Source organism: Sebastes fasciatus, chromosome 1, assembly GCF_043250625.1.
Source record: "Sebastes fasciatus isolate fSebFas1 chromosome 1, fSebFas1.pri, whole genome shotgun sequence".
Classification (NCBI taxonomy): Eukaryota; Metazoa; Chordata; class Actinopteri; order Perciformes; family Sebastidae; genus Sebastes; species Sebastes fasciatus.
Genome location: NC_133795.1, coordinates 1,223,719 through 1,363,421, shown reverse-complemented (window position 1 = coordinate 1,363,421; position 139,703 = coordinate 1,223,719). Strand labels below are relative to the sequence as shown.

Below are 139,703 nucleotides of genomic sequence, written 5' to 3'. Positions count from 1 at the left end.
GGGGGCAGAAGGCAGATATGCCAGTGCATCCCATTAAAGCCCAGGACAGTGTGCATTAAGGAGCTGGCTCTCTTAAACATACCGATCAAAATATTAATGGTACGCTGTAAACACCGTGCCTTTATCTGACAGTGATTTACTTTACAAAGACTTTAATCCGAGAGCGCGGCGCAGCGCGGCGCAGCTCCGCTCATTAGCGGTGGCCTTTAACTCACACTCCGGGGTGACACACACAGGTGGACGCGCCGAGCCCCCGGACTCACCGGTGTGTTTATGTTCACTTTTCATAAGCTCTGTTTGAAATTTGTCAAACTGCATCACTGTTTAAATATGTGCCAGTCAGAAGTCACGCTGCCAGATGCCGGGTGCCTTTCTGCTCACCTCGCCCAAGGCCCGAGTTCTCTCTCCGTCGGTACCTCGCTAAGCCGACTACCATGACTCTAATTTTCCTTCTTAAATGAAAAGCGCGTGCTGGCTTTGAATAAAAGTTCACGTCGCTCATGATAACTGCAGACGAGCGACAGCATAACACCGTAAAAGTTCTGCGGTTACGAGCAGCAGGATTGTGGAGCACAGACGTCCTATTATGAACCGAGCTATGGAGGTGTTAATGTTTATGGAAACAGCGAGGCGGGGGGGGGGGACCGTGACAGAAAACAACCCAGTAATTAACTGCAATTTAAATTTAGAAGACCCACCACACACGCACACACACACACACACACACACACACGCACACACGCACACACACACACATAGCAGCTCAACCTCTGGATGAGCTCCTCACCTCGCCTGAATGGAGGAACTTTACTCAAACGTCTCAAAGGTTTCACAGGAAATCAAAAGATTTTATCCGTCACGAAAAATAAGAATAAAAAGTCATAATTAGCCCTTTACTTACTACTTTACTTCAGGCAAAAACTGACACTTTTAATGCACTGGTCAATTTTGAGATTGACCAGAAACATCCAAAATACACATTCAGGTGTTTATTTTACTACTTTGTCTATTTGTGTCTGTAGATTTCTCCTAAATTCACCAAAAGTTAGCATCAGATAATACCTCATTTGCATATTTAAACATTACATTTCAGAAAAATTGTAATTAAGGTTGACGATCAATAAAAATATTTAATCGCGATTAATTGCATGATTGTCCACAGATGTACATAGACATCTTTTATCTGTTCAAAATGAACCTTAAAGGGAGATTAGTCAAGTATTTAATCCTCTTATCAACATGGGAGTGAGCAAATATGCTGCTTTATGTAAATGTATGTATATATTTATTATTGTAAATCAATTAACAACACTGATCAATGACAGATATTGATCCAGAAACCCTCACAGGTACTGCATTTAGCATAAAACAATATGCTCAGATCATAACATGGCAAACTGCAGCCCAACAGGCAACAACAGCTGTCAGTGTGTCAGTGTGCTGACTTGACTATGACTTGCCCCAAACTGCATGTGATTATTACCCATAGAACCCATTCACTGATCTGGAGGTCAGAGGTCAAGGGACCCCTTTGAAGATGGACATGACAGTTTTTCCTCGCCAACATTTAGTGTAAGTTTGGAGCGTTAGTTAGCTAGTATGACTGGTTGGTACCGATGGATTCTTTCTAGTTTCATATGATACCAGTATCTTCACTCTAGCTTTAAAACTGAGCCGCTACAACCTGAAAATCAAAAGTTGCATTAATGCGTTAAAGAAATTAGTGGCGTTAAAACGAATTTGCGTAAACACGTTATCGTGTTAACTTTGACAGCCCTAATAAATGCTGATTGGGGAAGTTGGAAGAGTTACTAACTCTCCTCCTGCTGATTTCAACACAGGTTTGTTGTTTATCAGGAGAAACAGGTTGCGTCCCCTCAGGTTTAGTAGCACCACGCTGTTAAGTGCTTTTTTTCCTGCCGCGTCTCCGGTCAAACAAACTGAAACATGATCCAGCGTGCGTATGCGTCATTGCGTAACTGTCGGAGAGCATCAATAAGAGGAATCGATAGTCACGGAGGTATGAGATGCCAAGAAAGCGGTCAACTATGGTTCTCTATTCCATCACTAGTGTTTTCCCTGCCTGCCAAGGAGGCGGATGTCCTGATGATTTCACCCGCCACTGCCAACAATGTGTTTGGTTTGTCCATTCTGGGCTACTGTAGAAGCATGGAGGACTCTGTGGAGAGGACCCGTTCCTATAGGTAGATATAAACGGCTCATTCTAAGCTAACGAAAACACAACGAGTGTGTTCCAATCCATGTACTTCCAGAAGTACACATCAGTGTAGTGCACTGTGTGCACTCTGTACTCACTTGAGTAGTGCGTAAATTTCAGCGGGGTAGGGTCGTCTCAAATCGAATTATCTGCGGCGCACTGACCGGAAATGACGATCGCAACATTTGACCGCGGCTCGCTACCCGCCAAAATATCTTCTGTAAAAAAATGAAAGCAGAGTGGAAATTACGTTTCCAACGTCGTCGCCTACGATGTGTCCTCCTGTTGGCTGAAAATGCACCGGTATGTTTACGTATTGTTTTATTCTGTTATCTGCGTATGTTTGAATAGTGGTCGTGGCTCCGCCCCTTCCGCTACGTAGCCAAGATGGCGACAGTTGAGTGTGGAAAGTGTCCAGCGTTCCACACTCAACCATCTGACCGTTCTGAGTACAACATCCGGGTACTTTGAGTGCACTGCATTTTGCCGTACTTCCCAGTGTGAACGCACTTATGCACTCAAAGTAGTAAGTGTAAGTACAGAAGTACGCGGATTGGAACACACTCAGCGATTCTTAATATCAGGGGATTAAACACTAAAGGAAACATACTAATTAATATTATATTCCATCCCCCTGAATGTTACACACTGCTTCTTTAATAAACTGAAACATGAATATAGACCTCTATGATTAGGATCACTCATCAGACTATTTTTGAGGCTGCAGAAATGAATGTATTATGGGGTCAAAAGCAAGAAGGAAAAATTTTCCTGTCACTTTTTACGAATAATGCAAAGCTGCATTATTGAAAAAAGTTTATTCATACGACTTTCATAAAAAAAAAAATTAATATATACATGTATGGGTAATCCACTAACTGTGTAGAACATGTCAGTTATTTCTATTAAAGCACACCATAAAGTGAGCCGGGGAGAGCTGAACCCTTACAGCCGTAGAGTTGTTAAGAGACTGTGAAGGGAGCTGTTTGAACAGATGCGAGGCGGAGTGAGTCAAGAATCTGTTGTGAACAATCATCCAAAGATTAAGGACGTTAAAAGCCATCGCGGGGCTTTGTTTTGACAAGCTAAAAATGTTCCTCAAGCCTAATATTTACAGCAGACAAGCATCTTCGCACTAGACACTAGAGACCGCTGGATGAGCTCCGTAAGTGCTTTGCATCAATTTAGCCAGCTAATGTCCAAGTTGGATTGTGAGCCGCTCTCTTGTCATCGAATGCCATAAATAAGGCGGATTGTAATGTGTTTCTGTGTTGCCTTCCTCTCTGTTATTGTAAGCGTTGTTGGATCTAATGATAGAGAGAGAGGCCCAGCTGGCCCTATCAGCCGAGGCTCCCAATCTAAACACAATGACATAGTGCAGGTGTCCGCCGCCCCCCCGCCAACCGCCCGGCACCTCGGTGGAAAACATTAGATGGGAGCAGAGCTTCCTTTATAGCTTTTAAATGGAGGCGCGGGGTCAAGGGCTCCCATCCAAGGCCCCCCCGATCGATACCCTGACCCCCCCCGCTCCGGCCCGGAACAGAGAGAGAGAGGTGTAAACCAGACGCTGACCGATGACCCTCCTGCCAAACTACCTGCACCTACAAAGGAAGCCTCTGATGGATGGCGGTCGCAGATTGCTCCGGTCGCATGTTTGTATATAACAAGTTCCCCCCAGCTGCTTCTCGCCTTCTTAGTACACAGTAACCTCCCTCTGAGGGGCTTTCTGGTTCCAACAAGTTCAAACCTACACGGGATTCGTTTGAATTAATGCAAATGCAACTCACATAGCCTTATCCCAAACTATGAACCAAGAGAAATTCAAACCGTGTTGTCCATTCAGCGGGCCTCTGCAGCCTCCTTCTGAAGCTACGTTCACACTACCAGCCACAAAAGCAACAGAACGTCCGGCGTGGCTCGGCTACGTTGTCACAGAGTCGCCGTTGAAGAGTTGCTCAAGCTCTCGTTGACGTAGTAAGCACAATGCTTACTACCATTTGCAGTCTTAGATTTCATTGGAACAACAACAAATCTGTGTTGAAATCAGCAGTATGAGAGCTAGTTAGCGTTATAGTTAGCTCTGTGCAGGACTGTGCTGCTTACAGCCTGCTAACAGCTAACGTTAACCAGCTCTCCTCCTGCCCATTTCAACACGGGAGGTTCCATTGACTTACATTATGATGCGTTCAGGCTCTTTTCAATTAAAGTGAATACTGGGCAAAGGTAAATTCTAACGTTAACATGTGTTCAGATGTAATCTTGTAAACGTCAGAGCTCTTAAAGCAGACGCCTCCTCCCGTCGTACTGGAATTAATAAGCGCTGATTTATATAAAATGCTCGGTTGCTTCTCAGTTACTGCAGACGGAGGCGGAGAGAGCTTCAGGTCGGCCTTCATGAGTAACGGCCTGCTGATACTGGAGAAACTCACAGTTTTGCCAAATGGCACAGCAAAGTGTGACAGATTGCATCTTATTAAGGGAACTCGCTGAAAGGTTGTGGAAAGGAAAATATGGAGACATAAGTGAGAAAATGATTTTGTTTCATTAAAACATTTTTCATTAACCCTCGAATGTTTCCACCACAGAGACGAGGCCGTCGCTGCTCCGACATTGAAAGTTGTTAATGTTCATTCAAGATGGCCGAGCGGCATTTCCATATAATAAATCCAGTCGGGTTTGGCTCTGCCTCATCAGGTTTCACCGAACGCATCGTGGCGTAATTCATCAGAAATTCATACCTTTCAATAAGACATTTGTCACCATCTGTCAAAGTCATAAAGCTGAGACGTTTTCCACGTCTTCAGCTCCAACACCAGAAAGATCACAACTCAATGAAGGAGGGTAGTCAACTAAATGTAAAAAGACTGTAACTAAGTACATTTACTTAAAGGGACTGTTTGTAACTTCTTCCACGTATAAATCATTGCTGGTCGGTGTCTCATGGTCTCTCGTGTGTCTCATGGTCTCCCGTGTGTCTTCGCTGTTCAGACTCAGACTCCAACACAAACTCCAGTGAAGCACCAAAACCTCTTGGTTGTATCTAGTGAAGCTGTTAAACAGTGTTGGCCGCGGTCGGAGGACGCGGGGGAGACCGTAGCTTTGGTCTCCAGGACTGGAGTCTCTGCTCCTCTGCTCCTCTGCCTGCCTTCACTCACACACCGCGCTCCTTCTCTCTCTCTCTCTCCACCTCTCACGTGCATGCTGCTCACTCCACACTGCAGAAGAGTTAGTTTAGCTCTGAGAATATCTAGTGAATGTTCAGTGGACGTTTGTGCAGAAATAACTGCTGCAGCTCCTCCAGACCAACAGAGGTTTCCCGTGTCTTGTGAAGTGACGGGGCTCCGCAGAGAGAAACGTTATCGTCTCCCCCGTTCCCTCCGGCCGCGGTCGGGAGGCCGAGGCGGGAAAAGCCAACACTAGGATCAGCATTGATTCATGGAGAGACCTTGGTCTGGTCAGCTAACATTACTGCCAAGCAGCTGAAATATAGAGTGATATGGTGCTTTTAGCTGACGTGTGTCTCCTCACTGTGTTGAGTGATGCTCCTTCATGTCTATGTAGAGCGAGCACAAGCGCCAGCAACAGGACGCTGACTTTAGTTGACTTAACGGCTACAGGTGAAGCTGTTAACAAGACATTTATGATTCTTACATAGAGTCCCTTTAAGAACTGAACTTCAGTTCAATTTTGAAGTACTTGTAGAGTACAGTTAAAATCAGCTCCTCCTTGACTAGCTGCAACATTAAATTGCTGCTTTACACGGTTAATTGTAATAATACATTACCATAATATATACATAAAGCACTCTGAAAGGGACCGATCCGATGCATAATGAGTCCTTTTAATACTTTAAGTGCATTTTGCCAATACACCTCTGCACTTTTACATAAAGCTACTACCACAGACTGGTATTTGGTCGTTGCCATGTTGGTCTTTTGCAACCAGCAGTGACACGAGAAGGTGGAGCTAAGTACAACCTAACGCTGAATAAATGAAATTTGAGGCGACCAAAAAGCTTCTAATTAACTTTGATGAAGTGAAAACACGCTGTGAAAGGGTTAAAGTAGTAAGACGAAAACACGGACAACTGCCAGACCGGACAACGCCGTGGTAGCGACCTGTCAATCACCAGGTAGCCCCGCCCTAAAGCATCCCCTGCTTTATGGTCTATCTGACTCTAAATGGGACCATCATTTACTAAATGAACATCATGCTGTATTGAAGAAGACTTGAAACATAAACTCATGTTTACAATGTTTACTGAGGTCATAAATCAAGAGAGAAGTAGACTCATGTTCTCAGAGACTTCTATAGAACCAGAGGAATCGCCCCCTGCTGGCTGGTAGACAGGATGAAGGTTTAAGACTCTTCAGCGTTGGCTTCACTCTTCAGACTTTGGAGGTTGCCGCCTGGTTACTACGAGGAACTTTAATCTTGTGTTGATTTTGGCGGTCCTTGTGGACAAAAGTCCTTTTAGAAAACCTCTCATTTTACTGCAGCAGGATCTGACAGTCTGCCCCGCACAGTCCTGGTTCTGGTTCTCCCGTGCCTCCCTTCCCTCCAGCGGGACCAGCAATACGGCCTGGACCGAGCTCCAACTGCAGGCTGAAGGCGGCGGCGAAGCCAGATCTGGGTCTGTCCGCGATGGGCTGATCGCTGCTAGAGGCCCTGCTGCAGGCCCCGCTGGAGGCACCCCCGCTGGAGTTTCTGATGAACAAGCATGATTTCGTCTGATTTGGTCAGAGTCCGACCCGGTGGCACCGATCACAAGCATTAAGAATAACTGTATAGAAACAGCCAATCCTCTCTCTGATGGTGTCGTTTACTGATGTAGGTCCTATAGAGACATCAGTGTTAAACTGAGACTGTTTCATAACCAGTTAAAAGTTAATACTTGCTCCACCACTGATTAATATATACAGAAATTATCAATAATTATTGTGACACTGCATTTTTAAACTGAAAATAACTGCACTGTGAAAGTAAAGTATATGGTGATGTGTGTTCAGAGTCTCAGTTTAGTGTTTTAGTGTTTAGTGTAATCCCGTCACTGTTCATGCTTCAGTATTTTCTGCAGAATGCCACTTTGTTAATCACAATAATGGAACAAATATCAGGCTCCAGTCTGTAAAACAAAAGGCCACACACAGATCTGAGGCATACTTTGTGTGTGAAACAATATGTTTTGTCTTCCGCTCTAATCACCACTGTGATCTCTTTGTAATTGTAATTCTGAGCTTCGCAGTCATCGGGAACCAAATGTAATATTTCACAGAGATGTTATGATAGCCTAATTCCTCTAGTCCGCCCTCGGCCTGTGAAACGCAGCATAAACTGACACGCTGGTGAACAAACAGCGGAGAAAACGGCAGGTGTTAAAACAGTCCGATGAGCGCGGGGTAACTCTGACATGTTTTTGTTTCATTAACGCTGAATTAATCCATCTGAGCGTCCAGTACACCTGCGCTGTGAACACGGACACGTTCCTCTCTACTGCAGCATTCCTCAGTGACAGCTCGGCTCGTCACGCCTCTCCTTCTCCACCTCCCCACCTGTGGTAGTCACAACAACCCCCCCCACGCCTCTCCATCCATACACCCACCGCCGCCTGACTCAACCGTGTTGTTTTGACAGACAGGGGTGGAAAAAACAGCTGCTGGAAGTGTACGGCGAAGCTTCAACCGGCCCACGTAGAAAGGTCGCCGGAGTGTTGGCTGACACAATCAAAATGCAATCCATTAAGAGCTCTGGATGATGGCAGCGGCAGCCTGTAACTCAGCAGCTCTGTTAATGGCCCGTCTTAATGTTCACTGTTAGCTGATGTCATGGCACGCCGGTTGAGCCTGAATACATAAGTAGGAATGTGTTTCTGTCGTGACACGCAGCCATTACAGAGAACGGGATCGTCGTTTCATTATCACGTCTCAATGACTCACTTGAATGAGCCTCATAAGGTTTGAAGTGAGAAGTGACAGCCGGGATGAATAGACTGGCACCTCTAAGTGTTTCTACATCAGTCTGGAGCTTAAACTCAGCTCTACTCACAGACTGAACAAGAAGAATGGAATTATTGGTGTGTAGTTATAAAAGTATAAAGAGCTGTGAAAGTAAAAAGACTTACGTACTCAAAAATATATATAATGATGCTGTTCAAGAAATTGAATGTCATGAAATATAATATATTCATTATTCAGTCTTCAATGCTTACAAATCTTAAAGGCACAAAAATATTATTAGAAAATCACAGGTTATTATTCGATTATTATTTGAACAACATGTAGCATCGGCACATTTTCCCATCTAACGCCGTGGATAAGAGTTTTTTTCAACCATGTTGTTGGAACAGAGGAAGAGGCCGGTGGAAAGACAAACCAAGACGGTTCTGGTGAGTTTTATTTAGCTTCTGTCGGGTTTGAATGACAAAATGCTTCGCTGCTGAACAGTCGATCTACCTGCTGAAACTACGACGGGCTCGGCGCCGCTTGCACGTGAACACAACGTTGGGTGCGCCTCGCCCCGGCCGCACTCATGGTTTAAGGTTGGAGGGAACACGGGGGTTTGAGCGGCACACACACACCCCTGCACTGACCGAATAGAGGCGAACTGAATGTGCCACACACGTTTTACCGGTAGTAACGTTACTACCAGGCAGCGCCTGCAACGGTTAATAGAAGGGAAATATACACTCACCGGCCACTTTATTAGGCACACCTGTTCAATTGCTTGTTAACACAAATAGCTAATCAGCCAATCACATGGCAGCAGCTCAATGCATTACGTCATCTAGACATGGTGAAGACGACTTGCTGAAGTTCAAACCGAGCATCAGAATGGGGAAGAAAGGGGATTTAAGTGACTTTGAACGTGGCATGGTTGTTGGTGCCAGACGGGCTGGTCTGAGTATTAAACTGCTGATCTACTGGGATTTTCACGCACAACCATCTCTAGGGTTTACAGAGAATGGTCCCAACAAGAGAACATATCCAGTGAGCGGGGGTTGTGTGGACAGAAATGCCTTGTTGATGTCAGAGGTCAGAGGAGAATGGGCAGAGTGGTTGGAGATGATAGAAAGGCAACAGGAACTCACATAACCACTCGTTACAACCAAGGTATGCAGAATACCATCTCTGAACGCACAACACGTCCAACCTTGAAGCAGATGAAGACCACCCGGTACTAGCAAAGTGTACCTAATAAAGTGGCTAGTGAGTGTATATGTTTTAAGATGGGATGAATAGTCGCATAAACTATTAGATTTTTTATAATTAACGACTATTTGAAAAATCTATAATCGTGACCAATCCCTATTGTTAACATGCACTAAAAAGGCATGCCTGGCCGGCCCGGCTATGTCAACAAAGCACTTTTACTTAAAGCGTCAGTAGTCAGTATATATTTGGCATCATTGGGCAACAATCCCATAATAACCTTTCAGCATATTGTAATTCAAGTGTTCTGAGAGAGAACTAGACTCCTGCTCCTCCTCATGGCTCTGTTTACAGACTTTAGAACATCTAGCCCGTGACGGGAGACTTTGACCAATCACAGGTCATTTCAGAGAGAGAGAGCGTTCCTATTGGCTGTGCTCCGGTCATGTGACCAGAACTTGGCATTCCTCCACCAGATTTCACAATGGCAGCGGCGTCACAAACTTTCTCATTTCACAGCTAAACCGTGCACTACAAGATGATTCTGAGAACATGTGAGGAGAGAAATAGACATTAACGTAACAGAATATTGATTCATATTTGATCAGCGCTGCCTAGTTTCACCGTTTGGTGGGAGTTCAGAGTGATTGACAGCCGGCTCTCATAGACGGCAGCTGGATAGCAGACCTCAGATCAGCTGACTGCTTGTTCTCCTCCGGTCTGTGAAATCTTTCAGATGCCGTTAGGAGCATCAGAGGACACCGGAGGACACAGAGGAACCTTTTTCATGTACTACTGTCACGATTTTGCAACCGTTTTATAAAAATAACTTTTTTTTAAATCATATTTGCTCCGATCTCACCTACTTCAGCTTTAAATATGTTTATGAGGCATTATCTAAAAGTAACTTTTGGTGAATTTAGGAGAAAATCTACAGACGCAAAGAGACAAGTTAGTAAAATAAAAACCTAAATGTGTATTTTAGATGTTTTTTTTCCACTAGTCTGAAAGACATGTTATGGAAGCTAAATAGCCATAAATCGCAAAACTGATCAGTGCATGAAAGATAATGTTTTTGCCTGTAGTGTCTCACTCAGTCCTTCCAATTATATCTATGCTCTAAGGAAATGAGAAAACAACTGCATCATTATATTGTTACAATAGGTTAATGTGAAAATAAGAGGTTAAATTAGAGAATCTGTTGCACAGAAAGCTTCTCAGCCTCGATACGGAGAGTGAACGCAGCCTAACGTGTTGCTTCCAAAGAAAGATGCACATTAGTTGGAAGTAAGCGCTCCCTGTGTGTGTGTCATGTGTTATTGAGTCAGTATCGTAGCAATGAGGCCGTATTTGGCTTTGGGAGGTTGAGTCGTGGCGGCTGAGTGACGTGAACCCTCGTTGGCCTCTCTCAGAGAGGACATGCTGATTAGGTAATCACCTGTGTACACAAAGCCGGAGCGCTCCTCTCCCTCCAGATCCTCTCTGACAGACGTGAGCAGACGACACGGTTCTGCTTTCACACCCCTTTTCATCACACGCTGGATAATAACTTCGCTGCAGCCGGCGAGATGCTAAAACATATTTACTGTTTCAACAGAGAGTCACCAGGTGAGGTCTGGTCTGCTCTGTTGTACAATCAGAGAGAGAAAAGGAAATGATGAAAAGTTAATCTTTTAATGCAACTCAGGTAGAGAGGCTTATTACCGGCTCAGCTCGGGATCCTCAACCTGAATGAGCTCTTACTCTGCACCGACACGACAGGATTATTATAAATATATTATCTATACTTTATAAAAAGTTACATTTTCTTTAATTCATTATTATTCACTTGGTTCAGTTATTTGAGGGCAGGTCCATTATTTTAGTTTTTCCTCATGTAATCAAATCCAAACATTAAAATGTTGGTTGAAGTACGTATGTTTGAGCATCAAAATGCTTTTTTCCCATCAAGCCCTTCTAAAAGGTTTTTCCCCACATGGTGACCTGACGTAGGTTTCTACATGATGACGCTGCTACATGTACAGTATATATGCATCCTTATAGTCGGTGTATTAATACAGTATCTTAGATGGCGGTCGGCGTGCTCCCAGTCAGGAGAAGCAGACAGGAGTACCGGCAGGAAGCTCAGCAAAGTGCTGCTGTGGACCCCACGTTAGTTCAGATCAGAAAGTCACACAATAACACGAACAGACTAACTGGGTGATGCAGCGGTAGACCAGCAACTCTCATGTTCTGAGAGGTTAAATGACTGTTTTTGTGAATGGAGTCTGGTGGCTTTGAAGAGAGCGATATAACGGCTTCAGTTCCCCGTCAGAAAGGGCTGTCTGATGGCGAGGTAAAACGGTGGAAATATTCTAAATATAGCGTACACTTAAAGGTGCAGTGTGTAGGATCTGGTGGTATCTAGTGGTGAGGTGAGGAGATTACAACCAACTGAAGCATCTCCCGTGTGCAAAGCGTGTTGGAGAGCTACGGTGGCCAATGCAAAAACGCGAATGTCCCTCTCTAGAGTCATCTGGAGCAGAGCCAGTTCATAGAGTGTGTATGTACGTGGGAAGTGAGTGGTGAAGCATGAGAGAGAGAGCGGCGGCGACGGGAGCAAGTAGCGGGAGTGAGTAACGTTATTGACTCCGGCCCAAGCAGGAAAAGTTAACAGAGTTTGGTTTGTCCATTCTGGGCCACTGTAGGAACATGGCGGTGCAACATGGCAGACTTCGTGGAGAGTAGGGATACACCGATACCGATACCGGATCGGATATCAGCCCGATACTGACTCAAATAGCTGGATCGGATATCGGTGACAATGGGGCCGCTCAGCTCTGAGGTTATATACCATACACATTATAGATTTGAATTGTAATTCCTATTCATTTTCAAGATTTTTGTGCCAACAAACAGTGTGTGTGTTTGTGCTACGTTAGCAGCTCTAGCGTTGCCGGAGGCTTCGTGCTCGCCGCCGCCGCCACACGTGGTCTGCGTAACTTTAGCGAGTGTCCAACAGACTGTGTGTGTGTGTAGGCGGTGAGTGTGAGGTTGTTGGTGGCGTTCTAGCTGTGATCGTAGGTGTAGCAGTGTGTGGACAGTTTATTTGTCGGTGAATAAATGCTACTAAACTACAACTCCTCCGCTCCGCTCAAGCGAGCCAGAGAGACCGGAGCCGACTTCCTGTATCCTGCAACTCCGGCTCCGCCTCTTAAGGTGGGCTGTTAAGGTGGACCAGCTTTTCTCCTTAAAGAGACGAGCCGCTCCTCTGAGCCGCTCAGCTTTTGAATTAATTATTAACATTTCTTTTAACCACTTTAACCGATAGCGTTAATCGGTTAAAACGGTTAATGTGGGTTAACGGTTAAACGGTTAATTACGGACATCCCCAGTAACCTACATCACGGCTGTTTGCTAACGGCTGAGTGGACGTTTCCATCTGAGAAACACGCTCAACAGCTTCTTTGTCACCGTTGCAACAAACTGCTGTACACAAATGTTATCTCAGGGCAGACGCTGCCTGCGTCGCCGATTCATGAAAACTCTGTCCTAATTAGCTAAGCGGCGCTAACAGATGAGCTGGTCCGGTAAGGGGAGAAGGGCCCGGGTGGACCGGCTGGCCTCGGCGGAGGCCTGATGTGGCTCAGACCTGTCAGTGCTCAGCAAATTGATTCAGTGGCACGCTCCGCGCTGAATACAAGAGCAGTGGGTGGGGGGGCAGCGAGAGACTAGCGGTCCATTCATTAATCACTGAGGTAAACAGGCCATCCAGTGACACCTGGTCGGGTTAATGCCCGGGACCCCGGAGTAATTACCAACCCCCCCCCTCCCCGGCCCCGGCCAGCCACTCACATGAAAGCTTGTGATTATAAAGGAAATGGGAATTAGCAGAAACATTTCAGAAAGGCGGTCTTCACTTCAGTGCAGGAGAAGAGGGAGGAGGAGAAAGAGAAGTTGGTGGAGATGTGGGCTGATTGGACTTTTCCCCACGGGGCATTGGGGGGGTTGGTGGGGGGGGGCAGAGGTCAGGCCCACACCAAATTAGTAGTGTCTGTTATTTGAAACCAAAATAAAGCAGGAGCAGCAGTAAATGATTTCCCCCCCCAATGCCGGAGAGCCTTTCTGGGCTCTCTGTTGAAATTACCGAGAGGCCACGTCGCAATTAGTGGTTTGTTTCTTTTAGACTGAAATATGGCCATAATTCATAGCTTTCAACCCGCTCCATCGGGAAGATGTATTGGCTGGCCAAACTGAGGAGGTAATTGTAACACATGATATGGCAATTTGTTACCCAAGCAGCAAGTACACAAGGTATTTGCTATGGACATGTAGAGCTATATAATACTGCGTCGGTATTCTGAGGGAATAAAAGCCATTTGTTTTCCAATAGGATGTAATTGAAAACTGCCTGCTGGAGTTGTTAAACATCTATTCATTAGAGAGGTACGAGGCCGAACACGCCGGTGTGTTGCTCAGCTTGTAATGCTTCCAGTTAGTGTCTTTAACGTCAGAACGAGCTTGGACGGATCATAGCTTACATTTCCTCTTTAAGTGAATGTTCTCCAGAGCTCTGGCGAAGGCCTTCGTCCTCGCCAACGCTGTGTTTTCTGTTGGTTTCAGTTACTCCGTGTTTACAATAGCAAGCATGAAACATTATTTGATAATTGTGGATGTTTTGCTGCACGCTCGGCGTCCTCCATCCACGTCCTTTTGTTTCCTGGAGATTAGCGAGCTAATCTTCTCGCAATGACTCATTACGCTCTGTATGTAATAATTACTGTGTGAAGTAATGATCTGAAATACAAAGTGTTTCCACTCATAATGACTCTTTCATTTTCCAGAATGTTGACCTGGCTCGGCTCGGCAGCGCTCGAGTCTTTTGCCAAAGTGGATGCAGAACATTAAACCCCTTTTTCCTCCTTTTTTTATTTCTCTCTCCCCCCCCCCCTCGCCCGTCACAACATTTACAGTAAGACTTCATACTTCCCCAGTGATTGTACAGAGTTCAGAGTTTCACTGCGTTTCTGGGCAGAGACCACAATGGAAGTGAGTGTGTGGCTTTAACGCAGCTTCATATCGAGATATGATGTTGTAATAACCTGCAGATTAACGAGTAAAGTATAGTGTCGGCGTAGCGGCCGGCGCTGTAGCTGGATCTCTCTGCAGTCCTCCACCAGCACCAGAGGGGCTATTACACAAGTCCCTTAATGACACTTAATGATTTAATTGTGCAGAAATCATGGAAACAAAGTGATACACGGCTTACTCATGTTGACATTTAGCAGACCCAAATCCATGTGTTCTCTCTCGCTGAAGGAAGGGAGGTACTCCCCCCCGCTCCGTCGCTCCCTCTCACCTATCTGCTGACATTTCCACACACGTTTAAAATCAAACCTGTTTCTTTCATGACGGTTCGTATGAACCATTACAAAAAGTTAGTCCTCATTTCTCCTGCGAATGTCCAGCAACACGTGTCCATTTTCGTCTTCACAGGAAACTACTAGATTTAGGCAACAAAACTCCTTGGTTAGGTTTAGGAAAAGATCGTAGTTTGGGGTTAAAATAACTACAGAAGTGGCGCTTCTTAAAACCCCCCACCCCCCCAGACAGTTTTACTTCCTGTTTTTTGGTTAACGTTCTTTCTCAAGATTCAAGAGTTTTATTTGCCATTTGCACCAACAGTACAGTACATTGGAATTCTGAGCAGTTTACACTGTGATGCCTTTATTTCTCTAACGGGACTTTTCTCTGGTTTTCCTTCTGGCTGAAAGTTGTGCACTTCCTGTCGTTCGGACCTGTTAGAGGCCCACAAACCTCCGGTATCGGCTGCTTTCCGTTGATTTATCTCCAATAGGAGGAGACGGTAAAGAAGAGAGCGAGTGAGAGAGACAGTCAGTGTGTTGTGTTCATTCTGTCGGTGGGATTTTGTGTAATTCACCGCGTTGATTTTACCCGTTCACCGCAAACACAATCACCATTATGAAAATAAACACACTAGAGGAAGGTGGAGGAAACTAAACAATAAAATGAAACCCTCAGTTAGCTGATGCAACAAGCTGGTCTGCTAACTACATCGAGCTAACTAGAAAGACAAACTAACAGATAAACAGATTTATCGGTTTGCTGCTCAAACGAGCATGAGTGTACCTGCAGCCTGGAGGATGACCTTTGACCTGCAGCTTCAACTATAGTCATACGTCATATTCTCATTTTAGCATCAACCTTCTTTTTTTAACTTTGAGCACAAAATGAAGTTATTTGTCAACAAAAAAAAACAACTCAACAACTTTGTCAGGAAATGACTAAAAATAAATATGAAATATCATAGAAAAGCCAAAATACACTGGAGGGCTTTAAGTATGGAAGTCACGTGACAAATAAGTCAACGTCTGGGTTAAAATAACTACGGAAGTGGCGTTACTTAAGTACGGAAGTTGACTAAATAAATCAACCTTGACTTGTGGTTTCACACAGACAGCGGTCTCCTGGGACACAGACAGCGGGACACAGACAGCGGTCTCCTGGGACACAGACAGCGGGACACAGACAGCGGTCTCCTGGGACACAGACAGCGGGACACAGACAGCGGGACACAAACGGCGGTCTCCTGGGACACAGACAGCGGGACACAGACAGCGGGACACAGACAGCGGTCTCCTGGGACACAGACAGCGGGACACAGACAGCGGGACACAAACGGCGGTCTCCTGGGACAAAGTCCGGTGTTTTCCCGACCTCCTCCCTACGCAGCGTTTGTCGTTCTTTATACTTCCATTTTGATTACGTGGTTTAAATACCCATTAATTTTGTGGGATATATACAAGGTACAGCGCATTACTGTTTGTAGGTAAAGCTACGGACGGTGTACGAGAACATCCTGCTTGGGTAGTATATGTTTCTAGAATGAAGAATAGGTGTCCCTGGCCTTCCACACACTGGAAACCTTTCAGTAATAACTCCTCAAAGTGAAAGCCAAAGCTGTCTAATTAGAAGATTTTAACCATAATGTGATATTTAGAACATTATTATGTTGTCACTGAGCTTAGCCTCTTCCTGCACGCTCCACTTGCCTCTGCTGGTCGACGTAAGATGTTCAAGAACTCCGGATTTGTCAGACGAATCGTCCCAAAGCAGAACTGGTTGAAATGGTGAGCAGATTAGCAATTAATCGCATCATTGAAATTCTTAAGGATGAGAGTGCTCTCTCACTGTGGCACGCTAATGTCTTCAGAGAAACATCTGCCTGGCTGCCGCCCAGCCATTGATAAATGGAAAACTACACTTAACATCCTCAATCCACGCACACTTCTTTTTTTTCTTCTTCTTCTGGAAATGGGAAAGTTTACAAGTGCTGCGCAATAAATGAGGCCTCAAGTGCACTTAAAGTGACAGCAAGTGTGGATTTAAATGTCTGTGCTACTCTGAGCTGCTGAAGATCTACACACAGCGACTGTAGCTGGAGCTCAGACCGAGGCCTTAATGGGGGAGCTAAATCCTCGATCTGGACCAGTATCAACAGCCCAGTATCAACAAATGGCTTTTTAAATTCAGACCCTGCTGAGAAGCTGCTGTGGTAAATACGTTGTCAGGGTAAAGCTGAAAAGGACAGGTGATTGAGTAGAACAGCATTACTGACCGGCAGGTTACAGTGATGTTATTACTGTTTTCAGTGAAGGCGGCAAATGATGCTCATTAAAACCTCAGCAGCCGTCATCTGCCCACACACTAGTGGGACCACTTCAAGATGGTGAGTGTCAGAATGTTCCATACCAGCAAACGTGACGTCAGGAAGACGTTTAGATCATGTCTGTATTACGTCCGTCAGTCCAGACACACTTTTGTACGTCTGCAGACGTGCAAAATGGGTTCAATATCTAGACGTGTGACTAGGATCCTTTCTGGACGTCTGTGGACGTGCGACTCAGGTTGACATCAATAGTTGAACGTCAAAAAAACGTTTAAAATAGACGTCGCAAAAACTGTCATTCTCGCACCTCAGTAGACGTCTTCGGACGTCGACAGAGATGTTAAATTGTTGTCTTTCGGACGTATCTTTTGCTCAGTGGGATACTTCCAAGTGTCATTTTGCTCACTACCAATCCAGGTAGGTGAACCAAGAAGTATAAAGAGCAACGATGTTGTGTAGGGAGAGGGAGGCGGAGGAGGTCGGGGTGAGTGGGTGGGTCCAAAAACACCAGACTTTCACCCAGGAGACCGGTGTTTGTGTCCCGTGTGAAAACAGAAGTCAACGTTGTTGTATTTGTCATGTAACTTCCATAAGTAACACCACTGTAGTTATTTTAACTAGGGCTGCATAATTCATTGAAATTTTACTGAAATCACAAAATGGCCTTCTGCAAATTTTCAAATCGTAGTATTTGTTAAAATCGCATGTGTGTGTCAAAATATCATTTTAAATTAAATATTGTGGTGCTGCAGGGACATGGACAGAGAACGGGAAGTGGTGGTCCGAGCTCAGCGGCCATGAGAAGCTCTCTGTGTGTCTGCTGAACAGACGGGAGGTCTGGTGGAGCTTTGACGGCCTCTAGAAGCACATTTCTGTCCCTTTGAGAGAGCCGCTGTGTGGGTACCTGTGTTGGACTTAGTTGAAAGCCCGGTGCAACGCATGCAGTCGCTAAATGGCGACTCCATGCATCCGAGGGGGCACTTACCAAACGGCGGTATTTGACGAGTTGGGAGTGAGAACAGGTTGTATTTTCAGCCCGAAGCTAACATGCTAACAGGTCTTGTACTTGTTTTGAACAAAACAAATCAGAGAAGAACAAAAGTCTTTTCAAATGGAGCTTATTTTTGCTTTTGCAACCCACAGAATCAGAATATAACTCCCTGAAAAAAACTCACCATAGAGCTTGCAACACTTTGCGCTTTAAGTGTTTTAACATGCAAAATCACTTTAGCATCAGGAAGAAGTTTTTTCTGTTCGACTACGCAGCAAAAACAGGTAGCTTTACTCCCCCGCCCCGCTGACGCCACGCTCCTCTGTGCCTCATCTCAGTTGACGACAATCATTCATAGTTCAATTGAAGGCGTTTCATCGTGCGATTTCCTTCGCTGCATGACGACGAAAATGAGATTAAAAGGGCAACAATTTTCACTTTAAAAAGTTAAGCACAAAAGCACGGCGTGGTTGCGGTTAAAATGTTTTGAAATCATCGCACTCGGCTCCTTCCAGCTCCATTTGAAGATGGATGAAATGGCTTTTAAAGAGTCGGAGTGAAGAAGTGCAGATACCTTGATGAAATATGTCTTGTATACAAAAGAGGTTTTATTACTCCATCGTTCAGACAAAGCCATCAGCGCTGTGCACTTTTCCACTGGGTGCCTAATGTAAATTCCTGCTCCGTGTTTATAATTTCCACAGCAGGTGATTCACTCAATCAAAGAGGGAGCTCCAGTTTCCACCGACCCCGGACTAAATGTGGAATTACATGCAGCATCAGAAAGACACAAGCTCAACACTGGTATACTGGAGCATAAAAAAAAAATCGTACCTCCCAACCATCATCATTATTCATCTTTATCCCAAAATAAACCTGATTTCATCAGAATGAGTTTAAAACAGTTATCCAGCTGCAGAGAGCACAACCCGCCTACGCTGAATTAACAAAGGTTTCTGCATCGATAATCGTCAATCCTCCATGTCAGGAGAGGGCCGTCGGTGCAGGTCAGAGGCTGCCACATGTAATCAGGGAAGATCAGAACGTCTCCAGGGGAACTGGAGGGATGCTGACCAATCCCAGATGGGATCCATACTCGCCCTCGCTGTGGCACGTGGACGTCAGGCATTACCTCAGCCGCACGCAAAGGACAGCAGAGTTAACAAACATACTGCAGCGCTCTGCACGGCCTTCAACAGCAAACTGGAGGATGTAATGATCCACATTAGACAGCCGTGATGCACAAAACCAACCGGGAAGGTGTATAAAAACCACGACATTACACGGACATTCTGCGTGTCATGACTACGCATTTTAGCGTTTTTGTGTGTCATTTATACGCCAGGCAAAAATCTGCAGCTAGGTTTAGGCAAGAAAACCACTTAGTTAAGGTAAGAGAAAACATCATGGTTGGGCTTAAAATAAGTATTAAACTAGGGATGCACAGATACCAGTATCGGATATCCGGTCCGATACTGTGCTCATGTACTCGCAGAAAGGCTCCGATACAACGGAACCGATACCACTTTACGGCAGCATGACGTTAACCTCTCGTCAGCATCTTTCTTCCCCGGCGGGGAGAGAGAGCGCAGCGAGCACTTTGTCCACGGCCCCGGGAAGCACCTCCGCCCCGAGCCTTTCCAAGCCGACCTAGAGCCGGTGGCGGCGCACCGCCTCGTATGCGGGACTCCCCAGCCTGCCGTGCGTCGCTCACACCCTCCAGCTGGCTGTTAACGAGGCTCTTTAGGCTCAGAGAGGTACTCGTATCGGTACTTGATATCGGAGAGTACCCAAATGTAAGTACTTGTACTCGGTCTGAAAAAAAGTGGCATCGGTGCATCCTAATGTGAACTAAGTAAAAACGTACGTAAAACACGTCACAAACATCAATAAAATATGACTATAGTAACGTCACTAACGTAACTTACAAAACTTTGTCCTATTTTTATATTTCCTTCTATTTTAAATTGTTCATATTTTGTTTCACTTTTGTTTTTGTTTATTTTTACTGTGTCGTATCTTGCTTTTTGTTTTTACTGCTGCTTCTTGTTTCTGCATTATCCCCTCTGCTGCTGTACCTTGCAAGTGTCCCCGCTGTGGGACTAATAAAAGGAATATCTTATCATAAAAACACGTCTCGAACAGCGGCCTCCTGGTTATAAGTCCAGTGTTTGTTGAACTCATCCACCTCCCCGCCCGCTAACCATCAGTGGTCTTTCTCGCATTTTATTCTACGTCAATAACTTTTACCGTAGCGTTTATACGAGGATGCGTTTACACTGCAGTCAGTAGAGGACACATGGCGTACACAAGACGAGCGGAAATCAAGAAAGGCGTACTTATTGCATCCTAAACGACTTGTGCATTATCATGGCATTTAAACACCCTTTGGTGCGAACAGGCTGATAAAACATTCAGGCTTTCCCTGCCTGATCTCAGAGTTTTGGCGCTAAAATAGCTTGTTGTGACATTTTGCCATGAGAGAGCATCATGTGTCTCTAAAATGAAAATCTAATGATAACTTTACATTTGAATGTATTAGTAAAGTTAGTGGTTTGTATTTTATTTGTAGTTTTAAGATTTTTTTTACACGTCTTTATATCAAATATATTCCCATGGCATATTAAAAAAGAATTACGGAGCCTGGGGAAGGAGGTAATATCCAAAGAAAAAAAAGTCTAAAGTGGTAAATTTACGAGAAAAAAAATGAGATTAAAGTGTTAAATTAGGGACCGTGTATTGGCAAGACATTTTCTTACAGACATTTTTTATATTTTTTTTGTCATTTTATAAACTAACTTTTAATTATTTAATTAATTATTTATAACAGGTTACACGATGATGAAAATACTCTTTAGTTGCAGCATCTCTTTGTGAATTTGTTCTTTATTGTAAAACACATCTTGCACCAGAGTTCATGTAGCAGATTAGAAGATTAGTGCAGAAGACGTCTGTTCGTCAGCTGATGTTTTAACACAGCGTGGACGTGGTTTGTGAGTTTACATCCACATCACGAGGACCCTGAACCCTCGTATTTCAGAGTGGAGCTGGCAGGAGGACATTTGTTTTCATTTCTGATGGCGAGTGGAGGAGAATGAATGGCTGCTCAGTGATAAGTAACTGTTGTAAGTAAATGCTCAGTAATTCACATGCACTGAAACAATTTGAGACACAGACATGTAATAAAACTGTATGCCATGCAGGCTGGAAACTACACTATATTTATTTAGATCTAATGTATTTCTAGATAACAGCCAGGGAGCCACGGAGGAATGAGTCACTAAGAACATGTTTGTACTTTACTATTTATTTTCATGGAGTCCAAAATTAGGCATAAAATGACAGCAAGGGGCAAATACTTCTCACTCCACTACATTAGTTTGACAGCTACATCTTTCCAGGTACATTGCAGATTAAGAAGAATTTATATTATTGAGGCTGCATCTTCACTTCGACCTCTACTGGCCGTAGTAATTATGACGGGAGTAAAGGAGGAAGTCAGGTGATGTTGTATAAAGACCGACAAAGAGGCCGCTGTTCGTGTGTCGTGTGAAACCAAAAGTCAACGTTGACTCGTTTTACCTTCGTTTCGTTACGTAACTTACGTACTTAACCAACGCCACCTACCTTAAGTTATATACAGGGTCTGAAATTAGCACCCGCTAAATGCGGGTAAATTATTGGCAGTGGCGGGTGAAATCATCAGGACATCCGCTACTTTGGCAGGCTATCGATTCCACATCGACGCATACGCACGCTGTATCATGTTTCAGTTTGTTTTGGACCGGAGACACGGAGGAGAGGGGGGGAAAAGCGCTCAACAGCATGGCGCTACTAAACCTGAGGGGATGCATCCTATTGTTCCTGATAAAGCGACACTGGACAACAAATCTGTGTTGAAATCAGCAGGAGGAGAGTTAGTAACGTTAGCTGTTAGCAGCCGTTAGCAGCACAGTCCTGACTGGTTAAATAACGGAGCTACTAACGTTAACGGAGGTGCCATTGAGTTATTATTATGAGGCGTTCAAAGTCTGCTCAGGAAAATTGACTATCGGGTGAAGGTAAATTACAACGTTATCATGATGTGTTCAAATGTAATCTCGTAATATGAAGTTTTTGGTGAAAAACTTGTTTGAAAAAGATGTTTTCACATCAATATAAAATAGATATTAGAGAGAGAATTATGACCGGTTTAACTTCATAACATACCAAGATTTTTTTTTAATCAAAGCAAATATTTAAATAATCATAATTATTTGAATTGTGTGTTTTTATGCAAATAACCACTACAGATGACAATAACAAAGTACAGTACTGTACTGTGTACACTACCCTCCCTCCACGGTGTAATCAAACACTGTAATTTACCGTGTATACAATGTTTATCATGTAAAGTATATGGAACATTGAATGACATCAGATCTAAAATGTTATTCCTTCATTTAGCGCAGAGATCTGGCAGAAGTGGCAGACATAAAAAAATGCTTGCCTGCCACAGTGGCAGGAAGTGAAGAAAGTTAATTTCAGACCCTGGTTATGTAACAAACAGATATTTCACATAACAAACATAGGCCTACTTATTTTAACCCAAACCATGATCTTCTCCTAAATCTAACCAAGAAGTTTTGTTGCCTAAACCTAAAGATGTTTTTTGTTTCCCTTTCACAACGTTCTGATAACGCCCATTCAATCAGCTGACAACATTGAAAACGGGTGTCTCAATGCAGGCTGGAAATCCGGACGTGGCTACACATGAGAGGTAAAGAACGGAGATTTACACATCAATGTATGAACTTTAATGAATGAACATTTATGAATATTTCTGTCCATCAGCTGAGGAAACATCCAGTTGTAGTTTTTGGGTTTCTTTCTTATGATCATAATGTAATAAACATGAGAGAAGTTAAATTTGATTTTGCTTTATAACATCCAAATCCAAATAAATCAACTTTCTGTCTATTCTTTAAGATACAACGGAGTAAGTTTGAACATATCAGCAGTGAGCCGGGAGGTTTTTGGCGGTGCAGTTTGAGTGCTGAACTAAATTTGGGAATTCACCTTCATGATCCAGCTGACCTACTTGAAAAGCACGTTGGAGGTTCATTTTTTAGTCGGCACATTGTGCTCGCATGACTTAATGCTGTCATCTCACGATCACAAATTAATTATCATGATGTGAAAATGTGTTTTTGTCCGTTTGAAAGACAAGCGTAAAACAAGCCTGATAACGGAGCCGGAGGCTGAAGTCACTCAGGTGGAACTGACAGTAGAAGAGGAGATAATGAGCGATCAACATCTGAAGGTCCGACGCGGGCAAAGAGGTGTAAATAATGAACGGTTTGATCTCTTTTCATGTCTCAATAACAGTGTAATAAAAACCAAATGAAGCGGAACGTCTGTAAGATGATGCTGATTATTAACATGCTGCAAACACTTGAACCATGCAGATGATGAAAGTGCTCATCAGCTCTTCTTCAGTGTGCAATAAACAAAAACATAAATCAGTAGTTAATCTTGAAAGTCGTGAATTAGTTCTTGTAAAATAAATAAAGGGTTAGTTTACCCAAATTACCCAAAATTATGATATGCGTCTCAATTGGGGTTTTTACAGCAATTTACAACACGCGGCCTCTCGCCTGTTTACAGTCAGCTCTTGTACACAAACCAACTAGCCGACAGTCTGCAGAGATGCATGCCCAAAAGAAAAGAAGGAGAAACACGCCTACTGTTAAACACCATGAAAGACTCGGATATCAACAGGTTTTTGGGTATGTTCAAATATCACACGGTTCAACAAGTCTACCATCGGTTATGTGATGTTAGAGTATGAACGGCTGCATGTAAACTGGAATATCAGTGGAATATTCTTTTAATTAGCCACGTAAACATCTTATGGTACGTGTCCACAGCCTCCGTGCTTTCCACGCCCCCCGTTCATTGTCTATGTAAGCAGCCGCGCAAATGCATTCTGGTAGCGTGGCCTGGCGACGCCCGCTCCTCATTTGCATAAAGTTGAGGGCTCGTCTACTTTATGTAAATCACGAGCGTCCGACGCGACTCGCCGCCTCTCGAAACTCCCGAAGATCTTTTAAAATAAACGTTGTTGATCTAAATTAAAGACAGATTCATCAACATGGATTATTTCTCTCCTCACATGTTTTCAGAAACACATTTCAGTGAACTATTTTCGTGAAATAAGAGAAGAAAGTTTCCAAACGAGCCTCCATACTGGTTCCGGTTTGAAAGCTGGGAGCAGCAGCCAACGGCGGGAAAGCGTTCGTCCAATCAGGAGCCGAGTGCCTTGTTTCTAGGGACAGCCCACCAAGCGTCCAATGTTGGGAAGCGTCGCGTCCCCTCGCGATAAAAAAACGCCCCTGTGGACACGTACCGTTAGGAATGTTGTCTTTTTCGGGAATAAGGGCAAAAAAAATAATATTTTGTGAATGTAAATGTGTATTAGTTTTGTATGAAGTGCACTTCTTGGATGTGTATTGGCTTATTGGGTATGAAACCTACACATGTATATACAGATTTTGAATGAAAACTCTGTGAGCATGTTAAGTGCTAAGCAGATCATCTTCGTAACGATGAAGAGGATGTTCCTACAGGAACAAGCCGAAGAACCCACAGAGGCTCTAAAGTGCACCTCTTGAATCAGAGTGTGAAGAGCAAACACTACCAAAGGCTGCAGAAACTCCAGTCACGCTGAATGAAGTAGCCTGACAATCACTCGGCTTCTCGTCTGGCTCAAAGCATCCAGATGATTCTCTAGCTGACTTTGGGTCATACATTTAAAAAGGCAGAAAGATTGATATTGATAAGCCAGCACATGTCAGATGGGCAGCAGCTTGTCTCCGACTGTTCGTCCAACAGCTGAAATCATTGTATGTGAGTGTTTGCTGAGTGGAGCTGGGTGGAGTCGGAGCCAAGGCCTGATGAGACATTCGCTAGACTCCACATATTTTCTAAGTGATATCATTCTTCCAGTTTTATATTGATGCTCAGTTTGAGTCCCAATTGTGAAAAAGATTTGCCCCTTCAACCCAGGTTAAATAGTGATGTCAGTTTATGGACGCTCTCTGTGATTAAATCATCACAGACGGCTGGGTTGACAGAAATCAGCACGCTGTGTGCAGCTTACAGGATTTTAGGATAAAGGAGTTCAGTAAACTTCTTGCCATTTTTGGAGACACAGTAGTGCAGCGTTTATGTATTTTGCTAATGTCATTTACAGCTCATGTATCGCACTATTTCCCTTCATTCAAGGCGAGACACTGGCAGTGTTTCCATTCAGGTATTTCTATGTGCATTTAGGATTATCACATTAGAAAAGCTGTATGGAAACGACCACATCTAATAAGACTTCCTCCAGTTGTTACACTCGCTTCAGGTGTTTTTTCCTTTTGTTGAAAAAGAGTTGATGCATTAAAGGGACTGTTTGTAACTTTTTAAGCGTATAAATGTACCGGTCGGGACCCACGCGCGCTCGCATATGCGCACTCGCGTGTGGCCGCCGTCCACACCTAGTAACGGAGCTGCATGGCTCCACGGTGTTAAAGGGACTCTATGTTATTATATATTTAATGTTTATTATATGTTTAAAGGGACTGTTTGTAAGAATCCTAAATGTCTTGTTAACAGCTTCACCTGTGTCCGTTAAGTCAACTAAAGTCAGCGTCCTGTTGCTGGTGCTTGTGCTCGCTCTACATAGACATGAAGGAGCATCGCTCAAAACAGTGAGGAGACACACGTCAGCTAAAAGCACAATATCACTCTATATTTCAGCTGCTTGGCAGTAATGTTAGCTGACCAGACCAAGGTCTCTCCATGAATCAATGCTGATCCTAGTGTTGGCTTTTCCCGCCTCGGCCTCCCGACCGCGGCCGGAGGGAACGGGGGAGACGCCGGAGTTTTGGTCGGAGACGATAACGTTTCTCTCTGCGGAGCCCCGTCACTTCACAAGACACGGGAAACCTCTGTTGGTCTGGAGGAGCTGCAGCAGTTATTTCTGCACAAACGTCCACTGAACATTCACTAGATATTCTCAGAGCTAAACTAACTCTTCTGCAGTGTGGAGTGAGCGTGCGTTCACGTCTAGAGGTGGAGCGAGACAGCGAGAACGCACGCGCTGTGTGAGTGAAGGCAAGCAGGCAGAGGAGCAGTGACTCCGGCCACACGCGACCACGCATGGGATCCCGACCCGGTACATTAATACGCTTAAAAAGTTACAAACAGTCCCTTTAAGGTTGTATTGGTGATCATGGTGGAGGTTGTTTTTATAATCTTTTTATACGTATACAGTATTTAGCAAGAGAGAGCAGAAGGATTATCGCAGTTGTGTTTAAAACTAGTCACAAAACATCATACCCACAAACACCACATGTATTTGTGTATCAAGAGTAGAAGAGGACTCTCACACCTTCTGAGGCTTAATAGTAGAATACTAGAGGCTGTACGTTGTATTACCTAATGACTGTGTGTAACATCAACGGCAGTTCAATGATTCTTTTTTACCTGCTGACCTCAACGACAAACACAATAAAGCGTTTTAGCAACAGATCTGTGATTGAAATGTGATTATATCCCCATTCATCACTGATGTGAAAGGTTTATCTAAGGGGAGGACACGTCCCATTCACTGGACGTGATTCATACAGACGGACAATACGCAGTCAGCTGAAGAATGATGGTGCTTGTGTGAAGCCAATGGCCCGTGCAGGCCAAGTTCAGACACGGACGCTGGAATTAAACTAGTTTGTAGATGTGTCATAAATCTCGGAGACACCGTATGTGGTGACACTCTATCCACATTTCACACTTAGGACTTCGCCGCCACCGCCAAATAGCTGGTTATCATTCACCCCGTAAAGCAATTAACTCGTTATTGGCCGTGTTTACAGAAGCTCTGGTGTGAAGGAACTCCCCTGGAAATGGTGATTAACGGCCCGATCTGGAGATCACTCGAGGAGGAACCAACACTTCAGTTAAAGTTGTCTTACGGTGTGATTTTTCTTGCCCGAGTGGCCTAGTTGTGATTTTAGCAGCCCTCCAGATACGCTAAACATTTCATATGTGGCTTCAGCCTGCATGGCGTCCCACAGGGAGAGCAGTACAAACACAGCAATTACCAGTTAACAGAGCGTAGTCCCCACCATGTGAGCGGTGCCAGAGGTTATTGTGTTCCCAGGCTTCAGTTCCCAAACCGCGGCTAAACTGAGCTGTAAAACATTTTGTCACTAAGATTTTAACTTGAAAAGAAGCTCTGATGTGAAACGGTGAAATATACCTCTCTGTGTGCTCTGTTTTATTACAACGACGGCTGCAGAGCCGAGTGGTGTGCTGTGAAAACGATTCCCTGAAGGTGCTCTACGGTTACAAACAGGCCTTCTTTTGTAATTTCCTTAAATCATCAAATCGTATAAGCACAGCTGATTTGTTTAATCTAATCATGCATCGCTTAAACGAGCCTTAAACACACAGTATGTACTCTGTATGTATCCTGTGTGGGCGGATTAACGTGGCGGCCGGACCACAGGGATTTATTTCATTCATTCATTCATTTATATTTATTTATTATTATTATTATTATCATTATTATTATTATTTATTGATATTCTTTATTAACAATTATGATTTATAAGTTATTGTTATTTTGTTTTTAATTTTATTTTTAATTTATATGTATTCATTTTTCTATTCTATTATTATTATTATTATTAATAATAATAATTCATATTTTTTATTAATATTTTTAATGTATTATTGGTTTTATTTTATTTATAAATTATATTAATTTATTAATCTATTTTTCTGTATTTTATTATTATTATTTCTTCATATTTTTGATTAAATTTTATTTTTAATATATTATATTTTATTTATAATTTATATTTATTTCTATTCTTATTATCAATTCATATTTTTACTAACCTTTTTTATTTTTTATTTATTATATTTATTTTTTCTATTTTATTATTATTATTATTATTATTACTATTCTCCTCCCTTGTTTTTGAGAACTTTATTTTTCATTTTACAGTTACTATTTGTTATTTAATGTACATATTATTTTATTTGTTATGGTTTAGTTTTTTGTAGTCATTTTTCTTAAGGAAAAAGAAAAAGAAATATTTTTTTTAAATAATAATTGGTGGCGTTCTGGAAACACTGACAGATCCAAGAACTTTTAGTGTGTGAGAGGAGACGAGGTTACAGTCAGGTTTATGAATCGAGTCCGTCAAACATAAAGCTGAGTGAAGCTGTCATTGCAGGCCAATTATTAGCATCCAGCGAGCATCTAGCTGCATGTTATTCTCCATGTGGGTGGTCCTCGCTCCGCTGGATGTGGAAACTGAATTAGCGCCCGGCCAATTTCGCCTGCGATCTGGAAACATTCTTTACCTTCCAGAAATGAGCCCAATATAGCGCTGTAATAAAACACCTCCAGCCTCTGGCGTGTTGTTTTACCAAATAACATCTAACTGGCCATTACTCCCCATTAAGGCTAATGGTCACACTAATTAGGATAATTCCATAAAAGGCTCTGTGTTTAGACCAAACTGTGGACGAGCATTAACTTAATGACGGGACTGACCACTCTAAAACGCTGCCAGGGTGCCGGCTATTAGTCTGCAGCCTTTGGGATATTGCAGTGTTGAGAAGTGCTCTCTCAGCGGCATCGCCGGCAGTTTAGCTGCTCATGAGGTCACGTTACGCTTCATTTCTCCTCATAATGTAACGGTCAATTAAACCGGTTTCAAGCGATAATGATGTTAGGGTAAACAGGGAATATTTAATGTCAGGGTCCGACTGGAGTGAAGAGACGTTACTCCTCTTTAAAGCTGCACTAATCAATATTTTCTAATTAATATGTGTGATGTGAAAGAGGTCACTAGTAGAGATGAACCCACAGAGAGAACATTCATGCAGTTTCCCCTCAGCTCTACGGAGCGTTTTAGACTCTTTCAGCTTGTTTTTGTTTTACGACATGCAACTTTATTGTTTTGGCCACACTTAAAGTTTAAACTTTATTACATTCATAAAGGTACATACATGTTACATGACCTCTGTATTTAACCCATCCTGAGCATTTTAGGAGCAGTGAGCTGCTGTGAAGCGCCCGGGAAGCAACTTGGGGTTCAGTGTCTCGCTCAAGGACACTTTGACGTGCAGACAGTAGGAGCCGGGGATCGAACCGCCAACCTTGTGGTTAAAGGACGATCGGTTCCACCCGCTAAGCTACAGTCGCCTGCTCACCCCTAACTCGTCGAATACCGCCAGGTGGTCAGTGGCCATTCGCTTCAAACTACGACGCTCTAGGTACCCCTCTAGCGTCGGTTTTGGACGTCTCAGCGGCGGCATGTCAGTTTCCGCTCGTTTTGTGCATATCGTCTTTTTTCAAAATTGACTTCCAACTAGGGATCTTAATAATTAACCGTTTAACCGTTAACCAACATTAAGCATTTTAACCGGTTAAACGGTTAAAAGAAATATTAGTAATTAATTAAACAGAGGAGCGGCTCGTCACTTTAAGGAGAAAAGTCGGTCCACCTTAACAGCCCACCTTAAGAGGCGGAGCCGGTTGCAGCGCGGAGCGGAGGAGTTGTAGCATTTATTCACCGACAAATAAACTGTACACACACTGCTACGCTCACAACTAGAACGCCACCAACAACCTCACACTCACCGCCAACACACACACACGGTCTGTCGTACACTCATTAAAGTTACGGCGTGCCGACAGACTGTGTGTTGCAGCGAGCACGAAGCCTCCGGCAATGCTAGAGCTGCTAACGTAGCACAAATACACACACTGTTTGTTGGACACTCGCTAAAGTTACGCCGGGCAGACACACAGCTGACAACCTGCTAAACTAAACTATCCCGATAGCTCAGTTGGTAGAGCGGGCGCCGATATAACATATAACCGCGGTGCCACAGGTTCAAATCTGACCTGCGGCCATTTCCGCATCTCGCCCCCTCTGTCTCTCTCTCTCTCTCTCCCTTTCTGGACTATCTGCTGTCCGCTGTCCTAGAAATAAAGGCTTGAAAATGCCAAAAAAATCATCTTTAAAAAAACTAAACTAAATGTGCGGTGGAGACTTTTACTGTGAAAGTGGCTGCATGTCCGCGACACTACACGCAGCATCGTAGCTGCTAAGTTAACGCTCCCGGACGGTGAACTGGAGACTCCGTTGTCTGTTGTGCTCCTGCAGCTGGCGCACCGCTGCATGCGAGACACACATCTTGTCGGTTAACGTTTAATAATCGGTTAACGAGGGTCGGTTATCGGTTAAGGAAATGTTTCAAAAGTAGAATCAATGTATTACTCCTATAAATCTTGACAAAGGCAGCGCACACCAGATCCGCGCCTTCCGTTCTTACCTTTCACAATAAAAGCCCTAGACATATACATTGTGTAAATTTACTCTGAACATTTTGCTAAAAGTAAACTAAAACAGCTTCCAGTAGTTTAAGCTGTACAACAATTTAGCTCAGACAGACTGCCAGACGCTGCTCTGGGTCAACAGGATCCCGTTAGTTGATCCTCTGCAACCCGATCTCTCTGGAGTCGTACAAGATGCAACAATGCACATGTCATAAGCAAAGTAACAAAAATGGTAACAGCCGCAGTTAGATTTAGGAAAAACGTCATCGTAGGGGTTAAAATAAGTATGTAAACTAAGTAAAATATGTATGAAAACAACGTAAGTACGGAGAGTAAGTGCAGAAAACACATCACAAACGTCACTAATGCAACTTACAAAACAAAACAGCGGCCTCCTGGTTGAAAGCCCTGTGTTTGTTGGACCCATCCCTCTGCCTGCACAAATCTATTCAAACCTTTTATTTAGTAAGTGCTATAACTGTCGCAAGTATCCCAGTATTTCACATTTTTAAACGTTTCTTTTTTTGTCTTTTATAGTTTTGTACGTTGCCAGGCTACTTTCAAGTCATTTGATATCGACCAAAATCAAATTAACCGTAGCGATGTCGGTGTTTTCCCAGATCTCAGCAGTTAGTATGTTAACGTGATTGACAGAAATGATCCAAAAGTATGAAAATAAGTCACAAGTTAATAAATGATTTATGATAAATTATCCTGTAACTTGCTGCCAACATCTTCATTGGCAGCTAAAAGTGAAATGTGTCGGGGAAACCTTCGCCTGAAATCCTCTCCAGCAACGTCGAGTGACACTGAACAAATTCCAGAGGACATGTTTTGTCTGACTGAAACACAAGAAAATAATTGACTGCAGCGGAGCAAAGAATGCTTTTAAAGCTGCTTGTGTTTTTTCCTTTCTTCCCCTCTTTCATCCAGTTCCCATGCAAAGTCTTTGAAATCCTTTTAGCAATCAAGACGATTTTCTCTGGATGTACCACACAGCTTCTCCCAAATGTTTAGAGCAGTTTAACGCTGTAATTTTTTGTTTTCATAAGTGAGGCGGCACGGCTGCATGGAGAGCCAGCATACCGTATTAATTGTATTCTTGTGGGTACCGCTGATTGCCAGTCGGCATTGCCGCTGATTAACACCGGCTCTGGAACGGCCGCTGTTGTCCCAGGTGCTCTGTGTTTGGAGAGAGAAAGCTTCCAACATTAAATACTTCACAGAGGAAGTCTCTCCCAGGGCCAAGGCTACGCAGCCAGACCACATTGAAACACTTTCTGTGTGCCTTTTTACTTCCTCCGCTTTGTGTTGTTAAATGTTAGGATTTATGTAACGGTGATCACAGCGAGCAGCGAGCGGGGCCGAAGTCACAAAATGAATTTGCAGGCTTTACTCAAGAGCTGAAATCACCAGGCAAGTCGGAACAATTAGCATTGTTTTCTTTACCGGAGCATCCCAGAGGTAGGCGAGGCACAGCCGGCTCCAGACGTTTGTTTGGACCGCTGCTGCGTTAGCTTTCAACAGCACAGATTAACCTGAAATTGTTGTCATCCGAGTGAATGGAAATTGGCGGATTAGTGCCATGTTGTTTGGACTGGAATTGTCATGTACAATAGACACAACAGCTGCTGCAGAGTAACAGATCCAGCAGGATAATGTGGCGTTTCCTTCTCCGGTTGCATTTTATTTTATGCTCCACTCGCACCAGAAATGAGCGGACGATTTGTACGAACGTTTAACAGTCCTCCAGCTCGCCACTTCCACGCCTGCGTTCTCTTCAACACGTGTTCCCACCACGGTTATTATAGGAAACTAAAACTGGAATGAAAAATACTGTTAGTGAACTGAAACTAAATAAAAAGGTTATCCTTTAAAAGGTCCGGTGTGTAACATGACAGGGATCTATGAGCAGAAATGGAATATAATATTCATAACTATGTTTTCATTAGTGTATAATCACCTGAAACTAAGAATCGTTGTGTTTTCGTTAGCTTAGAATGAGCTTCCATATCTACATAGGTCCTCTTCACAGAGTCCTCCATGTTTCTACAGTAGCCCAGAACAGACAAACCGACCTCTGGCTCTAGAGAGGGACTTTCACGTTTTTACCTGAAGGCCACCGTAGTTCTCCGACACGCTTGTGAAACGGCGGTAACGTGAGCTGCAGAGTGCTAAACTGTGGTACCGCCAGCCGCCGTCTGACTCCCGTAGCTCCTGAAGTAGAGTTATTATGGTAAAGGATGAGCGAGGATCTGAGCGAGGTGGACGGCGTTGCCACGGTTTTGGACTCGGCGGAGTGAGCGGAGGGGTACTCACTTGGTTGTAATCTGAAAACACACCACTAGATGCCCCCAAATCCTACACACTGTCCCTTTAAGAAAAACTAAAAGTAAACTGAAACGACACTGCCAGGCTCCGATACATCAATCCCAAAACAAGGAGACATTTTCGGTCAACTCTCGTAACATTGAACCACAGACACAAAACAGACTTGACCTTCCAGCAGACGGCGCTATGCGGCAATTGCTTCACGTCGGACACTAAAGTAGCGTGAAGATTTAACAATAAGCATTATGACCATTCCTACACAGTTCTCCGATCATTGTGTAGGTTGTTTAGGTGTTTTCTAGGACTGTCAAAGTTTACGCATTAACGCAACTTGCGATGGTACCGACCATGTCATACTAGCTTGTCGTGAAAAAATAAATAAATAACACTCCAAAGTTACGCAAATTTTTGGCAAAGGAAAAATGGCATGGCATGGTTGGTAATTGATTTCCAATAATAAATATATACATACATTTGCATAAAGCAGCATATCTGTCCACTCCCATGTTGATAAGAGGATTAAATACTTGACAAATCTCCCTTTAAGGTTCATTTAGAACTCGATTTATCGTGATTAACTATTTGAATCCATCGACATTCATTCATTCATTCATTCATTCACTACAGACTATCACAAGGCTGACACATAGAGACAGACAACCATTCACACCTACGGGACATTTAGAGTCAACAGTTAACCTGCATGTGTTTGGACTGTGAGAGGAAACCCACGCTAACACGGGGAGAACATGCTAACGCCACACAGAAAGACCCCGAGCCGGGTTTGAACCTGCGACCCTCGAGCTGTACTACAGCACTACTTAATATATATAAAAACTAAACCTTTTTTAAAACTGAAACTGAACTAAAACTATCAAACACACTCTGAAAACTAACTAAAACTAAAGTCAGAACTATTAGAACACGTGGTTCCAACAGGCCTCGTAATAAAATAAGTGTTATTATTTCTGACTGAACTTTTGAATGGAGGCCTGTGTGTGTGTGTGTGTGTGTGTGTGTGTGTGTGTGTGCGTGCGTGCGTGCGTGCGTGCGTGCGTGCGTGCGTGCGTGCGTGCGTGCGTGCGTGCGTGCGTGCGTGCGTGCGTGCGTGTGTGTGTTCGGTGGTGCTAAACGGAGTTGATTAGAGCAATTGGGAGTATCTGAGAACAGAGCAGCTGCTTTGATTCTGCCTGATTGCTGTTTGAAGGAAATGGCCGAGAGAGGCACTGTTCTGTCAGGAGCTGTTTGCCAGACTCCAGATACCCCTCCCCTACTCACGCACACATGCACGCACACACACACACACATGCATGCACACACACACACACGCACACACACAAACACTCACATGCACGCACGCACACACACACACACACTACTCCCAGACCTCCCACTCGCATATTTTCCCTTCATATTCCTCGTCCTGCTCACTTCAGCTGCTGCCATCTGAATATTAGCCGTGTGTCAAACTAACCATGAAATAATGAGAGCGTTGCTCCCGACGTTAGCGACGTGACGCACGCCGGCTCCAAAATGGCACCCAGAAAACTTGAGGCTGTTTTTTGGAGGCGAGCTGTTTGCCGCTGCACTGTTAGGACGAAAACCAAATAGTTTCCGTTTCAGATGGGGAAAGGGGATACAAACATTTGGACGGCTTGGCTCGCGGCGTCTGGCAGTTTGACCGCTCGCTTCTCAGCCGCGTTAATGACAGGCTTTGTGTTCGAGAGAGAGATGAGGCGTCCGGCGCTGAGCTGCTGCAGCAACGACCAGCTGCCTGCAGCCAGAGCAGCTGGAACGAATACGGCGGCGGCGGCGTTGGCGGCCCTCTCTCTCTCTCTCTCTCTGTGTGTGTGTGCCAGCGAGGTTGAGTGATATCAGTCAGGGACTCGGGGTAATGATAATGATCTCCATCCAGGTCTGCGGGGGCTCTGCTCACTGGAAGGCTCGTTTTTCCGCTTTCTTGCCGGTGCTAATTCTGAGGTGATGAACGCTATGTCCCCGATAAGCCTTTTCAAGAGAAACGATCCGGGGAGAAAACGCACAGACGGTGAAATGAATCTGAATTCAGGTGTGGCTGCTTCATTTTCCCACTTAATGTTTTCTTAATCTTTGAAAAAGCGAAGCCATCAAAGACACATGAATTCATATCCTGTGATGGTTTTGTCACACTAAACTCCCGCTTGGATGTTTTGTGGCGGCGTGGAGCTCCGGTACTGTATGTACTTTGTTCTGGCAGTCACTCACCGAGCTCAAGCACATTATTACTGCCAAGTCCGCAGTAATGAATGTACATACATGCTGCCGATTCCTCCGCCTCCCCCGCTGCTGCTGAAACATGAATGACTCAAAAGCAGTTCAGGACATATTTCACAAAACCTGTCTTCTCCCCTCAGAACCACTCCGTCAAATACGCAGCAGGGTAACATATGGCGGGCGGGGGGGGGGGAACGCCGTGTTATTATTGTGTAATTTCACTCACTTTTATTTGGAAATTACCTCCCCGCCCCGTCGGCACAGAGAACGTCAGGGGAGGAAACAGACTTTATGCTACAGAACTGACACTAATTTGCACCTAATAACAAAATATCCATTATTTCTTTTTTCAGTTTTTTAGAGGGTCATGTTAAGAAAAGCCTTCTTGTTCATATTAATTCAGTGTGAGAGGAAAAATACACACGGAGAAGTTTAAAGGGAGATGAATTCTTAATAGGTCTCTCTACTTATTCACTTCTGCCACGACTCCTCTAAATACCAGGCCATTTGCAGCCCATTGCCAGCGACAGGAGGTATTGTTAGGTTAAATATGTCTTCCTCTCTGCTCTCGTACGTTCACGTCAAGAGCACAGGACCAATTTACATCATTAGGCCTGGAATTATTGCTTCCTTCAGTCATGGTGGGAACACGATCCAGCAGCAGAAATGCAATTATCATGCCCAGAATCACTGCTAGTGGAGAGAGAGGACGTCGGGCGTGGAGAAAGCTTTTAATCGGTGGCTGACAGGATCTTTTTTTAATGATGAAAATCAAGTTTTTAACATTAACACGTCCATGTGGTCGTTTCTTTGTATCGTCGCTGTCAGGCGGAAACGCCCTGCATCTATAATTTGTCTTTGTCTGTGTTTTGTCATGAATCAATGCTGCCTGTGGCTTTTACAAATATTTAACAAATGAAAAGTATAAAAGTGACTCCCCCCCCCGCCTCCTTCTTAATATAAAGTGCCGCACACGGCAGAGCTGCAGGTAAACAGTAGCCGTGTTTTCATTCACATATTTTATGCACATTTTGAAGTTGCTTTAGAAAAGCTGAATGGAAACGGCAAAATTCATTCAAACTTCCTCGATAGCAAAAAAACATTTTGACGATCACTTGAGGTGTTTTTTGTGGTAAAGAGAGTTGATTCACTAAATGAATTATGGAATAAATTCTAATGTAAACATTTAAGTCACATGACTGATCAGCTGTTTCGGCTGTCGGCGTCTTCTCGGATATACATATTTATATTGTTAAACTAATGTATAAACTAATTCCTGAAGACCTCTCTCCATTTTTCTCTCGTAGATGAGTAGCGAGTCACATTTTGTAACGACGCAGACGGTCGGCGAAAATGGAGAACTTTGAGCTTTGAGAATATCGGCTCATGTCCGTGCGACCGTTCTTCCGACCGTCCTTACACAAAGTATAATGGAGGCTGTAGATGGCCAAGCCGAGTTCCCAACCTCTACTTCTTCTTCTACTCTGTTTACTGGCGGATTACAGCCATGCGTCGCTTCAGCGCCAACTTCTGGCCAAACTACGCTGCAGCTGAGTTTATTCGCTCCAAAGTTGATGGCAACGTTCCTATTCGTATTTCTTTTTTGCAACATTTCAAAAGTTTGCTTAAAATTCGCTTGACAATTGAAGTGAAACACGACGACTAGTGACGAGGCGGTTTGGTCTGACTTCATCTAAGGCCGTGTTTCCCACAGTTTCACAATCAACCGAAAACATTTGTACACTTCTCAACAGCCGTCTGTTTGCAGCAGTCGTCGCCCAGAGACCTGAAACGTATAGCCCAACGCTGTTCCATCCATTTATTCTGGGACACAGCGAGTACGAGCCAACATGCTGGTCAACCCGTGAGTTTCAGATTCAGTTAGACTCATTTGCATATTCATTGATATGCGTATACTAAATGAGGCAACGGCGTAGAGTTACATCTCAGACATTTTTAAAGGTTGTTTTTTTAGTAACTTCTGTACATTTCTTTTTTATTATTTGTGATTACTTTCTCTCTTTTTTCTGTTTATCTTTTTTGTCTTATGAAAACTCTATGCCAAATCACATGAGCGTAAGCTTTAACTTAGTTCTGACAGTGAATTATGAATGAGTCTTCTTGATATTTGCATAACCGATGGGCGTTTATGGGATACATTGCTAAACTATGTGTGTGTTTTTTACTATGTTCTACTATTTAATATGCTGCCTGGAGAACGCCACTTTTCATGCTCCTGGAGGCTTTTTAGGCAATTATCCTTCGACAAATTATATAACGTATCTTTGAAATTTTTTCTATGCGTAAATAAAGAAATAAACAAACAATATATATAATTTTGGTTTAATCAATGCCAGGAGACGAACTTTGATATTTTTGATAATATTTTTTATACTTACATGGCCAGGTAAAAATATAAAATTCAGATTTAAAATGTGTGTTTAAAGACGGATCAATAAGTGAGTCAACGGGAGTGCAGGGCTCAGCAGGGCCACACCATCGGGGGCGGACCGGAGGTAATGGGGGCAGGACTGAATAAGAGCAGGGTGGCGGGGGGAGGTTGGGGGTGGTTGGTTGTGGAGGGTTTGGGGGGGTTCACACATCTGAGAGCAATCGTGCCGTGTGACAAAATGCAGACATAACAGTCTCCCCCGACACTTGTTACCAGCACATAAACACTTGCCTCAGTGAGATAGCGGCAGAGAGAGAGAGAGAGAGAGAGAGAGAGAGAGAGAGGACTACAGCGGCGGAGAGCTGGTGTCGATCTGTCATTTATCAACCGCTAATTAACTGTTAATTTGCCAACCTTTGGGTTCAAGCATGAAGCCAATTCATCACGGCGCTGCAGAGGGGTGGTCCGTCTGACGGCGGGGGGGCCGAGCATGAATCATCTGCTGCCTTTTGTTCGGCTGCGCCGCGATCTCTCCAAAGATGGAGGTGACCTCTGGAACAGGAAGTTGTAAAGAGCGATATTCTCCTGTTTGTTGATGATTGCTACTCAACACATTTAGGGGACGGACATTTTTCTTCAAAGCACAGATCATAACATGGAGTTAGACTGATGCATCGCTGTGCTGACGTACCGGGGAGCGTAAAGCTTATACAATTTATGCAGAGCAGATTATTCATGTCATTTTGCATTTTGTGTTTTAATCCCACAAAAATGTGGGCTGTATGCCACTTAATATAAAATCGAAATAAACTATGAGATGTCTTATAGTTTTATATTTTATACATATTTCCCCAGAATTCAGCCTTCAGACATATTTCAGATTTTAAACTCTTAAGTAAAATATAATTATGTGGGTTCAAAGATGTTATATCCATATAAATATGGAGTTACTTTTGTGTCTTTATTATCCAATCAAACAGTAAAGGGTTGAGAGCAAAACTAACAACACTGCAATCAAAAAATGTTTCTTGTAAGTAAAATCAAATTGTGAACAGATTTAGTTTGCTGCTGAGCTGAATCTCGCGGACGGGACCTTCGCTGAGAGATGTAAGACACGTCTCTATTGGACTGACAACTTGGCAACATCTACTGTTGTAAAAGTACAACAGATCACATCACATAAACTAACATTAGATCATGGACCACAAATAGTCCTGTTAAAAGTAGCCATGCAGGCTAATAGGCATATTATACAAAAGCAATCTACATGCACCAGTTCAAAGTTCACATTCTTGCCGTTACTAAGACAGAAAGTATGTGTAATTAATTTTCTGTCTTCTCTGTTCGAGATGTCATGAGAACCGATATTTCGCCACCAAGTCGATGCCAAACTTCTGAAAACGTAATATTTTTCTACAGTACCGCGGGTCCCGTCAGGGCTCAAGAGTAACGGCGTCCCTTCGTCCCGCGGACGATAGGACGTGTTTGGGACGCAGTAAACTCACTATCGACTCACCCTGTTTGTTCCCATATAATGCTTCATTGTGAACCACAGATCTGTGTTGAAATGTGCAGGACGGGAGCTAGTTAACGTTAGCCGTTAGCAGCCGCTAATTATGACCATTGAGCTACATTATGGTGCTTTCAGGCTCTAGTCAGTAGTATTGGACGAAGGTAAATTCAAATGTAATCTTGTAAAAATGTAGTTTGTGGCGAGAAAGTTGAATAAATCCAGTTTGAAGGAGATGTTTTCATTCACAGCAATATGAAATAGATAATAGAGAGAGAATTATGACCTGTTTAACTTCCTAACTAAAACTAATATGCAGACCAATAATAATATATATAATAATAAAGGAGTGGATGTTGAAGTACACGTGTTTTTCACCGTGGTGTTGAATTGGTATCGACTACTACATGAAACCAGCACAAGCTATCAGCAACTGGCAGCTTCAGTCTAATAACATCCACATTGGCCTTCAAATAACTACCCGTATCAGTGAAAGCCAAATGCACGGTGAACGGCGGCAAAGACAACACCCGCTTACCACTTAGAAGTGATACGTGATGAAAAATGTGTCCGACTTCGGAGCCAAGTCGTTAAGTTATTCCGGTGGAAAGCTGTCAACGACTGAAATATTTCTAATCCCGTATATCCTGATCGTTTTCTTGGCAGACAACAGAGGTGTGTGTGTGTCGGGGATATCTGATAGTGGGTGTTCTCCTCAGTGTGTGTGTGTGTGTGTGTGTGTACTGACAGCAGTGGCTGTTAGCGGGCAGATGGAAGTGTCTACCACGCCGAGGTGACAGCACATGTCAGAGCGGCGGAGGAAATGCCCCCATAAAGCATCACTGTTGACAGCTACGGCTCGGTCTGCCTGACACCCAACATGAAGCTCTGAGCCTGGCCGGGTCACGTCTGCTAACACACACACACACACACACACACACACACACACACACACCTCACAGATCAAACCACTCCGCTCACATGAGAAACACTCTTCAAAGCTCAACACAAAAAGCTGCGTCGGCCTCCACGGCGAGGAGCTGCAGCTCGTACATCATCCCCGACAGCAGGCCAACGGTAACGTCCTCATCCTCTCCGTGAAGAGGGAGATTACACTCGTCGTTGCTTGTTGTGCAAAAATGGCAAATAATTCCAATAATGAAACCCAATTTTCCCCCAACCAATCTGTTGCCGTGCACGCTCCACTTGAGCACAATTATACTGTGAAACAGAATGCGTGGGGCTAATCCGTTTAAAATGAATCACAAATTCGATGATAAATCTGGAGCTAACGTAAACAGAGCAGCCCAATTAGGTCCATTTGAAATCCTAACTTCCTCCCGGCTAATCACCTCTCGGAGCAAAACACAGAGCGGGTTTCATTTCAGTCGCAGTCGTTATTAAGGGAAGGAATGCCCAGAGATAGCAAACCTAAAGCTGGACCCCCACCACCACCTCCACCCCTCCAGCAATTACGCTCAGTGAAGCATACGAGCTGAAGCCTGGTGCCAAATGAGGTCGTTTTGCAGCAATTTCACTTCCTTGAGCAAATCTCGGAGGTCCTTCTGAGAAAGGACAGACTGTTTACTAACAGGCTCTGATTGCATGTGTTAGTCTACGAGGAGACGCGCAGCACACCTGTCACACTGCTCACACACTGCTCACACACTCTCACACACACACACACACTGCTCACACACACACGCGCGCACACACACTCACACACACACTGAAACTGACCTGGAAGGATGCCGACGTTAATACATTATCTTTATAGTGTGAATGATGATGTTGTCGGGCTGCACGGTTATGGCCAAATGATAATCATAATTATTTTATTACGGATGCACCGATACCACTTTATTTTAGACCGAGTACAAGTACTCACATTTGGGTACTCATAGATACCGAGTACCAATACGAGTACTTCTCTGTGTCTAAAGAGCCTCGTTAACAGCCAGCTGGAGGGTGTGAGCGACACACAGCAGGCTGGGGAGTCCCGCATACGAGGCGGTGCGCCGCCACCGGCTTTAGGTCGGCTGGGAAAGGCTCGGGGGGGAAGGTGCTTCCCGGGGCCGTGGACAAAGTGTCACCGGGGTGGACTGTCCTCAGTGTCCTCAGTCAGGGGGTGCAAGCAAAACCCTGTGGTGCAATGAAAGTGAGGGCCGGCCCGTGCCGGCTGAGGTGGGATCCCGGCCCTGCGGGGTCGGGCGCACCACCGGCCCGTCTCGTTGCCAGCGTGAGCGCATGCGATAGGAACTGAAAGATGCTGACGAGAGGTTAACGTCACGATGATGGAAAGTGGTATTGTTGCCGTTTTGCGAGTACATGAGCACAGTATGGGACCCGATACCTGGACGCTGGTATCGGTATCGGTGCATCCCTAATTTTGATCAATATTGAGATCAGGATTATTCATTGATTTTAAGGGGACAAAATATTTGTATTGCACTTTAACATTTAAATCAACAGATCTCTGTTCTCACCTCCATGTTGTGATACATTTCTGCTAATGTACAAATCTTTGCATCAAAATAAGACTAGTTCTTATTCACCGTGCATCTCCTAGAGGCAAAATATGATTGTACCAAAACGTATTACTAGAGCTGTCAATCAATTAAAATAGTTAATTGTAAATTAATCACACAACCTTAAAGGGAGATCAGTCCAGTATTTAATCCTCTTATCAACATGGGAGTGGACAAATCTGCTGCTTTATGTAAATGTATGTATATATTTATTATTGTAAATCAATCAACAACACAAATCAATGACAGATATTGATCCAGAAACCCTCACAGGTACTGCATTTAGCATAAAACAATATGCTCCAATCATAACATGTCAAACTGCAGCCCAACAGGCAACAACAGCTGTCAGTGTGTCAGTGTGCTGACTTGACTATGACTTGCCCCAAACTGCATGTGATTATCATAAAGTGGGCATGTCTGTAAAGGGGAGACTCGTGGGTACCCATAGAACCCATTTACATTCACACATCTGGAGGTCAGAGGTCAAGGGACCCCTTTGAAAATGGACATGCCAATTTGTCCTCGCCGAAATTTAGCGTAACTTTGGAGCGTTATTTAACCTCCTTCGCAATAAATATTACACAAGTAGTACAAGTACTATGACATGGTTGGTACCGATGGATTCATCAGGTTTTCTAGTTTCATATGATACCAGGATCTTCACTCTAGCTTTAAAACTGAGCCGCTACAACCTACAAAAGATCAAGTTGCGTTAATGCGTTAAAGAAATTAGTGGCGTTAAAACAAATTAGCGTTAACGCGTTATTATCACGTGATCTTTGACAGCCCTACTTTTATTTTCTTTTATTGTGCAGTACCATGAGCAGAACTAATACAAATGAAATGACTAGGAAGTGAGTGTAGCAGTGTGACAGTGAATGAAAAGCAGCTTTATCCGCTCCGTCTGTCAGCTCCTCGCTGAAGGCTCCTTATTTGCTTCTGCCTCTCTTTGCTATTTGATGATTAACGTCTGCATAAGTAATTAATCCCCGTTACATAGAATATTTGTGAAATAGGTAAATGAAGCCTCTTTTTCTCCCCCAATTTGGCTAACATATTTATATTAGGATTAAAGCGGCGGCGTTTAGCGGCGGCTGAAATACTGCCCCAGTGTGCTCCGGCTGCAGCTGCGTGCTCCAGAGCCGAGGCCTGCTCAGTCTAATGTGCTCCGATAGTCCCACCAGAGGATTTCCTTACACCAACTCCCCGCCGCCGCTCGCTTGATCAGGCCCAGGCCTCAGTGCGCTCATTCATCCCGCCGCCCCCCCACCCCCACCCCAGCATGTGTGTGTGTGGGTCGGCGTGTGAGAGCTCACCTCGGCGGTAATGACAGCCCACTGAAAGGGGACCTGTGGTGAGCCCGAGCCGGCCAGATCTTTTCAAGATGCCTGCAATCAGGCGCTCAGGACCGTGTCATTGCTCTGCCCTTCGCGCTCGGCACACACGCCGGTTCGAAGCCCGCTGATGAGCGAGGGTTTGTGCCGCGGTGAAAAACGCATGCGAGTGTGTGGCCTCGCTGACGGGGATTCAAAGTGAACATGTCCTTATTCTACTCCTGGATGCTTTCTGGCCTCTCTGCAGAACTCCCACTTTGCTGTTCAGCTTAATCATAACGGAGAGCGTTCAAAAGCTTCAGATACTAACCGTTGTAAACATCAAAACCATTAAATGTGCAACGGTGAGGCATATCTCTCTGAAGTTTATTTCCTGTAACACATCATTTAAGGCCAAGTGCTCCCAACAGGTCATTAAAATCTCTATAAAAGGACAAAACTTGCAAATGTTTGTGCCACAAGCTGGAAAAACAGTGTTCAATCAAAGCACTTTAATTTTAATCGTTCGTGTTTCCTTTGCAGTTTGGTGCCCACGCTTTGAAACCCAAGAAACACAAAATAAACACGCCGCTCCTGGTAAAGAAAACACGGACGGATTTACTCCGCTTTGTCTTTCTGTCTTTCTGTCTGGGTTTGTCCCACGTCCTCTCCTGCACAAACACACATACAAATAGTATTTACATTTGTTAAAGAAGATTTACGTTGTGTGAAAAAGGTTACATGAAATACAAATATGTGTATAAAAACCTTAATTTACATTTGTGTATGTTGTAAAACACATGTTAATAATATATGCACTCTTTAGCCTCCGTAGTCAGGTCTGCCATGTGAGGTGTTGCTGCCGGCCATGTGTGGACACTGAGCAGGCCCGGCCGCTCTGTGGCCCGGCCGCTCTGCAGCCCGCTCTCTATTATTACAGCTGTAAGTGTGCCAGCCGGGGGAAATTTGTCTGCAATTCACCTGAATTAGAAGCGCTAACCCGGCTCTCCCGCGGCACGGCGTAATGGTTTGTTTATTTTTGAGGTTTTGCTTTTAGCAAATCATTCCTTATCTGTCATTTGCTTATTGTCCCGTTGAGTAGCTCCGAGAAGGAGGTCGCCGCCGCCGCCACCGCCACCGCCACATGGCCCCGGAAAGTCCCACCTTTACACTCTTTAGTTAAACCAACCCAAGTCGCCAAGAAAATAGTGTTGGCATTGTACGTTTCTGCAAACCACGGGATACGCTTGCAAAAACGCACAATGCCACGAGGTTAACGTTGTGAAACAACTGGGCAACAAACTACTCAGTAAAGGTCAGAAAAAAGATCACGGTTTGTGTTAAAATAATAACGTAACTAGTAGGGATGTCACAATACCAGAGATTTAGTAGTCGATACCAACACCAGTGAAATGCCACGATTATACCACAATAAAAAACAATAAACACTCTGAGCTGGTGTTGGGAAGTTAAACAGGTCACCTCTCTAATATCTAGTTTATATTGTTGAGAAAACATCCTCAAACAACTGGATTGATTCAGGTTTCTCGCCAGAAACTACAAGATTACATTTGAATAGATCCTGATAACATGATCCAATACTCATTTTTACTAAATATAGCTTGAATGCATCATAATGAAATCAGTCTCCACCAACGTTAGGACTGTGAACGTTAACTAGCTCTCGTCCTGCAGATTTCAACACAGATTTGTTGTAATGAAGTATTATCAGGGGAAAGTAGGCTGTGTTCCCTGGACAAGTCGATAGTGAGTTTACTGTGTCCTTTTAGATTTTGGACACCGTTAGTGTGAAGTATTGGTTCTTGTGACATCCCTAGTAACTACCGTAAATAAACAACAACCGCCCTTAGCGACTTTCTTACGTAACAAATGCGTAACAAGCGTACAGTCAACGTTTACTTTTGGTTTGACACGGGACACGAACAGCGGTCTCCTGAGTGAAAGTCCTGAGTTTGTTTGACTTTCTCGCTCTTTATACTCGTTGTCCAACCCGATCTCACAGGAACTACAAGGACATTCTTCGTGTCATGAGGACACATTTCAGGCTTCCACGTATCATTTGTACGCCACGCAACAAAAATACGGTAACGGCAACAATACCACTTAGTTAGATTTAGGAAAAAACATCATGGTTGGGCTTAAAAAAAAGTACGGAAGCTAAATAAAATATGTGCGGAAACAACGTAATAGTACAAAAAACACGTCACAAACGTCACTAAAAAACAAAAGACCGGTGTCCTGGTTGAAAGATCTGTGTTTGTTGGACCCATCCGCCTCCCGGCCCGCCCGCTATGAGCAGTCTTTATCACTTTTTATTCTACGTCACTAGCTCTGAGCGTAGCATATTTACGCTGATACGTTTACATTGTACTCAGGACAGACTACAAGGCGTACAAATGACACGGCAAAAGCAAGAACGGCGCTCTTATTGCACGCTTTTGCCTTGTGCATTATAGTTTCATTCATATGCCTTTTATATACTACGTCACTTTCTCTACGCGATGCAAAAACGTCCACATTCAACGTATCGGTGGTTTGCAGAAACGTACAATACCAACATGTTTTCCTGGCGACTGGGCTGGTTAAACAGTCCAACTTGGTGCCGGTAACACATCCATCCACGATGTGTTCTCTGCTCCACCATCTCCGGCCTTTTGTGTATTTAACTCGTTTAAGATTTCCAACAAAGAGAGACTTTGAACAAACGCCACAGTTATTCTAAATGAAAGATTGAAAAAGCCTAAAAATAGCCGTTGATTATAAAGCGTTTCTCTGTGCTCGCGCTGACTGCAGCACACATTGTTTTAGCAGCACAACTCGCTCTGTAATCAGCGAGGCGGGCTCTGCAAATCCTCCTCAGTAAGCCACATGAATGAGGTCCAACAACAAGATGTAAATTATCACATGATTGTCTATAAATCATGTCATATGGTGCACAAATATGGTGAACGTGGGGAACATCTCGAGTCACCCAAATGTTCTTCAGACGTCTCCAATGAGCATGGGATAATGTTATGCTTGTCAATTTTCCATTACGCATTTTATTTTTTTGCGCGTCAGTCAGAATTTGCTTGTTTCCGTAAACAACTTTAAAGTGGTGACGAGGGCGAAGAAAAACAAAGATGTCTAAAACTCGCCCAAAGGGGGAAAAGATCATTAACAGACAAACAAATAGCCATTTGGAGGGAAGTTTAGCGGGAGTGGCACGGCGGCCAAGTGTTCCTTGATGTGCGGCTAAGTGAGTGTAATGGCCCTGCAGATGTCTTTAGCGTTCCTCCCCATTGAGATGTGGTCGGTGTGGGATGTGGAGTGGGCTCTCTTTTTGTTGCTGGGGTTGAGGGTTTACACAGAGCGTCCTAAATCAGCCCGTCACACACCACTGCCCTCTGTGTCAGAGGCCTATCTGCTACCACTTACTCAGAAATGCAACAAATTTACTTATAATTACTTAAAATGTTGTCGTGCTTGTGAATACTCGCGCTCTGACAGTTCATTTATTTTGTTTGATTGCTGCCGACTATTTATAGTGGAGGGCCGCCTCCGTGTGTCCTCTAGATCCTGCAGGAAGACAAAAGTGGCCGTGATGATTATCCACTAGTTTCAGGGTGTTTATTTACTCACTGAGGTCGAGGAGAATGCGGCTGTAATTGACGTGCATTCAAGCTTAGTATGGCGATCCTCGGGCTTCGTATGGGAGCGGCTGACAGCAGCTCATTATCTTACAAACCGGTGTTTCTCTGCACAATCATTTGCTTCCCATCGTTTTCCTGCTGAATGTGAGCAGGTTTCTGGGAGCCGGTGCAAGAACCCAAACCAGTGGAACATTTCAGAACCAGAGGAGGTGTTAACCGCTCGGCAGCGTCAAGATTTAGCTTCATGGAAAGACTCTAATAACACTTATTGTTGTCCACAATGTAGAAATATCTCAGTCTTAACAGCTCGTTGAGTCCATCTGTTTCCATCATTCCTTCTTCTAGTGAGCCCCTAAAATAAAGAGTGCATGTGACCAGCTGTCACTAGTTGCATTAAAGCTGCACTAAGCAATATGTTTATATTAATAATGGATCTAATGATACTGAGTGATGAACCCACAGAGAATTATCACCAGACTTTCTCACCTTTAGGGAGCATTTTAGTGTCTAATGGTGGTTAATTGTTAGTTAAAAGGAAAGAACATCTTCTCTCTTTGTCTGCTCGACACTTCTCATCAGTGATAACACGCAGCCTCGTCCTTCACAGCTCCTCCAGCTCACGGACAATTAAGCACAAAAGGGTGACAATGTGGCTGCTGTCCATCTCCTGAGAGCCTCCAGCGGCCGCCACGCTCCATTTCAGCTCCACAAACACACGGCGGCGTTCTGCTGATTAAAGGGCCTGATAGCGTGGATGAACGGCGGCTGCTCAGCAGTCAAACGGGGTCACGGATCCTGTGGGAGTCGTGAAGGAAAGTTTGTTTTAACTAGATAACTTCCAATTTAAACTGCCACAATCAAAATATTAAAAGACGCTTCACTGATTGCATTTTATTTCAAAGCCGCAATTTTCTTTTTTTAAAAGGCGGGCGTGTCGACACCAGCTAGCTGTAATTTGTCATGAGTGATTCTGGCGTGCACTCCGGCTTGATAAAAGTACACAAACTCACAGATTTCTCTCACCACAATCTAATCATTTCCAGTTTCACAGTCAGCAGGTTCAAACTTTCTCAAAAAAATCATTTGAATATCTTCTGGCTGATGATTTGGAATGGTGCAGAGGTTGCACGCTAAATGCCTCCGTTAAACTGCACTCTTGTCTCGTATTAAAGTCTGCAAGATAACTGCACAACATTCATCTTCATAATAGAGCCTGGCTGGATTTGTCCCCCCGTAAGGAGCCCAACTTAGCCTGGTTAAAGGAAAGCATTACAGCCAGCAGGCATGTGACCGCATAATTTCAGCCAGAGAGGCCTACGCTTCCTCTGTTTGCTGTCATTATGCCCTCAGTAAGCCACATAAAGGCCCAGCCATCCTGTGCAGATCACTGCACTCCTCGCCGCTCCGCCTGATTGGCTATTATCTAAATGAACCAATGTTCTATATCAGGGCTTTTGACTACATAACTACCCTGTTAATATTCAGAGGAAGTGCTGGAGGTCAGGGAGCTCTCAGCCGCTTGACCTCGGGGTCGCAGGAACCCGAGCCGCGGAGTGGCACATGGCAATGAATGAGCCCTAATGATTTAGATGGTATCTGTTACACAGCCCGGAGAAAGCCAATCTCTCCGGGCAATCTGGCCGCGGAGAAAAGGCAGAGGCTTGAAAATAAACCCCACTTGTTTCAGAGAGGGGTAACGCTGCCTCGCCAGCGCAGCACGTCATTGGAATTCCCATGTAAGGATGATGAATAATTACACACAGATGACCACACGGCAGCTCTGGACGCACCGCCGCTACGTGCACCGTGCGTGCAGTTGTTTAGGGAACTGAGTCCAGGAAATGCAGCGAATGATTTGGGACTGTTTGTTTGTTTACTCGGTGCTTAAGTGACTTCAGCACCTTGTTAAAAAGAGGAGGCCTCACGCGGCGCTTGGCGGCGGGGCCCGCCACAGGAGCCTCTCCAGAGGATTAGGTGAGCATTTGCCTCAAAACGGGCCCTTTGTGCAGCCGTTTAAGACACTTGTTGATGCGTGGCGCGGCTTTGAGTTTCCTTAAAATACTCTGGTAAACATTGAGCTTATGCACAGCAACAAAAGCATGACCTTAAAGAGCGCTTTCAAAAGCAATTTCCCTCCCCTCCTACTGCATGTAAACAGAGTAATTGTACTTGGGAGACTCCCAGTGCCAGCTGACTGCAATTTATTTCCACGTCATCTGCAATGAAATCAGAGTCGCTATGATAACTGTTATGACAGCAATGCAAGGAACCTTTCTCACAATATAATACTCTTTAATACCACTAATGCTATCATTATTATTATTACTATTGCAGCCCGGCTGATACTGGAGTTTTAGGCAAATATACTGAAATAACATAATGATATATTGCCTGATTTTTTTTTTTTTTTTGGAACACATAACATAAACAAACCATTTTGATAAGAATCCCTTAAATTAGGTTATTACAGTTTTGACCCATATGATATGAAGCAAGACTTTCTACAGTTAAAAAATATAAATACAAATAAATAAATAAAAAGAGATGTGCTCATAAGTTTCTTAGAAAATAGTCATTCAGCATGAAAAAGCAAAAAAAAACATTACTAATCGACCGAAGAAATCTGAGTCAACTAAGACCAAAACCAAACCAAATAATACTCTTTATTATTACTACTAATACCATTAATATTGTTATTATTATTGTTAATATTATTATTATTATTATTACTACTAATACCATTAATATTGTTATTATTATTATTATTATTATTATTATTATTATTATTATTATTATTATTACAGACTGACTGATAGTGGATTTTTAGCCAAATATACTGATATGTGAAGGTTTGCAAAAATTAGATAATGATATATTGGCCGTTATTTTTTTAGTAACATACATTTTTTTTTATAATAATCCATTAAATTAGCTTATTAGAGTTCTGACCCATATGATATGTAGCAAGACATTTTACAGTTAAAAAATATAAATATATAACAGTTCATGTAACAGTAGGGCTCCTCGACCAAGGAAATTCGTATCCGACTAACACTCAAACGATTTAGTCGACTAATCGATTCGTTGATTTAAGCGACAGAGTTTCTCCTCAAAGAATCCCACTAAAGCCCGACTTTAGATCTGGTGTTCTGTGTTTACCAGAGATGAGCTCAGACGTTTCTTAGAAAGAAAGAAATCATTCAGCGTGAAAAAAACATTAAAAAGAAAGACTAATGGACTCAAGAAATCTGAGTCAACTAAGACCAAAACCACTGATTAGTCGACTAATCAATTAAGATTACTCACAAATAATACTCTTTATTATTACCACTAATACCATTAATATTGTTATTATTATTATTATTATTACAGACTGACTGATTGTGGATTTTTAGGCAAACATACAAAAATTAGATAATGATGTATTGTCAGGTATTTTATTATTTTAGGAACACAAAACATAAAGATACAGTTTTGATAAGAATCCCTTGAAGGGGAAACATAAACTGTATATATTTGTTTTATTGTTTACCTGATTTGTGGGCCTTATGGCGTTGTACGTTGGTTTATTTTTTATTTGAATTAATTATGTTTTTGTGTGTTATCTTGTCTCTTTCTTCGTCTCGTTTTGTTCCTTTAGTTCCGGGTGTTGTTTGTCTTTTGTTGTACGTATCTGAAATGAGGTCATGACATTCACTTCACGGAAGTTTGTATTACTTTTATACTTATTATTATATTATATATTATATTATTATACTTCCTAATGAAAATATTAGAAAAAAAAAGAATCCCTTGAATTTAATAATCAGTTGTTTTTTTAAAAATATAAATATATATATAATATAACAGTACATTTTGAGCAGTTAACTATGCTGGGAAGTTGATTAAACTATAGATAAAGATATGAGATAAGAAACACAAGACTGAAATATATTTTATTGCAGCCCATAAAATACTTTTACAAAGTAAATCACAACTAAACTTTATACTTATTTTACTAATGACTAGTTCATCTTTACATATGAATCCTCTGAGTTTCTGTTTATGTGAAGCAAACTACAGGGAAGCCTTTTCCAACCAGCTGCAACGAATAATCAATCAGATGTCAACTATTAAATTAATCGACAATTATTGTGATAATCGATTGATCGGTTTGAGTAATACTTTAAGGGGAAAAAAAGTCTACATTTTCTGATTCCAGTTTCTTAAATGTGAATATTTGTTGGTTTCTTTCCTCCTCTGTGACGGTAAACTGAATATATTTGAGTTGTAGACATTAGAGGACGTCATGTTGGGCTTTGAGAAACACTGATCCACATTTTTCACCATTTTATAAACCAAATAACTATAATCAATATATTAATATATTAATCGACAATGAAAACGATCGTTAGTTGCAGCCCTATTAATGTCAAAACACATCTTTGGCATTTCCGTACTGAAACTTCTTGTTAGTTATTGACTGACATATGGAGGTTGTGATATTGTATCTGTGACGAGATAGAATGAACTCAACCGATGCATTGCTCGGTCTTTAATTACCATCATTACCACGACTACCTTCTACTCACTGCAACTATCACTACTACGCTATGTTAATAACAGATCTCCAGTCAAACTCCCACTAACGTCGGCACTAACGGATTTACTGTTACCAATCTACTGTATTCTGCTCGAGCTGCTTCTTATAAACACAAATCCTGTAAATAGAACTGCTCAACGATGCTAACAGATGTCTGAGTTTGTGTGTTGCAGAGTTAAATATGTTGCATCTGTTGTTTGGCGTCTCTGTTTACAGAGATCTATCACAAAGTGCAGATCACAGATGTTTACGTCGGGAGGCCTTGGTTGGTGCAACGACGGCGTAAAACACTTCACTCACTCATTGTCTCTTTTCCTGCCGAGCAACACACGCTCTCCTAAAAACAACTCGGAAACGGTCACATGTATTCACGGCGAGCAGCTACGTGTGTCCGGAGGTCGAGCCAGCGGTCGGAGTCGGATACTAAAATACAAATGTGAAATTAAAAAAACATGCAGGAGGTCCGTTAATTAGAAAAGGAAAGGAAAGAGTAATTTACAGTCAAGGTTGTGTGGAAAGATGTTAATGTGCTGCAGCTATACAAATATGAATTACAAGAAAACACATGCTGAGAAGAAGAAGAATGCTCAGAGAGCGCCACAAATGAGTCTTTTGAACTGCTTAAGAAAGTTCACAGTGATTAAATGTGTCTTTGTTTTGCTGTATCTGCCCGCCTGCCTCCCATTTCTAAAGTTTACTGAAACAGATATAATAAATATGTCTTTTCTATTCCACAGGAGTTAAAAGATGAGATGCTAAACTATCAGGATTAACTCAGCTGGTGTTTCGTTTCCCTCCATCATGATCGGATTTAGCCACCGTTTCATTTAGGTGAGAAACCACACTGGATTATCAGAATATCTTTCAATTACAGGAACCAGCAGAGGTGGAACGAGTAAAAGTAATTGTGTAAAAATGAACTTAAGTAAAAGTAAAAAGTAGGTCAGTCAAAATGTAATCTTAAAGGTCCCATATCAGCTCATCTTCAGGTTCATACTTGTATTTTGTGTTTCTACTAGAACATGTTTACATGCTATAATGTTCAAAAAACACATTATTATCCTCATCCTGTCTGTTTAAATATACCTGTATTCACCCCCCTGTCTGAAACGCTCCGTTTTATTGCATTTCAATGGCATTGCAACAGAATTGCGTTGCTAGGCAACAGCTTGGGTCCATGTTTACTTCCTGTCAGCTGATGTTATTTACATACACTGCAACAGGAAATAAACTGAGACACATTTAGAAAGTTTACGTTTAAAACCGTGTAATGATCTAAATATTGTACATTTGTGACATCACAATTGGACAGAAATCCTGACGGCTTGTTTCAAACGCACAATTTCTGAATACGGGCTGTGTGTATTTCTCCGTATATTGAGCGTGTTGATAGTTTAACAGTATTTATAAAACACTTAAACCTGCTTTATAATGTACAATACCTGAAAATCTCACTTTTTACAATATGGGACCTTTAAATAAGGTGACGGGGTGATATATCATATATGATACGAAGTAAACAGTACAAATTAAACTCAAAACACATCTTTGCATCAGCCTTCAACCTCACTTAGTCTGGCTAAAATACTAATTACGGTTATCTACTTAAATCTCTGGACGTTTCGGTAAATTTGCTCATGTTATGAGTTTTATTATTATTGTTTTTATTGTATATATTGAGTGTGTCTAACTTCCATTTGTAATGCTTTATATGTAGTTTATATCACTTGTTGTGTTTGTATTATATGTGTATATATATATATATATATATATATTATATGTACAGCCCTCTGAGTCACGCTTTGTGATGTTGAGCTGTAATAAACTTTGACTTTTCTATTACTGTTAAATTAAAAAGCACATCTTGAGGCTACAGAACAGATTGCATCAAATGCCAACTTATACACAAGTGGAGCAACATCAGCAACAAGAGACAAAACTCAGACAATTAAATCAACAATAAATAAATAAAAGGAGCTTTGGACACAACGGAACCTGAAACATCCGCAGAATAAAACATCACCAATATTAACAATATGAACATCAATAACATCTCAGTGGCAGCAGCCAGACACACATCACAGTGGAGGAGACACGGCACCGTTTCACACACCCACATATATTATTAAGAAGTGAAAGTCAAGTGTTCGTTCTTTTGCATCATCAGCGCCCAGCAGCAGAGCTACGCTTCCGCCATTTTGGACTGAAAGCACAACCTGACGCCAGTAAAACGTTCTCCTAGAACAGAGCCGTACAAAAGTAAAACTAAATTATTCATATTCTATTCCTGTGTTGAACAATAAAATACTATAACAATATGTTTTCAAAGTCCAAAATGGCGGCAGCGGCTGTTGTAAAAAAAAACACACCGGAGTTTCGTCTCCTAGCTTCTATACTCTTTGAAGGGACTGTTTGTAACTTCTTCCAGGTATAAATCATTGCTGGTCGGTGTCTCGTGGTCTCTCGTGTGTCTCATGGTCTCTCGTGTGTCTCGTGGTCTCTCGTGTGTCTCATGGTCTCTCGTGTGTCTCCTGGTCTCTCGTGTGTCTCATGGTCTCTCGTGTGTCTCGTGGTCTCTCGTGTGTCTCATGGTCTCTCGTGTGTCTCCTGGTCTCTCGTGTGTCTCCTGGTCTCTCGTGTGTCTCCTGGTCTCTCGTGTGTCTCATGGTCTCTCGTGTGTCTCCTGGTCTCTCGTGTGTCTCATGGTCTCTCGTGTGTCTCCTGGTCTCTCGTGTGTCTCCTGGTCTCTCGTGTGTCTCATGGTCTCTCGTGTGTCTCCTGGTCTCTCGTGTGTCTCCTGGTCTCTCGTGTGTCTCGTGGTCTCTCGTGTGTCTCGTGGTCTCTCGTGTGTCTCCTGGTCTCTCGTGTGTCTCCTGGTCTCTCGTGTGTCTCATGGTCTCTCGTGTGTCTCATGGTCTCTCGTGTGTCTCATGGTCTCTCGTGTGTCTCATGGTCTCTCGTGTGTCTCATGGTCTCTCGTGTGTCTCCTGGTCTCTCGTGTGTCTCCTGGTCTCTCGTGTGTCTCCTGGTCTCTCGTGTGTCTCCGCTGTTCAGACTCAGACTCCAACACAAACTCCAGTGAAGCACCAAAACCTCTTGGTTGTATCTAGTGAAGCTGTTAAACAGTGTTGGCCGCGGTCGGAGGACGCGGGGGAGACCGTAGCTTTGGTCTCCAGGACCGGAGTCTCTGCTCCTCTGCTCCTCTGCCTGCCTTCACTCACACACCGTGCTCCTTCTCTCTCTCTCTCTCCACCTCTCACGTGCATGCTGCTCACTCCACACTGCAGAAGAGTTAGTTTAGCTCTGAGAATATCTAGTGAATGTTCAGTGGACGTTTGTGCAGAAATAACTGCTGCAGCTCCTCCAGACCAACAGAGGTTTCCCGTGTCTTGTGAAGTGACGGGGCTCCGCAGAGAGAAACGTTATCGTCTCCCCCGTTCCCTCCGGCCGCGGTCGGGAGGCTGAGGCGGGAAAAGCCAACACTAGGATCAGCATTGATTCATGGAGAGACCTTGGTCTGGTCAGTTAACATTACTGCCAAGCAGCTGAAATATAGAGTGATATGGTGCTTTTAGCTGACGTGTGTCTCCTCACTGTGTTGAGCGATGCTCCTTCATGTCTATGTAGAGCGAGCACAAGCGCCAGCAACAGGACGCTGACTTTAGTCGACTTAACGGACACAGGTGAAGCTGTTAACAAGACATTTAGGATTCTTACAAACAGTCCCTTTAAACATATAATAAACATTAAATATATAATAACATAGAGTCCCTTTAACACCGTGGAGCCACGCAGCTCCGTTGCTAGGCAACAAAGTGGTAGTTGAGGTCTAATCCTTCAGAGTGATTAATGTTAATAATGACTCACCTGTCTGAAGAAGTCCTCAGTCTGCTCCAGGTTCAACTTCTCTACTAGCTCAAAGCACAACAGAAACAGTCTACTCTGCCTCTCTGATGATAATAATAACTCTTCACCTGTTGATCATCAGTTTGTTTGAGTCCTGCAGGTGAACTCAGCTGTGAATACCGGAACATTTCCGTGTCATTTCCGGTGTTCAGAGTGTCTCCTCAGGTGTTCTCTCATCTCCAACAGCCACAGAAACACCTGCAGCTCCTCCTCTGATGATTCATCTCCTCTTCTTATCCTTTCTCTCAGTTTATCAGGACTTCTTCTACTTCTTCTTCTTCTTCTCAGAAAGCTGTAGTGGCTAGAAGGGAGCCCACAAACTGGGGAAACTCTCGCGAGATTGTAGTGGTTAGGATTGATCTCGAATAGTGGTGATTGGGCGTCAGGCATGTAGTCTCGCGAGACTTTTTGCGGTTTGCGGGCTCCCTTCTAGACACAACCATAAAAAGCATTTTCTCTGATAACACCATTTTAAAACTAATGTATCAGCCATGAAACTTAAATTATATATGTATAATATATATATATATATATATATATATATATATATATAATTTATATATATATTATATATTTATATCTATATATATAATTTATATATATAGATATAAATTATATATTTATATTTATATATATAATTTATATATATATATATATATATAATTTATACGCAAGGCAAAGCGGCGGTGGACGGGAGCAGCAGAAAAACTTATTTTAACCACCTCAAAAAATCAGTATCAGTTAAAGTGTACGCTATATTTAGAGTATTTTAACCGCTTTACCTCGCCGTCAGACAGCCCTTTCCGAGGGAGAACTGAAGCCGTTATATATTGCTGTCTTCAAAGCCACCAGACTCCATTCACAAAAACACTAATTTGACCTCTCAGAACAGGTGTAGCTGGTCTATAAGGTGAAGTTTCCCCGTTCCTTGAATGCAGCATCCCTAAGCCATAATGCAGTGAATGAGGTTTAATTCCACTTTATAGTTTTATAGTTAGTGCAAATTTCCGTGGTTATGGTGTAACATTTATTATAAAGAAATGTCAAATGACATGTATTTGAACATGCATCGTAGGGCAGAGTAGTCTTTATTCCACCATGAAACCACGGTGAACGTTTAATAACAAACCTTTGGTGTGCTATCGATATATATAAATATATAAATGAAGTGAAACGTCTGCTGCAGCGGTCTCTGTGAGCCGTCAGTGAATAAAACAACCTTTTCCACGAGCGCCTCGATCACGCTCACATTAATAATACTCTCGTTTGGGTGGGCTCTCGCTTCACTCGTGACACTCGTTTCCTTGATGGGCGTCAAAAATTAACGATGAAGTGTTGTTTTCCAATTCCAAAAAAAATCTCAGGCCTGCCAAAGGTTAAAGAAACACGCCACCATAAAACAGAGCCTCTGTGTTTGTCTTGAAACCGCCCGGCGTTTACTTGCACTTCTCAAGCTGTCGGACGCTCGCTCGCTTTTTTACGCCGAGGCAACGCCGTGTTTTGTTTGACATCGCTTTTTAAGTTTCAGCTTCCTCTCACTCCGTTACTGAAGGATCTTTTAAAGCCCTCAAATAGAAGACTTTCACACAATTAACCCTTTGTGCACTTGTTGGAGCAGCAGTACGTCTTGGAAGTTAAACTGTGGCCACAAACTCTCCCAGTACGAGTCACCTGTCCAGGCAACATTCAGAATCTAAATATGCACCGTGATAATAACCTGTCAAATAATATTAACAAGAGTCATTTCATTGATTTTGGGAAGCAAACCAAAACACACAGGAAAAAAGAAGTATATGTGTGTACGTGTGTGTCGGCCGAAGCCAAACGTCTCTCTGCACTCCTGAGTTGCCGGTGAAACACCAGCAGAGGAGGAGTTCCTGTTGGCTGACAGAGCAGTTAATCCACGCAGAGAAACACAAGCTTCAGGTCTGCCACTTTTCATCACCGCCACACAAACAGGCCGCCTCTTTGTGAGGCCGTCGCTCCGGGGGGGTCGGGGGGGGTCGCCACACGGCTGCAGATCTCTGCAGCTTTACCAATCTGTTGGCAGAGGAATCACCACGCATTATTACCAGTGACAGGCCTGAACTCAGAAGAATGGGATGAAGAAAAGGCAGAGCACCGAGGGAAGGGAGGATGGGGGGGGGTAACTTGCATCATTGCTCGGCCACACAAAGGCAAAGCTTAACCTGACATTCCTGAGTAATTAAGACATCTCTCACATGGCACGTTTCTGTTGACCACTGGGGACCGCGGTACGGGACCGGAGGGGCTTTTCAAAGCGACCGAGGGCAGAACGTTCACATCTGTGATCACTGAAGGCGGCGCAGCGTGGCCATGAATGCAGTTAGACTGGAACACTCTGCAGGCATTGTTTTTAATGCACTGACATTTAAATTGTGATCCCACTTGCCCCCTTTCGAGGGGACCAACTGCAGCGGTGGAGCTGACAAAGAAACCGGAGGAAGGGGAGGAACTTTGAGAAGTAAAGAAGATATGTTGTGCATTTTTTCTTCATTATATATGAGCTCCAAAAAAACTCCTTTAAATCTTTTTTCTTTCTTTCAAGTGAAAAAATCTGCCAGTCCAGTAAGAATATTATCATATTTTAATCTAACATAAAACTATTCCAATCAACTTCTAGAAAATTCAGAAATTAAGACAAATTCATTTGCATTGAGAAGAGATTATTCTTTCTACGCTGGTCTTTTAGTTTTTTTAGGCCTCACATATATGAACAGAAAATGACTCGATGAGATGGAGATTGTTTTGCACTAAACTGACTTTGAGTTTACTTTTGTATGTCACATCAAATAATCTTTGTAACTGCTTATATTAGGCGTATTAGGGCCATTGTAGGTAAAATAAAATAAAATAATAAATAAAAGAAAAATGTCAGGGTAGGGGAGGCTAATATTCTGAGAAAAGTAGTAAATTTACAAGAAAAAAACTTAGATATTCTCTAAAATTAAAGTGGTATAATTATGAAAAAAAAACTCAAAAATGTACATGACAAAACTCAGAATTTCCGTGATTTAAGTGGTACATTTATGAGAAAAAAAACTAGGATAATCGCTTTGTAAACAAAAAAAAAGAAAAAAAGAAAAAGTGGTAAATTTAAGAGAAAAATCTCAGAAATTAGACGACATTTAAGTTATACATTTACAAGAAACAAAACTCAAAAAAATTGTGTTTTTTTTTTTTTGTCAAGGAACCAGATCGCTTTATTTTGCAAGGTTGGATCAACCTCATCACACCACAGACGCTGAATTATGCCAAATTATACTTTGCAATAAAGAGATACTTGTGATTTTATTACCATCAGTATCTGGAAGCATGAAAAGATAAACTCGGCCTCTTCAGAAGAGAACAACATACCCATTTGTTTTTCTTGTCAATCTTTTTTTTTTTTTTTTCGAAAATGTACGACTTTAATCCTGAAACTTTAATCTTTAATAATTAATTAACTTTAATCCTGGGAGTTTTTTTCTCAGAATATTACCCAAATTAATTAATTTAGTTTTAACCTACAATGGCTTTAATACGCCGTCGTAGCTTCCTGCCAACTTCACATTTTTATCTGTAACTCCTCAGTCTCAAAGTAAATCCGTCTAACTCGGCCGGCGGCGCGTTTAGCGGCCTTCTCTCATGTTCGGAGTGTGAAAATTATACTGAGAGGACAAATTAATGTGATTGTTTCATTTGCTGACGTCGGAGCACTTCACGTTCTTCTTCTTGTGTTAACAATTAGCCAACAATAACAACTCACTGTGATGGTAACCAGGGGGGAAACGGGGGGTCGCGACCTTTAACAGCCGCGCGGCTTCACCGCACGCCCACATCTCATCTCACACATCGAGTCTGATCTGAGAAATGAAATTAAAACATCAGCATGGAGGAGATGCAGATTACCATGAAGAGCAGCATTTGATTTTAGTGAAATCATTTTGTGTCCAGATGTGTTATTACGCCGCTTCACATAACTTCCCTTTCAGTCTTTAATCACACAAAGTTCAGAGTTAATTGACTTAGTTTTTGTAATTTTAGATGTGCTGCAACTCATTTATGTTCACATCTCCTTTCGTTTCTGTAATTAAACTGATGCATTAAAAGCTTATTGAATGAGTCTAAATATTGCAGATCAAACTAAAACACACCAGCTGAATGCTGCATGTGTGGTCTGAACTTAAGGTGATTTAAAAACATGCGTCAGTGTCTGTGTTCACATATTTCTTGACTCCATCTAGTGGCGTAGACAAGCTGTTGCTCTGCTGCAGCAGAACACCGGCTGTCTGACCACACATTGAAGAATGAAAATCTAATGTTGTGCAGTAGAGGTAAACACGATGACCGGGCAGATCCTGTATGAATGTATGTATGTATGTATGAACACCTGCTCAGGATGGCGGAAAGGGCGTCCTGGAGTCAGAAGAGTCTGACTACTCCAGAGCACTTTTTTCACGTTAATACATTTTTAATGGTGTTGACTTTGGCTTGGTTTTAATTAATGACTCGGCTAAAAGCAGCTGCTTAAACTCCGGGAGGCCGGATCCTAAACCGAGTCCAGAAGCTTTTTTCTTTCTTACAAGTAAAAAAAATCTGCCAGTCCAGTAAGAATATTATTATATTTTAATCTAACATAAAACTATTCCATTCAACTTGTTGCAGCAACGCACCTCACTTCTGGAAAATTCTGAAGTTTGGACAAATTAATATTTTTTTTAGGCCTCAAATATACGAACAGAAAATAACTCGATGAATGGAGATCGTTTTTGCACTAAATTGACTTTGAGTTTACTTTTGTATGTCACATCAAATAATCTGTGTGACTGCTTATATTAGGCGTATTAGGGCCAATGTAGGTAAAAAATAAATAAAGTAAAATAAAATAAAATAAAATACGGAGCCGGGGTAAGGCGGCTAATATTCTGAGAAACGTAGTAAATTTAGCAGAAAAAAAACTCAGGTATTGTCTAAAATTAAAGTGGTAAATTTACAAGTAAAAAAATCTGAATTTTTGTGATTAAAGTTGTAAATTTACGAGAATTTGTTTTGGGATATTCTCTAAAATTAAAGTTGTAAATTTATATATATATATAAATTTATATATCTTTATATATATATATATATAAAAAGTTTTTTTTAGTTAAAAGTATAATTTTTAGTTAAAAATGTGATGCTGGATTTGAACTTCAAAGACCAATGTGAAGCAGGAAACAACAGAACATGTTTAGTCGTCACGCTGCAGAGCGGAGGAGAGGAGGATGAACACATCACAACGGAGGTTTTCCACAGTAACTGTATTGCAAAAAAGTAAACAAGGCGGACATATCATTCAACAACAATATGCTTTGTTTTCCTCGCAAACTTTTGACCATTTCTGGATGTCTTAAAAAAGTGAGCCATGATCTCAGAGAACAGAATCGTCTAAATACAGAAAAATATAGATTCAGGTCATAAAAGGATTGTAAATACTTACTAGTAGTACTGCAAATAACAGTAAAGGGAAGACAGCTACAACAGGTCTCACTCACTGTCCTGGCACAGTGGATGCATTTTAATAGGTCGGACATACAAAAATAAAACCACGACAAAGAAAGCGACACACATATTGTACAAATAAAAAACCTGAAAATATGTCCCACTGACGGTTTGATCATGGATCTGAAACACTGCTGCTATATATTTATAGAGAGAGTATATAGCTCTTTAAAAATGTCCTGACCAGAAAGAAAAGGGTGTGATGGAGGCGTGGACGCAGCTGCTTTAGAACTATATTATTAACAATAATAATAATAATAATAACACATTGGAAATGTTTCCCATGATAACATTGAGTGAAGACAGGATGGAGATAAAAAAACAAATTGCTAATGTAGATTCTCGTGTGAGAAACGTTTCATCCCAAGAAAAATGTTTCTGCTAATTTCACAAGTAGATGAAATATTCAAAAAAAAAAACTCTTAAGAATTGTACAAGTATAAAAAAGCTACAAACATTAATAAATTACATCACTGACACATAAACACTTCACAAGGTGCTAGTAAAATAATTCCGAAACCCTTCAGGAGACTAGAACTCGAACAAGAGGCTGGTCACAGAAACTTTAAGTACATTTTTTTTTTCTTTTTTTTTTATATATAATAATTTTTTCCTCAAAGTTTCGTCTCTTGTTCAAAAACAGAATCACAATACAATTAGCTTTTTGTGTATGTATGTAAGGCCATATGACAATAAAATTTATTATTTTCTTCAGTTGTTTTCCAGGCAACACCTTTTAAATCTAACAGGAAAAACAAAAGCTATTAAAGAAAATAAAAGTCTACAAAATCAGGACTATACTGTATATCCATATATATATTTGTGTTATTTATTCATAATTAGCAAAACCGGTAAAAATGTATAATTAAGCCTTAAGGGGAGGGGGGGAAAAGGATACAAAAAGTAGTAATTTAAAAGGCTATGTACAAGCTACATTCTATATATACTGTGTGAAGCCGTTTAGAAACGCAGAGATGAGGCGGTGCTGCCTGAGAAAGCAAAAGAAGAGAGAGAAAGTATCCCCATGTAACCGCAGACCCGACATGGATGAGGCTTATCATTAAAGTCCCACGTAGTGTCACGAATCCTATCATCATATTACCTGTTTACCTGTTAGACCAGTTAGACCAGTTAGACCAGTTAGACCAGTTAGACCAGGGGTCAGCAACCTGCGTCTCTTCAGCTCCTCTCCAGTGGCTCCCTGTGGACTTTTAAAAACTGTTTTTTGTTTACATTTTCATTTTAATTTATCATTGTTGTAGGTCTATGGTACGATGCTACGACGGAGTATTAGGGCCACATTGAGGGGAAAAAAATAAATCGGAGATTTAGAGAATAAAGTCAGAATATTACGAGAAAAAAATATTATAAAGTAGTAATTTTACGTGTTATTTTCTTTTTTTCTCGTAAAGTTCTGACTTTATTCACGTAAATTACGACTTTATTTCTCGCTAAATTATGACTTTTCTCTCGTAATATTACGACTTTTTTCTCGTAAATTACGATTTTTTTTCTTGTGAAATTATGACTTTATTCTCAGAATATTACGACTTTTTTTCTCGTAAAGTAACGACTTTATTCTTGTAAATTACGACTTTTTCTCTCCTCAAATTATGACTTTATTCTCGTGATATTTAGACTTTATTCTTGTAAATTACGACTTTTTTCTTGTTTAATTATGACTTTATTCTTATAATATTACAACTTTTATTCTCGTATTATTCTGACTTTATTCTGTAAATCTCAGATGTGTTTTCCCTCAATGTGGCCCTAATACTCCGTAGTACATTGTCTCTTTGGCCCTCACTGCATTAGACTTATAAACTATATACTGAGACTATAAACTGTGTTACCTTCATCACAATGATCACATGTTTTGACAGATTTATTTTGCTAGTAAAGGTTGCTGACCTCTGACCCCTGGGTTAGTCCTATGTTAGCCTGTTAGCCTAACTGCTGCTTCATGCTTCACTTTGTGCTTTACAGTCGTTCCTCGACGTCTTCGTACTTCCTATCTATGACTCCACACGAATAAATAAATACCAGCGCTGATAGTGCTCTGCAAAGTGTTAACGTAAAGAGATAAATGCTCGTCGGCTGGGAGGGAAGAAAGACCCCGTCGCTCGTCGGCGTGGTTATGATAAGCTGCATCCATATATAGTAGGAATTAACGTGTAGACCCCCCCGAACCCCCGAACCCCCGAACCCAAAGCGCACATGCAACTGAATACATGCAAGGGATACTTTCAACAAATCTTGGAATGACTGCAAATGTACTTCTACTTCTTCATGTCTGAGCAACCCCTGATAAACTGACAGCTGTAGTAAAATGAGACATGTTCTCTTAAAAAATATTTATAGTAGGTTCTGTACACTTTAATATCTGAAAGTTATAAAGTATAAGTAGAGGCAAAAACCTATTTGAGTGATGTTCTTCTTAGAAATTGAAAAATGCATGACTTTCTTTTTTTTTGTTTTTGTTTTTTTTCTTCTTTCCGTTGTTGGCTTTACTCAGTGGGGGGGGGGAGGTTAGGGCTGGGGGGGGTTGGGTGAGGTTGGGATGATGGGAGACCCAGCTCATTAATTCCCAGTCCGACAGCAGCAGTCTGCCGCTGCGTGCTACAGGAGGAGCTTTCCATTTCGATGGATCTTTAAAATCTTTCCAAGTCTCTGTTTGGCCGTCGCCATTCCTTTCTTTAGCCGCTTCGCTGTGGAGAGAACGAGAAGAGACGGAAGAGGTGAGACACGACGTCCAGCTGGAAGGATGACAACTGAGTCTTTCTTTACTCGCTTAATAAATACTAAAACCTGCCTCGTCTACTGTACGTACAAGCTCAACCCCGTCTCCTACTAAATGATGTCCCCATACAACTAAACTGCGTTCTCAACTATGTTTGGAGGGAAACACACCTGTATGTTCTCCTGGATTACGATCACAGTTTTTGCACATGGGCTGTCAAAGTTTAGGTTGTAGCGGCTCAGTTTTAAAGTTAGAGTGAAGATCCTGGTATTATAGTAAAGTATAGAACCTGATGAATCCATCGGTACCAACCAGGTCAGACTAGCTGGTCATGAAGGAGGTTAAATAACGCTCTGAACTTGCATACAATTTTGGCGAGGACAAACTGTCATGTCCATTTTCAAAGGGGTCCCTTGACCTCTGACCTCTGATGATGCAGGATGACGAGTTACCTGTCAGTCTGTCAGTCTGTATAACTTCCTGTTTACTCCTCTGGTTCGTTTATAAAAAGTCAGTGTGAAACAGGAACCGGACCAGAACCAAAATACAATAATGTATAATTTGAACCCCAGTACCGGTGTGAAAGCATCCTTAACGTCTCCGGTCTCTGGCTCTGAGAGAGAGCATCTCATGAACTTTCCTCGGTCATGTTGAGAACATGCTGGAAGTTTTAATTTAGCTGGTGTTCCCTTTAAACTTGTTTACCATAAAGCAAACAGCTGACTGAATGTACAGGTCTGGATGTTCTAACCATCCTAACTAACGCTGCTTTGATTACGACTCACCTTTGGCGTCCGCCGACACCGCGCGTTCCCCCTTCGCCACGCTGCTGCTGTTGGTGGTGCTCGTGGAGTTGGTGCTGTTGTTGGGAGAAGACATCGACGGCCGCCTCTGGCTGAGGAACACCCCCGGCGCCATGGGCTGCGGCCCCCCCGGCGACTTGACCGTTCCAGTGTTGAACTCGTGGTCCGTCAGGCTGCCGTCTTGGGAGTCGGCGTTGTGCTCCGGCGAGCTGCTGTCCTGAGAGATCTTCGGGGGCTCCTCGATCACTACCGCCTTCTTTTTGGTGCTTTTCTTCTTCTTCTTACTTTTCTGCTGCTCCTCCTGTTGACACACATGTTCATGTTGAGCATCACTTAACGAGGAATAGTTCATATTATTATGTAAAAGTCAGGGCTGTCAAAGTTAACGCAACAACCAAATGAGCATTAATGTGATTTTTAGGTTGTAGCGGCTCAGTTTTAAAGCTAGCTTATATTTTTTTTTACATATACATATATATATAAATATCTATTTATCAAAATAAATAGATATATATAAATATATTTATAAATATATACATCCTTCTATATTTACCATATACCAAGTATTTCCCTTTTTATTGTAATGTATATTATTTGGAAATATTTTTTTTTTTTAAATTCTATTACTCTAAATTAATTTTTTTATCGTTGTGTCATTTATTATTATTATTATTATTATTATTATTTTATTTATTTTTTTGATACTTAACTTCCCAGCAAAAAGTATTTCACACGATTGTACTTGTATAACCGGGTTGACAATACACATCTTGAATCTTGAATCTTGTTTTAAAGCTAGAGTGAAGATCCTGGTATCATATAAAACTATAAAACCTGATGAATCCATCGGTACCAACCATGTCAGACTAGCTGGTCATGAAGGAGGTTAAATAACGCTCCATGTTCAAAGAGGTCCCTTGACCTCTGACCTCCAGATCAGTGAATGTAAATGGGTTCTATGGGTACCCACGAGTCTCCCCTTTACAGACATGCACACTTTATGATAATCACATGCAGTTTGGGGCAAGTCATAGTCAAGTCAGCACACTGACACACTGACAGCTGTTGTTGCCTGTTGGGCTGCAGTTTGCCATGTTATGATTGGAGCATATTGTTTTATGCTAAATGCAGTACCTGTGAGGGTTTCTGGATCAATATCTGTTATTGATTTGTGTTGATCATTGATTTACAATAATAAATATATACATACATTTGAATAAAGCAGCATATTTGTCCACTCCCATGTTGATAAGAGGATTAAATACTGGACTAATCTCCCTTTAAGGTTCATTTAGAACAGATAACAAAATGTGATTAACTATGGAACATCATGCGATTAATAAATATTAAATATTTGAATTGATTGATTGTAAAAATCCCATCCTGCCATACCTGATGAGAAAGCTTTGCTGCAGCTGCAGCCAGTCCCGTTTCTATGGAAGCAACTCGGGCGCCGTCTCTCGCCGGCCGCTCCTGTCGAGGAACTGACGGTCCGACGCGGGCTGCGATCACATCCATGTGAAGGGTTAATACACATTTACTTCAGAAAAACCATAAAGTGTAAATAACTTTCTTTAGTCTTTACCTGTCGGGCTGTACGGAGTGTCATCACTGCTTTTCCGTTTTTTCGATCTGGATTTGAAAACCGGATTATCCTCCTCGGACTCCAGCGACGGGTAAACTGAAATCAGAAAGATGTAACCGATTACTAACATGTCAAGGTTTTCAATGAGAGGATGTAGGAAATTAAACATTACCGGCCAATTATTGTCACATATGTAAAGCATAGAATGTGACTTAAGTACACTTATTTCTGCTTTCCGTGCATCTAAAAGTTTCCAGTGACAGCATGCAGGACAGCTGTGAGACAGCTGTGGACTCCTCCGCCTCCTCACAGAACAACAGCCTCATCTGAAGACGCTCGATATAAATCTGATAACTGGACGATCAAATAAAACATGTTTACAAAAGAAGGAAAGAGTTCCAGCGTGTGAGAAAAGCTTCACACTGGCCTGGAGATGTCATACCGAGAGAGTTCGTGCAGCTAATTTAGACGCTAATTAGAAGTTCAAACGGCGTGTAAAACAACGATTCACAACTGCTCGTGTTAATGTGTTATTAACAAGCTGGGAGGGACAGAACTGACGAGTTTGGACGGAGCTCACAAAGAAAAACGTTTCAAAGAATCACAAATTGGAGCAACACGAAAGGGCGGATTTGGAACGAAGGCACGAAACATAAACACCCCCCCCCCCCAGCATCTCCTCCTAATGAAAAGTTCAAGGCCAGATTTAGAATTAAAGAGCCACATGTTGCTCCATCGCGGGTTAGTCTGTTTCTAACAGCACCTGTTAGCAGCAGCAGAGAATCAGACCCGGCAGCTCGTTAGTTTATCATCAAATGACGCCGGCGTGACCTCGACGAGCTCCGGTCATCTGGGTTCTAAAGGTGCTTCAAACTGGAATTCTGGGTTTCTACTAGAACGTGTTTACATGCTTTAATGTTCATAAAACTCATTATCTTTCTCATCCTGTCTGTCTGAATATGCCTGTAGTCACCGTCTGTCTGAAACGCTCCGGTTAGTCTCTTTAACCGTTTGCCTACGTTGGTATTTTTGTTGTTATTTCTTGGAGTATCTTCAAATGCTCTACATCCCTGAAATCTGTACAACCTGACCTGCAAGGTTATGTACGTCAATAAACCATAATAATTGAAAAAAGTGTTGAAATTGCGTCATAGATTAAAATAAATACAAAAATCTGACATAAATTTGCAAGATTATAGAGTCGGAAATTTACGAGAAAAAACTTAGATATTCTCTGAGATTAAAGGAACACATTTTCGAGAAAAAAAACTCAAATTCTCCAGATTATATAGTAGTAAATTAACGGGAAAAAAACGTGGATATTCGTTGAGATTAAAGTAAAAAATTTCGAGAAAAAAATTGAATATAGATTCAGTATGTCCCAATACATAGCTTCTCAAAAGCAGTATGCCAAAAATACCAGGATGTCCTACTACATCCGGTCGCATTTTGCAGCAAGCCAGCACGCTTTTCTGTCTATTCGGACCCACAATCCTCTGCACAGCGGAGCAAGAGGGTCAAAGTTCAAGACCTAATGTTAGGATGAAGTAGTATGTATTATGTAGTATGTAGTATGTAGTATGTAGTATGTAGTATGTAGTAGTATGTCCCAACGGTATCGTACTTTGTAAGGGCAGCTGCAGTATAAAAGTAAAAAGAACAAGTATGTGATTTGGAACATAGCCACTGTGTGTGTGTGTGTGTGTGTGTGTGTGTGTGTGTGTGTGTGTGTGTGTGTGTGTGTGTGTGTGTGTGTGTGTGTGTGTGTGTGTGTGTGTGTGTGTGTCAACTACACAGAGTTTAGCAGCACTTCTACCGGTGACTGTATAGTTGTGACATCACAACCTCACGGAAGTCCTGACGGCACGTTTAAAGGCTCAGTTTCTGAATACGGACTGTGAGCATTTCTCTGTGGAGTGTTTTGATACTAGACGTGCTTTATAATCACAAAAAGACATGGAAGTCGTCTCACTTTCTACAATATAGGACCTTTAAGTTTCTATGAAAACAGGAAGAAGAGGAATAATTCGGGCTCGTACCGTAATCGGAGTCCTTGAAACAGGCGTCCATGTGGTCCTGGTCGTCGTCGTAGTCCAGACTCTCGATGCTGCTGCTCTTCCTGGGTTTCTTCGGGAGCCGTTTGGTGGGCCGCTTGCTGTTGTTGCCGCCGCCGCCGCCTCCTCCTCTTCCACCGGCCTTCTTGCCGGCCTGCGCGCCTTGCGAGTTGCCCTTCGACTGGCTGTTGCCTTTGGACTGGCTGTTGCTCCACGGCTGCTGCAAGCTGTCTGAAGACGACAGGTTGGCCATGGACAGCATGCCCTGAATGGCCTCCTGTGTGCTGGGAGATGCAGGTGGCTGACTGTAAGTACGTCAATAAGAAATACACAACAACAGCAGCCATTACACAGCAGTCAGCACGCCGGCAGAGGAGAAGAGAGACTGAGAGAGAATGATTGACAAGAAGGCTTTCAAGTCCATAGAAATGTCACCAGTTGAGCCATTAAGTTAACCACGGTTTAGCACTCGGCGCCTCACGTTTAGACTAATTTAGACAACGAAATATCTACGACGACGTATTGTAGGTAAAAAAATATATAAAATACGGAGTCCGGGGGAAGGGAGTAATATAACCAGAAAAAAGAGGCAAATTTATCAGAAAAAAACTCTCAAATTTGCAAGATTATATATTCGGAAATTAACAAGAAAAAACAAAGGAATATTCTCTGAGATTAAAGTAACAAATTTTCGTGAAAAAAAACTCAAATTTGCGAGGTTATAAAGTCGGAAATATACAAAAAAATTGGGATATTCTCTGAGATTAAAGAGGCAAATTTACGAGAAAACAAATCACAAATGTGTGAGATTATAAAGTCGTAAATTAACGAGAAAAAAAATTGAATATTCTCTGGGATAAAGTAACATATTTACGAGAAAAAAAAAATGATTTGCAAGATTATTAAATCGGAAATGTACGAGAAACAAAATCACAAATGTGTGAGATTATAAAGTCGTAAATTAATGAGAAAAAAACTCAGATATTCTCTGAGATTAAAGAGGCAAAATTACGAGAAAAAACTCAAAAATTTGCGGGATTATAAAGTCATAAATTAATGAGAAAAAATGGAAAATTCTCTGAGATTAAAGTAACAAATTTACGAGAAAAAAAAAATCCAAATTTGCGAGATTATAAAGACGGATATTTATGAAAAAAAACTTGGATATTCTCTGAGTTTAAAGTGGATTATTTACAAGAAAAAAATCACAAATGTGCGGAAATTATAAAATCATAAATTTACGAGAAAAAAATTGACTATATTCTGGGAATAAAGTAACATATTTACGAGAAAAAAAATAAAATTTGCAAGATTATTAAATCGTAAATTTACGAGAAACAAACTTAGATATTCTCTGTGATTAAAGTGGCAAATTAAGCAGTTGTGCCATTAAGCATCATTACCGTCTGACAAAACTGCTCCGAATCGGGAAGAACAAAGTAAAACTGTGAAATGTAAATATTCTCCAGGGAGCTGTGATGACTTTAAGAGGCAGATATTAAGTAATTAGCTGCAACAATGAGCTGTCAAACACTCCCAGAATGAACCGCGGTCTCTCCCTCTCCAAAGCACCCAAACAATCTGAGAAATGAACATATTTCAGCCGATGTTTCTTTCCTTCTTTCATTGCTCATTCGTAGCTTTCAGTGTGGTGGAAACAGACCATCACGAGCTGAATGAAAACAGCAAACAGCAGAAGGGCGGAGGGAGGAGAGCCTGCAGCCACGCAGAGCTTTTTTTTGATAGATGAAACAAACATTGACTTAACACAAACTGCTGACAGATTCTGCGTAAATTGTTTGATTTTTCAGCTCGAAGCGAAGTCATAAAATTCAGCTTTTTCATCCAATGACATCGTCGTTGAGCGGGGCCATTTGTTTGTCAGTGGGTTGCCCCATTAAGGAGACCTGAAATTAATTAACCGAGCTGTGCGTGTGCTGTAACCCGAGAGAGAGTGTGTTTAGATCGGTGTCGGAGGAACAGAACGACGTCAGCGGAGGTCAGTCTACCTGTTGGCGCTGTAGTCGATCCCGCCCACTTGCTTGCTCGCCTGCAGCAGGTCAAGGATCCCCGCGGCGCTGCCGGTCTTCTTCTTCACCTTAGAGTTGCGACCCTTCACCTCGGGCTTGGCCTCCGTGTCTATGTGAAGAGTCTCTTCGTCGGAGGACTCCACGGTCTGATTGATTTGGACAAAGTGGAGAAAGTAGAAATAGACATGAGGAGAGAGAAGCAGACATTTACAGGGTGAATTAAAGGGAAATTAAAGCAGTGAAAATAGTCTAAATATAGTGTACACTTAAACTGATTTTAGGTGTCTAAAATCTGTTAAGCTGCTGCCCCCCCCCCCGTCCACAGCAGCACATTACTTTACTCCCGTGCAGTAACTCCTGTCTGTTTCTCTAAACTGGAGGCGTGCCGACCGTCATCTACTGTAGGTAATACATTGACTATGGAGAAGAGTCTCAAACAACCCCACTGAGAAACACCTGAACTATCCCTTTAATGTATAACATCTCATTTATTTTGAAATATGCACCATGTCAATTTTGACACATGTAGACAAATCAGGTAATAATTCAGCTGCCTTAAGGCCTTGGTCATTTCATTTGATGTTCCCAAACTCATTTGCATTAATTAAAACAACAACAAAATAAGCGCTACAGAATAAATTCGAGGCTTCTGATGGATCTGATGGATCTGATGGATCTGATGGATCTGATGGACCTGATGGACCTGATGGACCTGATGGATCTGATGGACCTGATGGACCTGATGGACCTGATGGATCTGATGGATCTGATGGACCTGATGGACCTGATGGACCTGATGGACCTGATGGATCTGATGGATCTGATGGATCTGATGGGTCTGATGGATCTGATGGACCTGATGGATCTGATGGGTCTGATGGATCTGATGGACCTGATGGACCTGATGGATCTGATGGACCTGATGGATCTGATGGATCTGATGGATCTGATGGACCTGATGGATCTGATGGATCTGATGGACCTGATGGACCTGATGGACCTGATGGACCTGATGGACCTGATGGATCTGATGGATCTGATGGACCTGATGGATCTGATGGACCTGATGGATCTGATGGATCTGATGGATCTGAAGTTAACTGTGAGACTCTGTTATGATGTGGTTTCCAGTTTCCACTCTCACTAGTAAACACAACAGCATCTGGTACAAGTCTGTTTCTTTATTCTTCGTCCTCCGTTCATGCCACAGCTATTTCCCTCATCAGGGTGTGGTGGTCCGCAGCTTAGAGAGCTGATTCACCCACAAAACATTTTCTTTTTATTATGATCTGAGTTTTGCAGCATGTTCTTGTGCATGAAAACGCCTGGAACAGTATTAGCTGGCTGGGTCCGGTATACAGCCTCGTCATGTATATAGAGTCGTATAATCGCATTACAACTGCTCACATGTCGTGTGATGTACGTACCTTGGCCACCAACGGTTGGAACTTTGGTTTCTTGGCTGGCTGAATGGGTTCTTTGATGTCCGACAAAACTGGAAAAAACAAAACAAAAAAGTTGTTCATCCACGGTATATGTTTTCATTATTGATCGTAGGGCTGGGTATCAGTGCTAATGCAACACCTGATCATCGGTACTCATAACAACACAATACTTAAAGGAGCAGTGTGTAGGATGTGGTGGCATCTAGCGATGTGGTTGCAGATTGCAACCGACTCAGTACCCCTCCGTTCACTCCTCCTTTTCCAAGACTGCGGTAACGTAAGGCGCTGAGTGCAAAACCGTAGTAACGCCGTTTGCCTCGCTCAGAGGCCATCCATACCATAATAACACTATTTTAGGAACTACAGAAGTCAGACGGCGGTACCACGGTTTAGCACTCGGCGGCTCACGTTTAGACTAATTTAGACAACGAAATATCTACGACGGCGTATTGTAGGTAAAACAAATAATAGAGAAAAAACTTGGATATTCTCTGAGATTAAAGAGGCACATTTATCAGAAAAAACTCCCAAATTTGCGAAATTATATATAGTCATAAATTAACGAGAAAAATTAGGAATATTCTCTGAGATTAATATTTGTGAGATTATAAAATCGGAAATTTAATAAAAAAAAAAACGTGGATATTCTCTGGGATTAAAGTGGCAAATTTATCAGAAAAAAATTGCAAATTTGTGAGATTATAAAATCCCAAATTTACGAGAAAAAAAAATCCCAAATTTGCGAGATTATAAAATCGTAATATTACGAGAAAAAAACTGATATTCTTTGAGATTAAAGTGGCAAATTTACTAAAAAAAATAAACAAAAATTTGCAAGATTATTAAATCGTAATATTACGAGAAAAAAACTTTGATATTCTTTGATATTAAAGTGGCAAATTTACTAAAAAAAATAAACTAAAATTTGCAAGATTATTAAATCGTAAATTTATGAGAAAAAAAACTGAGATATTCTCTGAGATTAAAGTGGCAAATTTACAAGAAAAGAAATCACAAATTTGTGAGATTATAAAGTCGTAAATTTACAAGAAAAAAACTAAAAAAATTGAGAGATTTTAAAGTCGTAAATTTATGTTGAAAAAACTCAGATATTCTCTGAGATTAAAGTGGAAAATTTACGAGAAAAAAAACTCACAAATGTGCAAGATTTTAAAGTCGGAAATTTACAAGAAAAACAACTAATTAGTGGAGAACAAAACCATGGTAGTGAAAAATAGTGGGGGGTTTCTTTTGTTAAGGAACCACAGCAGTGAAATTCAGATGGTGGCTGGCGTTACCACGGTTTTGCATCCCACAATATTTTCAAAAATGTTGTTATCGTAAATTTGCCACTTTAATTTCAGAGAATATCCAAGTTTTTTTCTTGTAAATGTACGACTTAAATCTTGGAAATTCAGTTCAGTTAATTATCGGAATATTACCTCCCTCTCCGTAATTATTTTTATTTTTATTTTTATTTGACCTACAATGATCTTAAAAAAAACATCGTAGATATCATATCAAAGAATAAATAAACCTACGAATCTGACCAATCATTTAATGCTGATTTTCAACACTTTTCTAAACTCAATGCGACACATTTAAGTCAACAATAAAAAAAGTGTTGAGGTTTGATACCCGGCCCGAGACTGAACCAGACTGAATCACTACTCACAGGACAGATCCCTCTTGACGGTGTTCTTTTTCCGCCTGATGGGGAATTCGTCAATCTTCAGCTCCCCCTCGTCGGAGACGTACTCGTACTCGTCTCTCACCGGCTTGGTTTTGTCCTCTTTTAGGTTTTGTAATGATCCAAAAACACTTGAGTTGGTCTGAGGTTTCAGCGTCTTGGAGCTGAAAAGGAAACCACAGGAACAATGAGGGAGCGATACGAGGCTCAGCAGCGAGAAGTCCTTGAGTTGGTCTCTAATGGAGACGGTGCTGATAGCCACATGGCTCTATAATCACCACAACACGCCACATGAGAAGGTTAACACGCTCTCCCCTCCAAAGACCGTTTACATGGTCGATCACAGCCGTTCCATACGTACCCGAGCATTTTCTTGTGAGACATCGTAAAGCTGAATCGGTCTTTATTGCCCGACAGCGGTGTTCTGTCAAATCTGCACTCCTCCTCCATCTTCAGCAGAGAGTCTGGTTTACTGTTCTGTAAAGTTCAAAAGGAAATAACGTTGACTTATCACATCAGAGCATTTTCATTAAGAAGAATGAAAGATAGATTTTGACATGCGTTCTTACACATTCAGGTGTTTATTTTACTATGTTGTCTCTGAAGTGAGCACAAATCCAAACACACAAATGTGCAGATTTAACGTATCGAGTAAACACATTAAAAGGTAAATTTGTTTTTATTTTTATTTGACTAAAAAAATTAAATGATGGAAACTAAAAAATTTATTATCAGTAACTCAGTTTAATACGATCACTATTCTGTAAAATAGAGGAAGGGAGTCATTTTATTAAAAGTAGGGCTGTCAGAGTTATCTCAATAATAACGCGTTAACGTTCTAACGCCACTAATTTATTTAACGTATTAACGCAACTTGTTATTTTTAGGTTGTAGCGGCTCAGTTTTCTGCTCTTCCTCCTATTGACACATATTTTGTTTGTGTTGAGTACTAGTATTGAGTATTACTTACTATTAATATGTAAAAATTAGGGCTGTCAAAGTTAACGCGATAATAATACGTTAATGCAAATTTGTCACTAAATTCGCATTAATGTAACTTGCGATTTTTAGGTTATAATGGGCTCGGTTTCAATCAATGCAATATCTGCAATATAAAAAAAAAAAAATGCTTGTATATATATATTTACATAAACATACTACTTAACTTACTGTTTTCTTAATGGAGCTTCCCAGCAAAAAAGTATTTCACATGATTGTACTTGTATAACCGGTGTGACAATAAACATCTTGAATCTTGAATCTTGTTTTAAAGCTAGAGTGAAGATCCTGGTATCATAGTAAACTATAAAACCTGATGAATCCATCGGTACCAACCAGGTCAGACTAGCTGGTCAGGAGGTTAAATAACGCTCCAAACTTACGCTAAATGTTGAAGAGGAAAAACTGTCATGTCCGTTTTCAAAGGGGTCCCTTGACCTCTGACCTCCAGATGTGTGAATGTAAATGGGTTCTATGGGTACCCACGAGTCTCCCCTTTACAGACATGCCCACTTTATGATCATCACATGCAGTTTGGGGCAAGTCATAGTCAAGTCAGCACACTGACACACTGACAGCTGTTGTTGCCTGTTGGGCTGCAGTTTGCCATGTTATGATGGGAGCATATTGTTTTATGCTAAATGCAGTACCTGTGAGGGTTTCTGGATCAATATCTGTCATTGATTTGTGTTGTTCATTGATTTACAATAATAAATATATACATATATTTACATAAAGCAGCATATTTGTCCACTCCCATGTTGATAAGAGGATTAAATACTGGACTTTAAGGTTAATTTAGAACAGATACAAAATGTGTGTATGTATTTGAATCGATTGACAGCTTTAATTAAAATAAAAACATTCCTGTTTAAAAGGCTGAAATCATCATGATGTTAATCTCCACAGATGATTTGACCCAATTTAAACTAAACCAAAGAGAAGAATGCAAACTGCTGCCATAGAAATCACCACTGAGCAGACTGTCTGTAATTAACTGTGAAATCCAAGAATATGCATTTTTCAAATATTCACCCCGCAACCATTTGACTCCTAAATTAAAGACATGTGACATGCAGGGTAACCTGACGCCGATACATCGTCACATGCCTTCTTTTAATTGACGATCATATATGATAGTATGTCTCTGCTACACAGAGGAGCTGTGAACTATTTACATGACTCTGCAGTGATGACCAGTGAAGACGTGGTCTCCGCTGACCTTGGTAAACATCTAACACGGTCTCTAACTCCATCTGTTAATGCTTGGCCTGATGTGGAGGAGCAGCTGGATGGATCCTGCAAACATTCCTCAGCAGTTTGGCATTGAAGTTTCCATGAAACCAAAACCCTCCGATGTCTTCCGCTCAACAAAATTACACACAGACTAATTTAGACTACGAAATATCTATGACGGCGCATTTAAGGTAAAAAAAATAATAATTATGGAGCCGGGGGAAGGGAGTAATATTCAAAGAAAAAACTTGGATATTCTCTGAGATTAAAGTAACAAAGTTTCGAGAAAAAAAATCCAATTTGCAAGATTATAAAGTCATAAATTAACAAGAAAAAAACTTGAATATTCTCTGAGATTAAAGTAACAAATTTAAGAGAAAAAAGCCTAAAATGTGTGAGATTATAAAGTCGGAAATTTATGAGAAAAAACTTGGATTTTTTTTTTTAGATTAAAGTGGCAAATTTACGAGAAAATAAAATCCCAAATTTGCGAGATTATAAAGTCGTAAATTAACGAGAAAAAAACTTGAATATTCTCTGAGATTAAAGTAACAAATTTAAGAGAAAAAAGCCTAAAATGTGTGAGATTATAAAGTCGGAAATTTATGAGAAAAAACTTGGATTTTTTTTTTTAGATTAAAGTGGCAAATTTACGAGAAAATAAAATCCCAAATTTGCGAGATTATAAAGTCGTAAATTAACGAGAAAAAAACTTGAATATTCTCTGAGATTAAAGTAACAAATTTAAGAGAAAAAAGCCTAAAATGTGTGAGATTATAAAGTCGGAAATTTATGAGAAAAAACTTGGATTTTTTTTTTTAGATTAAAGTGGCAAATTTACGAGAAAATAAAATCCCAAATTTGCGAGATTATAAAGTCGGAAATTTATGAGAAAATATTCTGGATATTCTCTGAGATTAAAGTGGCAAATTTACTAGAAAAATCTCAAATTTGACAAAATTTACTAGAAAAATCTCCAAAATTTGCGAGATTACAAAATCGTAAATAAATGACAAAAAAAGGAATATTCTCTGAGATTTAAGTAACAAAGTTTCGAGAAAGAAAATCCAATTTGCAAGATTTTAGTCATAAATTAACAAGAAAAAAGCTTGAATATTCTCTTGAGATTAAAGTGGCAAATTTACAAGAAAAAAAACTCCAAAATTGAGAGATTATAATCTCACACACAGCCATCAACAACACATCAAACACTTTTGCTCTGAAAAAGCCCCCCACCCCCGTTGTTCAGCTATAATGATAGAACAGATTTCCTTTCTAAAGATGAGTGCATATGTAAATACTTAGATGGAAAGCAGTGCATATGGAATAATTCCATGAGGTAAACTCTGGATGTTTCTGGAGCAGCTCTGATGAGCTGCAGGCCTCAAACGTGCGACTCGGGCCGCATCATTATTTCTGCTGATTGCTTTGAAGCGAAGTGTGCAAATCACTTTTGGATGATCCTACTTTTCTTTTCTTTCTGCTCAGCTTGTAACCTTCACTTCTTCACTCGGAGGTTTATTTGACTGTGATATTATTTATTTTGGCCCGTAACAAGCAGCCATTAGATTAAAACCAGCTCATACCTTATACTTCCACTTAGCTTCAGTCTTGTTTTTGTTCTGCTCTCTCATTTCAAACTTCTCCACGTTGTTCTGCTTTGATATTTCCTTCTCTGATATACTCAGGACGTTCTTCACAGCCTGGAGAAAGACGCAAGTTATTAAAGGGATAGTTCTGGTGTTTCTCAGTGGGGTTGTATGAGCTACTTCTCTGTAGTCAGTGTGTTACCTACAGTAGATGACAGTCAACATGCCTCCAGTTTAGAGAAGCAGACAGGAGTTACGGCACAGGAGTAAAGTAATGTACTGCTGTGGACGGGGGGGCAGCAGCACAACGTAAAGAATCAATATCAGTTTAAGTGTACGCTAGATTTAGAATATTTTCACCGCTTCACCATTTCTGACGGGGAAAGTCTCGCCAAAGCCACCAGACTCCACTGAAAAAGACATAAATCTTTACCTGGCAGAACACAGGGGGTTGCTGGTCTAACGCTGCCTCGATTGGTTTGTTTGTGTTATTGTGTGACTTTGGTTACGGATTCACCAAAGTCACACAATAACATGCAGTTTTTTTCAATGGAGTCTGGTGGCTTTGCCGAGAGCATAGATGGATACAACGGCTTCAGTTCCCCGTCGGAACGGGCTGTCTGACGGCGAGATAAAGTGGTGAAAATATTCTAACTATAATGTACACTTAAACTGATATACATTTTTTTAAGTAGGCTTTTATTTTAGGTGTTTAAAATACGTTTTCCCGTCTGTTTCTCCAAACTGGAGGCGTGCTGACAGTCATCTACTGTAGGTAACACACTGACTATGGAGAAGAACCTCATACAACCCCACTGACAAACACCCAAAACTAAAACTATACCATTAACAGAAAAATTCATCCGAGAGCGACTACTGTATGGGATGCTTTTACTGCATAAAGAGGTCAAACTTTCTGCTGGAAGGGATGCAAAATGGCGCAGGTAAAGTGAAAACTAAAGGATGCAAATAATCCTCCAAACAAAATAAGATCTATTTAATTCCCGCTAACGTGACCGTCCGCTCACCTTCGTCTTCTTCGGCTGGTCCATTTTGCTCAAGATGTCCTTGGCGTGGGACTCGAGAGCCGCGAAGCTGGAGGGTTTGGGAGGCGGCGACGACTCTTTGGCCTTCTTCGCTTTCTTCTTCCCTCCTTCCTTGACCTTCGGCACCTTCGGGGGCTTGGGGGGCTTGGGGGCCTTGGGGGCCTTGGGCATCTTCGGGGGTTTGGGAGGTTTGGGTGGTTTGGGAGGTTTGGAGACTTTCTTTCTGGCTTTGTCTCTGCTGGGCGAGGGGACGTGGGCCGGGGAGACGGGCTCCTCGGGCTCAGAGTGGGTGGACGGCGGTTCCTCCACCGGGGGGACCTTAATGCTGGGCTCGCTCTTAATCGCTTTCGTTGCATTCTGGAAACAAAAGCAGGGAAATGACCAATAATTTTGTAATCTGCAATTTAACCCCACTCAAAATAAATAAATAGATAAATAGATAGATAGATAAATAAATAGATAGATAAATAAATAAATGAATAAATTAATTAATAAATAGACAAATATATAAATAAATAGATAGACAAATAAATAAATATATAAATAGATGAATAAATAAAAAAATAAATATATAAATAGAATAAATAAAATAATAAAAACAACAACAACACATTTACACCTCCGTTTTCACAGGAAGTTAGGTTTAGGCAACACAACCGCTTAGTTAGGGTTAGGAAGCGGTCGTGGTTGACGTTAACTTCACTGACTAGAGACTCACTTGACTCATGTGACAAAATAAGTCAATATTACTTTTAGAATCACGCGGGCCACAAACATTGGTCTCCAGGATGAAAGTCCTGTGTTTGTTTATTTGTTCCCGCCCTTAGCAGATTTTCATGCTCTTTATACTACGTCAGTTGCTAAAGGATGCCTCCGTGCGTCGGTATCTGATGCCAAGGGGCACTGACCAAGTGGAGCATGAATGTTCTTGCAGATTTCATAGATTATGTGATATTTTGTGTGCAAAGTTTACATTTCGACCGGAGTTTGGCACTAAAGGAAATCCATGAAGTGTCCAAAAAGAAAAGGATTCATACTCTGAAAACTATGAATATCCACAATCATTAGTTTTCAAAGGTAACTTGACATGGACCACTATGAAGAAATACTTTTACTTGACTTTGGTGCTACAATAAAAGTCGGCGGGCTCATCAGAATCATTAAGGATCATGAATATCCACAGTAGATGTTGACCTGCAGTCTGACCAACATCACCATCTTCACCGTCTCCTCTTACTGCCACCAAAGAGTAAAACCAGCAGGATCTTTTAGAGAACGGTTGATCGCGTTTATATTCAAATGAAACCAGAATACCTCGGACAGTCTGATCTCTTTGGCCAGGTCCTTAATGAGCTGCGATGGTTTCATGTTCTCTGGAAGCTCATCTTCATGTTCCAGGAGAGCCTGTCACCAGGAAAACAGACATCAGTTTTCATAATAAAAGCTTGAACAGACACCTGACACACACACCTGTCCTGTCCTGTCCTGTCCTGACGCATCCATACCTGTTTCTTAGTCCAAGCTCTGAAGGCTCCGTTGATGATTTTGGCACCATGTATCAGGTACGCCGCTGGCTGCTTGTTTGCTTTATGTAAACCTGAAGAAAAAAAGAAATGCAAATGTTCTCACTGGATGAATCCTGACTTTTAATCTCTGAGAAGTCAAAGCCTGTTAAATACAGCGTGCTGTATACGCTCAGTGCTCTGCAGAGATTTACAGGATGGAAGAGAACAAGCCTCTCAACAAACACGAGGACAGACGAGCTGACGGAGAGACGCCGTGTGAAGTCAACTGTCAGCTGGTGAAAGTGTGTTTGGACAAACTGTCCTGTTAGCAAAATGAAGCAGAGCTGAGAACCCAAACAGACGAGTGACATGTTAAAGCTCTCGAGGAACACGGTCAACATCTCACTCTGGATCAGCTGCATCACTAAAAGGTCAGATGTAACTACAGTGAGTACAGGATGAGGCTGATTCTTCACTGAAAGATCAGGTTTCCTGTGTTCGCAGTACAATGAAATAAAACCTATTTAAAGGGACTGTTTGTAACTTTCAGAAATGCTTAACAGCGACACCTGTGGCCGTTAAGTCAACGAAAGGCAGCGTTGGGCCCACAATATCAATCTATATTTCAGCTGCTTGGCAGTAATGTCAGCTGACCAGACGAAGGTCTCTCCATGAATCAATGCTGATTCTAGTGTTGGCTTTTCCTGCTTCAGCCTCCGGGGCTGAGGCAGCAGGGCTCCGCAGCGAGAAACGTTACCGTCTCCGACTGCGCCCGGAGTGAACAGGGAGACACCGGCACCTGGTTGGAGACGACAACTACAGCTCTGATTTATGTGAAATGATGCAGTTTTAATGTGGATTTCCTCTTTAATTTCTTTGTCTGTATATCTGAGGATCAACTGAAGTCGATTTACAACCAAAAAAAAGCAGGAAATTATGAACAACATCGAGGCGAATTAGCAGCAGAGAACTCAGTGAGTCTGTTTTTCCTGCTGACCTTGACGTTAAAGAGAATAACGGTGTAGTCGTGAGCATCACAGAAAATAGTGGAAACATAAACAGTTGTCCAGCTGAGGGGAAGTTTAAAAAACGGGACTCGTAATGGAGCAAGTGATTCTAGCCGGTCCGAACCTTCTGAAGCTAATCATCTGTGAACTTCACCGACTTAATGACTGAAATAATATCAGAGCATCCAGCTCCTCATCTGGGCAGCAGACATGCAGCCGAGCTCCTGACTCTGTTTGTGTTTTCTCTGCTTCTCGTGAATTCTTCTGAATTTAAACGACGACATATTAAAGCATCTATAAATACATCCCACTGATTTAAAGAGTTTACCTTTGAATCTCTCGAGGAGATGTCGTCCCACGTACCAGCACGCCGTCTCGTAGTTGGGGAAGGGGGTGAGAGTTCTGACCTTTAGCCGCCTCTCGATATCATACGCTCTGAGGACACACGGCAACATGTTTCAGCTAAACATCGTCATGCTTTAAAAAACAGGTTTACTGCAACAAACTGTGCAATTCACCAGGTATTTCCAAATGTGGAGGATTCATAAACAAGATTGGTGGAATTTTTGGAGCTAAATGATGAGGAGGACGCAGTGGAAACTACTGGGTCAGATCAGCCGAGGACAAACTAAATCCTCCAAATGAGGACATGAGTGTCTGCAGGAGGAATGGGCGGATCACAGCGATTAGAATTAAAATATGACAACGACAACAAGGCAGCAGAAAGGATGTGTGAGTGTGTAATGAGACAGGTGTCCAAACCTCATCTGCATCTCCACGCTCAGGTTGTGGACGAAGTGTCCGGAGAACGCCAGGCAGTCGACCGGAGTCAGTATTGCATTGATCCAACCTGAGGAGACGATCACAATTCAACCATCAAAAATAAAATAGAATAGAGATTCATTCAATATTTCTAATGAAAGATGATGGAAAAAAAATCATTAGTATTCCTTGTTGAAATTTACTTTTGAGTTGTAATCCACCTGCAGGATTACTCCAAAAGTCAGCGATGGATTTGATTGATATTGTTTGGAGGGGTGGGGTGTGGCACAACGAACAATCCATTCGATTTTGGTGGCGATCCGGATCATGATCCGGATTCAGAAACATTCTTAAGGATTCTGATCAGCCTGAGCATTAAGACCACAGGGTATAACACATGTGCAGTGTGACTGATGACGTGTTGACCTCGCCTCCTTCTGAGAGCAGAGACATACGTGTGTGGATGTGTGGAGCTGCTGTTCGTCCGCGGTGAGAAAGAACAAAGTGGTAGATGACGGGATGAGAGACAACGTAGTGTAACGTTCTACAGACATAACAAGGCTGCTGAATGAGAGAGGCATCCGCCGATACGTTACATGGAAACACTTCGTGTTAATAACAAGCCGACCACCTCACGGTACCGCCAGCTGGGAGCTGGGATCTGTTTTTAAAGTCAGGCACCTTGGCGGAGGTCTGCGCTCTCCGAGTGCCATTCTAGTTATTATTAAGTGTTCTTCTAAATCCCGTTCAGCTGTATTCATATGACCCCGAGTAGAGAGCAGCTCTGACCTGACGGGATGAACAGCGTCTGGCCTTGCTTCAGAGTGCACTTGTAACACTTGTCCACCTGGTCGGCGAAGAACATCTCGCTGTGATTGGACGACGACCTCCAGCGCTCGTACAGAGACAGGTTGGCGGAGGTGGGCTTGATGAGGAAGAAGATCTTTTCTCCCTGCGAACACAAACAGATCATCATCATCATCATCATCATCATCATCATCATCATCGTAGGAGAGATGGAGGTTAATGTTCTCCACATTTAGTCTTGAAAGAAAATCCTGATCCAGATAAACTCGGGGTGCAAGAGAATGTTGATTCATTTGAGTATTGACTTTTTATGTTTTAAGATCCTGTATGGATATTTTTTTATTTACTTAACTTTAGGGCTGTCAAAGTTAATGCAAATTCATATCAACGCCACTAATTACTGTAACGCATTAACGCAACTTGTGATTTTAAGGTTGTAGTTCTGTAATAATGCAGTTAATAATTGCTGCCAATCCATTGATGCTGTAAATGTTTATGGGGTTCTCATTTTCCTATAAGCCACCAAATCAGCTGTTATAAATGTTAATCATTAATACAGATTGTGGTCCAGAAAGTGCTGGAGGAGGATAAACACCAGCCAACCTGGTCACTCAAAACTTGTTCTTATGAATGCTTTACAAGCTTTTCTAAGTGTTAAATAACATGTAATAAAGCCAGGGTTGGTAATGTTGAGAAACTTTGAAAGAGTACACTGGATTTTACAAATTATCCAACTGAAAATTTCATCTCAGCACCCATAAAAAGTAATTATCAAACCCTCTGAGACCCGCGGGATTGCGGTGATCCCGGCCAACATTACTGTCTTTAAAAGGTTGTAGCGGCTCGCTTTTAAAGCTAGAGTGAAGATCCTGGTATCATAGTAAACTATAAAACCTGACGAGTCCATCGGTACCAACCAGGTCAGACTAGCAGGTCATGAAGGAGGTTAAATAACGCTCCAAACTTGCATACAATTTTGGCGAGGAAAAACTGTCATGTCCATGTCCAAAGGGGTCCCTTGACCTCTGACCTCCAGATCAGTGAATGTAAATGGGTTCTATGGGTACCCACGAGTCTCCCCTTTACAGACATGCCCACTTTATGATCATCACATGCAGTTTGGGGCAAGTCATAGTCAAGTCAGCACACTGACACACTGACAGCTGTTGTTGCCTGTTGGGCTGCAGTTTGACATGTTATGATTGGAGCATATTGTTTTATGCTAAATGCAGTACCTGTGAGGGTTTCTGGATCAATATCTGTCATTGATCTGTGTTGTTCATTGATTTACTATAATAAATATATACATACTTTTACATAAAGCAGCATATTTGTCCACTCCCATGTTGATAAGAGGATTAAATATTTGACTAATCTCCCTTTAAGGAACATTTAGAACAGATAAAACATGTGTGATTAATTTGCAATTGGACAGGAGTAAAGATCCACTCTCGGGTCACCATCTGGTTCTGACTCAACATGCTGGTCTAACCAGCAGTGTGACGGACCTTTAGGACGTGGTACCAGACGGAGGCGCCGCCGCACTCGATGTGGAAATCTGTGTAGCTGTCTTTCACACAGATCAGACAGTATTTGGTGACTTTGGGCTTCCCGAGCAGAGCGTCATCGGGCCAGTAGTTCTCTACCCAAGACAACCGCCTCACGATCTGTGGACTCTCCACGATGGAATTCATCCTGTCCCCAGAAAGAAACAGAAAAAGAAATGATCAGTACCAGGAGTTTATCCAGGCGGTCGTCTTTATGACTTCATGTCTAATATACAGAGCGAGCACCTGGCGTCGGAGAACTCCAGGTTGATGACGTTCAACACTTTCTTCCTGTTTGTGCTGTAGTAATAATCCACAAACTCTTTGAGCTTCATTTTGCAGTCCGTCTGTTTGGTGACGTCCACGACGTCCACGCCGACGTCAGGACCTGAGACAACAACAGAGGACAGAGAGGACACAGAGGACACAGAGAGGACAGAGGACAGAGAGGACAGAGAGGACAGAGAGGACACGGTTAAACAAGCTGGAGGAAAACTAACCGCCTACAAGCTAAAAGACTTTCTTTAAACAGGAAGCTGGAGGACAAAATGTGTCTGTAGCAGCAGACTGATGTTGATATGTAACAAGTGATCTCATCACTGAACACCAGAGCGTTAAATAAAGGACAGACGCGCCCCCTACTGAACACAAAATGGTATAATACATGTTTTATCCTCTGCTTCTTTTCTTTCTTTCAAAGGTCTTTTTATCAGTTGTCAATTATGAATAAAACAGGGAATAGGAACAGTATGGAGGATACAACATGCCAAAATAAAAAATAAATGTATGAATAAATAAATAAATAAATATGTCGTTAAATATAGCAAAAATAATATTAAAAATAAATGTAGCCATTAATTAATTAATTAATTGACAAAAATATGTGTTTTAATGTGCTTCTTTATTTATTTATCTTTGTATTAATTCCCTTATTTATTTACTCTTCTGTTTAATTTTATTTATTCATGTATTTAATTTTATTTAATTTTTAAATGTATTTATTTATTTATTTTATATTATTATAATTCCCATAGCTATATTATATTCTAATCTTTTTTTATAATCACATTATAATCACTGTTATAATGTGATTATAAGTTCCTCTAAGTGGTCGTTGTTTGTTTTCAGTAAAGCGAAAATTAATTTCACAACATTTTGTGTGTTCTTGCATAGATTTAATATTTTAATGACCACTTAGAATAAGTTATAATCACATAATAACAGTGATTACTGTGATTACCGCTTACAGTAGTAGTAGTAGCAGCAGTAGTAGTAATAGTGATAGCACTAGTAGTAGTTATAGAGTAGTTGCAGTGGTGGTAATACTGCAGTAATAGTAGTAACAGCGGTAGTAGCCTTATAGCAGTACTAGTTGATAAAGTAGGAGTAGTAGAAGAAGCAGCTGCAGCCGTAGTTATTTAGTGATACAGTATAATGGCAGTAGTAGTATTAGTAATAGTAGTAGTAGTAGTAGTAATAGTAGTATCAGTGAGGTCCTCACCGACGTAGTTCTCCACATCACTGATGTAGAAGGTGGGAGCCGGCATGGACAGACCCAGACCGTCCTTCTTCTGGACCAGGATGGGCTCGTTGAAGCCGCCGTCCTCCAGGTAGTCCAGAGTCAGTTGACTGCCGCTCAGCTTCACCACCACGTCGTCAGCGCTGGAACACACACACACACACACACACACACACACACAGTGAGAGGAGCCGGGGTTACTACAGTACGGTAGTATGTGAGACGAGCTGAAGGCAGAGCTTGAAACGTGACCCCACGGTGCCCTCTAGTGGAGTCACTCATAACGTTGAGAATAATATTGACCAAGAGGCCTCATCAACATGAGGAGGAATCATCTCATTTCATTATAATTAGATCCATTAAAGGTGATCCCAATTAGAGAGCGTCAAGTCGGAGTATTTCAGTGACATAGAAGGTTTATCTCACATGATCGGACTGTTTGTGGTGTCGACAGGTCAACAACGAGTCGTACTAGAAAAGTCTAAGATGTGTGTTTACCTCGGAAAGGTCCGACTGCGGAGCTCCTTGATGAAGACCTGGCTGCCGTTCTGAACAGCTTTGATATCTGTGCCTTGCCCCGTGTCATGTTTGTTCCAGTTCTTTTTCTTTTTCACTGAAGAACAGAAAGAAAGTTAAACATTAAAAAACAACTGTCACCAAGAACACAGTTCAGACAAAACAAATCTTGTTTTCCTGAAAACAGTTTGATCCGTTTTGAGAATTTGACATCACGTGACAGAGACATGAAGTGATGACATCACCACGGCAGCTGTTTCTCTCCTTTCTCTGTTAAAGGGATAGTTCGGGTGTTTTGAAGTGGGGTTGTATGTAGATACGTATTCATAGATGACGGCTGGTACGCCCCCAGTTTGGAGAAGCAGACAGGAGTACCAACACGGGAGCAAAGCGATGTACTGCTGTGGACGGGGGAGGGGGGGCAGCAGCAGCTAAACGTAGTTTAGACGCCTAAAAGAAAGACCCACCTAAAGAAAATCTATATTAGTTTACTTGTACGCTATATTTAGAGTATTTTCACTGCTTTACCTCACCGTCAGGCAGCCCTTTACGACGGGGAACTGAAGCCGTTGCATCCATCTATGCTCTCGCCAAAGCCACCAGACTCCATTGATAAAAACAGTAATTTTACCTTTCAGAACACAGGGGTAGCTGGTCTACCGCTGCCTCCATCAGTTAGTTTGTTTAGGCGAGGGGTCAGCAAAGTTTACTATGAAAAGAGCCATTTTAAGTAAAAAAAATAAATAAATAAATCTGTCTGGAGCCGCAAAACATGTGATCATTGTGATGAAGGTAACACAGTTTATAGTCTAAGTATATAGTATATCAGTCTAATGCAGTGAGGGCCAGAGGGACAATGTACTACGGAGTATTAGGGCCACATTGAGGGAAGAACATCTGAGATTTACAGAATAAAGTCATAACTTTACGAGAAAAAAAGAAAATAACACGTAAAATTACTACTTTATTATATTATTACTTTATTCTCTAAATCTCAGATTATTTTTTTCCTCAATGTGGCCCTAATACTCCGTCGTACCGTCGTACCATAGACCTACAACAATGATAAATAAAAATTTAAATATAAACTAAAAACAGTTATTCATTTCCATGTTTATAAATCCACAGAGAGCCACTGGAGAGGAGCTGAAGAGACGCAGGTTGCTGACCGCTGGGTTGTGCTATTGAGTGACTTTGTTGAATCCGATCTAACCAAAGTCACACAATAACTCAAACAAACTAACCGATCGAGGCGGTAGACGAATAACTCCCGTGTTCTGCAAGGTAAAGTTATTGTTGTTGTTTTTTCAATGGAGTCTGGTTGCTTTGGTGAGAGCATAGAGAACTGATTCAGTTCCTCGTCAGAAACAAAGACTACGTTCCAAATCACATACTTTATGGGACATACTACAGAGGACTGCCGGTCATATGCGACCGAATGTAGTAGGACATCCTGGTATTTTAAGCATACAGCATATGACAAACTATGTTTTGTGACATACTAAATCTTTTTCTTTCCTACTAAATAGTATGGTAGTATGGATATTCTGCATAGCTGTCTGACGGCAAGGTAAACCAGTGAAAATATTCTAACTATAGCGTACACTTAAACTAATATTGATTCTTTTAGGTGTCCACAGCAGTACATTACTTTACTCCCGTGCAGTAACTTCTGTCTGTTTCTCTAAACTGGAGGCGTGCCGACCGTCATCTACTGTAGGTAATACACTGACTATGAAGAAGAACATCTACTGTAGGTAATACACTGACTATAGAGAAGAACCTCTACTGTAGGTAATACACTGACTATGAAGAAGAACATCTACTGTAGGTAATACACTGACTATGGAGAAGAACATCTACTGTAGGTAATACACTGACTATGAAGAAGAACATCTACTGTAGGTAACACACTGACTATGAAGAAGAACATCTACTGTAGGTAACACACTGACTATGGAGAAGAACATCTACTGTAGGTAATACACTGACTATGAAGAAGAACATCTACTGTGGGTAACACACTGACTATGGAGAAGAACATCTACTGTAGGTAACACACTGACTATGAAGAAGAACATCTACTGTAGGTAATACACTGACTATGGAGAAGAACATCTACTGTAGGTAATACACTGACTATGAAGAAGAACATCTACTGTAGGTAATACACTGACTATGGAGAAGAACATCTACTGTAGGTAATACACTGACTATGAAGAAGAACATCTACTGTGGGTAACACACTGACTATGGAGAAGAACATCTACTGTAGGTAATACACTGACTATGAAGAAGAACCTCACACAACCCCACTGAGAAACACCTGAACTATCCCTTTAAGATAAATAACACTTCAGTCACTACAGCCTGCTACTTACGTGTGGATTTGCCGTGAGTCTTCTCGCAGTTTGGACAGTGATATATGTCGATATCTGGAGCGTCATCTTCATCCACCTCAACACAGCTGAAACAACACAACACACACGTTTTAATGATCAGGAATGTGACCTTAAATGAGCCGTTTTTTCAAGGAGGATAGATTTAGTTTTGTGAGGTTTTCTTTGGTCTCTCTCCGTTTCCCTGCAGAATAAATAACAGTCAACCTGCCTGAAGTTACAGTTCTCACTGCTTTGACAGCAAGGCTTCAAATAAGCATTATTTTCATGATCAATTCATCTGACATTTGTTTTTATTGATTAATCATTTGGAAATATAAATGTCAGAAAATAGTAAAGGACATCCATCACACTTTCCTAAAGCCAGAGTTTTTCTGATCAACAGTCCAAAACACAAATGACATTCAGTTCACAGTGATACTAAAATATGGAGGACAAAACCTGCCAAAATCAAAATCAAAAATCATTTGCACAATGAGGCAGAAATGCATAAAGAAATGTAAAAAGTAAAAGGTATAAAGAAAAGAATACAGAAATAAATAAGTTTGGGGAAATAAATAAGGGGTGAAATGCAAAGGGAAAATCGTGCATAAAAAAATAAATGTATTTTTTCAAAAATATATATAAAATAAATGCATAAATAAATAAATTTTAAAATGATTAAAAATAAATACATAAATAAACAAATAAGGGGGAAATTAAACAAAAGAGTAATAAATGAGGGAAATAATACAAAGATAAATAAATAAAAAAGCAAATTAAAACAGAAATATCAATATATGTCACATTTAATCACTAATGGCTAAATTTATTTTTAATATTATTTTTGCTACATTTAATGACATATTTATTTATTTAATGAATCATCTATTAATTATTCATTTATTTTGATTTTGGCTCGTTCTAAAATATATAAATAAAATAAAACAAACTGATATTTGCAGTGAAGTGACATGAACAGAAACCAGAAAAACACATTTAAAATCTAAAACACTAAATCACTTCATCGTTTTATCCTGTTAGACATTTGTGTGAAATTGTCATAATTAGCATATGAATTCTTGAGGTATGGCCAAAAACATGTTTTGTGAGGTCACGGTGACCTTTGACCACCAAATTCTGATCAGTTCATCGTTGAGTCAAAGAAATTTACTCCAGGGATTCCAGAGATATCACATACACAACAATGGGACGGACGGACGGACGGACAACCCGAAAACATAATGCCTCTGGCCACAGCTGTCACCGGTGTGGATGCATAAAAAGGAATGTAAATCTCACTTTCTCCGTCACGTGTTTGTAATTTGTAGTAAAATGTAATATGTACCATGAAAAAACAGTGTAATAGTCCTTTAAAAATGAGTCATGGTCCACAGCAGAAGGGCATCAGCCCCTCATATACAGCACAGTGCAGGACAAAAGGACAGGAGGACAGAGGAGGACAGAATAATACATAGACCAGACAGTAGACTATAAATAAATACCCGTCTTCACTGTAGATGCAGAAGTATTTGACATTATAGCGCCGTGGTTTACAGCTGCTGTTACAGGAAGTGTTCGTCCATTTCTGTCTTTCATGTAATAATCTTTTCTGCTTTTGACAGTTTACATCAGAAACATTTTTCTGTTACTGGAATGTGATCATCAATGCAAAAGTCTCAAATGTAAAAAATAAAACTGCATGAGATTCACCGGCTACCTCTTATTTCCTACTTTAAGACTTTATCCCGTCTCTCCTCTGACTGATTATTTAATATCATCAAGCTTCAAGCAGTCGCTGAGAGGGTGAAGAGCACTTAACATCTTGTATAACACCACATATCCTACCTTTTATCTGTTATTTCTTATTATTATTATTTGTTTTATAATTTATTGTTATTAGTTTATTTATTCTTATGGATATGTTTATTTATTTATTCTATTTATTTGTTTTATTCTTATTATTCATTTACGTTATATGTGATGTATTTTCATATGAGTAAGTAGGCTTTACATCTGAATACGGGGTATGTGAACGCATGTATGAGCTCTGTATCTGAACATGCAAACCATCCCCTGTTGCACTATAAACTGTGGTTAATCATCTCACATCTATGGGTTAATATATAAATCCTTTTTGTGACGCTAATATCGCTGTTGCTGTAGCCTACTATGACAATAAAATATGATTAGAAAAAAAAGAAAACTGCATGAGGGATATAAACTGAGGCAAGAGGCCCTGGAGAGAAGTATTAATGTGTGACCACAATATAACACAAATAAAATAGAAAATAATAAAATAAAATGAAATGAAATAAAATAGAATAGAATAGAATAGAATAAAATTAAATTAAATTAAATTAAATTAAATTAAATAATATGAAATAAAATTAAATTAAATTAAATAGAATAAAAGAAAAGAAAAGAAAAGAAAAGAAAAAAGAAAAAAGAAATAATAAAAAAATGACATCAATAAGAGATAAAAAAAGTCCTGTTGATTCATTTAAAAACACGATGACAGTGAACGCACCCCTCGTCCCACTGCTCCCAACAGCAGCTGTCATCATGACGGTCTTTTGTCGTTTTGCACCAGCAAATTCCTCCCATTGGGAGCCGCTGCTCTCAAGCTCAACTGAACTGGGAGTTTCCCAGAATGCTTCCTTTTTTCCCTCTTGTGAACCACAGCGCTTTACTACACCGCCTACTCGCTTTCACTGAAGGCAAATACAAGAGTTTGTGTGTGTGTGTGTGTGTGTGTGTGTGTGTGTGGACATTGTGGAAACGCCTGTGTTCATGACATCATTAACTTGGTGGCTTGGAGGAAAACTCCTAAAATTCACACTAAATATGAAATGAACAAACAAGCAGATGTTTAGACACTTTCACTCACAGCTTTTTGTGGTATCAAAGTGAATTTAGTGACGTGTGGTCACACAGAAAAAAGTTGCTCGAGACGTGTTTTTACAAACTTCGGAGTAAGTTCAAGTTTCAGTAACTATATAAACATGTCACCTTGACTACAGTGAAGCTGCGGCTCAGCTCCAGGCTGAGTTTCATCATAGCATCAGGTTACCTCCATTTCAACTTCTCTACATTGTGCTGGTTTCAGAATTGATTTCACGACTATAAGACTTATTTTTAAACCTGCGCCGGGTCTAAACCACATCATCTCTTGCTGCACTGCAGCAGCATCCTTTCACGCGTCTGAAACCGACTTCAACCTTTGACCTTCCTCTGTGGCGTGCAAGAGAAATGACGACTCCTCTGCAGGGAACGATGAAATGTAAGTATATGATAAGTAGGGCTGCCAATAGAAATATTTAATCGTGATTTATCACACATTATTTTATGTGTTCTAAATGAACCTTGAAGGGAGATTTGTCCAGTATTTAATCCTCTTATCAACATGGGAGTGGACAAATATGCTGCTTTATGCAAATGTATGTATATATTTATTATTGTAAATTTATTAACTGTAAATCAATTAATTGTAAATCAATTAACAACACAACACAATGACAGATATTGTCCAGAAACCTTCACAGGTACTGCATTTAGCATAAAACAATATGCTCAAATCATAACATGGCAAACTGCAGCCCAACAGGCAACAACAGCTGTCAGTGTGTCAGTGTGCTGTCTTGACTATGACTTGCCCCAACAATCAGAGCAGCCTACACATCAGAGTCTACTGTTAGCAACCAACTTTATGCTAACAAACAGAACACATTACAACATCAATATAAACTCAAGACACCAAGTGTAACACTCTACTCACGTGTTGCTGAACACACGCATGGCTGGATGGCTGATAGAGGACAACTCTGTATGATGAACAGCCTCATTAACCTCCTTGTGTTTTCATCTCTCCACTTCACCATGAACTAAAAACGAAACTCAGTAGATGCTGACGTTGCGTTCATGGGTCACTGCGAGGTCACCTGACTATCTATTGATAACATGGCACTTATCTGCCAAGATGAACTAACTGGGTCAGTCTGACTTGTAGCGCCCCCTAGTGGTCAATTTGAATGAAACTTTCAGGATATGTTTCAGGTACTCTTGTGAACATATCCTGCCAGTTTTGAGATGATGGGCCAAAGGCTTGTGAAGTTGGGTCTACTGATGTGCTGAGCCCCGCCCTCTTAAAGTTCATTGGTCAATATCTTGAAAAAGAAATGAGTTGTCAACAAGTTTTATGCAGCTTTTGATGAGCCTGGTCCAATGATGATCCACAGAAAATTTGCCAGCAATCAGATTTACGATTTAGGAGGAGATGTCAAAAATGTGTTTTTCAAAAAATTCAACATGGCAGAAAATCTAGTTGGTGAACTTTTGTGTTCCAAGAGACTTTTTTGTAGAACACATGGAGCTGGACATGTCTGTCAAATGTCAAATCGATGGGACTTATGTTGTGAGAGGGCTGGCCTTGAAACATGTTGTAGCGCCACCATATGGCCAATTGGGATCATATTTTATGTGAAGCATTATGACATCATGTGCAGTTATGGTACCAAGTTTCATGTCTCTAGCTCGTTCCAGCTCACAGCAAATTGAGCACATACATAATGTAGCATATAATGCTAAATAGGCCGCGCCCACATGCACCGATCAATATGACACTTCAGATCTTGATTAATACTTGCCCCCAGAGCATGTGCACCAAATTTGATAAAATTCTATCTACCGGATCTTGAGGTACATTTTTTTAATATTTTGGCGCTCCCTATGGGTCGAGCAGAAAATGCTTTCATATGCTTATTCCCAAACACGTACTGAAGATATCTACCAAGATTTTTGATGATTGGATTAATGGTCAATAAATTATGGCCAATTTCCTTCTAAGCCCCTCCCATTGAAAAGTTCGTTGGTCAACATCTTCAAAACGCAATGAGATATCAACAAGCTTTATGCAACTTTAGATGAGCTTAGTCCAATAATGATCCACAGAAAATTTGGTAAAAATCTGACCTAAGGTTTAGGAGGAGGTGTCAAAAATGTGTTTTTCAAAAAATCTAATATGGCGGAAAATCGAGTTAGGCGGACTTTAGTGGTCCAAGAGGCTTTATTGTAGATCACACAGAGCTGCACATGTGTGTCAAGTTTCAAGTCAATCGGACTTACGGTGTGAGGAGCGTGGCCTTTCCAAAATCGCGTGTTTGGGCGTTAATTACAGCGCCACCATGTGGTCGATTTGGCTCATATTCCTTGTGAAGCACATGCACATCATTTCCAGTTATTGTGTCAAGTTTCATGTTGACACAATAACATGTGTTAAAAATGTGTTTTTTACGCTCGCTTGAGGTGGTTTTTACCTTTGATAAAAAATTGTTGATTTAGAGAGTCTGTCTCTTTCTCTCTCTGGACGTGTAATACTACGTTACCGGAGTGTCCCTTTAACAGATTCACTGATATATCTGCTGCTCTGTCAGTAAAGTAAAGGTACTAAAGCTACTAAAGCTACTAACAGTACTAACGGTACTAAAGGTACTAAAGGTACTAACGGTATTAAAGGTACTAAAGGTACTAAAGCTACTAAAGCTACTAACGGTACTAACGGTACTAAAGATACTAACGGCACTAAAGATAATAAAGGTACTAAAGGTACTAAAGGTACTAACGGTACTAAAGATAATAAAGGTACTAACGGTACTAAAGATACTAACGGTACTAAAGATAATAAAGGTACTAAAGGTACTAAAGCTACTAAAGGTACTAAAGGTACTAAAGGTACTAAAGGTCAGGCTACATACTGCAGGAGGTGAATTCAGATATCAAACTGAGATGGACATGAACAGTCATAATACATCCAGATATGTGGCCGTCATTTTTTAACATTACTCCTATTTCTCTGTCCATCATTGCTGCTTTTCTACCATCAACTATCCGATGAATCACAGATGAATCAAATGTAAATAAAGGGTTAATATTACACACATGAGCATCTCACTGAATCCTTACTTTAAATTCTTGATTAAAAAGCATTTAGGAAGTAATACTAAAGTTGATTCAGTCTGGTCTTTGCCTTCTGGTCGAACTAAGCAGGAGTTAAAAATTAATAATGATGAATAATAAATCATTAAAGAAATGTTAAAGTCAAACTATAAATGGGGAAAGCATGTCAGGAGAGAATGATACCGTCATTTAACAACAGAGAAGTGTTTTGGACTTGCATTACTCAAAGACTACAACCACACACAGTATGCAGTGTGTTTAAACTTCAGAATGTAAAATTAAATGAAATGGATGCTCACAGTTGATAAAAACTAAAAAGCTAATGTGGACAGTGGTGTGACAGCTCCAAGGACACAATACAGGTAAATAGTATGTCATTACATCGGCTCTATGATAGGCAGCCAAACACCATTGGTTGGCTAGTTTTAGGTCACCTTGCTAGCTCGGCTACTTGAACTGTAAAAAACGTAACGAGTAGAGAAGCAACAACACAACTGTCTTTGAAATGAATCATTTAGTAAAAGACTTCACTGCTTTTCACAGCAATAACTAGGCTCATGGTTGTTAAACAACCTTCATTTGTTGACTATTTTTTTTCTATTAACTTATTTGTTTATTTAATTTGTTATTATTATTATTTTCTTTGTATTAATATTATTATTATTTTTTTAAATGTATTTTATTTTCTTTTTATTATTATTATTATTTATTTATTTATTTTTCTTTTCTTAATTCTATTTAAATTTTGAATGCTGAAGTTGTTTTCTTTAGTGTACTTATTGTGTTCGTTTCTAAGCTCAACTACTTAAAAAATATGTTTATAAACTATTGTAATTATGAACTGTAAATTGCATATATGAAAACAACCTTGAATAAAGTATGAAAAAAATAATTTGTTAGCAAGCAAATGTCTGTAATAAGCCGTCATTTGAGACACAAAGTGATATCAGCTATCAGGCATGCTATAATGCATGCACAAATATTATGGTTAACATATATTCAGGGAAATGATTGTCACTGATCTAAACAATGAATACACCAAAATTAGCGTGTACAGCATTATGCAGGTTTTCAAAATCATTTGAGTCTTTTGTCCCAGGAATGAATGCCGATTGTAACCTTTGTCCGGAGGGAAAAGAGCTCTAGACATGTCTGTACTCAATAGAACAATCAATATTATCAAGACAGCTGATATGTACAATAGTCAGCTGTTCTCAGTCGTTGCTGCCAGGACATGAGATGTCCAACATGGCTAACCCGCAATGTTTCAGTGCTGTGAACCAATGAACTCCTCCATCGTATTACTGTGGTAAGAGAAACAGTCCAAAAACACCTCAAATAGCTCAAAACCCCGGAAAATAAAACTAAAGCTACATCGCCTGATACCATTATAATATGAATATTATAATATATTATTATTATTATTATTTTAATATTATATTGATATCGTGATATGAGACTAGATATAGTCCTAGATTTTGGATATCGTAATATGGCAGTAGTTGTTGTCTTTTCCTGGTTTTAAAGGCTGCATCACAGCAAAGGGATATTGTTTTCTGCACCACTTAGTGATTATATCCACATTACTGATGATTATTTATAGGGCTGTCAATCAATTAAAATAGTTAATCGCAAATTAGTCGCACATTTTTTATCTGTTCTAAATGAACCTTAAAGGGAGATTAGTCAAGTATTTAATACTCTTATCAACATGGGAGTGGACAGATATGCTGCTTTATACAAATGTATGTATATATTTATTATTGTTAATCAATTAACAACACAGATCAATGACAGATATTGATCCAGAAACCCTCACAGGTACTGCATTTAGCATAAAACAATATGCTCCAATCATAACGTGTCAAACTGCAGCCCAACAGACAACAACAGCTGTCAGTGTGTCAGTGTGCTGACTTGACTATGACTTGCCCCAAACTGCATGTGATGATCATAAAGTGGGCATGTCTGTAAAGGGGAGACTCGTGGGTACCCATAGAACCCATTTACATTCACTGATCTGGAGGTCAGAGGTCAAGGGACCCCTTTGAACATGGACATGACAGTTTTTCCTAACCAAAGTTTAGTGTAAGTTCAGAGCGTTATTTAACCTCCTTCATGACCTGCTAGTCTGACATGGTTGGTACCGATGGGTTCATTAGGTTTTATAGTTTACTATGATACCAGGATCTTCACTCTAGCTTTAAAACTTACGCTACAACCTAAAAATCACAAGTTGCGTTGATGCGTTAAAGAAATTAGTGGCGTTAAAACAAATTTGCATTAAGGCGTTATTATCGCGTTAACTGATGGGTAATGGATACGAAACCATGGTAACAAAAAGTTATGACAGTTCCTGTTTCTGTTGGAGAGAGAGAAGTTCGTCCCAAAGCTTGCCGCCGTATTTCTACCCTCCACTAGGAATGCAACGATACCAGTATTGGGTATCGGGTACGATACTGTGCACATGTACTCGTACTCGCAAAACGGCACCGATACCACTTTACAGCAGCGTGACGTTAACCTCTCGTCACCATCTTTCAGGTCCTCACGCTCCACCTCCCCGACGGTGCGGGCGAGACGGGCCAGTGTTATCGGTGCATCCCTACCCTTCGCCTTAAAGAAGGCTGCTTCATTCAGCTGTAAGTGTGACTACAGAGGGGGTCGGGGTCGGGTTGGAACTGGGCTTAATGTCCTGCCATTGCACCGTCAGCACTTCCAGAGATTCCTTCCTCCAGTGAACCACCAGAAGACTTTTATTGTGAAGCAGCTGCAGGAAGTGCTGACTTGGGTTGATTTTATGCTTGGCAGCTCAACGCTCTAATACTACAGTATGTTTCTACTGTGCACGTTACCCTGCAGTCATACCTCCATGACAGTGAGTGAAATGACAGAAATTAGGCTGCATTAGTCTATATTTTATAATAGCATTGTGTGTGTGTGTGTGTGTGTGTGTGTGTGTGTGTGTGTGTGTGTGTGTGTGTGTGTGTGTGTGTGTGTGTGAAAACCACAGAGGATATTCATCCAACTCTGCAACCTGTTTTAGCTCATTGTTGTTTTGGTTTTACGGCACATTAACTGAGAGAGCAACTTCATAAGGTGATAATACAGAGTGGGCATTTCTTTCACATGATCCTTTATTTATTATCCTTATTCTGAGTATCTACTGCAGCACATTGTAATTTTAGCTAAATTAAACAATGATTAATTTGTTAGCGTTATAAAAACTACAGTTCCCATGACATTTTCCCAGCATATCAAACGTCATCATAACTTTTTGTCATACATTATTTTGCTGTCACAGTCACACTGTGCAGTTTATTAATTGTATGTGCTGATGTTTCATGGCTTGGTAAAAAGGGCCTAAATAAGAAATACACTTTAAGTTAAATTAATATATTACTTAGTATATACTGTGTGCACAGCAGGTAGAGCAGAACTAAATTCTGGCATAAAGAAAACATTTTCAAGTACATGCAGTTCCATTATATACTATATCTCAATGTAAGGATTGCTGAGGAGAAGGTTAGATATTTAGGTGAGACTCCTGGGACTGGTTATCCAAATACACTACAGGAAATATTTGCTGTGTAGTAGGTAATCACTTGAGGTAATTATCAAGTCATTGCTTGAAGATAATTGTAGTAAAATCAAGTTGTAATACTCACTGGCATCAGTGAAATGGGACTGTAGTGAATCAGTTTGTTCACCAGATTAATATCGGTGTTATTCATGGCAAAAGAAAATTGTAAACTAAAGTGATGACATTCACAGAGACATCATGCAGCAACTGACTTTGTTTTGCCAACAAAAAGGAACCACTCAAAACTAATTTGAATTTCAAATGGCATTAACTGTATTAACTGACTTTAAAAGTCTTATTGATTACATTTTTACGGAGACGAATATTTCTTTATTTTTTAATTATACATCCGCAGAGCTTTTAGAAAGGTGCCAAATAAAAGTACGGCTTTTCCTGAAAAAAGGTATTATGATTGTTAATATTTTTTTTAATTTTGGCGGGTCCAAAATTAATGTTTTGTTTATCTCTGTGGAAGATATCTGAAGTTGGGTTCCCATTCTAACAAGGCTTGTGAGTAGGGATGTTAATAATTAACCAACATTAAGCATTTTAACCGATTAACGCTATCGGTTAAAACGGTTAAAAGAAATGTTAATAATTAATTAAAAAGCTGAGAAAAATGTGTCACTTTAATGAGAAAAGCTGGTCCACCTTAAGAGTCCACCTTAAGAGAGTCTGAGCCGGCGTTACAGATACAGGAAGTTGGCTCCCGTCTATAGTTTGCTTGAGCGGAGGAGTTGTAGCCTCGTAGCATTTATTCACCGACTAATAAACTGTACACACACTGTCTGCTACACCTACACCACCACCACCAACACACTGTCTGCTACACCTACACCACCACCACCAACACACTGTCTGCTACACCTACACCACCACACACTGTCTGCTACACCTACGTTCACAGCTAGAACGCCACCAACAACACACACACTGTCTGCTACACCTACGTTCACAGCTAGAACGCCACCAACAACACACACACTGTCTGCTACACCTACGTTCACAGCTAGAACGCCACCAACAACACACACACTGTCTGCTACACCTACGTTCACAGCTAGAACGCCACCAACAACATACACACGGCCTGTCGGAAACTCACTGAAGTTACGCCGCGCTGACAGACTGTAAGTCTGTGACAATGGTGAGCACGAAGCTACCAGCAGAGCTACAGATGCTAACGTAGCACAAACACACACACTGTTTGTCGGTCAATCGCTATCATTACTCCGGGCAGACACACAGCTGACAACCTGCTAAACTAAACTAAATGTGCGGTGGAGACTTTTACTGGGAATGTGGCTGCATGTACGCGACACTACACGCAGCATCGTAGCTGCTAAGTTAACGCTCCCGGACGGGGATTTGTCTGTTGTGTTCATACACTGCAGCTGGCGCACCGCTCCATGCGAGGCAAAAATCTTGTCGGTTAACGGTTAATAATCGGTTAACGAGGGTCGCTTATTGGTTAAGAATTTTTTTCAAAATTAGCATCACTAGTTGTGAGCCAATAGTAGAATGACGTTGGCATCATGTGGTATCTCTGAGTCATCAGTTATCGTGGGAAAAAAAACAGATAATGGCTGAGATTGACGGTAAGTGCCTGGCAACAACTTGTTGTGAAGTAAATTGCAATGGAACGGGGGAGGGAGAATGCAACATCTAGTGGCTCAATGTTATCAATAGTACCTTTATTACATTGGTTTCACATTAACTACATGTGTTGAGTTAAGGCCTGATGAGAAAAAACTTAGTCATGCTGTTGAACTTGTAATTGTTATTTCCAATGTGAGGCCATCGATGGTCCCTAGTACGTCTAGTTAATGTGACACTACAATGTGACACCGTTGTTTTCTATTATAGTTACTGTTACAGACTTTAAAGGAACAGTACAACATTCTGAGAAAAAGAGTGCTGCAGGAAATGAGTCCTAAAACACGGAAATGAGTTCACTTCACGTCTACTAATCCTGCAGGGAGGAAAAGTTAAATAACGGGGGATTTTTATTGTGAAGAGTTTATAGGAAATTAAATTATCCGACGTTCTACAGCCGCTCCTTCTCTGACAACGAAAATATATCCAATCACTATTCGATCAGATCAGGACGCATTGATGTGTCAAGTGTGGACAACCTTTCTAAATTAACCCAAAACATAGCTTTGGTATTTCTGTATTGCAATTTTTTTGTTACTAATCAGCTAGCATATGAGCCAATATTGACATATCTTCAAAATAAAAGCTGTTAATTAACAAAATAACGAGGGACTTTTATTGTGAAGAATTTGTAGGAAGTTGTGTTTATCACTGAAATAACACCAAGGCTCTTTGGCTGCAGGATGTTTCACTTTCCTCACCAGTTAGCTTAGCTGCTAACGGCATAGAGTGGTTTTATCACATAGACTATATAAGAAGTGGACGTAGTCACTGTGACGTCATCTATCGGTTTGTGGACTGCAGTTTTGAAGCCTTGAATTCGGCATTTTGGTCGTTGCCATTTTGTATTTTTTGCAACCAGAAGTGACAAGAGACGGTGGAGCTAAGTACAACCGAACACTGAGAAAGACATTTTTAGGCAACAAAAATGTCCAACTACAGTCTAGTTGAACATTTTGATCGTCGCCTTTTGGCTATTGCCATCTTGTTTTTTGTCTGTCGCCATCTTGGTTTTTTTTGCAACCAGAAGTGACACGAGAGGGTGGAGCTAAGCTAAGACATTTTTAGGCGACCAAAAATGTTATAATTAACTTTGATGAAGTGAAAACACACTGTGAAAGGGTAAAAGTTGTAAGACGAAAACACGGACAACTGCCAGACCGGACAACGTGGTAACGACCTGTCAATCACCAGGTAGCCCCGCCCTAAAGCATCCCCTGCTTTATGGTCTATCTGACTCTAAATGGGACCATCATTTACTAAATGAACATCATGCTGTATTGAAGAAGACTTGAAACTAGAGATTGAGACCATTAACTCATGTTTACAATGTTTTCTGAGGTCATAAATCAAGAGAGAAGTAGACTCATTTACTCAGAGACTTCTATACAACCAGAGGAGTCGCCCCCTGTTGGCTGCTAGACAGGATGAAGGTTTAAGACTCTTCAGCTTTGACTTCACTTTTCAGACCTGAAGGTTGCCTACTGATTTTATCAGAGCTTGTCTGCTAAAAATAATGGGCTAAAAGAGAGCTAAAAAGCTCAAAGTTGATCTGCAAATTGACCCCTTTCACATTACACACATTCATTCAATACAATGTTAATATAAAAACATATTGACTACTGCAGCAAAGCTGACTTATGTGCATGTTGGACGGACTGCTCACTCAGAAACAAACAGAAATGTACAGTAAAAACAAGACATTGTGGTTTTAGGAGCAGTTAGTTTGAACTATTTCCTGATCAACAACAGCTGGGCACAACAACTGCTGGCAGCATCTCAGACGCCCTCTCCTCAACTCTGTTGTGACTCAAACATGGACGAAACCAAGAGTCATCTTCCATGGAAATAAGACCGCTCAGAAGTTAAAAGGAAAGTGTCGTTTTCACTACCGGACACAAAGAGAAACTGATGGCAGTTTTCTTATCTGACTATGACAGCAAATAAGCTTGGTCCTTAAAATATTTATCTTATTCTGGCAATGAATTAAAGGGATAGTTCAGGTGTTTCTCAGTGGGGTTGTATGAGGTTCTTCTCCATAGTCAGTGTGTTACCTACAGTAGATGACGGTCGGCACGCCCCCAGTTTAGAATAAACAGACAGGAGTTACTGCACGGGAGTAAAGCAATGTACTGCTGTGGACGGGGTGGGGGGGGGGTTTTACTTTGGTAAATCCGAACTAATCAAAGTCACACAATAACACAAACAAACTAACCGATCGAGGCAGCGGTAGACCAGCGAATCTTGTGTTCTGCAAGGAAAAAATTACTGTTTTTGGCAATGGAGTCTGGTGGCGGAGTCTGTTGGAAATATAGACTGTTTAGCTGTCTGACAGCGAGGTAAAGCAGTGAAAATATTCTATATATCACCGTAAGTGGCGTAACTTAAATATCAAAGTTACTTGATCAAAACTACTTAGTTAGGTTTAGGAAAAGATCGACTTGGTTAGGCTTGGCAACAAAATTGCTGAGTTAGGTTTAGGAAAAGATTGACTTGGTTAGGCCTTGGCAACAAAACTTAGTTAGGTTTAGGAAAACATTGACTTGGTTAGGCTTTGGCATCAAACTACTTAGTTAGGCCTAGGAAAGGATCGACTTGGTTAGGCTTACGCAACAAACAACCTAGTTATGTTTAGGAAAAGATCGACTTGGTTAGGCTTTGGCAACAAAATTGCTGAGTTAGGTTTAGGAAAAGATTGACTTGGTTAGGCCTTGGCAACAAAACTACTTAGTTAGGTTTAAGAAAAGATTGACTTGGTTAGGCTTTGGCAACAAACTACTTAGTTAGGCTTAGGAAAAGATTGACTTGGTTAGGCAACAAAACTACTTAGTTAGGTTTAGGAATAGACTGACTTGGTTAGGTTTAGGCAACAAACTACTTAGTTGGGTTTAGAAAAGATCGACTTGGTTAGGTTTAGGCAACAAAACTACTTAGTTAGGCTTAGGAAAAGATTGACTTGGTTAGGCAACAAAACTACTTAGTTAGGTTTAGGAATAGACTGACTTGGTTAGGTTCAGGCAACAAACTACTTAGGTTTAGAAAAGATCGACTTGGTTAAGTTTAGGCAACAAAACTACTTAGGCTTAGGAAAAGATTGACTTGGTTAGGCTTTGGCAACAAACTACTTAGTTAGGTTTAGGAATAGACTGATTTGGTTAGGTTTAGGCAACAAACTACTTAGGTTTAGAAAAGATTGACTTGGTTAGGTTTAGGCAACAAAACTACTTAGTTAGGCTTAGGAAAAGATTGACTTGGTTAGGCTTTGGCAACAAACTACTTAGTTAGGTTTAGGAAAAGATTGACTTGGTTAGGCTTTGGCAACAAACTACTTAGTTAGGTTTAGGAAAAGATTGACTTGGTTAGGCTTTGGCAACAAACTACTTAGTTAGGTTTAGGAAAAGATTGACTTGGTTAGGCAACAAAACTACTTAGTTAGGTTTAGGAATAGACTGACTTGGTTAGGCTTTGGCATCAAACTACTTAGTAAGACCTAGGAAAGGATCGACTTGGTTAGGCTTATGCAACAAAATTGCTGAGTTAGGTTTAGGAAAAGATTGACTTGGTTAGGCCTTGGCAACAAAACTACTTAGTTAGGTTTAAGAAAAGATTGACTTGGTTAGGCTTTGGCAACAAACTACTTAGTTAGGCTTAGGAAAAGATTGACTTGGTTAGGCTTTGGCAACAAACTACTTAGTTAGGTTTAGGAAAAGATTGACTTGGTTAGGCAACAAAACTACTTAGTTAGGTTAAGGAATAGAGTGATTTGGTTAGGCTTAGGCAACAAAACTACGTAGTTAGGCTTAGGAAAAGATTGACTTGTTTAGGCAACAAAACTACTTAGTTAGGTTTAGGAATAGACTGACTTGGTTAGGTTTAGGCAACAAACTACTTAGTTAGGCTTAGGAAAAGATTGACTTGGTTAGGCTTAGGCAACAAAACTACTCGGTTAGGTTTAGGAATAGACTGACTTGGTTAGGCTTTGGCAAAAAAATACTTAGTTAGGTTTAGGAAAAGATCGCAATTTGGGTTAAACTAACAACAGAAGTGGCGTACCTTAAGTACGGAAATTACGTGAGAAATTAATCAACTTTGACTTGTGGTTCCAACAGGACACGAACAGCGGTTTTCCTGGGCACCTGACCCACCCATCCACCCCGACCTCCTCCCTACGCGGCGTCCGCCGCTCTCTATACTTCCCGGTTCCCAATTACGTGAATTACATACAAATTTATTTTGCACTGATCATCATGAAAAAAAAAAAGTGAAATTTGTGTGCGAATCAATACATTAAATTTTGTGACTATTTCATAAAGAAAAGGACATAAACCTCTCAGATATAAACACATAACTTGATTTTATGATATGTTGTGTTTTTATTCCTGTTATTTCTTGATGTTAATGTAAAGCACTTCGGGTACCTTTTGGTCATTATAAAGGGCTATACAAATAAATGTTGATTGATTGATTTATAACATTCCCTACTGTAGGCCTATATATTATAAATGATATAGTTAGCAGCATTAATCTGATATGGGAACATTTAGAGTCTAAATTTAAAGAATCTTTTTTTCATTATACTGTTTTTTTTTAGTTTATATGCTGGTGTGTGACAGGAGGCTTATCCACCACATACATCCAGTATACAGTGTGATAATGTGCCATCCATCCATCCATCCATCCCTCCAGCCAGCAGCAGCAGGCAGTGGGGAGCATTAAAGAGTTAACGACGTTCAGGCGCGTAAATACTGTTCATCGCTCTGAAGGGCTCGTTCACCAAAACGAAACACGATTAACTAAATGATCTGTTCCCCAAAACACCAGCCGAGTGCAGCCGAACAGCGTGAAACACCGCGAAACAAAGAGGGCTGCAGGCACAGAGCTGAGCAGACACAACCGGCTCACCGGGAGGGAAACACAGCACCGGGTAACGGGGATCCGGTAGAGATCAGTACCGCTCAGGAGCGGCGGGGAAAGTGATGAGCAGGCGGTGGACACCATATATATATAAACATCGCAGTGAAACATTAATATAAATATCTCAAATTGCTGATGAAACCTGCTGAGTGAATGTGTGTATTAAAGCCCCGCTGGAGCTCTCAGTCCGGGCGGTTAGTCAGCCATCGCTGCCCGGCAGCAGGAAGGCTGCTCGGCGCAGCTCGAGCTCCACACTCCGGTCGTGATTTCCCGCCGTGCTCGGTGAAGAACACACGGTGAAACGGCTCGGTGAAAGCTTCAAATGTGACGCCATTTAAACACAATAAAGGTTAAATGTGTGCTTGAGAGCGGGAATATGGTGAAAGAATGGGAGAGAAGCGAGACTACGGAGAACAGCGACCCGCGGAACGGCTCCGCTCGGCGGCTCCGCGGGTCGTTAAGACCCGTTAAATAGCCGTTAAGAGCCGTTAGTAGACGTTAGTAGACGAAGCGACATAACTTTTTTAAAAAGGGTGAATCTGTTTAGTGTTATTGTCGATATAAACCGCTCTGCTGTGTGTAACTCCTCCTCTCCTCCTCTCCGCTCTGCTCGGCGGCCTCTCCTTCCTCTCACACAGACCGACCGACCGACCGACTGACTGCTGAGAGCCACAAAGCTGTCAGACGCCACCGAGACTTCGCCATTTTTGTTTGTTTTAAACAGAACGCAGAAACGCGCCATAAATAAAAGCCCAGCAGCGAGCCGCGGCGGGAGAGAGACGGGGTCTTACCTGCCGTGGAACCAGTCCTTACAGTTGTCGCACTCGATCATAAACTGGGTCACGTCGTAAGGTAATCTGCAGATGCAATAGACTGGTACAGTCGCCATGTTCAGTGTTCAGTGTTCAGCAGTAACAGTAACACGGGATGGACCGGGAGAGAGTGGGGGGGCTGCGGGAGGAACCGCGTCCTCAGAACCAGATGATGATCCCAGATGATCCAATATGATCCAATACCAGCAGAACAGAACCGAACAGACCGCCGGACGCATCCAGCTACACGCAGCAGCTCAGCTCCATCACCCCGCGGCCCGATGGAGGCTGGTCGGTCAGACAGCAGCAGCAGCAGCAGCAGCAGCAGCAGACTCCTCTAACGCTTTATTATTATTATTACTGAGAGCAGCGAGAGGAGCGAGATGTGCCCCCTGCTGACTGCACGGCTCCGACACCGAGGCGGGCTGATACAGCCACACAGAGGAGAGAGCACAGAGAAATAAATAAATATATATATGTATATATATATATAAATATATAAATATGAAAGTTACGTCAGGGTGGTTTAAAATTTAGATGAATGAATATCCGGATCAATCAGGTTAATATTATTCTCTCAGCATCCAACACACACACAGGATAAATAATAATAATTATTATCAGAATAAACATTGAAAAGATGATTACATAATTACGTGATAAATATATAACCAAATTAAATAATATTTTTTAAAAACGTGCAAAATAATGAATTAACCTCTTGTTGTTAACTGATGAATAAACATTTTAAAAATATCTCATTCTGCCATCAGATTATTTTGCTGTAACATAATTACATTTACATGATAAAAAATAACCAAATTAAATAATGATATTTAAAAAAAAAGAAGCATAATATTAAATAAAAAAGCGTGATTTAAGGCTATATATATATATATATATATGGCTGGTTTTAGACCTATGGAAAAAAATATAATAATTAGAACATAAAATGTTATATATATATATATACTATAATAATATTAATTATATATATGTCTAATAATACTAATAATTATATGTTTTTGTGCGTTTTTATATATTTAGTTATATAGTTAAATAAATATATAAATGTGAAAGTTACGTCAGGGAGGTTTAAAATCTCAAATTTAGATGAATGAATGTCCGGATCAATCAGGTTGTTATTATTCTCTCAGCAACCTCCATCCAACACACATACAGGATAATAACAATTATTATCAGAATAAACATTTAAAAAATATCTCATTCTGCCATCGGATTATTTTGCTGTTACATAATTACATTTACATGATAAATATACAAACAAATTAAATAATATTTAAAAAAAAAAAAAAAGCATAATATTGAATAAAACAAATGGCTGGTTTTAGACCTATGGAAAAAAATATAATAATTAGCATATAATATTTTATATATATATATGTATATATATATATACATATATATATTTATATATATTATAATAATAATTATATATGTCTAATAATAATAATTATTATATGTTTGTGCGTTTTTATATATTTAGTTATATAGTTAAATTAATAAATATATATATATATATATACATTTATATATATATATATATATATTTATATATAAATATATATATGTGAAAGTTACGTCAGGGTGGTTTAAAATCAGCGGAGCTCAAATTTAGATGAATGAATGTCCGGATCAATCAGGTTGTTATTATTCTCTCAGCAGCCTCCATCCAACACACATACAGCATAAATAATAATTATTATTATTATCAGAATAAACATTTAAAAAATATCACATTCTCCTATCAGATAAATGCAGATTATTTTTCTTTAACATAATTACGTTATAAATATATAACTGAATTATACTGAATAATATTTTTTAAAAATTGCAAAATAATGAATTTACTGCTTCTTGTTAACTGATGAATAAACATTTTAAAAATATCTCAGTCTGACATCAGATTATTTTGCTGTTACATAATTACATTAACATGATAAATATATAACCAAATTAAATAATGATATTACAAAAAAAAGAAGCATAATACTAAATAAAAAATACTGATTTAAGGCTATATATATATATATACTGTATGTATATATATATTTATATATGGCTGGTTTTAGACCTATGGAAAAAAATATAATAATAATTAGAATATAATATTTAATATATATATATTATAATAATATAATAATATGCACTTGATGCACCTAAGATTTTTATCATAATTATAATTAACATTTGCCTATATCAGCAAAAGAAAAAGTACAAATTAAGTCAATTAAAAAATGTAAACAGAACTGGAAAAACAAAGTTTGGAAACTTGTGTTTGGTGGATTATTTCTCTGTTACAATGCTAATGGTCATTGTATTTTACATCGTTGGAAAGCCTGTTTATTTACCTTCGCAGTGATGTCCAACTTGTAAGGATCATGCATTTGTGGGATGAGCAGCACAGCTGATGATGTGGGGAGCGCCCAAGAAAAATTTGCCAAAATGCTCCATCAATGGTAAACAGTGTATTCTCCTGTTGGTGTTGACTCTTGTTTTGAGTTGTTTGGTGGATTGGATGATTGAACTCTCTATCAGTAACAAGGAACAAACAAGACATATTGATTCATTGAATCCACCGTCAGGAGCCTCAGTAGCGGTGGAAGATCCATACGCAGCCACAACAGCCTGGCACCTCCTCCTCATGCTGGTCACCAACCTGGTCACACGTTGCTGTGGGATGGCGTTTCATTCCTCAACCAGGATTCGTTGCAGGTCAGCCAACGAGGTTGTGTTGGTCACTCTAACACGTACAGCACGCCCAAGCTGATCCTACAAGTGTTGAATTGGGTTGAGGTGTGGACTCTTTGCAGGCCGTTCCATTCTCTCTCCTCCCACATTGTGGAGGTAGTCTGTGATAACCCTGGCTCTGTGGGGGGGCGAGCGTTGTCATCTTGGAGGATGAAGTTAGGTCCCAGATTGTGGAGATATGGGATCGCCACTGGCTGCAGAATCTCATCCCGATATCTCCCTGCATTGAGATGGCCTTCAATGATGACAAGCCTTGTTTTGCCAGTGAGGGAGATGCCGCCCCCCCCCCACACCATGACACTGCCCCCACCAAAAGCTGTTACTCCATCGGTGCAACAATCAGCATAGCGTTCTCCACGTCGTCTCCATACTTTGACCCTGCCATCCAACTTTGGCAGACAGAACCTGGACTCATCACTGAACATGACATTCCCCCACATGTTCAGGTCCCATTGTCTGTGTTGTCGACACCAGCGCCAACGGGCCTGATGGTGAAGGGCAGTCATTGCAGGCTTCCTGGTAGCCTTATGAGAATACACTGTTTACCATTGGCAGAGCATTTTGGCAAATTGTTCTTGGGCGCTCCCCACATCATCAGCTGTGCTGCTCATCCCACAAATGCATGATCCTTACAAGTTGGACATCATTGCGAAGGTCAATAAACAGGCTTTCCAACGATGTAAAATACAATGACCATTAGCATTGTAACAACAGAGAAATAATCCACCAAACACAAGTTTCCAAACTTTGTTTTTCCAGTATATATATATATGTATATATATGTATACATATATATATACATATATGTCAGTTTAAATTTTTTAATTGACTTAATTTGCACTTTTTCTTTTGCTGATATAGGCAAATGTTAATTATAATTATGATAAAAATCTTAGGTTGAACTAAGTAATGTCATGGTATATTTATCTCTTATTTTATTTATTTTTAAACATGTTCTCAAACATTTAACAAATAAGTCAAAACAAAACAAAATGAACAATACATATAGCAAATCATTTTTATATTTTATTCTGTTCTTATAATTGATTTTAGATTTTTTTTAATATGTTGCTTATGTAATATCAGCTTGTACCTTTTTTATGTGTAAATAAATAAAATCTAAATCTAAAATTTTAAACGTGTAATATACAAATTCTCATAAACAATATCAAGACATATAACTCAAACAACTGCCCCAATGCTACCCCAAAAATAAATAAAATTATATAAATCTAAATAAGTACATTAAAAATAAATAAATAAAATTATATAAATCAGTATAAGTACATTCAAATAAATAAATTGAATTATATAAATCAGTATAAGTACATTAAAATAAAGAAAATAAGTAAATTAAAAGAAAATAAAAAAAATTGAAAAAGAAAATTATATTAAAAGATAATTTAAATTCAATCAGATCCATGAACAACAAAGCATGCCACTTTAAAACGAGTGTGTTAGCGATATCCTACATTTTTAACCATCCTCACGGCTCTCTATTTGTAGTATTAATGAGTATTAATGTGTCTCAGTACGCCTCCACACAGTAATTCAGATACCGAGTGTCTGTCTTAGCCGGTCTTTAAGATCAGAGGATCAACTTTTCCGTTTGCACGACGCAAAAAAAAAACCTTAAAAGCCGTCATTTCAGTTCATAATGTGACCCGTTTGCATTTAGAGCAGATTTGCTCACTCTACTGCTTTTAATAAATGAATGCAGGAATTTAAATATGCAGAAAGTCAGTCAGCGAGCAGGGAGAAGGTGAAATATTAATGCTTACATGCTGTTACAGCACGACGAGGGATAAATAAACAAACGACCAACAACTTGTACTAAAAGAATATAGTTTTATTAAGCATAGCCTTCAAAATACACCACGCCACAATCCATCAATATTCAATCAAACCCAACAGCAGTTCATTCTCTTACAATCTGTGAGTTAGGAAGAAACTCTCATCAACGTACACCGAAGGAAACCTATTCAGCTCTGGCGGCAGGGGGGGGGGGATACACCGTTTATCTCAGGAGTCAGGGGTCAGAGGTCAGCAACCTTTACTATCAAAAAAAAAAAAAATCTGTCTGGAGCCGCAAAACATGTGATCATTCTGATGAAGGTAACGCAGTTTATAGTCTAAGTATATAGTATATAAGTCTAATGCAGTGAGGGCCAAAGAGACAATGTACTACGGAGTATTAGGGCCACATTGAGGGAAAAACATCTGAGATTTACAGAATAAAGTCACAATATTACAAGAAAAAAAGTCGTAATATTACGAGAATAAAGTCATAACTTTACGAGAAAAAAAGAAAAATAACATGTAAAATTACTACTTTATAATATTATGACTTTATTCTCATGTTACGACTTTTTTCTCATAATATTATGACTATTCTTGTAATATTATTGCTTTATTTTCGTAATATTATAACTTTATTCTCATAATATTATGACTTTATTCTCGTAATATTATAATAATAATAATAATACATTTTATTTAGTGGCGCCTTTCTGGACACCCAAGGACACCTTACAAAAATCAGTTAAAACATTGACAGATAAAATAATCTAAAAACAACATTATGACTTTATTCTCGAAATCTCAGGTTTATTTTTTTCCCTCAATGTGGCCCTAATACTCCGTCGTACTGTCGTACCATAGACCTACAACAATGATAAATAAAAATGAAAATGTAAACAAAGAAACAGTTTTTAAAACTCCTCAGGGAGCCACTGGAGAGGAGCTAAAGAGCCTCAGGTTGCTGACCGCTGGTTTATCTGATCTCTAATGAACGTCAGAATGTTAAATGTTAAATTGTGGTGTAGTAATAAAAGTGAAAACAACACTAAAGTCTCAGAGTTGATTACAGGCTGACGGCTAATCGGAAGGTCGAGCTCGTTGCCTTCAGCTACAGAAAGAGGTGATTTTCATTAAAGCTTTTTATGTGATTTTCTTTTGACTAATGCAGAAAAACAGCAGACAGAACAATACTGTGTGAATACACTATTATTAATTCAAAGTGGGGTAGATAACGTCAAGGTCAGAACAAATCAAACAGTTAACACCTTTTTATGGGCCGTCGCTGATGTTAAGCCGCTCGTTTAAAGTCACTCGTAAAGATGGAAGAAAAAGGACGACATGCATAATAACTACACACCTGTTGGACCTGTGAACCATGCAGAAGGTTTCTGTTGAAGCGGTTAACACGTCTGACTCCAGTTGAGCATCAGTTTGATCTTTTTGCGTCTGATTTTTAGAGACGTTTCTTTAAACGTTACAGCTAAATGAGTTCAGCTCCTCTGAACCGACGGACAGAGTCGCTTCAATAAAACACAAAGTGGTTGCATTTCCTCGTTACACCGTTTGGCGTTCGTTAAGCAGACAACACAAAATTGACAACGGTACTATGGTGACGTAGCATCAACCTATAAGAACTCAAATTAATAAAGCTTCTCGGAGCTTTAATATTCTACTGAAAAAGAAAACGTATCATCCTCATAACCATGTTGGTGACGGAGTGAACGACTCCTTAAACTATCTTGTGTGTTTACTGAGAGGGATTTCATCTTTATGTGACTCTCTGGAGGCGTTCAGATCTCTTAACCCGGCTCTACCTTTCATCCTTCACCCTCTCTAGAAAAATAACATTACTCTTCTTGTTTGAAGACGGCGGCGGCCTCCAGACCTTCGTCTCTGTGGCAGCCGCCGTCTACGTTTAGTGCATTTAAGTGAGCGTTAGAGTTGTTGCACGTCTTGGAGTCGCTGCTAAAGGCACTTTCAGGTTGGATGAGAGCCCCGCGGTCCCCTTTGTCTCCATTCAGCCGGTCCAGCTCTTTGTCCTCCTCCACGCCGTTCTCCGCGGTCGAGCCGTCGTCGAGCGGGACCGGGGAAGACTTCGTCTCCTCAGGTTTGGGCTTCTTTCTCTCCTTCTCCTCCGCATCATGTGCAGACGTATGAGCCGGCTTATGAGCGGGTTTACTCTGGAGGACAGGACAGACACAAAGGATGTTAATCTGATGCCAAAGACAGCGACTGTGACCGTTCTTCTTTCACCCATTTGTGCCCGAAGTGTTCCCTGGGCTTCCCTGAGCTCGAACGTGAAGATATTTTCAAAGTCAGTCAAACCGTTTGGCTGAAAAAGTGAGTTGTTTTTTTATAACATTATATCTAGTATTTGGGCACATGATGGGTCTACGCTTTTTGCAATAGACTCCGTTATATTTTAGGAAACAACAGTCTTTTGTGCCTAAATACTAAATATAGCATGATAAGAAATGTCTGTATGTATCTCAGAAACTACAAGGAGCACAATCAAGTATTTGGTATCTATGAACTCATAACAAGTTGAATATCAAAGATGTGCACACATGTGCAGTCAAAAATCCTGACTTTGTTCATTTAAATCATGTGCAACATGGAGAAAATACAGATGAGGGCTGAGAGTCCTGGTAAGGACCAAAAAGACTGGAGAGCCATTATGGAGTTAATTATCAGTAGAATAGACGGGTATTAACCAGCACAGAGACGAGCTGAGGGAACGTTTAGTTCCCACTCATCCAGCGCTGAATGCTCCAACGATGGTTAGAGATTCTGCTGTTGCTCTGTGATTAAACAGTGAAAAGAGCAACAGCTGTGTTTAGAACTCTGTGAAGGAACATTCAGTCTACGTTGAAGCATCGTAAGAGGTGCTAGGTTGTTTTCCAGTTTTTTAAGGAACTTACATTTCACCTATAGTCTTAGTCCATATGTCCTTTGACGCATTCAATTTAAAGTTCCAACATTGTAAGCTTAAAGGCAAAGTCTGAAATGATCACCCGACAACCGCCAAATGCGGGTAAATTGTTGTCAATGGCGGGTAAAATCATCAGGACAACCGCCACTTTGGCAGACAGGGAAAACACTAGTGATGGGAATAGAAAACCGTAGTTGTCCGCTTTCTTGGCATCTCATGCCTCCGTGACTATCGATTCCTATTATTGATGTTATCATGTTTCAGTTTGATTGGGACCGGAGACACGGGGGAGAGGAAAAGAAGTGCTCAACAGCGTGGTGCTACTAAACCTGAGGGGGTGCGCCCTATTTGTTCCTTGATAAAGCGACACTGAACAACAAACCTGTGTTTAAATCAGCAGCAGGAGAGTTAGTAACGTTAGTTGTTGGCAGCCGTTAGCAGCACAGTCCTGACTGGATAAATAACGGAGCTACTAACGTTAATGGAGGTGCCATTGAGTTATTATTATGAGGCGTTCAAAGTTGTCTCAGGAAAAATCGGGTGATGGTAAATTACAACGTCATCATGATGTGTTCAAATGTAATCTCGTAAAATGGAGTTTTTGGTTTAACTTCATAACAACTTACCAAGATTTTTTAATCAAAGCAAATACTCATAATCATTTGAATTGTGTGTTTTTATGCAAATAACCACTATAGATGACGATAAAGTACAGTACAGTACTGTGGACACTACCCTCCCTCCACGGTGTGATTCGAACACTGTAATTTACCGTGTATATAATGTTTTTTATGTAAAATATATCAAACATTAAATGATATTTCTCACAGAAGCTTCAAATATTTTAAAAATATTTCTTAAAATATATATAAAATATAGTTATTAAAGTATTCCTTTAATGTGATTTGTTGTTGAGGTTCTCCAGGCCAGTGGGGTTTAAACACGTCTGCCCTTCAAACTCATTTAGTCCTGAGAACAACTGTTGGTGAGACAGTGATGACAGAGTGATTCATCATTTCATCACTCACCAGGAAGACTACCTGACTCTTGAAGGCTCGAGCCTGGAACCTTCCTCCCCGACCGAACGTCCTGATGACGGGCGTGGAGATCACTCCTCTGGGACGACTGCACAACACAGAAACCACGTTTAGTTTACACAGAGATAATAACAATAGAGTACATCTCATGTTCTTCTCTGTACTCACCCACTGTTGGGTCCACCGACGGACACCACCTGGACGGGGAAGCCTCCTCTTCCTCGGCAGCGTCGAGTCCCGGCCCACTGACCCACCACGGTGCCGGCTATCTCCAGCTTCCCGCCCTGCGAGGAGATTCCTTCAAGTGCTGGTTGGAGGAGGACAAAACAAGAAGTGTTAATCTGAGCAGCTGAATCCACGATGGGTACTGATCCAGTTCACATCCTGGTCCCTGGTCTACCACACAAATACTATTCACATCCTGGTCCCTGGTCTACGACACAAATACTATTCACATCCTGGTCCCTGGTCTAGAACACAAATACTCTTCACATCCTGGTCCCTGGTCTATCTGAAGAGCAGTAAGTGAACCCACCAGGCATCCCTCTGAATCTCCCCTGAGGAGGCATCATGGGGTGCGGCGGGGGGTAGAAGGAGCCAGCGAGGGGGTAGAAAGGCATCCCGTGAGGCGGCGGCGGCAGGGGGGGGAACGGAGGCCGAGTGAAGTTGAGACCTTCCAGGATGCTCTGACGCATCTTCTCCACTTTGGCAACCAGCTCAGCCTGAAGACAAACACGTCACGACGTTAACGTCTGGTCGTCTTCAAGACACATTATGACCATCAACAGACGAGAGATACTTCCTGTTGTTCCTCCTCTTCTTACTCGGCCCAAAATATGAAAAAGAATAATTGCACAATTGGTGGTGGTATGATAATCCTACGACGCCGCGTTGGGCCCTTTGTAGATAAAAAAAATATTACGGCACCGGGGCAGGTGGGTAATATTCCAAGACCAGGAGAAGGCGGGTCCATCGGAGTTATTTTCTGTTTTTCTTTTCAAATAACGCCCACTCAGCCGTTAGCATAAAGCAGTGACTTAGGTTAGCATAGTAGACTAATTAATAAGGTTCTGAATAACGTGAACGATAGCACGAGCTGAGTCAACGTTAGCTGTGATCAGTTTGGGTACGGAGTATTTGAAGCGGTGTTGTATGTATACTCTCGTGTTCTGAACGGTCTTTTAGCTCGTAGAAAGTCCTCTTTACTAAGAGACGTTATTTAGTATGAAGGGTTTGTTCTGTACATGAAGAACAAAACGCTGTCCAACGGTTCAACCAGACGGACGACAGGAAGAGCAGAAAGAGACAAAGATCTCTCTGTCTAGGGATGCTAGTTTAGAAAAAGGTTCTTAACCGATAAGCGACCCTCGTTAACCGATTATTAACCGTTAACCGACAAGATGTGTGCCTCGCATGCAGCGGTGCACCAGCTGCAGGAGCACAACAGACAACCAGTTCACCGTCCGGGAGCGTTAACTTAGCAGCTACGATGCTGCGTGTAGTGTCGCGGACATGCAGACACATTCCCAGTAAAAGTCTCCACCGCACATTTAGTTTAGTTTAGCAGGTTGTCAGCTGTGTGTCTGCCCGGTGAAACGATACTCTGTCTGCCCGGAGGAACGATACTCTGTCTGCCCGGATTCGAGTTACCGACAGGCAGTGTGTGTGTTGTTGTTGGCGTTCTAGCTGTGAACGTAGGTGTAGCAGACAGTGTGTGGTGGTGTAGGTGTAGCAGACAGTGTGTGGTGGTGTAGGTGTAGCAGACAGTGTGTGGTGGTGTAGGTGTAGCAGACAGTGTGTTGGTGGTGGTGGTGTAGGTGTAGCAGACAGTGTGTTGGTGGTGGTGGTGTAGGTGTAGCAGACAGTGTGTTGGTGGTGGTGGTGTAGGTGTAGCAGACAGTGTGTTGGTGGTGGTGGTGTAGGTGTAGCAGACAGTGTGTTGGTGGTGGTGGTGTAGGTGTAGCAGACAGTGTGTGGTGGTGTAGGTGTAGCAGACAGTGTGTTGGTGGTGGTGGTGGTGTAGGTGTAGCAGACAGTGTGTTGGTGGTGGTGGTGTAGGTGTAGCAGACAGTGTGTTGGTGGTGGTGGTGTAGGTGTAGCAGACAGTGTGTTGGTGGTGGTGGTGTAGGTGTAGCAGACAGTGTGTTGGTGGTGGTGGTGTAGGTGTAGCAGACAGTGTGTTGGTGGTGGTGGTGTAGGTGTAGCAGACAGTGTGTTGGTGGTGGTGGTGTAGGTGTAGCAGACAGTGTGTTGGTGGTGGTGGTGTAGGTGTAGCAGACAGTGTGTGTACAGTTTATTAGTCGGTGAATAAATGCTACGAGGCTACAACTCCTCCGCTCAAAGCGAGCTATAGACGGGAGCCAACTTCCTGTATCTGTAACGCCGGCTCAGACTCTCTGACGAGTTTTTCTCAGCTTTTTAATTCATTATTAACATTTCTTTTAACCGTTTTAACCGATAGCGTTAATCGGTTAAAATGCTAAATGTCGGTTAACGGTTGAACGGTTAATTATTAACATCCATATCTCTGAGCAACAGTTGAATAAGGATAGAAGAAATCAGCAGTTATTGGTAAAAAGAAACTGGAAGCTGTGTGCAGATTTAAACAGGTGCAGGTCCCCGTCACAATAATGCAGCCTAGAACGAGCTGGAATTATTCGTTCCTGAGACACGTGTTCACTAGAATGGGTCGACGGACAACCAGAAAGGCGCGGAGGCATAAAAAAGAATTTGAACAACTAAGGATGTTACTGTGGTGTCTTCCTGATTTTAGCAGCTTTTCTCTCATCAACTTCTCACAGAACTTTATCTGAATTTATAATTAATCTATAAAAGCCTCTCACCGTCTCCTGAGCTGCAGTACCACTCTCCGCCTGAACTGTTACTGATGCACCAACGGGGGGCGCTGTTTTACAAATAAAAGCCTTAAAAATGTTTGTTTTTTATCAATTTATTTGTTTATCTAATTTATTATTATTATTACTTTTTTCTTTTTGTATTATTATTATTATTATTATTGTTTTTTAAATTTTATTTCAATTATGAATGCTGATGTTTTATCTGGTGTACTTATTGTTTGTTTCTAAGCTCAACTACTTAAAAACTGGTTTATAAACTATTGTAATTACAAACTGTAAATTACATTGCATTATTGCAAGTTTAAAATAAATAAATAAATAAAAACGCGGTTTAATGAGTGATATCTGGTTGCAAATATAAAGTTAACAATCAAAGAAATCCCATAAACTCAAGTATAAGGGACATCAGTTTTTTAATTAATACATTTTAACATATTTAAAATATGTTCCATCATTTATTATTTCATTACTTTTCCTGATGTTTTAGATTTTGGCCCTGGTATCGTTTCAGCATCGTAGCGAGATATTTAGGCGGGGTATCGTATCAAAGTTATGATTTTGGCGTCACTAAGTCGGAGCGTGTTTTGCTGACTCGTGCGTGCAGTGGCGTAGATGATGATGTTACCTGACCATCACAGAGGTCAATGAGCTGGGCCTTCTCCCTGTTGGCCCTGATGAGTTTACTCTGAAGCAGCTTGCCGTCAAAGTACATCCAGGGACAGCAGTGCTCCCACGGGATCGGCTGTCCGCACGCGTCGTTGGCGAACAGCGCCATGTCCACGCCGCTCATGAACAGAGCCGCTAGCTGGACTCCTCGAGGGTCCAGGTTGTCGATCTGCAGAAGAGAAAACATCCAGAAATGTCAAGACGTAAAGACGGTATAGTGTTCCTCTAGCAGCCTCCACTGAGCTCATTCACATTAATGAAGTGCAAAGCAAAGCACAGAGCAAGCGGAAGCAGCCCATTCACTCCCCGGCTACTCATCCAGCAGACGCTACCTGGACGATGTGGCACAGCGAAGAGCAGACAGGCCGACACACAGACAGACCACGAGGACCAAAGCGAACAGCTGGTGTGGATGGTTTACGTCAACAACAGAAGGCCAAATGAGAGGAGAGCTCGGTCGGAGACATGGAGTTGATAAAACCATCCACACGCGACACGAGAACCCCTCAAAGCATCTCTTTAGTGCAAAGCTACGGCTTCAGGAACAACGTGCTCGTACAAAACGGCGTTTTGTCGAGGACGTTGTTTGGTTTGCAGAATATGAGGAGTGTCCAGAGAAACACAACAACATGAACTCTAACAGGAGTCAATACTCGCAATCAAAGTGACGTTTAGAGCTGTTAAAGGGAGAGTTCAGGTGTTTCTCAGTGGGGTTGTATGAGCTTCTTCTCCATAGTCAGTGTGTTACCTACAGTAGATGATCGGCACGCCTCCAGTTTAGAGAAACAGACAGGAGTTAATGCACAGGAGTAAAGTAATGTCCTGCTGTGGACGGGGGGCAGCAGCTAAATGTATTCTAGACACCTAAAAGAATCAAAATCAGTTTAAGTGTACGCTATATTTAGAATATTTTCACCGCGTTACCTCGCCGTCAGACAGAGATACAGTCTGTGTTTCTGACGGGGAACTGAAGCTGTTATCTATGCTCTCTTCAGAGCCACCAGACTCCATTGAAAAAAACAGTAATTTTCCCTCTCAGATCAGAGGAGCTGCTGGTCTACCACTGCCTCCATCAGGTAGTTAGTTTGTGTTATTGTGTGACTTTGATGAATCTGAACTAACTAAAGTCACACAATAACACAAACTAACTAAGTGATCAAAGCAGCGGTCAAATTACAGTTTTTTTTTAATGGAGTCTGGCTTTGGTGAGATGGATACAACAGCTTTGGTTCCCCGTCGGAATGGCGAAGTAAAGCAGTGAAATTATTCTAGATATACAATTAAAGCTTCAGTAGTCAAAAATCCCATAATAACCTTTCAGCATATTGTAATTCAAGTGTTCTGAGCGATAACTAGACTTCTGCTCCTCCTCATGGCTCTGTTTTCAGGCTTTAGAACATCTAGCCCGTGACGGGAGACTTTGACCAATCAGAGGTCATTTCAGAGAGAGAGAGCGTTTCTATTGGCTGTGCTCCGGTCATGTGGCGGCGGCGTCACAAACGTTCTCATTTTACAGCTAAACCGTGCACTACAAGATGATTCTGAGAACATGTGAGGAGAGAAATAGACATTAACGTAACAGAATATTGATTCATATTTGATCAGCGCTGCCTAGTTTCACCGTTTGGTCAGAGTTCAGAGTGATTGACAGCCGGCTCTCAGAGACGGCTGCTGGACAGCAGACCTCAGATCAGCTCTTACTGCTTGTTTTCCTACGGTCTGGGAAATCTTGCAGATGCCGTTAGGAGCATCGGAGGACACCGGAGGACACGATGTTTTTCAGGTTACATGTTTCATGTACTACTGTCACGATATAGCGTTAATCATATTGGTCCGATCTCACCCCCTGCTGCTTTAAACTGATATTGATTGGTTTAGGTGTCCACATCAGTACATTACTTTACTCCCGTGCAGTAACTCCTGTCTGTTTCTCTAAACTGGAGGCATGCCGACCGTCATTTACTGTAGGTAATACACTGACTATGGAGAAGAACATCTACTGTAGGTAATACACTGACTATGAAGAAGAACATCTACTGTAGGTAATACACTGACTATGAAGAAGAACATCTACTGTAGGTAACACACTGACTATGGAGAAGAACATCTACTGTAGGTAATACACTGACTATGGAGAAGAACATCTACTGTAGGTAATACACTGACTATGGAGAAGAAGCTCATACAACCCCACTGAGAAACACCTGAACTATCCCTTTAAACACACACAGACCAATTGGATGTCAGGTTACGGCCGGGACATTGATGACGTGGTGTTGCGTTTGATCAGCCACTCCTCATATCATAAACACTACACAGTCACCTTCAGTTCCTGCAGCTGGTCAGGCTCATAAAGTTTAGGAGAAAGTGCTTGGGCTAGGAAAGCGTCAAGTTCGTTACGACGCAAAATTCTTACTCCCGGCCAATGTAACATAAACCTGAAGCAAAACACAGAAAGTCAACAGTGTTACAAATAAATCCTCACTCCCTTTATATGCACTTCATTTTCTGTAGTTTTGGTTGTAGTGGAACACAAATGCACAGGAGAACCGAACAGACATGTCACCAGGTGTAACACAGTACAGCTCACATGTTGTCCGTCTACTCACCGCAGCACGCAGCAGAGCACCATGAGGGGCGTGGGCACGTTGGCGGGGTTCAGCATGGCCGGCGTGTCGGAGCGCATGCAGGCCAGGAAGGCTCTCATCCTGCGGTTCTTGTCCTCGGCGGCCTTCCCCAGCCACAGCTTCTTGAGGTTGGGACAGGTCCACTCCCTGAAGGGCAGAGCCTCCACCAGCTCTGGAGTGTGGGGAGACTTCCCTTTGTAGGCGGCCCACTCTTTGACCAGGACCTGAGTGTCTGGAGGACGACAGGGGACACAGAGATCAGGCAGAGCTGCTCCGTTACGGATACAAATATAATTATTTAACATGGTTAGTCATTGACTTTGGAAACATCGTACATTTATTAATCTTAAAGAAAAAAAGTATTTAACAGTAGATTTTCTTGAACTTTAAATTTAATTCAACTGAAAAACAAAACAAACAAACATTAAAAAAAATCAGATAAATTAGAAGTATTTATAGAACCCTACTTTTTCTTTTGAGTGTTTTCCTACTTTTAGACTAGTCGACTATGGAGGAGGAACCTGTCAATATAAAAAATAAATGAGTAAATAAATAAATGTCACTAAATGCAGCAAAAATATAAAAAATAAATGTAGCCATTAATTAATTGATAATAAAGTGACAGAAATTGATATTTCTGTTTTAATTTGCTTTTTCTTTGTATTAATTCCCTTATTTATTTACTCTTCTGTTTAATTTTCCTTTTTTATTTATCTATGTATTTATTTTATTATATTTTAAATGTATTTATTTATACATTTTGGAATTTATTTTTTTAAAAGAATGAAAGGAAAGAAGTTTTGGGAAATAAATACAGGGTGAAATGCAAAGGGAAAAATAAATAAATAAATATATAAATAAATAAATAAATGCAGAAATAAATAAATACATTTAAAAATAAATTCAAAAATAAATAAATACATTTAAAATGTAATAAAAAATAAATACATAAATAGATAAATAAAAGGGAAAATTAAAGAGAATAGTAAATACATAAGGGAATTAATACAAAGAAAGATAAATTAAAAAAAGAAAATTAAAACAGAAATATAAATTTATGTCACATTTCATCAATTAATTAATGGCTACATTTATGTTTAATATAATTTTTGCATTACCTGTAACCATTTAACCTATTCAAGGTTGCGGGTATTGGGCGAAGGCGGGGTACCCCCTGACCAGGTCGCCAGACTATCACAGGGCTGCTATATTTAATGACATATTTATTTAATTTATTGAGTTATTTATTTATTTAGTTCTGATTTTGGCAGGTTCTGTCCTCCGTAGTCGACTAGTCTATTTAAACTCTAAAAGCCTCCGTGCAGGATGTGATACAGCGACATAAAAAGAGCTTTCTGAGCACAGGACTCACATTCAGGGAGGCAGTTCTTCCTCATGGCGAGTCTCTCAGCCTTCTTCCTGGCCTCGGCCAGGCTGAAGAGAACTCCGTAAACATACTGACGGATCGGCCGGAACAGCTGCACCGCTGAAGGCAGGTCTTTGTTAGCTTCGTCTTCGATGGTGACGGAGAGCTTAATCTCTCCCTGCAAAGACACACCGTTAACCTAAACGCTGCACAACGCCACAGATACATACTTCACATTCCACTCGCCGTCTGTGTTTACCGAGCATCACTCGGACTAGACGTGTGAATACCGGAGCTTTCTTTAGTTTTACGTGCACACGAATAAGATAAAAAGACAGAAGGAGTGCAGGTGAGTCCAACCCGCTGACCTTGGTGAGAGCGTGGTAGATGTACGGGTACATGAGGCCCTTCCCGTGTCTGTGCTCGGCCACCCGGAGGACCTCGGGGGCCACGGCGGGGAGGGGCGGGATGGTGATGTCCATGTGGTTCCTGGTGGGCATGGAGAGCAGCGAGGGGATCTGGGCGTTCAGGCCGTGGAGGCCTCGGGCCTGTGACCCCGGGATCACGGCGGGGGTCACAAAGAGGTCGGCCTGAGGACAGACGGGGACACTTTAGTTATCTGGAGAGGTTTCTGATCAGGTTTTGAGAGTTCCTGATGTTTCACTCACCTGTGTTTGGTCCGCCAGGTCTCCTCCCTCTGGTGGGTCTGCAGTAGGTCCGTTTTTCTCCCATCCTCCCTTGTGGTCACTAACATGACTAAAGAAACAGACATATGACTCAGTTTAATAAAGACAAACCATTGATCACCTTTAAATAAAATACAACTATGCAAAATTAGAACAGCCTAAAGTCAGATATCTTTCCTTCCACAGGTGGAAACCAACATTAATGTCATGTAATGCACCACGAGACCAGAAGAATAGAAACCTCTGTTGAGCACCGTGTTGCATCTGTGGATGTAGCTTCACACTTGAGCCACAAATGAGGAGTCATAGACCCGGTTCACACCTGGCACTAAGATGCGTTCTCAGCGATCCGATCACAAGTGGACAGCTCTAAGTACAGATGTGAATGAACTCAAGACGCATTGAGATCAGATCTTTCAGACCACATTCAGAGGTGGTCTGGGCCTCACATGACCTCATTCTGTTAGCAGTGTGTAGTGAATGTGTCCTGGGACACATTAAGGACCGCTACTCATCTGATGTCCAGCTGGGATCCGCGGGATCACCGCGCCCCTCAGGTGAGCAGACAGGCAGACACGGCGCTTGTCGTCATGGAAACGGCCTCTGTGCTCTACTGTATCCTGTCGGTACATCTGTATTTTATTAAACTATATCTTGTTTATAGGCTACATATCTACAGACTATCAGACCGGGAACAGGAAGGTCATTATTATCATTCTGTCGGAGATGTGTCGCTGTTTGTGTTCCGCTGCGTTGCGCGGAGCTGACACCCGACAGCAACATAAAAGACAGCGTTTATGGAATTAACAAGCTGACTGGCGTGCGAGTCAGTCACACTATGACGAGCACAAATTAAACGCCGGTAGCGGGAAGACCAGCTATGGAGAGAGTTGTGTACAAGATGAGGAAGGCGTGTCGGCGTTGCTCCACCGATGCAGGGTCAGTGAATGGAAACACATCCAACATGCTAACGTTCATTCGACGGCATCAGCCAGATGTGCCGATCATCAGGACGAGGAAAAAGAAACCAGAATCAAGAGCACAAGAGACGCTCCTCAGTTTGACAGCCTGTTGGGACCTGAACTGGATTTATTCAAGTCTCTCACCAAAAACTACATTTTACAGGTTTATATTTGAGCACATCATGATAACGTTAGAAATGACCATCACCCGATACTTACATCATAATGTAAATCAGTGTTACCTCCCGTGTTGAAATCAGCAGGGCGAGAGCTAGTTAACGTTAGCTGTTAGCAGCCGCTGGGCAGCACAGTACTGCATGGAGCTAACCGTTAACGTCAACCAGCTCTCGCCCTGCTGATTACAACACAGATCTGTTGTTCACTATGTCGAATTATCAGGGAAAAAGATACGGTGGACGTGTCGATGGTAAGTTTACTGCTTCCTGAATCCATTATCTATTGTCTCCGGAACGGCGTTAGTCTGCAGTACGGCAGAACACTGGCATGAACGGTCAAAAACTGTACTGTCATGTTTACAGAATCTTGACATCGACATGGTACCACTGAATGAACTGTAACTGTGAGCGAATTAGTTCCAGGTAAAGCAGGGATAATGTGTTGTCTGTTTAAACAGAGTAAAACAGACGTAACTAGAATGTCCCTCGGAGAGCGCAGACCTCCGCCAAGATACGTAACTTTAAAACCAGATCACAGCTCCCAGCTGGCGGTACCGTGAGCTGGTCGGCTTGTTATTACCACGGAGGCGGATGCCTCTCTCATTCAGCAGCCTTGTTATGTCTGTAGAACGTTACACTATGCTGTCTCTCATCCCGTCTGCTACCGCTTTGATCTTTCTCACCGCGGATGGCCAGCAGCTCCACACATCCACACACGTATGTCTCTGCTCTCAGAAGGAGGCGAGGTCACGCCTCATCAGCTACACTGCGCATGTGTTATACCCTGAGGTCTTAATGCTCACGATCCGGATCACCACCAAAATCGAAAATTGTGCCACACCCCACCCCTCCAAAATATTTCATTCACATCCACCGCAGACTTTTGGAGTAAACCTGCTAACAGACAAACAAACCAACAAACAAACAAACCAACGCTGGTGTAAACATAACCTCCTTCCTCGGCCTTGACGGAGGTAATAAAGCAGCTTCTATAGACTGAAAGCACGCTAAAACATTCCCCTGTACTTCACCATACATTTGTGGAAAAGACGAGGTATGACTACCTGTGTGACTACCTGTGTGACTACCTGTGTGACTACCTGTGTGACTACCTGTGTGACTACCGGTGTGACTACCGGTGTGACTACCTGTGTTACTACCTGTGTGACTACCGGTGTGACTACCTGTGTGACTACCTGTGTGACTACCTGTGTGACTACCGGTGTGACTACCGGTGTGACTACCTGTGTTACTACCGGTGTGACTACCGGTGTGACTACCTGTGTGACTACCTGTGTGACTACCGGTGTGACTACCGGTGTGACTACCTGTGTGACTACCTGTGTGACTACCGGTGTGACTACCGGTGTGACTACCGGTGTGACTACCGGTGTGACTACCGGTGTGACTACCTGTGTGACTACCTGTGTGACTACCTGTGTGACTACCGGTGTGACTACCTGTGTGACTACCGGTGTGACTACCTGTGTGACTACCTGTGTGACTACCGGTGTGTGACTACCGGTGTGACTACCGGTGTGACTACCTGTGTGACTACCAGTGTGACTACCTGTGTGACTACCTGTGTGACTACCGGTGTGTGACTACCGGTGTGTGACTACCTGTGTGACTACCTGTGTGTGACTACCTGTGTGACTACCAGTGTGACTACCTGTGTGACTACCTGTGTGACTACCGGTGTGTGACTACCGGTGTGTGACTACCTGTGTGACTACCTGTGTGTGACTACCTGTGTGACTACCGGTGTGACTACCTGTGTGACTACCTGTGTGAAGGTGTAAGGAGCTTCACCGTGACCAGAGACGGTAACAGAGAGTGAGAGTTGAGCTGAACTCACTTGGCAGTTGTGCCGGAGCTCTCGTCGTTCTCCGAGGAGGAGGAGGTGGAGGTGGAGGAGGCGTTGAAGAAAGCAGCCTCTGTGTGGTTGGGGCCCGGGTTGATGGGAGAGGACCTCTCGTACAGCGGCGTGTGCTTCCCTTCTGGAGGAATGTTGCTGAAGCTGTTCTGATGCGAGAGGCCCTTCTCCACCGAGTCCAGAGCTGGGCTGCGCTCCACCAGAGGATCCGGGTACGAGAGCTGGACCTGCAGACGGAGAGGAGGAACATGAAGCTGAACCACCTGCAGTACGTTACCGTCGAGCTCAGTGTGTTTCAGTCTTACCCCGGCAGGCTTTACAGGCAGCGGCACCTGAGGAATGTTGAGCGTTCTGGGAAACGGCGCTGCAGCAGAAACTCCCGCTGGTTTTGGTCTGACTATGAAACAGAGACACAACAAATATCAGTATAGAGACTCCAAAGTCTAGCTGTTCCAGATGCAGGACTAAAACCTTTAGTGAGGCAGCTTTTAGCCATTATGCTCCAGACTGCTGGAACCTGCTGCCTGAGGATGTGAGAGCTGCTGCAACCTGAAAACCTACTTATTCAGCCAGACCTTTGATTAAGAACTGTTATCATTTAATTCATTTATTTTATTGCATTTAAGTTGTATACATTTATTCTATTTTATTGCTATTTTATTAATCACTTATTTAAATTGTATTTAAGTTGTATACATTTATTCTATATTATTATTATTGTATTAATCACTTATTTAATTGTATTTAAGTTGCATAAATTGAATCTATTTTATTGTTGTTTTATTAATCACTTATTCAATTAAATTAATTTCTGTCACATTCACACATTTTCACTTAGTTATAGCAGGAAAAGAACAGGTTTCTGGCACCAGAAAGCCACAACTGAATGAATGAGTAAGAAAGATAGATATAGATATAGATATAGATATATATATACTACTATTCACTGTAGTCTTTTTATATGAGCATGACCATCAGTCTAAAGACACTTTTCCAAAGAAAATGAAGCATGTGATCTGATATTTCTGTCTTTGTTTCTCATCTCTAACATTTATCTAACACGTGGTTCTACCCAGGTTAATGAAGACCTAATCTGACCCCCTGCAGCTGCTCTAAATAGACTAAAGAGACTAAAGCTGCTGATTCAACACCAATAATAGTATTATTTAACCTCAAGACATAAAGACAGGAACCCACCTAACTGTGGAGGGAAGGGAGGCGGTCTGCTGGTCACTGAGTAATAATCCACCGCCTTCTTGAAGCGGACCACTTTGTCATCGGTGCACGTCTAAAAGAAAAACATTAAATATGATGAATACACAACAAAGAGCAGTCAGAGGATACCACAGAAGAAAAACATTAAATATGATGAATACACAACACAGAGCAGTCAGAGGACACCACAGAAGAAGAAAAACTCAGTTTTAATCCCTCGTCATTTATCTCTTTATATGTCAGATATGTCGTCAAATCTATATCAGAGTATTTTTACATCAAATGTTTTACATTCATATATATATATATATATATATTTTATATATATATATATATATATATATATAAAATATATATATATATATATACTTTATATATATATATATATATATTTTAAAATGTGTGTATATATATATTTTTATTTTTTTATATATATATATATATATATATATATATATATTTTATATATATATATATATATACACACATTTTAAAATATATATATATATATAAAGTATATATATATATATATATATTTTTTTTTTAAACAATGCTTCCCAAAGCCCAACAAAGATGCCAAACACATGCCAGTGGAGCTGCACAATTAATCTAATATTAATCGCGATCAGGATTTGGGCTTCCCACAATTAAATGAACCTGATCAACTGCGATATTGACGTGTAAAATGTGCGTTCTGCTCATAAACAAATGAGTAATATTCTGTATATTACTCATTTTGCCCGTCTCAACAGAGAGCAGACGGGTAAAACGTGAAACGTGAACCTTATTTTAAGTCTTATTAGGAAAGAAGCACAACATGGAAGTAAAAGCGGCGCTCCGTTTATTTATACGTGAAAGTGCAATAAAATATGTTGTCCCTAAAAATCAATGAATAATTGATCAAAATAATTGTGATTAATCATTTTGGATTTAATCGTGCAGCCCTGCATGCCAGAATAAAACCTCTCACTGCTCAGTTACATGTCTGATGGGAATAATAACACAGGATGTGTTGTTGGAACTGTTTTTAGGATGAAAGAGAAAACAAATCTATTGATTCGTTTTAGGTAGTTAAAGTACAAATGAGAAGAGGAAATGATGACTCTGCTATAATGCGTGATTAATACACCCTGAACAGTGTGATCAGTTCTTCCTGTCTGTGGCAACACGTCTCTCACTTCCACTATTCACTACGAGTGCTGACTAAGACCAAGAGGAGAGCAACCTCACGCCTGTTTTAAAGTCTTTACGCTTCTTACCTCGGTTAGTTCTCGTATTGATTTTACAGTTCTTTTATTAGTTTATAATAAGGCACTACGTGGCCGTGCACCAGACCACGATCCTCCGCTTCTTCTCTTCTAGTTTAAACCTTCAGAGGAGCTGGAGATATTAATATTTCAAATGTAAACTAAAAACCCATCTTTTATGTAGTGGTTTATAATTTTATGGTTTATACTTATTTTATTTATCATCGTCATTATAGTGTTAATTTTACTCTATTTTGTTTAATTTAACATTTTATTGCTAATCGTTATTATTTATTTTATTAAAATGTCATTATTTTAAAACAATCTGATTATTTTGTGTAGTTTCATCATTTTTATTTTTTTATTTCCTTGTATTTTATTTGATCTTTTATTATCTTAAATACCTATATTTTATTGCTTTCTTATTCATTGAACTGTTATCTTGGTTGTTTTGGGGCATTAGTCTCTAAATCCATATTGAACATTCTATATTTTTGTCAGTCGTCTGTCCAGCACTTTGACGTGTTTGAAAGGTGCTATATGAATAAAGTTTGATTGATTGATAAAATGACTGAGGAAGCAAAAATGCAGCTACTCAAAAATAAACCTTCTATTGTAGACGGTTGAATTTATATTTCATACCAAACGGTACATAATGAAGCAGAATGGGTCATAACTCAACAGCTTTCATTTCATCAATATCTTTAAAAAATGAAGCTTCATAGCAGCACTTTAAAAAACAAGATCAACAAAAATGTAAAAGCTAAATGTTAATATGTTAATCCGAGCTGTGACGAGGTTTCTTCATCTGGTTGAATCTTAATGTTTCAGTGTTTGAATGTGATTCCTTCATTGTGTGATCAGTCTGCTTTAAATCCACTCCTCCAGACACCAAACACATCGGCGCCGCTCTGCGTTTCATACCTGTGAATGCTTGAAGATGTCCTTGGCGACGGCCTCCAGGTCGGCGATGTCGGGGATGTTGCGGACGTAGTCGGCCACGGCTTTGATTACGACATCACAGGGGGGGAGCACCAGCTGGTGGGCGCGCACCTGATCAACGATAACACACGTTTAGACGGAGCTCCTGAGGCCATCCTACATTCACATTATGCTAGCTTTCCAACATCGTCCACCCTACCTTTAAGTAGGCATCACATACAAACAGGTGTAATGCATTATCAACTATTATTACACGGCTGTGTTGAATACTTGATTCTGATTGGTCAATCATGGCGTTCTGCGGTCTATAATTGCCAGACCGTTGCTATGTATAACAGACCGTTGCTTCGTATAGCAGACCGTTGCTATTTATAGCAGACCGTTGCTACATATAACAGACTGTCGCTATGTATAACAGACCGTTGCTACGTATAGCAGACCGTTGCTATGTATAACAGACCGTTGCTACGTATAGCAGACTGTTGCTATGTATAACAGACCGTTGCTACGCATAGCAGACCGTTGCTACGCATAGCAGACCGTTGCTACGCATAGCAGACCGTTGCTACGTATAGCAGACCGTTGCTACGTATAGCAGACCGTTGCTTCGTATAGCAGACCGTTGCTTCGTATAGCAGACCGTTGCTTCGTATAACAGACCGTTGCTACGTATAGCAGACTGTTGCTATGTATAACAGACCGTTGCTACGTATAGCAGACCGTTGCTACGTATAGCAGACCGTTGCTTCGTATAGCAGACCGTTGCTTCGTATAGCAGACCGTTGCTACGTATAACAGACCGTTGCTACGTATAACAGACCGTTGCTACGTATAGCAGACCGTTGCTATGTATAACAGACCGTTGCTACGTATAGCAGACTGTTGCTACGTATAACAGACCGTTGCTACGTATAGCAGACTGTTGCTATGTATAACAGACTGTTGCTATGTATAACAGACCGTTGCTACGTATAGCAGACTGTTGCTATGTATAACAGACCGTTGCTACGTATAGCAGACTGTTGCTATGTATAGCAGACTGTTGCTATGTATAACAGACTGTTGCTACGTATAACAGACCGTTGCTACGTATAACAGACCGTTGCTACGTATAACGTATAACAGACCGTTGCTACGTATAACAGACCGTTGCTACGTATAACAGACCGTTGCTACGTATAACAGACCGTGATAAAAACACATTTTTCTTTGCTGAAGATGAGATTTTATGTCCCAGGTTGAATACCGACTACACAGCAACCAATAAAGTGACATTTACGTCCTGTAAATGTGAATATGCATCAGTTTGGTGATCTTTTAAAATATATTTATTCATACATTAGTCGTCTTTTTCACATTCCTTTGGTTATTTTTAAACTCCATGCCATTTTAAGGTTAACATGACGATATAATCCATGATATATTTATATTTTTTATTACTTTTAAACCAGTAAAGAAAGCAGTAAAGTGTGATGAGTCAGTGTGGTGGGTAGTTGAGCCTCAGTCGGCTGCTCATGTGAACCAGACGGCGTTCTGTTGAATCACAGCGTGTCATCTGAAGACTAACAGCTGAACCGTTTAAACACTAAAGCCCCGAAACTGTCCGACGCTGCTGTCGTACAACTGTTTGACTCAACCGTTCACCGACACATGAACGGCCTATTACTGTAACCTGTATTACATATACGGTCACGCATGAACATTTAGCCAAATCACATCAGTACGTCCTGCTTGGTGGCAGCTGGTGGTCGAGCTTTGGCAAAACAGCACGACAACTAAAAGTCTCCTTTTCCAGAAAGATCCTAAAACAGTTTCAGATTGATCAGTTGTCCAACGAGCAGTTTTATGCTATCTCCCCCTAAAGACCTCCTGTACCCCCCTAAAGACCCACTGGACCTCCCTAAACAGACTAAAATGGGTTCAGTGGTATGTATTAACAGTGTATTAACAGTGTATTAACAGTGTATTAACAGTGGTATGTATTAACAGTGTATTAACAGTGGTATGTATTAACAGTCCTGTGATGACAGGAGAAAGAACTCTTTACCTTCAGAGATGCTAACGGATGCTCTGGACCCAGCAGGCTCCAGTGGAAGGCAGCCAGGTCTTCATCAGGCAGTATGTGGTTCCCTAGAAAACAGCACCAGTCGTGTTAGTCCACCTCATTTAAACCATCTCTACTTCCATCATCTACATCGGGTCCCGACCCACCGACCTAAAAGAGACGCGAAGATGACGAAGCGGTTTGGGTTGAGGTCGAGCTGCCGGGCCACTTCGTGCATCAGGTACTGGCTGGTGGTGAGGCTCTTGCCGTTGCGGCTCAGTTTGAGGGCGTGGGCGCTGAAGTAGAACGGGATGTTGCACAGAGCGTAGTCCGAGTCGTAGGCCAGCAGGCCGTGGAAGCCGTTCTCCCGGCACAAGGCCATCACCTCCAGGTGGTGGTCCTCCATGCTCTGGACAACCTGAGGAGAGGCGGAGACCAGAGAGAAACTAGCTTCAGAGGGTTGAGCCTCAGAAGATATTCAGTTTACCGTCACAGAGGAGGAAAGAAACCAGAACATATTCACATTTAAGAAGCTGCAATCAGTTTGTAACATTTTTTTTTAAATGGATTATCTAAATATTTGGCGATTCATTTTTCACCATTTTCTGACATTTTATAGACAACTAATGGATTAATGGAGGAAATAACTGACTGATTAAAGCTTCAGTAGGCAGTATATATATATATATACACACATATACATATATATATATATATATATATATATACACATACATATATATATATATATATATATATATATATATATATATATATATATATATATATATATACACATACATATATATATATATATATATATATATATATATATATATATATATATACACATACATATATATATATATATATATATATATATATATATATATATATATATACACATACATATATATATATATATATATATATATATATATATATATATATATACACATACATATATATATATATATATATATATATATATATATATATATACACATACATATATATATATATATATATATATATATATATATATATATATATATATACACATACATATATATATATATATATATATATATATTTAGCATCATTGAGCAAAACATTCCATAATAACCTTTCAGCATATTGTAATTCAAGTGTTCCAAGAGAAAACTAGAGTAAGATCTAGCCGTGATGACGGGAGACTTTGACCAATCACAGGTCATTCAACGGAGGCAGCTGTCAATCAATCGGGAACTCCGATCAAACGGTCAAACTAGACAAATCTGAATCAATACTCTGTTACGTTAATGTCTATTTCTCTCCTCAGATGTTCTCAGAATCATCTTGTAGTGCACGGTTTAGCTGTGAGATGAGAGGCTGAGCTCCGGCTGGTGGGCGGTGCTTAGTATTTCCTCAACTGATCTCAACATGGCTGCCGGGTCACTAACTTTCTCATGTTACAGCTAAACCGCATTTTATTATCGTACACTCAACTCCCCAGATCCCAAATGTGATGGAGGGTGATGGAGGGGGATGATGGAGGTGGTGAAGGTGGTGATGGAGGTGGTGATGGAGGTGATGGAGGTGGTGATGGAGGTGATGGAGGTGGTGAAGGTGGTGATGGAGGTGATGGAGGTGGTGAAGGTGGTGATGAGGTGGTGAAGGTGGTGATGGAGGTGGTGAAGGTGGTGATGGAGGTGGTGATGGAGGTGATGGAGGTGGTGATGGAGGTGATGGAGGTGGTGAAGGTGGTGATGGAGGTGATGGAGGTGGTGAAGGTGGTGATGAGGTGGTGAAGGTGGTGATGGAGGTGGTGAAGGTGGTGATGGAGGTGGTGATGGAGGTGATGGAGGTGGTGAAGGTGGTGATGGAGGTGATGAGGTGGTGATGGAGGTGGTGATGGAGGTGGTGGAGGTGGTGATGGAGGTGGTGAAGGTGGTGATGGAGGTGATGAGGTGGTGATGGAGGTGATGGAGGTGATGAGGTGGTGATGGAGGTGATGGAGGTGATGGAGGGGGTGATGGAGGTGATGAGGTGGTGATGGAGGTGGTGATGGAGGTGGATGGTGATGGAGGATGATGGAGAGGGATGGAGGTGGATGGTGATGGTGATGGAGGGTGATGGAGGTGGTGGAGGTGATGGAGGTGGTGATGGTGGTGATGGAGGTGATGAGGTGGTGATGGAGGTGATGGAGGGGGTGATGGAGGTGATGATGGAGGTGATGGAGGTGGTGAGGTGGTGATGGAGGTGATGGAGGGGGTGATGGAGGTGATGAGGTGGTGATGGAGGTGGTGATGGAGGTGATGGAGGTGGTGAAGGTGGTGATGGAGGTGATGAGGTGGTGATGGAGGTGATGGAGGGGGTGATGGAGGTGATGAGGGGGTGATGGAGGTGATGGAGGGGGTGATGGAGGTGATGAGGTGGTGATGGAGGTGGTGATGGAGGTGGATGGTGATGGAGAGGGATGGAGGTGATGGAGGTGGATGGTGATGGTGATGGAGGGTGATGGAGGTGGTGGAGGTGATGGAGGTGGTGAGGTGGTGATGGAGGTGATGGAGGGGGTGATGGAGGTGATGAGGTGGTGATGGAGGTGGTGATGGAGGTGATGGAGGGGGTGATGGAGGTGATGGAGGGGGTGATGGAGGTGATGGAGGGGGTGATGGAGGTGATGAGGTGGTGATGGAGGTGATGGAGGGGGTGATGGAGGTGATGGAGGGGGTGATGGAGGTGATGAGGTGGTGATGGAGGTGATGGAGGGGGTGATGGAGGTGATGAGGTGGTGATGGAGGTGATGAGGTGGTGATGGAGGTGATGGAGGGGGTGATGGAGGTGATGAGGTGGTGATGGAGGTGGAGGGTGATGGAGGATGATGGAGGTGGATGGTGATGGAGGTGGTGGAGGGGGATGGAGGTGGATGGTGATGGTGATGGAGGGTGATGGAGGTGGTGGAGGTGGAGGGTGATGGGGGTGATGGAGGTGGAGGGAGATGGGGGGTGATGGAGGGGGATGAAGGTTATCAGTGGAGAGATGGAGGACAGCTAGCAGCCTCCATCAGGCTCCTGGAGGCTGATGGAGGCTGCTAGCGGCTCCATCAGCCTCCAGCAGCCTCGAGCCTGATGGAGGCTGATGGAGCCTGATGGAGGCTGCTGGAGGCTGATGGAGCCTGATGGAGGCTGCTGGAGGCTGATGGAGCCTGATGGAGGCTGCTGGAGGCTGATGGAGCCTGATGGAGGCTGCTGGAGCCTGATGGAGGCTGCTGGAGGCTGATGGAGCCTGATGGAGGCTGCTGGAGGCTGATGGAGCCTGATGGAGGCTGCTGGAGGCTGATGGAGCCTGATGGAGGCTGCTGGAGCCTGATGGAGGCTGCTGGAGGCTGATGGAGCCTGATGGAGGCTGCTGGAGGCTGATGGAGCCTGATGGAGGCTGCTGGAGGCTGATGCAGGCTCCATCAGGCCGGTGTGTTTTGTACTCACCCCGACGCGGAACCGGAGCAGTGCCAGGCGGATGCAGTGGGCCATGCAGACCGGAGGCAGGAACCAGACTTTGGGTGGAGGAGTGCCCTTGTTCTGGAGGTGGCTGATGATCTGCTGGGCGGTCTGCCGCTCCGTCACCTGCCGCTTCACCCACTCGTGCAGCCGGCCTTTCTCCAGCGCTCCGTTGAAGCAGACCAGCAGCTGGATGTTGCCGGCGTAGCAGGCCTTGGACAGCGCGGACAGGTAGCCCAGCATGTGGTTCCACTGGCCGCCGCTGACCCAGTCCGTGTAGAAGCCTCCGTACAGCCGGTGCAGGCAGTTCTCCGCGTCCACCAGCAGCCGCAGCGGGCTGTGAGGAGCTCTCTGCCGGCGGGCCAGCTGCTGCAGCTCCACCGGAACCACGCAGCCCGGCAGCTGCTTCTCGATGAACTCCTGGAAGCCCTGGACGCCCATCAGGAGGAGGAGGAGGACGGTGGACCGGAGAACCGGGAGGTACCGGAGCAGAGTGAACCGGAGGCTCGGTGCTGACAGCCGGCCGGTAGAGGAGGACACTACCGGAGGAGGAATAATCTATGGAGGAACCTGTAGAGCTGCTAGTTAAACATCGTCAGTAGTTGTTGTTGTTGGGTTCATGGCTGCCGGCTGCGGCCATGTGTCGGTTAACGGAACCATCAGAGAGACTGACCGGGGAGAGGAGGCGTGACGTCATGACGTCACGACGCACAGCCACGTACAGAGGGTCTTTTTATTATTATTATTATTATTATTATTATTTTATTATTTTATTTGTATTTTTTTTAATTTTATTATTTTTATTATCATTATTATTATTATTTTTTTTATTTTATTTTTTATTATTATCTTTTATTATAGAATCTGACCGGGGAGAGAGGAGGCGGCGAGACGTCATGACGCACAGGCACGTACAGAGAGAGTTCGACCGAGGAGAGGAGGAGTGACGTCATGACGCACAGGCACGTACAGTGAGAGACACGGAGGAAACCAAGAGAGTTCACTGCTGCTCACTTCCGCTGTTAGTTTCACACAGTTAGAGCCAAAGAGTTCATCCAAAGACACTGCTTTATCGGGATTATTATAACACTAAAATCATTCAATTCATCTGGAAGTCAAATATGTAATATTATACTATGAAAACCAAAACCAAAAAATTCAGCCGGCTGTCAATTTATTAATTTTATATGGGAAGTTTCACATCCAGAAAGCCAAATCATCATCATCATCATCATCAATGTGCAATATGAATCTGTTTACTGACATGTTTACTGACATGTGCAATAATTATCTGATGGACACTTTGTGCAATAATCTGACAAAACTGGCATCTCACCAATATACATCCTTTATTTTTATATATTGTACTATCTTTTATATTTTTTATATTTATATTGTATTATCTCTTTTTATATTGTATTATTTTTTCGTTAGCACCTATGGGATTGTCACAATCTAATTTCGTTGTACTACACGATGACAATAAAGGGCTTGAAATCTTGAATCTTGAACCCTTCAGAATTGAATTTAGAAAGTTCGATGAGTCTATCAAAATTATAAACAATAAGAAATGTGCTAATATATTTAATTCAATACAAGATGATTTTTTGAAGAAATGTAATTTATTGCCTGCCTTCTCCGTTAAGTTATTATTTATATTATTTATATGATTGTCTTTTTTTAATTTAATTTTATTATCTTTTAGAGTTTATTATAATCACCATTTGTCCTGATATAACGGTGACTGTATTAGCCTAATAAGAGCAGAGACATGCCTGCCTTGGTACCATACATTAATTTGATGCTTAATCATTTTTACAATAAAAAAATTCTTAAAAAAAGCTAGTAAATGACATCATTATTGACGGTGGATACGACTTTGTCAAAGAAATAACTGTGTGATGTTTTTCTGTGATCAGTGGCTCCCAACCTTTTTCCTTATAGGGGATCCTTTTCTATCAATGAATAAACTGACTAAGTGTCATTTTATGTTTATATTTCATATTATATTCAGTGCATAACAATAACGGTACTGATAAACTGTACAATTATCCCAAATAGTGAACGCAATAACTGCAGGACGTTTTTGTAAAACGAGCGATTTGGATGGATTTTGATCAGATTATTTCCTGTGAATGTTGCATCAGAGATCAGTTATTTTTAGGTACATTTAATACAAATATCTGTATTGTGTATTTTGTTTTTATTTTTAACCATCATACATATTTAATAGGCTTATTTTGTTTTGACAAATTCAGTGTCCAACTTTAAAAATATCTATTTCATTAAATTGTATTCACAGAAATGATTGAAATGCTGAGATATTAGCCAACTTCATATGGATCTTTTTTTTTAAAGTTGTCTTACCCCCTTTAAAATCAGAAGCTTCGGCGACCCTTGACCTTTGGAGTGGGGGTCAGGACCCCGAGGTTGGGAACAAGTGATTTATACAACTGCACAATGCAGACAACATCCACTAACTGCAGCTAATTGCTATAATGGAGTTTCATTTTTGCTTTTCTTAAGTTATTTTTTTTACTTATTTATAGATGATGGGAAATGACTGGTGGGTGTGGCCAACAGTGCAAAGTGCTATAACTCTTTAACAGCCTACAGTGTTACTGTATGTCCAGCAGAACTGGGGATTCCTTCCAAAAGGCTGGATGTGAACTATCTTGACCAGTTTGAGTCTTTGTGTTTGAGGGTTTGTTTCCTGATTTGTGGTGGAGGGGTCAGAGGTCAGAGGTCACCGGTTTACCTTCAGACTTTTAGTGCAAAACAATCAACCAACAGTTTGGTAGTTTCACCTTCTCTTTTACCTGAATCATCTCCGGGTATTTCTCCTCATCGTGTGTCAGTCCAGAACATTTAGATTTACAACTACCTTTATAAAATTGTAACTCTATGAGAAGATAAATAATGTGACTGTGATGTAAAAATATACACACATATTTCCTTAAATGATCAGTCATGTCCTGTGTTGATAATCAGAAAGTCATTCAGCCTGAAAAAAGCAACAAAAACATGTAAATAAAATCATACCAGACAGGACTGCTAGAGGGCAGCAGACAACCAGGAACTGTCAAACTGTGTTTTCTCATCATCTCAGCCAGTTAGGAGATCTAATAGTGACACAGAGCAACATACCTTTAACTAAGGAAGCAGACTGAAGCCCTGATGAATGAATGTGTTTACTGCACACCAACATCTGCAAACCTGCTCTGACTCCCAGACTCTATACTATACTCGTGTCCATTTCATGTATTTGCTTTTATCCCACCAACATGTATCACTGCATTGTGTTGTGATTATATTTATACTTTCTTATTCTGCAATATTTTACTGTGAGCTTAACAACACTTGGTATTTTGATGTTTAACGCAGTAGTGCAGACAGGACTGTAATCAACGGGACCGGCCGTCTGGTCTGTTTCATTACAGTAATGACTATGAAAACTGAACCTGCAAGACAATAGTAAAGTTTACAATACAATTTATTAAATGTGGCTCAAAAGCAACCATATAATACAATCTATAATATAATCAGGGTTCAAAGGGTTAAAAAACTAAAGTTTAATGACGTTTTTTAACTCTTTAACACTCACTAAACACTAAATGTGGACATAAAGCTTGCAAGGATTTATTAATTTGCTGGAAATATTGATATTTTTAAACATGAACTAAAAACCCATCTATTTAGTCTGGCTTTTATATAGTGTTTTATAGTTTTCTGGTTTTATTGTTTATACTTATTTTATTTATCATCATCATTTTAGTGTTTATTTTACTCTATTTTGTTTAATCAACATTTTATTGCTGATCATTTTAATAAAATCTGCTTATTTTGTGTAGTTTCATAATTTTTATTTATTTATTTTTATTGTTATTTTTAATTCCTTGTATTTTATTTATATTTTATTATTATTACAATGGACTTTTATATTGGTTGTTTTGGTGTGCATTAGTCTCTAAATCCATTTTTTAACACACTACATTTTTGTCAATCATCTGTGCAGCACTTTGACTTGTTTGAAAGGTGCTATATAAATAAAGTTATATAAATAAAGTTTGATTGATGGACTGCCACAGTGCCTTTAAAGTAGGGAGTAACCTCATATTTAAGGTTTTAGTTGTGCGTTTGCTGTTGGTGTATCTGGATTATTTTAATGATCACAAGTTCATATTCATTCAATTTTTCATAGTACTAACAATCTGAAGGTGAGAAGTTCACATAGTGCTGTTCCGGAGGTGAAGTGGGTGTAAAAAGGTTAACTGTAAATAACATTGTGTGCATTAAAGAGTTAAGTAAAACTCCACCAACCCCTGAGTTCCTGTTCGGACCGCTGTGGAGGCGGTCGAGTGGAAAAGATCATTTCCTCTGCAATGAGCAAAAACAAATCACACTATTAAACTCCAGTTATTCACTATTTCACTTTCATTAAGTCGTAATATTACGAGAATAAAGTCATAATTTTATGTTATTACAAAATTTGTAATATTACGACTTTTTTTCTCGTTAAGTTATGACTTTATTCTTGTAAAATTAGGGCTTTTTCTCATAAAGTTATGACTTTATTCTCAAAATATTGTGACTTTATTCTCATAATATTGTGACTTTATTCTCAAAATATTGTGACTTTATTCTCATAATATTGTGACTTTATTCTTGTAATATTGTGACTTTATTCTCATAATATTGTGACTTTATTCTTGTAATATTAGGACTTTTTTCTCATAAAGTTATGACTTTATTCTCATAATATTGTGACTTTATTCTTGTAATATTGTGACTTTATTCTCATAATATTCTGACTTTATTCTCATAATATTAGGACTTTTTTTCTCGTAAAGTTACGACTTTTTTCTCGTAATATTATGACTTTATTCTCAAAATCTCAGATTCACAAAATAACGTAACACGTTTTAATTTTTTCATTTTAATATCAATAAAAATCCAACGTGTTGTTCGGGAATGCATAACACATTTTATTTTCAGAATATTTACATAGATATTCATAAAAAAGTATCAAACTACTACCCTGGAGAGTATACACAATGAAGTAATAAAATACATAAATCCACATAACAAAACAATATTCAGAGAATACATTTTTTTTTGTAAATTATATAAAACAAATTATTTTATATTTTAAATTGCATTTTAAAATTGGCTTAAGTAGAGTTTCCTAAATGTGCAATTTAGTCTTTTATTCTAAATAGTACAAAATACAAATTGTTCTGCTCGTCCTGCGATTTCTTTTCTAATATTATTAACATATTAATAAGCAGTAGCTGCATTCATTCTGAGAACAACCAGCAGAACGTGATGATCTTCTTGGTTAGTGAAGCTTGAATACGACGTCGTGAGTGAAAAAGGAAACCGATGATGAATAAACCAAAATGTCTTTTTTCTGTACAAACACATCAACACGTTTGACCTCTACGCGCTCAGAGGTCAAGCGATATCCGAAAGTGCTGTGCTCGTTGGGCCAGTTCCTTTGCAAACTCCTGAGCCTCGTGCAGCGCCTGTTTATCGGGGAAGTGCAGCGCCGCCTTCTTGGTGGCCACGGCCAGCTGCTTCAGGAGAGCACACAGGTGGTTGCTCTTACAGAGGAGGCTCTGGGAGGAGCCTCCACGCTGGGCCTCCCTGCACAGAGTGTCCACCAGCCTCTGGCCCACCATGATCACCAGCTTACTCTGCGAGATGAACTTCTCCGGCGGCTGGCCGTCCCGAAGGCTGCCCACGAACCCCCCGATGGCCTTCTGGAGGGCGCCGAAGTAAAGCCGGCAGTGCTCCGACAGGGAGGCCAGTCGATGTTCCTCTGGGCCGCCGCCGCCGCCGCCGCCGCCGGACTCAGAGGAGTGACGCTTGTTTTCAGCCTGAGCGGCGGAGAAATGGGACAAATATTATGACTTATTACGTCCTCTGCAGTGTTTCCTGTCTTTATCTGACTACGAGGAAAGCCTTAAATCCTGTATAGCGATTTTGTCGATGGATATATAAAAATCACATTTTCTAAGAGGCAAACGTGTTTTTTGTTTTTGTCATGCTCATTAAACGGCGGGTCCGTCTGCGTAAAACAAAAAAAAAACATTAAATATAACGGACTTGCCCTTTAAGTAGGAACAGATCCTGTTAGTCCTTCATCCAGGGGGGCTGGTCCTACCACTTTGGAGGGACCAGGTCTCATAGTGATTTATATCCGTAGTGTTGGAAAATACATGACAGCATTGCAGCAGTGGTAGCTTTCTATATGTTATCACTCCTTTTTTCATCCCTCCATCATTACAATCGTTCTATCTTTTTTTGCCATTTTACACATAGAGGGGAACCAACACACAATATCATGAAGTCATATATCGTTGTAAAGCTAAGACTATAATCTATCCATCGGTCACATTGTCATCACATTGA

General features: G+C 41.2%; 3 protein-coding genes and 1 long non-coding RNA gene across 8 annotated transcripts in view; all 4 read right to left on the bottom strand.

The window, feature by feature from the left end:
- Positions 1-46,360: 46,360 nt before the first annotated feature.
- LOC141776966 (uncharacterized) lies at positions 46,361-47,190 on the bottom strand. The gene is made up of 2 exons (XR_012595820.1): positions 46,884-47,190; positions 46,361-46,749 (listed from the first exon to the last, which is right to left on the bottom strand). It is a non-coding gene; the product is annotated as an uncharacterized LOC141776966 (long non-coding RNA).
- A 12,976-nt stretch (positions 47,191-60,166) lies between these two features.
- phf2 (PHD finger protein 2) lies at positions 60,167-104,991 on the bottom strand. 4 transcript variants are annotated; one of them, XM_074630789.1, is made up of 22 exons: positions 104,584-104,991; positions 87,688-87,773; positions 85,289-85,403; positions 84,773-84,933; positions 83,518-83,659; positions 83,233-83,419; positions 81,707-81,869; positions 80,918-81,005; positions 80,484-80,590; positions 79,149-79,240; positions 78,958-79,047; positions 77,626-78,000; positions 76,595-76,711; positions 73,135-73,250; positions 72,759-72,937; positions 71,066-71,133; positions 69,618-69,784; positions 67,594-67,913; positions 65,555-65,650; positions 65,362-65,471; positions 63,952-64,270; positions 60,167-63,134 (listed from the first exon to the last, which is right to left on the bottom strand). In XM_074630789.1, the coding sequence occupies exons 1-22, from the start codon at positions 104,679-104,681 to the stop codon at positions 63,046-63,048; spliced, it is 3,285 nt and encodes a 1,094-aa protein (XP_074486890.1). In that variant the 5' UTR covers positions 104,682-104,991; the 3' UTR covers positions 60,167-63,045. The 4 variants fall into 4 exon arrangements, with proteins under 4 accessions (XP_074486890.1, XP_074486968.1, XP_074487046.1 ...); XM_074630867.1 differs by having other exon boundaries at positions 67,594-67,892; positions 104,584-104,990; XM_074630945.1 differs by lacking the exon at positions 76,595-76,711.
- A 4,213-nt stretch (positions 104,992-109,204) lies between these two features.
- On the bottom strand, positions 109,205-133,954 carry LOC141765144 (constitutive coactivator of PPAR-gamma-like protein 1). Of its 2 annotated transcripts, XM_074631164.1 has the most exons (17): positions 133,278-133,954; positions 129,982-130,228; positions 129,814-129,896; positions 127,749-127,877; positions 125,560-125,650; positions 124,668-124,759; positions 124,345-124,589; positions 121,331-121,418; positions 121,031-121,252; positions 120,669-120,840; positions 119,279-119,528; positions 118,993-119,107; positions 116,629-116,838; positions 113,681-113,867; positions 113,314-113,452; positions 113,137-113,233; positions 109,205-111,356 (listed from the first exon to the last, which is right to left on the bottom strand). In XM_074631164.1, exons 1-17 carry the CDS (start codon positions 133,728-133,730, stop codon positions 111,024-111,026), a joined length of 3,153 nt encoding a protein of 1,050 aa, XP_074487265.1. In that variant the 5' UTR covers positions 133,731-133,954; the 3' UTR covers positions 109,205-111,023. The 2 variants fall into 2 exon arrangements, with proteins under 2 accessions (XP_074487265.1, XP_074487353.1); XM_074631252.1 differs by lacking the exons at positions 109,205-111,356; positions 113,137-113,233; positions 113,314-113,452; positions 113,681-113,867; positions 118,993-119,107 and having other exon boundaries at positions 116,661-116,838.
- Positions 133,955-138,256: 4,302 nt separating this feature from the next.
- Positions 138,257-139,703, bottom strand: part of cass4 (Cas scaffold protein family member 4) — a 17,347-nt gene continuing 15,900 nt past the window's right edge. The window contains exon 7 of the mRNA XM_074631344.1: positions 138,257-139,168. Coding sequence (XP_074487445.1) covers positions 138,737-139,168 — 432 coding nt within the window. The 3' untranslated portion in view covers positions 138,257-138,736. The remainder of the gene's footprint in view (positions 139,169-139,703) is intronic.

Excerpts from the sequence above, each read along its gene's own strand:
- phf2 (XM_074630789.1), bottom strand. The coding sequence starts at position 104,681 with ATGGCGACTGTACCAGTCTATTGCATCTGCAGATTACCTTACGACGTG. Across the intron at positions 85,404-87,687 it reads GACTCACGGCAAATCCACAC|TGAAAAAGAAAAAGAACTGG; the intron begins GTAAGTAGCAGG and ends TCTGTTCTTCAG. Across the intron at positions 65,472-65,554 it reads CACTCCGTACAGCCCGACAG|CCCGCGTCGGACCGTCAGTT; the intron begins GTAAAGACTAAA and ends ATGTGATCGCAG.
- LOC141765144 (XM_074631164.1), bottom strand. The coding sequence starts at position 133,730 with ATGGGCGTCCAGGGCTTCCAGGAGTTCATCGAGAAGCAGCTGCCGGGC. Across the intron at positions 119,529-120,668 it reads GAAGAACTGCCTCCCTGAAT|ACACTCAGGTCCTGGTCAAA; the intron begins GTGAGTCCTGTG and ends GTCGTCCTCCAG. Across the intron at positions 113,868-116,628 it reads TTGACCTCTGTGATGGTCAG|GCTGAGCTGGTTGCCAAAGT; the intron begins GTAACATCATCA and ends GTTTGTCTTCAG.